This window comes from Nicotiana tomentosiformis, chromosome 4 (assembly GCF_000390325.3).
Source record: "Nicotiana tomentosiformis chromosome 4, ASM39032v3, whole genome shotgun sequence".
NCBI lineage: Eukaryota > Viridiplantae > Streptophyta > Magnoliopsida > Solanales > Solanaceae > Nicotiana > Nicotiana tomentosiformis.
In genome coordinates, this window is record NC_090815.1 from 136575300 (window position 1) to 136706498 (window position 131199).

The following is a 131199-nucleotide window of genomic DNA, read 5'->3' on the forward strand; positions in this document are numbered from 1 at the left end:
TATATATACGTATATTTTTATATAAAGTTTCTAAAATTTTATGGTACATATTAGTCTTTTGTATTTTTAGTCTAATTCTTTGCTATTATAATGATTTGATTTTTTGCTTTTACATTCTAGTTTGATTGATATTTTTTTTTCTAAGTACAAAAATTTATTTCATATTAAAAATATTTAATTTTTAATTGAGTAAATACATTTTTCATCACTATTTGATTCAATTATCATCAATATATCTTCGTAAATAATAAATTTTTCAAAGAGCAATTGATTTGATAGTATTACGTTGAAAATGTAATCGTCAAAATATGTGTTTGATAGTATATGTATCATATTTAAGAAAAAACTCGATAAATAATCGAAAAAAATAATAAACCGATAAAAACTAATTTAATTGGTTTAATTTAATTTTAATATTTAAAAAAACGACTTGCTTAGTTTGGTTTGTTTTTAGAGAAAAACATATCCAACCCAAACCATAAACGCGGGTAATCTATCGGTAAAGGAAAATAACTTAATCTTTGCTTCAATGCTCCCCTTAAATTCCATATTTTCTCTGTTTTAAAAAACAAAAAAGGAAATCTTCAGCCAAAACAACTGACCGCCGTTTCTTTTTCCGGCCAACTCCAGTTGTAAGTTCCTCTCTCTCTGTAACTCATATACGCATATCTCTGTTTCTCTCTCTTATCTCTCTGTATGTATGTCTCAGCCGATGTTTTGAATGGTTTTTGATTAATTACTGATAGTCTTTAGGTAAATTGGAGATATGGAAAATATAGTTAAAAAGTATCAGCAGAGATTCAGGAAAGTGAAAGAAGAGATGGACACGTGGATTGATCTTCAATCTCGACTGCTTTCTCAGTTCACTAATGTTTCTTCCATCATTCAGAGATTACAGGTAACTTCCCCAGCTTTTTATACAACCACGTTCAAATGGGGCTTTTGACATAGTTTTTTTTTTGCCCTTTGTAAAAAGAGTACCTTTTCTTTTTGTGTGCAGGTTCTTCAAAATTCTAAGAATTATGGTGCATTGAGATGTGTTGAAGGCATTCAAGAAGCTGTTTTGCTTAAACAAATGGAGTCTCTTCAAATTATTTTGATTTCTATGAATCAAACTTTGTAGGTCCTTTTTTTTTTGTCTTTGAGTTTCATGATTTTAGTTATGTCAATCAATCAACTATATGTCAATCCGAACTAGTTGGGGTTGGCTATATGAATCCTTTTACTATTCGGGCTCATTTCATTCTAATACCAAAAAGTTAGTCTTTTAAGTTAAACTAGAGGTTATTTGAAACACTTATATGCAAGTCTCTAACTAGAGATAAAATAACTAGTGGCAAACAGACACTTTCCTCAGTTATAAAAGTCGAATATTTGTCATTGCTCTTTCGAATTTTTTGTTTTGTTTTTTTGTTGGTAATTGATTATGTTAGCAAAAGTAGCATTATTTTCCTCTTTTTTTTTTAACTTTCTTAAAACTGTGGGATGAGTTTTGTTGTACTCCTTTGTAATGTTATGGAGCAGTAAGTGAATTGCTTCTGCAGTTTACTTGTGCATTTAGTTATTGGAGCTAGATGTTGATTATCAACTAAGAGGGTTATTCTTCTTTTCCCCTCTTTCTGTTTGGTTCAAAATGTAGGGAAAAATTTCGTTCTGTCGTGTTATCGCTTGAGAAGATGGTTCGTGATGGTAGACAGCTCGTAAAAGGGGGATCCACTCAGGTAACTGTGAAACAGCTGCAGCAACGTGTTGGGATAAAACCAAGTATTGCTGATTGCTTGGATGGGCTAAAACTTCTTTGTGAGATGCACCAATCGGAGTATGCATATCTAAGAAATTTATATTTTTCCTGTTTCTCTTTTCCTGCCTTGTTTATCTTAAATGAGAAATTTCATTGTCTTTTAGTACTAGTAAACTCCATTGTTGAGCCTTTATTAGCTGTGAATATGTTGTTTCCTAGTAATATAGCTGGACTTTGATCTTTCTTCCTATGAATTAGATATTCATATAGTTATCCACGAAAAGAAAAATGCTATATAATCATGCAATCCACTATCACCTCCTTAGTATCACTAAGTTCACTTCCTGCATCAGGAGCTTTTTCTCTTTACTATGAAAATGATATAGCTGTGCTATTTGCTATGGTAGGTTAACATGAACAAAATTTTGGTTTGAAATCAAGTTACCTCTTTCTTCTCCTTCTTCCTGTCACCTCGAATGGATTTGATATAGTTTTCTTTTGCTATAGGAACTAGTTCTTATCCTCGCATTATTAAGCATTGAACACTTTACGTTACTGATTCCTCAGTACACTATTTCAGGTGTCGTCTTAAATTATCGGTCATATCAGCAATATCAGCAGTTGCGTTAAAACCCAGGTATTATATGACACAGTTTTTTGCCACTTATTTTCCTTTCTGGATCTCACTGACAGAGCTAGGGTATAGGTGGTCAATGTCCTGTCAATTTATTTTTCTTTTTCCTGTTTTGTTGGCTTGATATCTGTTTCTGAGTCAAAAATCAAGCTCCTGTTGTTTCGTTTCGCGAAGAGCATTGGGATGTTCTGGGATTTCATCCTAGTCTTGTCATTAGGTTCCGTTTCTCTTTCTTTCTAAAAATTTATGCACATACTGAAGCTTGACTTTCCTGCAGTGCAACTGATGATTTAGGTGCGCTACAGCAACTGTTGGTTGATCAGCCTAACATCCCCAAAGAGGAAGGTGAGAAAAAAGTTGATGGAGTAAAGCAATTCAAGTGACTTGTTAATCCATGTGGCATATGGCGTGGGTTTGAATTTGTGCAAGTCGCATCATGAATGAAACTATCCATCTTTATTCATCCTAAAAAAAAAAAAAGGGAACAACAAAAGCGGAGTGAGTATGAATCCAACAGTCTATAGACAGTTATTCTTTCCTGTTAAATGAACATCTTGTTGTCGGAACAAACTGTTATAGCATGACAGTTGTAACTTTGCACGTTTATGAAGAGAAGAACTGAAAATGTATTTTGGTTTTATCAAAATTTGATGTGGTAATTACAAGTTCTCTTTCTTCGAAAAAGGAAATAAAAAGTTTGTAATAGAACTTAGAAGTACCAATATGTGAGTATGACATTTGTCTGACATGAGTCAGTAATATTCTGTCAGACACAAGTTAAGGACAACCTAAATTAGAAGGCAGACATTCTTTTATTGTGGCCTGAAGCAAAGATATGGATATTAACTTGCTAAAACACGACGAGTTTGTTATGGAAGAAAGAAAAGTTATATATTGCCTCTTACTCCTGGATTACCTGATCTCTAGGCTTAGTCAACCTAGAATGGTCAGGAGTTAACTTAAGAGATTAAAAATACTGAATTGTATTAAATCGATGAATTCTACAAGTCCAGTCTCAGATATGTAGTTCTGTGATTCCTCTTCTCTTTCTTTGCCGATTAGGTGTTAAGGCAGCTGTTACCCGCGATAATGCTGTTTTAGTGACTAATAGTGTGTAATTTTGTGTTAATAATCTCATCAAGTTATCTAATGCCTGTGAGTTAAAGATCCTCGGAAATGTACAAGGTAAGAGCAACCATATGAAGCCTCTGAACAATGTAGTTTTGCTTGTAGCTGCTATTAAGAGTTATGTCAGTAAGGTTTTGTTAGCTCGAGTTGAGCTTCAGCTTTGCTCAAATAGAAGCTTTTAACATATTGTTTGAAGTGCACACACATAATGTTGTTAGTAACCCACACTTGTACATTCTAATTGCTTCTCATCTGCAGTACAATTCATTTTTGATATCATATTTGCGGAAGAGATGGCTTGATGTCCTTTTCACATGGATTTTTGGACTGAAGAAGTGCTTTTGGAGCTGGTGAAATCTGTTTTTTAAGTTCAGACTGAAGTTAAGGCTTTTCCCTGACTAGAGATAACATAGTTGTCCATATTGGAGATCAATCCTGTGGATATTGTTTCCACTTGGGTAAAGAAGAGAATTATTTTGATCACTCCAGGTGGAAGGGGTTGGAACCTGGAAATAGAAGAGATTCTTAATATAGATATCACTGTAAACTGTAGCTGCTTTGTATATTTATTTCATTTTTTATTGATATATTCTATAAACAGCTTTTTGTTCTAGTACTCCTTAGTTGGTAACATAGTTGTGATCAAATATGAAACATCTTAACTAGTGATCTTTTTTGCAAGGGTATCCAAATTCTGATTGTTGAGATTAAAGAAATAACATAGATCCTTGTCCTTTGAAAAGTACTTGTCCACTTGATACTAGACTAAATTATATCTTGCAAAATGACAATGTCACTTTGCTTTCTTGAGCGATTTTAACGTAGTAAATGTATATATATAAACAACAATAATTATTAAGCCTAAATTCCAAGCAATTATTGGTCTGTATTTGAATTTTTATTTTTTGTGTCGTTTCATTTAAACTTGGAATGGTGGAGTTGCTAAAAATCCTTGTTTATTTTATTTATACCCCGCATTTACTTTGTGCTATTTGATGATTAGGTTGTCATTTTTCTCATCCTTTTTCCCCCTCCTTATATTGCCTGGTCGAGAAAAGGGCTTGCAAATGATAAATTGAAGAAAATGTGCATGTTAGGACCAAGAAAAAAAAAACAAAAAAGAAAAGTGCATGTATCTTGAAAAAAGGGATAGCTTTTACACTAATGGAAAGGGATAGGGGAAAACAATGAGAAGCAACAAAGAAAAAAAAATATTTAGTACTTACGTACACCGAAAACGTCTCTATTTAATCAACTTTGGATTGAGTCGATTGACTATAAGAATTATTTATGTCTATTCTCTTCTATTTATACTCCCTTTTTCATTCTTAACTAATTTAAGACAAATTAGAGATTCTCGAAAATTAGAAGTTTTCTTAATGTGACACTTATTTCGACTCCAATATACAAATGACAAAGATCACTTTTAGCCTCCGGCCGAAAATATTTACATTCGTTGGTCGGAAAAGTATATAAAATTTATATATTTTAAAAATATTATATATATATATATGTTGACTATTATTTTGAGAGTAACTATACGGTGTCATTTTCTCAACTTTAACTTTATTTTAAATCGATTAAGTTTCTTGGCAAATATTGGATTTAATGTAAGTACATCAACATAACAAAACCTCAATCATAACTAATTGGTATAGCTTGTATAGCTCTTTTGTTTTCCATATGTTTAGATAAGTAATTAAATTATTTAACTTGTAACACTAATAAAGACAAAAAAATAAATTTAAATTTACTAAATATTATTTGCAACAAAAAAAATACTACTAGTAAATATTGAAAATAACAAAAGTTTTACTCCAATGCTACTCACAATGTAGAAAGGAAGGCCGGTTTTCTGAAGTTGCAGAGCAAAGAATATGTGTTCCTCATAGGTCAACGAAGTTTTATGAGTCAACACAACAATTTAAGTATTTAAATATCCCCCCAACTACATAAATAAAAAATCATAATTTGTAGTTTTCCACTTGTTTGTTGTATTCATTCATCAACATCAACTCCTGCTGCCAGCTCTTTCCCTTCCTTCTTCCTCTCCAACATGGCCCTATTCAAACCCTAAATTCAAGATTTATGGAACAATCTGAATTCTGCTCAATTTCATCATTTGACTTTGTTGCAAAGTTGATTTCATATTTTCCCTTTTAGTCTTGACTTGAGTTAACAAGTCTTTTTCCATAAAGGTATGAGCTTTTTTGGTTAACTGATGCTTTTTTCAATTCAATTCTAGTTTTTTAACTGCCCCAAGTAAAGGGTGTTTCTTTTTTTGCCAATTGAAATTGAGGTACAACTAGTTTTGGTTTATATTGACTTCTTTTTGGTCATTGAACTTGACCGGTGAATTGTTAATTTTACTATTTGTAATTTGTTTGGATCATTGTACTTTTGATCTCTGATTACAGGAGGGTACTATTTGTATCCCACCCCAGTCATTTCTCTTTTGGGATCTTCTGTTACAAGTTCCTTTTGTTTAGTTTTGGTCACATTTTCAAAGATGGATTCTGTATATCATTAAAGCAGAGTAATGACAACAATTGAATAGAAGAGAAATGCTGATGGCTTGATTAAAAACATAAGCTTGGTTAAAAGAATTCCTATAAGTGGACACTTAAGTATTGTATAGCATTCCATGAAACCTCTCTGTTTTCTATTTCTTGTTTTATTTTTGCTTTCATCTCTAGAATTAAAGTCTAGGAAAATGGACAAGGGACAATATTGTTTCACTAGTTTAGTTTTTCTTTTTCCATCACATCATGGAAATAGTAGCATTTCATAATAATAGGAGCAAACTCTTGCTCAAGAGGTCGGCTTATGCGTGAGCTGCCATTTGTTTGAGATTTTTGTGTTAGGATTTGAAGTTATGTTAGATGCGTTGACAGGTACGAAGCTTTAATGGCTGAAAGCTGGGATGGGAATCATGATCCTGGTAGCCCGTCCGAGGAGAGTTACCATCTCGAGAGACTGCACATAGAACCAATTTATGATGCTTTTATATGTCCCTTGACAAAACAAGTAATGCAGGATCCTGTTACTCTGGAAAATGGCATGACTTTCGAGAGGGAAGCTATTGAGAAATGGTTCAATGAATGTAGGGATAGTGGAAGAAAGCCTGTGTGCCCTTTAACGCATAGAGATCTGAATAGCACGGAGCTGAATCCAAGTATAGCTCTACGGAATACTATTGAAGAGTGGAATGCAAGGAATGAAGCTGCACAAATTGATATGGCTCGCAGATCATTATCTCTGGGTAGTGGGGAGGGTGATATTATGCAGGCTTTAAAGTTTGTCCAACACCTTTGCCAAAAAAGTCGCTCTAACAAACATGTTATCCGAAATGCGGAGCTCATACCCATGATTGTAGAAATGTTAAGAAGTAGCAGCCGCAGAGTTCGATGTAAAGCTCTTGAAACGCTTCTAGTTGTGGTAGAGGACGACATTGATAATAAGGTTGTAGAACTTTGGTAAAAAAGTACTTATGGTGTTACCAAAGTCTTTTGTATGATGTTGATTGTTCCTATTATTTATGTTTTTCCCTTTTTAATTTCTTTTATCATATGCCCTGCTCTTTCCTCAGGAAATAATGGCTGAGGGCGACAATGTACGGACAATAGTGAAGTTCTTATCAAATGAACAATCCAAAGAAAGAGAGGCAGCCATTTCTTTGCTGTACGAGCTATCGAAATCTAAGACTATATGCGAAAAAATTGGTTCAGTTAATGGGGCAATTCTGATTCTGGTTGGAATGGCTAGCAGCAAATCGGAGAATCTTGTGACTGTTGAGAAGGCTGAGAATACTCTGGAGAACCTGGAGAAGTGTGAGATTAATGTAAAACAAATGGCTGAAAATGGTCGGCTGCGGCCCCTCTTAACTCTACTGCTTGAAGGTACTTTACTTGATGTCTGAATCTCCATCTCTTGTGCGTCTTTGTATGTACTATAAATGTTTATTTGTTCTGCTTGATGGCTTCAGAGGATGACAGCTTGCTTGTTGTTTATTTGTTTGTTCTCTCTCTCTCTCTCTGTTGCCTTTTATTGTTGAAACAACAAGCTCAAATTAATAGGTATTGTAAGTCATACGCCATGAGGAGTTTTGAAATGTGAGAGCGTCAGCGTAGTAGGAAGTTCTTCACTTCAAAGTATGTTTAAACTGTATTTTATTGATAGAAAATCAAGGGAAAAACTTACTCTAGAAGTTCTATACAGAGATATAAAGGCCAAAAGACAAAATATCATTAATAATAATGGTTGAATGAATTACAAAGTTGAAATACAGTTCTATTTATAGGAAAAAGGACTAACAATCCTCATCCTATACAATCTAGGACTCCTAATTGTTGTGAATCGAGAAACTGATTCAAAGGTACTAAAGATGACATTTTTAAGACAAGGGAACAACTAATAAAAAAGTTACTGAAAATAAATATGACCTAACTAATAACCCCAATCCTAAAGAACTGCTACAGGACTTATCACAATAGCAAATTTACTACGGTGACAATGAACAGCAAACTCTTAAAGTAAAAGTGCTTTCATGAAAGTTTCATTTATTTCTGCATCTGCTATCCTTGGGTGGAGAAGAACTTGTCTCAAGTTTGGCTTTCGTCGATCAGTAAGATGTCCATGCAATCGTTACATCCTTTCTTTCTTTCTTTTCCTTTGCCCAGCCAACTGAAGTTTCTTCATGTGCCACTCTCTTTATTTGCATCGCTTTCCCTCCTTGTCGTATTTTCACTTCCTTATTTAGCATATAAGTTGATTCTGAAATATCATGCGCTGCAAGTGAATGCTTTACCTCCAAAATTGTGTGATATTCATGGCAAGGAATTCATGATGTTCCATGAACATTTTCTAAATGAAATCATATCTGGGTTTCCTTTCTGTTATAGATGAAGGCTTGACTTTCAAAGCTTTAGCAGTTGAACAGTCAGGTTATTGGGATGCATTCTGGAATGCTTTATGATGCTTTCTGGAACTCTTCCTAAACACATAGTCGTTATTGTTTTCCTCATCATATCATTCTGTAGAGCCTTAGAAGGATTAAGTCTAAGTATCTGGATGCATCATCATAGATTGATGGAGACCCAAAGCTGTGGAACAATTTCAGATTTCTGATAACAACTTTTTCTGGAATACCTGCGTTAGGTCTGAAGTTTCATTTAAACTATCCTGATTATCATGTAGGATTTATTTTTCCTCCTTATGTCGCTGTTCATTTTTCTTTGATTTCCTCTGACTCTTTCTCCAACAGTGTAGACTGTCTCTTTTATACCTTAGTTCTTCTTTTTTATTTTTTTGGGGTATGTTGTTGCGGGGTCTCATATCTGACTATATAGTCTTGATTATACAAATAATACAAGTTTCACTCCCTCACTCACATGGGGAGAAGGGGGGGTTAAGGAGAGAGAGTTCCTTATCAAGAATGTAATCAGTGGTTTTCGAACTATATAGCCACTGCCTAATTTGGTAGGTTAGCATGATTCCTTTTATATACAAGATCGTCTCTTAGTATAGGTGATGAATCCTCTGGTAAGAGATCTAGTAGTGATGGGCTGACGCCTTATCACTTTAATTTCTGAGAGACTTCCACATGCACACATGAGGACACGCTCACTAGACATATATTTGTGTGTGTGTGTGCGCGTCTACTTTTGCGTTTAGTGGTTCTTTTTGGTGGTGGGTCGGCAGGAAACTATGTTGCCCGGACTCTCCAAAATGCTGCCGCACCCATGTCGGATCCTCCAAAAGTACACTACTTTTGCATCCGGCAACATTTTTGGAGAGTCCGAGCAATATAGGCTGAAAATCTGGAGGGGAGCTGGGGCATAACCCCTTCTGATGTCTTTTGGGTTAACCAAAAAATCACATACTGTTGCCTGTTTCCATTCTAAAATTTTCTTTTTCAGACTTATATACTTACTAAAACTGATTGCTTCATGCTCATTGTGTTTGAGGTAAGTAGATACACACAAACTCATTTACCATGGATATTTGGCAGCAATGTCCCAGATTGGCCATACTTTCTCGTTATACTGGTTACATCTCTCTAAGCAAAATTGTGTGCTTTTTCATTCAACATCTTCCAAGTTAATTTTATTGTCCCATCAATTGTTACAGGATCACCAGAAACCAAACTTTCCATGGCTGCTTTCCTTGGTGAGCTGGTTCTCAATAATGATGTGAAAGTATTGGTGGCAAGGACTGTTGGTTCATCACTGATCAACATCATGAAACATGGTAACATGTCATCAAGGGAGGCTGCTTTAAAATCTCTAAATCAAATCTCATCTTACGAGTCTAGTGCCAAGATCCTCATAGAGGCAGGTATACTTCCCCCTCTTGTGAAGAATCTCTTCTTTGTTGGGGCTAACCAACTGCCCATGCGACTGAAAGAAGTCTCTGCAACAATCCTTGCAAATATCGTCAACTCAGGCTATGACTTTGATTCAGTTCCGGTTGGCTCTGAATATCAGACGCTTGTCTCAGAGGACATAGTTCACAATTTTCTACATCTTATTAGCAACACCGGTCCTGCAATAGAATGCAAGCTTCTCCAAGTTCTTGTTGGTTTAACCAGTTCTCCCACAACTGTTTTTAATGTTGTTTCTGCCATTAAAAGCTCAGCCGCGACTATTAGTTTGGTTCAGTTTATCGAGGCTCCACAGAAAGATCTTCGGGTAGCTTCGATAAAGCTTCTGCGGAACCTCTCTCCTCATATGGGTCAAGAACTCGCTCGTTGCTTACGTGGTACATCAGGTCAGCTTGGTAGTCTAATTAAAGTCATATCAGAGAATACTGGTATAACCGAGGAGCAAGCTGCGGCAGTTGGTCTTTTAGCTGATCTCCCTGAAAGGGATAGGGGACTTACTAGGCAAATGCTTGACGAAGGTGTCTTCCCGCTGGTAATCTCGAGGGTAGTTAGTATCCGACAGGGAGAGACAAGAGGGAGTCGCTTTGTTACGCCATATCTAGAAGGGCTCGTGAAAGTTCTCTCAAGGATCACATTTGTTTTGACTGATGAGCCTGATGCCGTTGCACTTTGTCGCGAACAGAATGTTGCCGCACTCTTCATTGAACTTCTGCAGACCAATGGGCTTGATAATGTGCAGATGGTCTCCACCATGGCTTTGGAGAACTTATCTCAAGAATCCAAGAACTTGACCAAATTGCCTGAGCTGCCGAAGCCAGGTTTTTGTGTCTTGATCTTCCCTTGTTTGAGCAAGCCACCTGTTATAACGGGATTGTGTAAGGTCCATCGTGGGACATGTTCTCTGAGAGACACCTTTTGTCTCTTGGAAGGACAAGCCGTGGACAAGTTGGTTGCACTTCTTGACCACACAAATGAAAAGGTTGTTGAGGCATCACTTGCAGCTGTATGCACTTTGTTAGATGATGGAGTTGATATCGAAGAAGGTGTCCAGATATTGTGCGAGACTGAAGGAATCAAACCTATTCTTGATGTATTACTTGAGAAGCGTACTGAAAGTCTGCGCAGAAGAGCAGTTTGGGCAGCTGAAAGACTACTGCGTACAGAGGATATAGCCCTTGAAGTCGCTGGTGATCCGAACGTGAGCACAGCTCTCGTTGATGCTTTCCAACATGGTGACTATAGGACACGACAGATTGCTGAGCGGGCGCTGAAGCATGTTGACAGAATTCCGAACTTTTCGGGGGTATTCCCAAACACGGGCTAATCTTCGTCGAGGTGTTTACTTAACCATTGATGAAATTGTGGCCATTTCCGCTGCCGAGTTTCTTAGATGAATCAGAGTGTTTTCTTGTTGTAACTTGTATGGTGCAGGTACATAGTATTTTCTTTTTCTTCTTTATAGAGGGGTTTTGTATTCTTCCTTCTTCCCCTAGTCCACCTTTCTGGTGTTCATTCTTTTTCATGTCTATTCATTCTATTTTCTTCAGAAGAATATTGTCCTCTCTAGATGTTGTAAGGTTAATTGTTGTAAAATGCATTATTATTATTCAATTTTTACGAGTTTTGCTGAACCATAAAAACAAGTGCTCCATGATCTGAGTCAGTTGATTTGAAGTTTCTATCAAATAAATATCTTCAGTCGATTTCAAATACTTCTTTTGTCCCAAATTTGTTGTCACAGAGAGTTCACTGACTAGAATTATTTTTAAGTTCTTTTTCTCATTTACATGTAGAAAAAAGATTGAAAAGGAAGAAGAGCTGCTGAACCATAAAAAAAACCAGAGTTTATTATTCCTATGCTCAAAAACAAATTACAGAACAAATGAATGACCTGCATCAACAGAACTAATTCGAATAATAATGAAATAAACAATAATATATAGATTAGTTAAACAGCATCAAACGTGTCCAACAAATGGTAAAAACTGGCCATAACAAAAGAATATGATCAACACTGCACATATTTTGACTAGTTGGCATTCAGAAGATCTGAAGCTGAGGAAACAGATGCTATCGTAGGTCTTCTTTGATCCGTCACAAGTGTAGAACTGCCATGGATTTAGTCAAGCAAGAAGCAGCATCCAATTCATGGGGTAGACGGTTCCTTGAGATATGGCTCCAGCTTGTTCCAGCACCAGATACTTCTCCAACAGTCAAGAAGTCTAGCACCTGCCCGAATATTTTGAACATTTCAACTCCAAATATAAAGTTTTTATCAGCAATAAACGCAGCGTTCCAATCCATTGGGGCATCAGGATGTGTTGAAATTTCTGTCCAAGTGAGATACACAAGATCAAGCTCCCAAAGCTTTCTTACTGCTTTGTTTCTCCTGCCAATCTGACCTTCTCCTTCACACCACGAGACAGAGAGCATAAATAACCGTCCATTGCAGCATATAAGTTTAGGGTGGTATTCATGAACTCGGGGAGGGAATGGACTGGTTTGGATTCTAACCCAATAGCCCTTCTCAATGTCATATGCTGCTACCTTATCACTTTCTGAATAAACATAAAACATCCCATTGCACACGACCCCCGAACAAGCTACTCCAAAATCTGCAGGCAGCCTCTGGATCTCTGTCCATTTATTTGACATGGAATCATAAATTTCCCCAGAATCCATAGGCTCATCCCAGCATCCAAGACCCCCTACAGCAATCAAGATAAAGCGTTGTTGATCTTTATTTGAATGTTCGCCTTTTTGTTTGACAAACTTGTACGGTTTCACACTGGGCAATGATGTAAGCTCGTTCTCATCCAGAGAATGTCGAGATTGGCGTCTAACTGAAAGTCTATGAGGATCCTCGTAAACATCAGATACCCCGCCAACTCTTGGACGGTAAAATCTTCTGTCTCCTCGAGTTTGTTGATTCCTAATAATTAAACAATCTGAACTGATCTCATAAGCTCCTAAAATAGGGGATGATCTTGCATGCTTCATTGGCGAAGCTTTACGCCACGTTCTCATCAAGGGACTAAAAACGAGCACGCTTTTATGTGTCTTGAATGAGCTCTTATCAACTTTCCCAAAGTTAGTAAGGCTAGAACAGCCTCCAACAACATAAACATCATCATGGATACCGGCAACAGAAAATAAAAACCTTCCTTTCAGAATTTCAGAGTTAATTTTGTGCCATTGGTTGAAGGAAACATCCAATGCATGTATTTCTGCAGAACAACAACCGTCTTTTACAACCCCAAAGAGAAAAACCCATGGATTTTGAAATGAACCTTCTTGCCTCATTCGCCAAAAACGAGGCGTCATTGTCAAGTTTCTCCATTTCTTGCACACCAGCCTAGCATTCATGACACTTATAAAAGGAAGCCTCAATAAGCACATTTCAAGGATGTCATCCGGCAAAAACACATTCATGCTTTTGTTCTGTAGTGCTGCTTCAAGTTCTAGAGATTTCCTATTAGTCCTCCTCCAGAATTTTTCCCTCATCCCATAAGCGAAGCAATCTACTGTGGTTTCTTCATTTCCACATATTGGGGCATAGCCTTTGCCTTCCTCACTTGCATTCGACCTTCTTCTACCACATGAATCCCCCAACTCATCGCCAGTATCAGCACCTACTTTGCAACCACCCCCTCTACCGTATAGGGTTAGGCATTTCAAGGAGACACCCCTGTCATCATCCTCTTCTCCCCCTCCGCTTCTATGGTTCTTCTTTTTCAACTTTTGGCTCACACTTCTGACTAGCCTTTTCGACACGCTTAAAGACTCCAAATCTTGTTGAATAGATTCTTCTCCTGTTAACCTTTCTGATGTCATCTTAGTATCCTACAGTTGTGTTAAAAGAAAAAAAGGCATTATCTTACTGATCCCTTTCCATTGTATAGTGATCATAACTATGTGGCATGTTTTATCACATAAATCAAATTGTTGGAGGAAAATCAAGTCCTAGATGTTCAACTTTCAAGGAGGCCTGAAATGCCAATTCCCCCCTCTGTTTTCTTCTATCTTATTTTCCGACACCCTAACATTTTTCGACAGCAATGACATAATATTACTCCACAAACCTACATACTCAGAGAAGAGAAGCACAAAGCCCTGACAAATGTGCCAATTAGCTAATAAACAAATGAATGCAGTTCCCCCTTTCAAGAGTGATTGAGATATTTGACATATTATTACACTAAAAAACTAGGAATCTAAAGGGTGTCTTCCGATATACTCAAAAGACACAACTTTGTAGGTAAAAATGAAGTGGATGCTCTAACTTTATTTATTTTTCCTTGAAAGCAAGATTCATATTTTTCTTCCTGAAGCATCTTCAGGTATCCATCCCTATACCTAAAAAATCAATTGAATCTCCAAATAATCAGCTTAAATGAGCTAAAATAGAAAATATAAATGAAAAGCTTAGACAACACAAAGACAAAATAAGCTCAGGAACATTTAGGTTGCCAAAATGAGCTAAAAGCATACATTTTTTTTTTCTACAAGATCAAAACTTTATCCCAAACAAATCTTGAAACAAGAGAAATAATTACATAAAAACATGTAAAGTTCAGGAAATAAAAAAAGCAAACCTCATTAATCAAGTCATCTGAAGAGCTCCATAAACCTGGATCCAAAATCAAAGACTCATCTTTTTTTCAAACTTATTTCAAGATTTTGATAAGAAAAGCCGAACCCCAAATGAGATCTCATAGACTCATAGTCATAGCAAAAAAGAAAGCATCTTTGAGTTCAGTGAAGAAAGAATCAATCAAAAAAAGTAATGGGGTATTCTCATGTGAAAAAACAAGAAAGAATGTTAAAAAGAAAACCCCACAAATCGTAATCAAAATAGGTAAGAGCCTAATTTTAATTCCAAGTGAGGAGTGGTAGTAGTGTACTTTCTTTTTTTCCTTTTGATATATTATAGTGGTGTTGGTTGGGAATGAAATTAGTAAAAGTAGCAGGAGGAGCTCACAGCGACGTCTCTCTTTTTCCACATTCACCGCTCTATCTGCCTTTTGTTTTTTTCTTTATTGTTTTTAATTATTACTAGTACTATTATTTTTCCTTTTTTCTTTCCCTTTTTCTGATTTATTTAGATTTATTTTACAAATCTCAATAAAATGCAGTTCCAACATATTCCGATCTACAGTTGTTGGCTCGAGACCCTATTTATAAAAGGAAAAAATGACACTGACACTCTTAAAATAATAGCAAAAAATATATATTTTTTATATATATATTGTATGTTATGTAAAAAAAATATATAGTATATAACTTTTATACATTATTACAGCTATGGGAATTCATAATTTGGTTTGGGTTGATATTTCTTTAAAAAGAAATCAAACAAAGTAAGTCATTTCTTCAAATATTAGAACCAAACCAACCAATTAAGTCGATTTTTATCGGGTTTTGTCAGTTTTTCGATTATTTATAGGGGGTTTTCTTAAATATGAGACATACAATATCAAACACATATTCCGGTGAGTACATTTTCAACGTAACACTATCAAATCAATTGCTCTTTGAGTAATCTATTTTTTACCAAAGATATATTGATAATAATTGAATCAAATATTGATGAAAACTTTAATTATTCAATTAAAAATCGATTATTTTTAACATGAAATAAATTCTTGTACTTAGCAAAAGAAAACTACCAATCAAACTAGAATATAAAAATAAAGAATTAGATTATTATAATAGCAAAGAACTAGACTACAAATACAAATGACTAATATGTACCATAAAATATTAGAAACTTTATATAAAAATATGCACATATATATGTGTAATAATAAATTTAAATAGCTACTTCTATAGTCGGTTTGGTTCGATTTTTTCGATTATTTTTTGATTAAAACCGAAACCAAACCAAATTTGATCGGTTTTTAAAATTCAAAACCAAACCTAAAAGTATCGATTTTTTTGGTCGGTTTGGTTCGGTTTTTCGGATTTTATGAACACACCTAATTACGTCTACCGAATATAAATAATTTCAGTCGCGGGCTAAAAGTAATCTTTGCCCCTTTTAAAGTCCCATTTGGTTAAAAAATATATTTTTGAGGCACTTTTCTTTAGAAAAAAATTGAGAAAAAAGTTGCTTAAATAACAATATCCTATACCTTTTCCCTTGCATAAGCTTTTCCTAATATTTTCTCGAAATTTTATTCCAAAAATCTTATCAAATGGGGCCTAGAAATGTTGTACATCAATATATTAATTACTAATAGTGACTATTGACCATGACTTGTTACAAGTAATCAAAATTTTGAAGGGGAAAGAAAAAAGAGGAAAGAAAATTGAGTTTAATTGGTCAAGAGTATGCAATAATTTATGAGGAATTAAATGGAAGTAAAAGAGGGACCTTGAATAAATAAAATAAAATAAAATAAAATAAAAAACCAACTCCATTGAATGGGATGAGTAAATGCAATAGTCAATTATTAGCAGGGTATGTTGTCAGTTGTCACCTTCTCATTTTACTACTTTTTAATTATATGCACCTACCGCAAAAGAGTGTATGAAATATTAGAATTTTCAATACTTTTAATCCAATGTATTTTTCCTTCTTTTAGAATTTGAGTTTTTCTTTTCATTTCAATTTTAGGTAGCAAATGATTAGGACCATAAGCCAATATTATTATTAGTAGTGGCTAGTTAATCTGAATGGGTAGTATGGGATCCTTAATTTGCGGCAGTGGAGGTGCTTAGCCAGCAACCAATTGAATATTTTTTCAATTTTTTCATAATTATAAAAGTGGGATTTAATTCTTGAATTGTTCCCAAGATCTTTGAACAATAAGTCCGGTTAGCTTCCTGTTTATTTGAACAATTTTTACCAGAAGTGTTGTAAGATATATATTTTCGTTATTATCGTTTTAAGATTAAAGTTTACTCACGTCGAGTGTTTATACCAAATCAATAAATATAATTTATATATGATTAATCGATATATATTTTTATTTTGATTCGTTGATCCGTTAATTATTTAGTTATGCATGAACATTCGATGTGAATAAGTATTTATCATCAGAAGCGGAGTCAGAATGTTAACCTTATGTGTTATAGATTTTGAACGACGACATCAAGTGTTAGTGACTGAATTCTAAATTTAATATTTATTATATATATTTAATAAATTACATAAAATATATCGTTTAAGCAAAAATAACTAGGTTCATCCAAATTTATAGCTCACTTTTACCTCCGTCCTTATTTATCATGTTTTAAAGCATATTTCTGCACATAAACTTAGAGAGGAACGGAATTGCTTAAAATAACAAATATACATTAGGGCATGTTGTCACCTTCTCGTTTTACTGTTTTATATCAATGCACCAACCAAATATTTTTATTTTTATTTTAAATCCAATCTCTTGTTTTTTCTGGGTTTTGGGTTTATCTTGTCAATTTGTTTAGGTGGCGAGTGATTAGGACCCTTAATCAAAAAAAAGATTAGTATAGTAGTCTAGTAGGGGAGCCCACTTAATCATAAATGAGTAGTACAAAATTGAATTAAAGGTAGATGAACAGCTGGGATCCACGTGGTAGGAACATGACACTGAGGATCCTAAATGCGGAATTAATGAAACACAATTGTTTACAAATGAGATTTAATTCTTGATATTTTCATTCAAAGATGACCAAATTGATGTAACCTTTGCAGACAAGGCCACTGTGAGAATTATGCTCGCAATTTTCAATTTATATGAACAGCTTGACTGAGTACGATGTATAAGAAAAAATATATTTTTATTAAATATACCACAAGATTGCTATGATTATAAAGACATGTCATTGAGATAAAATAAAATTTGAAGCTACATTATTTTCAAATCAGAATCTGTTATTTTTTTAAAATAAATTAATAAGAGAATAATATCACATAAAAAAAAGAAAAAAGAAAGAAAAAAAATGTTATTTCGCTCTTGAGTAATAAACAATTAAATGAGATGAGGTGTCTCGTTTTCATTCAATCAATTTGTCAATAGATTCTTTAGTCTTCGTGGAGAGATCCTCAAACTAAAGTAATAGGAAATTTTATATAAAAAATCAATAATTATAAATAAATATTTTTGAATTATTAATTCACCATTATTATTGATAATCATCCATATTTGTAATTTATACAAACAAGTATTAAAATTATCTACAATGTCAATGTATACAAATTAGACTCTATTTTTGAAAAGTTACCCCTCCCCAATATAAACCTAGCCCACCTCAATCCAGTATATTTACATTGTATTAGTGGAAAAAAAACACAAAATCATAAGATGAACACGTAAAAGAAAATAGTACGTAAATTTCTTAAATTAATTTATTTATTTATTTTACGAGTTGTAGATTATTTTAAAGATCAAAATTGTAATCATAATATATGCTACCACTGGATAAAGATGCTAAAAGCCTTTGTGATAAATCCCTATAGGAGTGATTTTCATTAAACATTTTTACTGCAACATACTCTAAACTCTAAAGTCTAAGCAATTTGAGGGGCATCTGACAGTAATAAGGGGAGTTAATAATAGAAGGGTTTAGGTATTGGGCCGACTAAGCAGCCCAAAACTCTTAGAGGTTGGTCAAAACATAATGATCAGAAAGACGAGGTGGGCTCAGTTTTATTTACTGAAGCCCAAATCTTTAATCAAGCCCAAGTTAATATTGACACATCTGATATATTGGACCCAGTTGCAATTGAAGTTGAAGCCATTAACTTTGCTATGTTGGAGACATGCACATTTAACAATTGGCCAATTGAGGAGATAGAACCTTTGAAGATACAACTTCAAGAGGAGGGAGTAGATGGGGAAATGAACACATCTTTATGGGTCCATCAGAATGTGCTTAAATTGAGCAAACAATATGGGGTCAATTTCCATAGATGCGAGAAAGAGGCTTTGGCCTTATTCATGAAGATAGATAGTTACAGACAAGCAAAATGGCAAGCAGCAGAACCTTTGATTATGACAACTCCAAAAAAGAAAGGTACTCAAGAACTTAAAGGTTTGATGTTTGATATGAAGTTCAAGAGCACCGGAGGAAGGAATAGGGAAAAAGAAGTTTCAATAGTGGATCAATGAATGTAAAAATCATATCTGAACCCGCATTCAAAAAAGAAGGGTTGTCAATAGTTTGGTTCAAAATGTGACGACCCAAATCGAAGGGCCGCGACGGGCACCTTGTGCCTTATTTAATCGAGTACCAACGTAATGTATCTTTCTTATTACTCCATCATAGGTAAATGGTCTAGAAGGGTCGTCAGAAGATAATCAGAATAAAACATAAGGGAATACTAGACATAGGACGACCCAACATGATATAGAAACTTATATATGTGACATACGTGCCTATAAGGCCGACATGATCATTTGTAAACTCAAAACATAGGCTGACAAGGCCATACAAGTATCTATATACATGACATCTGTCTACAAGCCTCTAAGAGTATATAAACGTCATAAAATTCGGGACAGGGTACCGTCATACTAATCAATACATGTCCAAATTATACTAACCAAATAGGTAACTCCGGAGCAAGTGGAGTGCACCAACACCTTCCGCTGAGCTGATAGCCTACTAGGAGAACTGTCAACCTGTCTATCGGGACCTGCGGGCATAAAACGCAGCATCCCCAGGCAAAAGAGACGTCAGTACAAATAAAGTACCGGGTATGTAAGGTATAAAAATAAGTATGTAAAAGACATGAACGAAACATGTAATGAAGCACTCAACCTGTAAGTCTGAATAGCTTTGTGAACCATGAAACAATTATAATGTCATGCATATGCGTATAAATATCATAGCATGCATGGGTATATGCGTACATAACATCATCAAGCCTCTGAGGGCATCCAATCATATCATCTCGGCCTTTGTGGGCGAAATCAACGTATACCAACTGATCAGGTGGTGGTGCGTATATAACGTCGTAACCTTTTTTTCATACCCCATATACATATAATATACGCGTATATAATGCCATTTGGTCATGGGTCAATATACATATATAAATGAATACAATGCATAAGAAGTAAGTCGATAAGATCTCTTGGATCATAAGATCAATATGCCTTCGGATAAACTTTATCAACTTACGTATTTTTTGAGACCTATGAACAGACGATACAATAACATAACACATGGGGAATCAAGAACATAGGCATCCCTAGTACCTCTATGAATAGAGTCATTTGTAAAAGTTGCACGTTTGCTCATTTTATTTGTATCACATGGATCATGCCAAAATGAAAGAAGGAATATAACATACCTCGTGTCATCAACACTATCCAACAACGAATTCGTCATAACTAGTATGCCAATCCTATAACAAAGGAATGTATATGCGAACTTAGATGACGCTAGTATATCACTTACATCAAACAATAATTCGGTTCGTAATTGGAATGGACAACATTTCTTTTGTTCTTTAACAACCACAACTACAACCTCTTTTAATCCCTTTAAATTCAAATCATCAACATCTACGAATATACACCAAGACAGTCCAATAAATGTTTCTTATATTGTACCTTATACACTTCCTTCTTCCAACTTCAAGAAGCATATCAATAATAACACAACAACAACCTCAAGAACATGTAGGAGAGATGAAATATTACCTTAATAAACTAGGACATGCCAATTATGCTTCAAATAGTCATGCCATAAGCAACTACGACAAGGTAATATATGAGAAATAGAGGGATAAATTCTCTATTATGATTTTGCTGCCCACGTTTTGCCCCATCAAAAGATAGAATTTTTTTAAAAATAAAATCCCAAAGTTGCCTCTCAATCTATCACGTTTTTGTGCTTTTAAGGCTAGGTGGTGATGCTTGTTAATAATATATATATACTGAAATGAAACTTTGAAGTTTGTTAATACTTAATGGGTTGTGGGGCCCATATAATAATCATTTAATAAGAAAAAAATGCTTGGCTATGGAGCAGCCACCAAGATATACCTATCCATGAAACATGAGTCATAAGGTAGAGATTTGAGTAGTGCCACGTGGATTCCATAATTGTCCTCTATTTTGGACATTTGTCTTCCACTAATCTCTAATTATATCTTTGCATTTAACTAATTACCCACATAATTAATTTCTAAATTTTATTTTACTTAAATACTAATATACTTCATATATCTTACTACCAAGGCCATGTGGTATAACTCTAGTCCATAAATACGGGGTACTATAGTTTGGACCGTATTTTATCCCAAAATGTCAAACTTCGACCAATCTCATTTTCTTCAACTCGTTTACCCTTTGACCTTCACGACTCTTACTTATCACTTGTTTGAGATAGCATAATACTTATAACCTCCAAAAATAATCTTGTCCTTGAACTTATGTAATTTATCTTACAACAAATCCAACGTACAAAAGTACGAGATATAACATCGACGTAATATTGCGGGGTATAAAATCAACATAATATTGCGAAGTGTAACATCGACGTCATACTACGAGGTGTAACATTGAAGTAATAATGCAGGGTGTAACATTAAAATGGAAATATGATGTTTTATGTTTCCATGAAACAAAAATTGAAGGGGACATAAAGGAGATTATCAAGTAATTGTGGGGATATATGTGTGTAAAGTATGGGCAATTGGAGGCTAGTGGAACTAGGGGTATTCTAATGATATGGGATAGTGAGATTTGGAGGGGGTTAGTCACTACTGGTTCATACGCTCTAACATGTAGATTTGAATCTCAAACTCAAGATTACATTTGGCATTTCACTGGGGTTTATGCTCCAAATTATAACAAAGAGAGACAAGAAGTTTGGTGGGAAATTGGAGCTGTAAGGGGTCTTTTCACAGGTCCTTGGGTGGTAGGGGTGATTTTAACATAGTTAGATTCCCATTTGAAAAAAACAATTGCACAAGAAACACCAGAGCGATGACATACTTCTCTGATTTTATTGAAGACATGGAACTAGTGGATCTTCTACTGATAGAGGGAGTTTATACATGGACTTGTGGGGACAATCAGGAGATCTCATTCAGAATTGATAGGGTCCTTGTATCTGCAAAATGGAATGATTGTTTTACGAACATCAAACAAGAATTTTTACCCAGAATTTGCTCTAACCACACACTACTAGTGTTATAATGTGGTAAATGGGAACAGAAGAAATCCTATTTCAAGTTTGAGAATTGGTAGTTGGAGACCGAAGGCTTCGTTGATAGATTTAGAAACTGGTGGACTTCTTTTGTTTTTGAAGGCAGACCCGACTTCATTCTTGCATGTAAGCTCAAAACACTCAAAGGGAGATTGAAAAAATAGAGTCAAAGCAATTATGGCAATTTGGAGATGAGGAAAAACTTAATACTGCATCAAGTATCTGAATTGGATGCAATCTAATAGCCAAGAGGTCTGAATGAAGAGAAAAAGATCAAAAGGGCAAATCTTTACATGGAATTTGAAGAAAATGCTAAAATGGAAGAAATAGCCTAGAGGCAAAGATCCATGACTCTATGGCTCAATAAGGGTGACAGGAATACAAAATGTTTCCAAAGAATGGCCAACGCTCATAGAAGTAATAACAACATTGATCAATTGTTGGTGGAAAGGGAGACTATTGAAGAACTAGAAGCTTTCAAAAGGGAGATCACAAATTTCTACACCAAGCTTTACTGTGAAAATAAAAACTGGAGACCTACTTAAAGTATGCATAGTTGTTCTACTATCACTGAAGAAGAACAACAAGTATTCTAAAGTCCCTTTGATGAGAAGGAAATCCTTGAATGTTTAAAGTTATGTGCAATCGACAAAGCCCCTGGTCTAGATGGGTATTCTATGAGATTTTTTTTATGAAGTGCTGGGAGGTAGTTAAGTCAGATGTTGTGGCTACTATCCAGAATTTTTACTCTCAGGAGATGTTTGAAAAAAGTTTCAATTCCACATATGTAGCTTTGATTCCTAAAAAGAATGGTGCCAAGGAATTAAGAGACTTCAGACCTATTAGTTTAATTGGCATCATCTATAAGTTGATCTCCAAAAATTCTTACTGAAAGACTTAAAAGGGTGATGCACAAGCTAGTTGACTCTCATCAAATGACATTCATCAGAGGCAGATAAATTACATATGCAGTTTTGATAGCTAATGAATGCTTGGATTCTATGTTAAAGGAGAAAAAACCTGGCATAATGTGTAAGTTAGATATTGAAAAGGCTTATGATCATGTAAATTGGAGATTTCTACTAGGGATCTTACAGAAAATGGGGTTCGGAAGGAAATGGATCAATTGGATGAAGTTCTGTATTAACACTGTCAGGTTCTCAATCTTGATAAATGGATCTCCTGAAGGATTTTTCCCCTCACAAAGAGGATTGAGACAAGGTGATCCTTTGTCTCATTTTCATTTTATACTAGCTATGAAAGGATTGAACAACATGCTGAAGACTGCTCATGGGAATGGTTGGATTAATGGTTTCAATGTGGCTAATATTCAAGCAAACAAGCTGGAAATTACTCACCTTCAGTATGCAGATGATACCTTGATTTTTTGTGATGCAGAGGAGAGTCAATTAAGACATCTAAGGGTTACTCTAATACTGTTTGAAGCTATATCTGGGCTCCATATCAATTGGAGGAAAAGCAAAATATTTTTAGTAAATAAGATACCTAGGATACAACTGTTGGTGGATATTTTAGGTGAGGAAGTTGGAACTACTCCAACCATTTACTTGGGTATGCCTCTGGGAGCAAAAAGCAAGTCCAAAGACATTTGGAATGATATTTTGGAAAAGTGTGAGAAAAAACTTGCAAGATGGAAATCTAATTATCTGTCTCTCGGAGGTAGATTGGTGCTCGTTAATTCTGTTCTAGATGCACTTCCTACCTATATGATGTCTTTATTCCCCTTACCAGCAAGTGTAGAGCATAGATTGGAAGTTTTGAGATTTTATGTGGCAAGGACATAAAGATAAGAAAGGGATCCATTTAGTTAAATAGAAGATCTTGACTATCAGTAAACAAGGAGGAGGACTGGGAGTTAGGAATTTAAGAAGGCAAAACAAAAGTCTGTTGATGAAGTGGCTATGGGGGTTTTCAAAGGAGGAGCAAGCACTATGGGGAAACGTGATTAGGGCAAAATATGAAAAATGAAGGATTTTGGATGACTAAAGGGGTACATACTCCTTATGGAATCATTCTCTGGAGATCCATAAGAAGTTTGCGGCCAAATCTTAAAGATAAGCTAAGTCTTATTGTGAAAGATGGAAGGAAAGCATTATTTTGGGAGGACAATTGGTTTGGAATTGGAAGTCTAAAACAACTATATCGTGAAATCTATACTTTGAATCAACAACATGGGGTTACTATGAAGGAACTATGGTCTACACAAGGTTGGAATTTGACATTCAGAAGATTCCTACAGGATTGGGAGGTGGCTAGAATGATTGGATTTTATAGAACACTAGAACAATGTAGTGGACTACAAGAGGGTGAAGATACACTCAGATGACAAAAACATAGTACTGGGATGTATTTAGTCAGCTCAGCATACAAAGATTTGAACCGGGAAAGATCTCAACTCAGTTTATGGCCTTGGAAACACATATGGAAAGTAAAAGTGCCTTATAAAGTGGCATGTTTTACCTGGTTGATAATTATGGAGGCTGTTCTCACTCAGGATAATCTAAGGAAGAGGGGTATACCAATTGTTTCAAGATATTATTTGTGTAGGAACTGGGAATGATGCTGAGACAATCAGCCATCTGTTTCTTCATTGTAGAGTAACCAGCCAATTATGAGATTTGTTCATCAATCTCAGAGGTGCTAGATGGGTAATGCCACGGAGGACCTCTGATATTTTATTATGCGGGAACACAAAGATAAACTTTACCTCAGACAAAACAAATGAAAAATTATTCCAGCACCTATTTGGTGGACAATTTGAAAAGAAAGGAACGTGAGATACTTTCAAGATACAACCAACTCTTTACAAAGGATTAAGATGAAGTGTATTCTTCTTTTTTTGTTTTTGGTGTAAATCAGAATATGTAGAGGATCCTCGTTCAATCCTAGATATTTTGAGTTCCTTGTGAGAGGAACAAGGACTATATTTTTGCTTTTCCATATTGTAATTGCCTATTTTGGCTTCCAGCACAAATTTTGTGATCATAAATTTTTGAATATACGGGACACTTTACCTTCTTAAAAAAAAGAAGAAGAAATATCATAAACAAAAATATTTGAAGAAACCAAGAAAAAAAGCAAACGGGGCTATGGCAACGAGTCAATCCGACGTGGCAATCAAATAAGGGAAAAGGTAAACGTGGCTCATTTTTATTGGATAATGACACCAAAGGTACTCCGATGACGTGGACCGCCGTTCCCATTAAAAACAAATACTTCTCCGCCGTAGCTTCTTCGGTTCTCCGGCGACGGGAAAAATTCACACGAGAGAACGCAAATGGCGATTAAGCCATATATGAGATTGATTTTGATTGTTGCTATTGCTTTCTTATCTGTTTTACCAGCTACTCTCTGTATCGAAGATAAATGTGCTGCTTGTACTGCCATTGCCGTAAGTATTCACATTTTCGTCTGCTCATTTTACGCCAATGTATATAGATGCATTCTACCTTATTTTGTTCGTATGATCTAGCTTAGAGAACCTTTAATTCGATTAAAGACAATTTTTTTCACCTCAATTGATGATTTAAATAGTCTACTCCTACTAATTTGAGATTGAGAAGTATTTTATTTTTTATGTTGGTTATCAATACATGATTATGATAAAGATTAAGCTTTTTTTACATTTAATGATAGTGAAAATAGCCAAATGAGAATTTACATTTACTTGACAATTGGTTCAACTGTGGCACCTAATTTGGCTCTAACTCATTTATTTTCATGATTCTCAGGAGGAGCTGGAGCATGGACTGTTGAAAGTAAGAATATCATGTCACTTTTTTTATCTTTATCTTCTGTGTTGTGTATTTACCTTGTAGAAATTGTCCTAGCTCAATCTATCAGGAAAATAAAAAGGAAGAAAAGAAATCATCCTAGCTATCTGCCATGATGCTATCTCACCCAAGGTTTAAAATGGAGATATTAGGTTCTTCTAGCGTGATCGGTAAAATTGGATACATGTATATGACTGTGCAGTGAGAAAAAAAAACAAGGAAATGGAAATGTTTGAAGTTGTGTTAGTCAAGATTGATGGTTTTGAAAGACAGATGGGAACCATGTCGAAGGAACTCCGCAAAATGACCCCGTAACTTTGGGAGAGGGGGTGCTTTCCTATATTTTGATTAGGAAAGCGGCATATACCGGGGGTAGCGACTATTTATTAAAATAATTGAAAGTGTCTTGTGTCCCAAGCTTATGTTCATGTATAAGCCTTTGATTTATACACAATGTAGTAAAACTTCTTAAGTTGTGCCAAGGCCACACTTGCTTCACGTTTAGAGAAATAGGCTTTAATAGTGGTCTCAATAGTCTTACTACTGATTTTAATACTAGAAAATCAAAATGCTAAAATGATTTTTAACTAGGACAATACATCCGAAGTAAAAGATCTTCAGTTCAAGTTGTATTTCATACTCTCATCTACTTAAAGTAATATAGTTTCATGTCTATTCTTTGTCATTTTCTCTGACATTTCCTGCGCTAATTTATGTGTATTATATAGGAAAAACCAAGAAACCATTTAGACATGAGACACCGCCTGGATTCTAAAGGTCAGCGTGAAGGGAAACTTATTGATTACAGGTCTAATATTAATGATCACTTTATTGATTAATTAAGGTCTTTGTTTATGTCAGTTCCTAATTGCTACTCTTTTCTTTCGTTACAACTTCTAAATCTATTATCCAGTTGTATTTAAGAACCGAGCTTACTTCAAATTGATTTCTCTGATATCCTATCCCTATGGGCCTTTTGGTTAAAGAGTTAAAGCATATTTATTTTCTTCATTTGACAGAACTATATTGTAGATGCTTTCTTCCAGTTTGAACATGCTTTTGATTTCTCCGCTTTTCTGGAGTGACTTAGTTTTGTTATTTTTTCATTTCCTAGAATGTGCTTGCATAAGGTTTATACTTTTGTTCCCCTTTCAATTTAGAAAGACTAGTAGTTTGAAAATATCATCTGAATCTTTTCCTCATTAAAAGCTTGTTACTTTAACGGGCAACAATGATCAATCAGATTATAATATAACCACTTTACAATAAGTCATATTTTGCATGTTGGATTCTTAAGGGAAACTGCAGTTTCTAACAGAAGGTAAGCATCAGCTTGGTTTTCTAAAGAATAAAACTAAGAGAAGTGCGGTGTTTCACCTCAACTTTCACCACAATCTTTTGATGTTCTCAACAAGTAGTTAATAGTATGTGATCCAGGAAATAAGTAGGGGTGGGGAGGCTAGATAATATGGTGCGGTACCAGTTTTATGAACTAAAAGCAAGTTGTTTTTCTTTTTGTTTTTGTTTTGATAAACATTATAAGCAAGTTATCTTGCTAGGCAATTAAACTTTTCATGCATATTCTTCTTCTGTTTCCTTGGATCCAAATCAAAGGGTTTCATAATAACTTTGTTTTTACTTTGGCTTCTTACTATTCTATGTTATCAGACGTCATTGGTCTCTTTCCTTTTCTCTTTACCTGCCTACTTCTCATCCCTTCTTGTCCCAGTTTTAATACCCCCTCCCCCCTGGTCACGAGATTACCTGTGCTTCTAGGAGTAACCATTTATAAAGTGTTGAATCCCATATTGATGATGTGCAGTTACACAACTTTTTTCACCTCTTGTTGAGCTAACATGCATATAAAAGTTTAAACTTCTATGATTCTAGTAACTTCTTTTCTTTATTTCTTCAAGCAGAGCCAGTGAGCTAAGAGTTGTTGAACTCCTAGAGGACCTCTGTGAAAAGATGCAAGATTATACTCTGGAGAAGGTAGCGTTTACTTGAAATCTTGCTAGTTTCTCATTGCCATGTGTTATTTGTACAATCAACTGTATTAATAGAGACAAATTGGATAAATCCAAATTTGAGACATAAAAGCTTTTTGATTTTGTACAATTTATTCTGGCAATCACTTGAGTACAAAGTTACCTTAATGCTAACGGTGTTCTCTTCTGCCTGCTAGGTGGATTCAAGCACAAAAACTTGGATTAAAGTAAACAATTGGGACCTTCTCAAGACTAGTACGTCTCATGACTTCATTTCTTCCACTTTGAATGCTTAATTGCTTCACATCTATAACTGCAGAGTTTGAAGTATAAGTTTCTCGAAAAAATCATTCATCTAGTATCTGCCAAACCTCAGCATGACCTTCACAAGCTATCTGCCTATCAAATTACCTTTTGGATATCTTGCCTCTTAAGAGTTGGGTGTCAGTGGGCAACACAGTCTCTCTATATATGCAGGTCTTCTCTCTGGCCGAGTTGGACATAATCTTAATTGTTATGAACTTGAGTATTTGAACCCTCAGGGGTTGGCCTGGTGGCAATTGACTTGAGCCTTGGGTTTTGCTCCCTTTCAAGGTCTCAAGTTCGAAACCCACTGGGTGCAAACAATTTCTGAGGGCCATCGGACTGGGTAAAACCTGAATTAACCGTGGTGCACTTACGGGAAACTCCTTGCCGAGGGCCTGTGCACCCCCGGGATTAGTCGGGGCTCAAAGAGACTCGGACACCCGGTGCAAAATAAAAAAAAAATGAACTTGAGTATTTGCCAGGGACATGGGCATTTTTTTTTTTTTTAAATCTCTCATACTCATTCTGTTTCGAAGTACAAACCTCATCCATAATCATTATAGTTCCAGCTGCCAAGTTACATCATACACGGGGTATATTAATGTGAATAACATCATAATGATCTAGCATTTTCTTAGCTGGCGAGTCAACGGTCTTCCTTTAGTTAATTCTTTCCTTTCCTTTACACAGAGAGAGCTTGGGATTTTTTCTAACAGCTTGGAACTTGAGAACATGATTATGGTACTACCATTTATATTATGGCAATTTAATTGGTTTTCAGACATTACTAAGTGTTCCTGGAAGCATACACTGTAACTAGAATTTTGCGTGAAGTAAAGAGCACCCCCATGGAGGTAGCAATTATGAAAGGATTTCAATCGAACCTACATATTACTTATAAAAAAAGAAAAGAAAAAGAAGAAGAGAGGAATTCAACTGAACCCCATGCTCTCCATATTCATGGGTTGGTTGGCAGGAATTTGTTCATTATAAAAAGAAATGAGATAACTTATTCATGGGTTGGTTAGCAGGAATTTGTTCATTATAACAAGAAAAGAGAGAACTTACAGGGTATGCTGTACAAGAAAGCATTATCTTAACAAGTTCTGTGCACCATATGAAGAGCACCCAAAGGGAGGTATCAATTAGGAGAGGAATTCAACTGAACCCCATGCTCTCTATGTTCGTGAGTTGGTTACCATTATCTTAATGAGCTGTGTGCACCTTATGGAGAAAATATTAAGTTTTGGAATGAAAATAACTTCTAAGTTTCTTGTAATTTTCCAATCAAAAGTTGAGTTGAGGAGATGACTAAGATAGATTAGATGAGGCAGATAGGCAAGTTTTGTGCAGAGCAAGCTAGTAAAGTGATGTTCATTGGACATGGACCTCAAAAATGTAGACTAACGAACACATATTGTGATATGGGAAATATAATCCTGACGCTAAGTTGCTAACTGCATTTATAATTTAACTTTCTGAGAGTAAGCTAAACTTAACCATTTCTGATAGTCCTAACCAACAAATGGATTCTCATAAAATTAGTGCGTTGAGAGTAGAAATAAGTTATCAAGGACGCTAATCATGTGATTTCCTTTTTTTTTATAGCAAATTATACTACTAGGCGTGCTGCCTAGTAGCTATTTTATTAATAATAAAAAGAAAAAATCACAATGGAAGAGTACAAGTAAGGGGGGCAAAAGCTACAGTAGTGTTGCCTCTATTGCCTTGGCTATCTAATCATCCTTGTGCGCGTCCATTGCCTCATGATGTGGCTGTCGGCAAAGTCTCATGAGGGCGAATGATCTCATAGCCGTTTGGATTATTCCCAAAGGCATAGGACAAATAGCAAACACTTACTGAGCTAGACCTTACCTTACAAGTACTATTGAGGCATGAACAACCTCATCTACTAGCAAGCATGTAAAAAATAAGAACTAGAGAGAACTAAGTCATCTTTGGTTATTATGTGTTAAAGTTTACGTATAACTTGAATTTAATGTTTTGCTTTTTTCCTTTTTCCTTGACAGATAAGCAAGAAGCTCGAGCACATTCAAAAGCTATATCATCCTTCTGTGGAAGGTAAGAGAGGGACCATTTAAGCCTCTTAGCTACGGTGTATTCCTATTTCATTTCTGATTCCACTCTAAATTTTGCACTTTTAACAATTTTTGTTATGCTGCCAGGTTACTTGAGCAAACTGAAGATGACGTAAGATGATTTTCCTACAACGATGATGTTTACTCCCTGATTCATAGCTCTTGATATTTTTTACCTTCTCCTGTTTATACCAGATTAATGATGATTATTACCTATTACACTAATGCTATCCATAAATTACAGTTTGCAGAATTGATGAAGAAAGGATCTGTCCAAGTTGGAGATGTAGGCAAGGTATTATGTGAAGATCTCAGCAACTATTGCAATGGGAAAAGGTAATTAATTTTAGCAATAGCTCTTGTTTTTCAATATTAATACTGTATTAGCTACTCCAAGCTGGGTTTATTAGGTACTGATAAACTATCTAATTGGAAGCGATCATATTATATATTAAAAATCTTCTTAGCATTTCACGTACGGACTGATTAATTTGTGTTGCACTCTCTACATTTGTGCAGTAGTTCCAATAAGACAGTAGGTGATGAAAACGAAGATACAGATCGAGAACTTTGACCTAATCAATCCTTTTCTTTTCCTGCTGGTTTTGATGGATAGAGAGAAGATTGTCCCTATCGTAACTCATGCAAAAGCAGATAACTTCAATAGAAGTAGCAGATCTTTACGCCATCTTTTTGTATTACAACATACATGTTCTTCCCTCCTTTTTGTTGGACCATGTATCAGTCGTTGCAAGTTGTACTCAAGATTAACTAACTTTATCGATGAACACCATTGTCATTCGTATCCTTTCTTCTTGTTGTATTGTTCTACTTAATATTATACGTAATTTTCTTTTAATTCCAATTGTGACTTCAAGTCACATGATTTAAGATTTTTATTTGACTTGTTTGTGTGTTTGTTTAGGTCTTATTGAAAGTATCAAATTAGTGGTAACGCATTAGTTAATTGAAAAAAGTGCAGAACTGTTCAAATGTGTGTTTTTATGTTCAAATTTATTAGCTAAATGATATTAGATTCTTGAGCTTGTGAAAGTTGTATAGAATGATGTTAAGTCCTTTCGTAAGAAGAGTGTCATGTTAATCAGACGAAAGTAGTTTTTTCTTCATCCAAATTAAAAAATTACAATGCATTCGGAACTTTCGGCTTAAGGCTTTCTGTTTTGGTTGTTACACTAAATTTGGTTGATGGACTCTGATCGGCCTGAAAACTGGTGGATCCATCATTGTGAGCAATATTCATGGGGGATTTGCATCTATACCCGATTTTTGGGTCACTTTTTAACCTATACCTGCTTTGCAAAAAAAATTGCAAGCGTACTCACTTTTCGGGTAACTTCAGATATACGGACCTGAAGAAGCAAAAATTTATGTCTGAAGTTTGAATTTCAGAATGTTTTGCCTGAAGTGTAGCCTTATCAAAGCAAAACTTCAGATATTTTTGCCTGAAGTTTGGCCTGACTTGCAAAGGCAATCACACAACTTCAGTTCATAGTGCAATGAAAAACTTCAGTTCAATAATTGCTGAAATTCAGTAATTTTGGCTGAAATTTTTATTTTGTAATTGCTGAACTTCAGCATTCTAGGAGCTGAAATTTGTTTAGTATCTGCTGAACTTCAGCATTTTAGGAGCTGAAGTTTGTTTAGTATTTGCTGAACTTGAGCTCCTAGAGGATGCACTTCAGTTCAATAATTGCTGAACTTCAGCAATTTTGGCTGAAGTTTTTGTTTTGTAATTGCTGAACTTCAGCATTCTAGGAGCTGAAGTTTGTTTAGTATCTGCTGAACTTCAGCATTTTAGGAATTGAAATTTGTTTAGTATTTGTTGAACTTGAACTCCTAGAGGATGCACTTCAGTTCAATAATTGCTGAATTTCAGCAATTTTGGCTGAAATTTTTGTTTTGTAATTGCTGAAATTCAGCATTTTAGGAGTTGGAGTTTGTTTAGTATCTGTTGAATTTCAACTCCTAAAGGATGCACTTCACTTCAATAATTGCTGAACTTGTGCTTACTTATGTTCACTTGTGCCTACTTGTGTTCAGAAATATGAGTTCCTTGACGAGTCCAACACTTTGAGATTACAATCATCAATAGCGATAACGAAAAATTCAGTTGATAAAAATGGAATTGGGTAGTCCCTGTTGGCAACCCACACAACCGTTACGGGACTCACCTTGTACCATATGAATAATGATATCATATAGAGGAAAGAATAATATCACCCGAAAAAGAAGAAAAGAAGGAGGAGAAGAAGAAGAAAACGAAGGAGGAGAATGAGGAGGAGAAAGAGGCATGAAGTTGTTTAAAAAGTGAGTACAAGTTAAAACTTTTTAAAAAAGTGGGTATAGGTTAAATGAGAGTGACCAAATAGGACGCCCGTATAATTTTTATAATATTCACCATGACTAATATTATTTTTTGGTATTTTTGGGGCCGTGAGACAAGAATTAATGATTATATTCATTTTTTCGTATTTTATATACATGTTGATTTTTCTGAATTTGATTGACGAACTTCGATTGGACTAAAAATTGATGGATCAATCAAATACTGCCTTGTGAGTAATACTCACTATGATTAACGTTATTTTATAGCATATCAGGGTCATAAGAATACTATGCACGGCTACATAAAACTTGCTCGTGCTATGACGACCACTTGATTAGGATCAGCTCAAGATAGAAAGAAAAGAAGTTCTTTATTTTAGACTTCTAATGGATAGAGTTGGATTAGAGTTTAACAGTGAGAGTCAAGGTCGAGCCATTGCCTAGCTAGATCAATCATTAAGAGTAGTGATATCGATATAAAATAGACTAATGATATTTTCTTATTTTTTCACAATTAAAAGGTGTGCCCCGTGAATATAAATTTGTATTTTTTTGCTCACATTGAGTAAAATGGTGCAAGTATCAAGAGTCCAATACACCCAAAATTTGTCCCATCCATTCATTATTTTCAAGAAAATGTGACAACTACTCCCTCCCAAGTCCTAGAGTTCCTTCCTAAGAAAAAGAAAATAATAATAAAAAGAGAGAATTATTTGATATTTTGACGCAAGTTGCAGAATGTTGACGTTGTAGCTGAAATAATTGTACGGAAAAAACAATAACTGAAATAATTATAGCCCCAACACAATAAAGATTTAAAATTATTCCAAGCGACTTAAAAAAGGAAAAATTCCAAGCGACTTTATTCGTTGCTTTATTCCAATTCACCAACCCTCTTCTTTATTCTCCATAGCAGCAGACGTGCCTGTGATTGGTCTACAACACAAATGAACGTGAAAAATACCCCATTTTCAATTTAATTAAGTTAGTACAACCTTATTCTTTTATACCATTAATAGTGCAATAAATAGGATTCCTCGACCAAAGGTTTCGGGATTAAAATTTGAACATAAAAAACAATTATATTAGAAGTACTTCCACTTTAAATGAGTGTTACGTAACCCAAATTTAGGACCTGTTTGTCCATAAATTTGTTTTCCTTATTAATTTTTTTTAAAAAAAAATGTGTGTCATGAAATTTTGTAAGTTCTTGAAAATAAATTCAAAAATATTTTTTCTAAAATCAAAAAATTTCGAAAATACTTTTTCCCCACTCACAAAAACGTAATTTAAAATTTTAAAATATTATATTTCAACTTAACTCTAAATATTATTTTTATGTCCAAAAGCCTGCCTTTAATTATTTTCCTTACGTGTTTGTAAGAGTTGTCTGACTTCTCTGTCTCCTAATCCTTCACTTTGTTCCCAGCTCCTCTTAAATTCTTCTACTAGGATCCTCCACTGGATTTTCCTAAGTTTCAAACTTTCCATTTTTACCTAACCAAGGTTTTAGCTTTCTAAGCTTTTGAATTAAAGAATTATTATGGGCATAAACTGCTAATATATTTGCCAAAAAGAAGCCTAATTTGTCATCATTTGTGGTTGGATTCTCAAAGTTGCAAACTTTTCCATTTTTACTCAACAAAGATTTCAACTTTTTATGCATTTCAATTTAACTAATTGAAAGGGTCATTCCTAATTGCTATATTCTTGCTAAAGACAAAGCCTAATTTAGTCTATTAGTATAATTAATCATCATTGCTAGTAGCAAGAAGTTAATATAAGGCAGGACAAAACCTCCTGGTGTTGATAACAAGGTGGGATTTTGGCTTAGAGGTAAAAGGGTCTGTTCAAAATCTTGATTTTAGTCTATTTCTTTTTCATCTTTTACTTTGTCTGCTACTTTTTCTTCAATAGTATGTTTCTTTGTCTTAAGGTTTCTTAATCTATCAGACCCAACCTTTTTTCCTTGCTTGTTAGTATGAATTATGATATCTATATTTTAGTACTTGTTTCATGGCTATAAGAATGTGGCTGCTTTTTCTGCTTTATTTTGCTTCTTTCTGAAGCTTAATTCATTCTATTTGGTTTGTAAAAGGTGGGTTTTCATAATAATACTTCCTCTCTAGTGAGGACTTATGTCAGGCTTTACTTTTAGCTTAGAATCTGATTCTTTTTTTCAGTTTAAGTTAACTGTTTCTCTTTTCCTTTTCCTTTTTTTTGTGTTTAATGTATATGCGCCAGCTCCTACTTTTTTTTTGCGGGTGCTTGTATGTTTGATCAAATTTTTCCAAATATATTCAATTTTAGTCTATAAAGTCCATGTGAAAAATTGTAGTTTGTACCACATTCGTAGCATGTACTTAACAATATGCTGAAGTATTGATATTGTAGAATGTCGGTTCTATAAAGTTTTGATGTGATGAACCTGACTGCTTGAGAATTCTCTCTTGTAGGAGGAAGTGGTAGGATGGATGCTAATTAAGCAAAGAAAGATATGAATGTGGTTTGGGTTCTTGTCGTATGCCTACTTTGCTTTGGAGCGGGTTCAGACGGGTTGACTGGAAAGGGCACTTCAAGGCCAGCTGTCGTGAATGTAGGAGGTATTTTTACATTTGACTCTACAATTGGCAGAGTTGCTAAGATTGCAATTCAGGAGGCTGTTAAAGATGTTAATTCCAACTCTAGCCTCCTCCGAGGAACCAAACTTATTGTGAAGTTGCAAAATTCCAATTGCAGTGGGTTTCTTGGCATGGTTGGAGGTACTTTTTTCTCTGTGCATTTGCCTCCCTTAATGTTACACTCCCTTAGCTGTTGGCAATATTATAATCAAGAAAGAACAAAATAAAGATATTGCTTGGACTAGGAAGCTATTGCTAAATTCAACTATGACTGGTAGTTCATCAAGCTTAGTTGATGTAGATAACTGGTCATTTATTCTATTAGAATCATCTGACATAGCCTAGTAGATCAACCTAAATCCAATGGCAGTGATTGATTATTTCCTAATTCTCTCATTTAAGGGTATATCTGAATCTCAAAAAAACTTAATTTGTTTGCAGCCTTGAAATTTATGGAGACTGATGTTGTTGCAGTAATAGGCCCACAATCTTCTGTAGTCGCCCATACTATATCCCATGTTGCTAATGAACTCCAAGTTCCTTTCTTATCATTTGCTGCTACCGATCCCACACTCTCCTCTCTTCAGTTTCCTTATTTTCTTCAGACAACTCAAAGTGATCTGTACCAGATGACTGCAACAGCTGAGATCGTTGAATATTATGGTTGGAAGGAGGTTATTGCGATATTTGTTGATGATGACTATGGGAGAAATGGTGTCTCTGCATTAGATGATGCACTTGCAGCAAGGCGCTGTCGCATCTCATATAAAGCAGGTATTTCCCCTGGAGCTACTGTAACTCGAGGTGATGTTATGGATGTTCTGGTAAAGGTTGCACTAATGGAATCTAGAATCATTGTTCTACATGCATATCCTACCTTAGGATTCATGGTATTTTCAGTGGCACACTATCTTGGAATGATGGGTGACGGTTATGTATGGATATCCACGGATTGGCTTACCTCTGTGTTAGATTCCTCTTCTCCCCTTCCACAAGATAAAATGGATATCATGCAAGGAGTTCTTGTTTTGCGTCAACACACTCCAGAGTCTGAAAATAAAAGAGCATTTTCATCTAGATGGAACAAGTTGACAGGTGGTTCATTAGGGCTTAATTCCTATGCACTTCATGCATATGACACTGTTTGGTTAGTTGCACATGCTTTAGATTCATTCTTTAATCAGGGAGGGACTATTTCGTTTTCTAATGATACTAAGTTGCAATCAGTTGAAGGAAGTAATCTTCACCTTGAAGCAATGAGTATTTTTGATGGTGGGCCACTTCTGCTGAAGAACTTATTGCAGAGTGATTTTATTGGTTTGACGGGGCCATTCAAGTTTAATCCAGACAAGTCTCTTGTTCGTCCAGCGTATGATATCATAAATGTAATTGGAACGGGTTTTCGGCGTGTTGGTTACTGGTCTAACTATTCTGGTTTGTCCGTTTCGACTCCTGAGTCCCTTTACTCGAGGCCACCTAATCGTTCAAGTACAAACCAAAAACTTTATAGTGTTGTGTGGCCTGGAAACAATGTACAAAAACCTCGTGGATGGGTTTTTCCAAACAATGGAAAGCAACTGAGAATAGGGGTGCCTATTCGAGTTAGTTACCGGGAATTTGTGTCTCAAATTCCAGGCACTAACAACTTTAAAGGTTTTTGCATTGATGTATTTACTGCTGCTGTAAACTTATTGCCATATGCTGTTCCACATCAATTTGTCCCCTTTGGAAACGGGCATGAAAATCCAAGCTACACTGAAATGGTGAAGCTAATCACAACAGGGGTAAGTTCTTGCTGAGTGAGGGTGCTATATCCTATGTTGCTCGGACTCTCCAAAAGTGATGCTGCACTTGTGTCGGATCCTCCAAAAATACACTAAATTTGGAGGATCCGACACACACCCAACAACATTTTTGAAGAGTCCGAGCAACATAGGCTATATCCATAATTACCTAAGACTAGACTATTCTAACTATGTTACAAATTAACTGTTCTTGTGTGCTCCCAGAATTTTGATGGTGTTGTTGGTGATATCGCAATAGTTACAAATCGAACTAGAGTTGTCGATTTCACACAGCCATATGCTGCATCTGGACTTGTTGTTGTGGCCCCATTCAAAAAGTTGAACTCAGGTGGTTGGGCCTTCCTAAGACCCTTTTCTGGTCAAATGTGGGGAGTTATCACTGTTTTCTTTCTCTTTGTTGGGATGGTAGTGTGGGTTTTGGAGCACCGGACAAATGATGAATTTCGTGGTCCTCCTAAACAGCAGCTAATAACCATTCTATGGTGAGATCAAAGGTCCTTTTTCTTTCTTTTTTCCGTTTAATTGTCCTTGTAGTGGCGGAGGGTTTAGCGTTGACCCATATGGCCCTACCTTGTATATTCATAACCAAAATGTGAATACGTAAAGGACATAGTTCTTACCTCCAGAGGTCCTATGTGAAAGTGGACCGACTTCTTTACAAAAAAAAATGTCTAATGCATTTATGTGCTTAAATGAAATGTTCTAAGTTAAGAAAGGATTACTCCCCATTTTACATCAATTAGCTTTACAAAATAAAAAATTAATAAAAGGTCTACATTCTCATGCTAAGTTACAAAATGGTGAGATCAAAGTTCGTTCACAGTAGAACCATCATAATCCCAATAATTGCATGTGATTATGGTAACTGCTGATTACAAAGTTGTGAGCAGACTCAACCAATAAGGCATGCTCGTGGTGAACTTAGCATAGCTTCCTGCTCCGGTGGTAGTTCTTTTCTTCTTCTCCTCTTAAATGAACAGGAAAATTTAGATAGCGGGATAAAAAAGTTCTTGATGATATGATTGTTAATATGTCAAAACTTGAAGGTGTCGTTGTATCTTTCTATTTCCATTTAAATACTACATGAGTTGGAAAATCCGCCATGACAGCTTTGTATCAAATCGCTACAGTAGAGAGACATCATGCCGCTATAGCTACTTCATTGCTGTTTGCTTGCTCGACTGCTTTAACTACTTGTAACAGTTTCGAAGAGTTAAATCGTATTCTTTCATTGAAGTGTCCAACTTCATGACTTGACTTTAAACTTCACTAAAGTGTCTCAATTCCTCCTTGTACCATGTGGCTCTTTAATTCTACTACTCAATAATTGGAAGTTCACGGGAACTGCACCTGGAACTTTCTAGTTTTTACTTATCCTTATCAGTAGTTGCTCATAGAATAATTCTTTGTTTGAAAGCTCTTAGATTTCTGGAATTCATAATGTTTCTAAAATGCTGAAACTCCAGCAGTTTACTTCTTTTTTTTTGGGGAAAATTGAAACATATAAAGCTGGGAATTCTTTGAATATTCATATAGTTTATTGCTTTAATTTTATGTGAGCACTGAGCACGGTCCATCTCATTGTTCAATTGAACTTTGATTTGAATAGGTTTGCAGCCATCACTCGGAGAAGTGCATTACTTTTATAGAAGGACTGCTCCTCACAACAAGAACAACTTCTCTGTTGTGGAAGACTATTTGTCTGACAATTGTTTGTTCTTCTTGCAGGTTCAGCCTTTCAACTCTCTTTTTTGCCCACAGTAAGTGAACTATAGTTTGGCATACTTGTTTTCTGGTAAATCCAGTGTTTACTTTGCTAACTTTTGCAATCTTTCTTATGCAGGAGAGAATACTGTAAGCACGCTTGGCCGCATGGTGCTGATCATATGGCTCTTTGTGGTTTTGATAATAAATTCAAGTTACACTGCAAGTTTGACCTCCATCTTCACTGTGCAACAACTGTATTCTCCTATTAAAGGACTAGAAAGCTTGAAAGAAACTGATGAACCTATTGGGTTCCAAGTGGGTTCTTTTGCAGAACGGTATTTGGAGGAAATTGGTATACCAAAATCCAGACTTGTTTCCCTTGGATCACCTGAACAATATGCTACGGCACTTCAACGCGGTCCTGGAAAAGGGGGTGTGGCTGCAGTGGTGGATGAAAGGCCATATGTAGAACTTTTCCTGTCAAACCAGTGCAAATTCAGGATTGTAGGTCAAGAATTCACCAAAAGTGGGTGGGGTTTCGTAAGTGATCTCTATTCCTACTGCTCTTTTTTTGTCCCTTTTCTTTTTTCCTAATTCTGTATGCCTACTGCTTTTTCTTTTTCTTCTTTTTTAGTCCTATTTCTTTATGCACGCCTTGTTTGTATCCTTTATATGAAAGAGGATTTGTAGCTTTTCTTGAGTTTTCTGGTTCTGAAGAAAATTGGGAAGAATGTCTTACGTATTAAGAGTTACATTTCATCTGGGTGTGAAAACAAAAGGCATGTACAAAAAGATTGTTGAATCTCGTAGAAAGCACTGGAGAATTCATTACACGCTCGAGCATTTTGGTTTATTCTATGTGTGATTTTTGCAAGTCAATATAATCTAAAATGTCTCTGAGGTGAAAGTGATATTGGTGTCCATTTTTAGGCACTCCTTAAGAAATTTCTATGTTGTTGACCGAAAAGGTTCTGTTCTTGACATGTTTGTAGCATGTCAGTAAGCAGAATTTCGCTCAAACTGTTAGGGTTCAGCGTTTCTATTAGTTTATATGTTTATTTATCTATTGGATACACAGAATCCAGGAATCGTGATTTCTTTTGTCATTTCTGTTTTTTATTCTGGTTAGGCATTTCCTCGGGACTCTCCGTTGGCTGTTGACTTGTCAACTGCAATTTTAACGCTATCTGAAAATGGAGATCTCCAGCGAATACATGACAAGTGGTTATCAAGAAGTGCATGCAGTTTAGAGAATGCTGAGCTTGAATCAGATCGCCTTCACTTGAGAAGCTTTTCAGGCCTCTTTCTTATATGTGGGATTGCATGCTTTATTGCTCTCCTAATATATTTCCTCCAAATTATGCATAAGTATCGCCAGGCTGCCAAGGCTGAAGCTGTTTCAGATGGTCCAACTACTTCACGTTCTAAACGTCTTCAAACTTTATTGTCACTTATTGATGAGAAAGCAGATAAATCAAGAAGAGACAGCAAGAGAAGGAAAATAGACAGATCAGTTTCTGATGAGAACGTGGAAAATGACTCGGGGAGGGATTCCAGATGGAGAGAACCACAGGTTTCTTCTCAGAATGAAGTTCATTAGTTCATTTATGCTAGCCTACATTTCTTATAGGGTTCTCATCAAGTTTCAATTTTGAGGGGTAAAAATTTAATCAGAAATCAATTCAAAGATCAATCAGTCAGTTATGTTTAGGATTATAGATGAGCGAATTGTTTTATACATACATATATAATATTCAGGTGTCAACTGTAAATTAGCACAATCTTTACATAATCAATAGCATTTCTTGCTTCTGGGAAGAATGACAAACTAAAGTATGCTTCAGCTTTGAGCCTTCTTCTTTGGTTTCATGTGAACCTTGCTTTTGTCATTGTGTTTTAATTATCTCAAGATGTAACCATAAAGGAAAAATAAGTTCTATAAATTAACAACAACAAAAAGAAGTATAATAAGTTCTCTAAGGTTGCACCCTGTTAAGAGGCATTATCAACCTTGGCTTTGGACTCTTCTACTCAGGACCTTAGCTTTGGTTGCCGTCGCCTTGTTTTCTGTCTTGACTAACAGGTGAAGATAATTTCCTATTCCTATGCTAAGCTCCTCTCCCTGTACCTTCTAAAGGTGAAAAAATGGTTCTGTCTGCATTATCGCCTCCCTCTGTTTGTAGTTTCTGCCTTTTAAGCTTGGTAAGTTGAGGTAAAATTCATTGCTGAATTGCAGCCTTAAGATAGCTTAGCCATTGATCATTGCACCTGATTTTTTGGAAGTATCGAAACCTATTCAGAAGCTTGCACTCACTTACAAATGGAAGGAATATGAGTGCTATTAGCAGCTATATCTGATACTTGATTTTGGCTTAAGTAGATGTGGCAAAATGGTTAAAAGAAAACAGTTATCTACCCATATTATCCATTAAAAATGGGTTGGATAATGAACTTTTTAAAAACGGGTCGAATATGGATAAGAACCATATTATCTACTTAGAAAATGGATAACTAATGTGTTTAACTTTTACATTTGTAAAGCCTCAAATTGGGGGTTCCTCAAGTTTGGGAGAGTAGGAATTCTTCCATAAGTGATCATATTCAAGAAGCCATAGATAATATGGATATTCATATTATCCGCTGGATAACCCGTTTTTTATCCGTCTCAAATACGGGTCGGGCCGGATAATTTATCCGTTTTTTGAATTACTCGTTTTTGACCTACTCATATCCGACCCGACCCGCCCATTTGCCACCCCTAGGCTGAAGCAAGATTTCTTTCGGAATCTTGCTTTTAGCCATATTCATTGTTAGTTCCATTGATCTCACTTGCAAGAGGAGGGAAAAAGAGCAACAAAAATGATGCACTCAGCCCTATATCATTATAACTTCCACTTAACTACTTGTGAGAAGAAGAAAAAAAGTGGTGGACTTGCAAACACTCAACTACTCATGATTTTATTCTTGCTGCACTTCTGTGGTAGAGATTATGTGGCACAAAAAGTGTCATTACCATACTGAATCTCATTATCTTGGTGCATTTTTGGGGACCATCCATTTTAATTTGGTGTAGTAGTGCTTTCATAATTTAGGTTAATCATGATTTGTTTGGTCACCTTGAGATTGCTATTGGGGAGCTACTCAAAACGCACCCCTTTGTGTAGTAAAAATATTGCAACTCTGGGAAACAAAGCCTTTCTTTATTAAGGACATCCCCAAAGTGGAAATAATGTTATATTAATTGGATTGAGAGAATAGTAACTTCTTCATAATTTCTCAAGTCCCTTGCTGCTTTTTGCTACTTTGTACAAGTCACAGCAGAATTTGTAAATATGTGAATCTCCAACCGATTGACAACATACACTATTTCAAAAAGGTATTTCTCTGATACATTCAACTACCAGCATCACCCTGCGGAAAGTCTCTACTATGAAAGCCCTCTAGAAATAGCGGGAATGAGCTATAGAAGACAAAATGCAGGGTAAGGCTGCGTACAACAAACCTTTGTGGTCCGGCCCTTCTTCGGACCCCGCGCATAACGAGAGCTTAGTGCACCGGGCTGTCCTTTTTAGCTATAGAAGACAAAAATGGAAATAGAAAGAACATGACCAGCTGTAGTTGAAGAGGTCAGCTTTACAGCATCTATTTTTGTCAATCATTCATTATCATAGTATACAAATTACAATATATACAAAGGTTTGAAGGGTCTCCAGGAGAGTGAGATGGGTTTGGACTTGGCTAAATTTGATTGCCTCTGAAATATTTCTGAAAGATATCTTCTTCTAAACAATATGCATGAAATACTTTGTAAACCTCAATTATAAGTCTTGGAAACCTGGTGGAGAAATAGCTTTCAAATCCTTCAGGAACCTGTCCAAGAATTCCCTGTATTTCCTTTGGAAGTTCTCTATAATGGTTCAACTTATTTCTGATAACACGCAACAAATCGCGGACGCTATCGTACTTATAACGCCTGTAGCGACCAATGTCATTGATAAAGGCACTGTCCATTTTTTCATTCCACAGACCACCCAATGCCACAGTCTTAACACTTTCCAGTGCTTCCAAAAGTTTAGATCCATTCTCTCTATCCTCTAATTCTACTCTATCACTGGCATCCCGGAGGAATGAGAGCCGCATCTCGGAATTCCAAAAGAAAGGATGATGCAAAATTTCCACTGCCTTTGGCCTATAGAAAAAAGGCAATATGCCTCCATCAGTGAAGGTTAATGAAGACCACAACAATGACAAGAACTTACGAATACATAATATCAGGGAATCAATCATGTGTACCATAAATTTGGGAACCATGATGTCATTACCTCAGCTCTGGCTTTGGATGTAGGAGTGCACTAATGAGATCTGCTGCCTCTGGAATATTCTCTATCAGGAATAAATCTTTTTGATTGTTAACTATATTTACATCACGTTCAAGACTATCCCCATATGGATGATTTCCCCCGGTTATGCAGAAAAAGAGTACACAACCTAAACTGAATAAATCCACAGCACGTGTCTGCCGTTCATCACGAAGTTGCTCAGGTGCTTGCCAGCCTGAACTCCCAGAGCCTACAGATATAGTCGGACAGAAATAAAACGAGCTGAGTAACATCCATGCATGTATTGTAGATGCAAATAGATATGCAGAAAAAAGTTTCAACGGAATCCCTGTTTGCAAAGGATATGCCTCCGCTGTAGAAATATACAGATTATCAACTCCAAATAGAAGGGAAATAGAAGCTTTTCATTTTATTCTTTTTCGGACAAAAAGAAAGTGAAATGGAAGTTATATTAAATAAACTGAAAAATAAAAAAGCAACAAAAGGAGACCCTCCTCACCCTTCAGCCAGGGAAAATAAGGCACACTTGGGGCAGGGTGTTGAGACAAAAGATGTAACTTGAATACAGGGGTAGTTTAGTCTATTTATGTGTTAGCAGATTAGTGTATTAGTTAGTTAAATAATGATACATGTGATTGGCTAGTGAGGTGGTTAGAGTTGTTAGTAAAGTCTTGTATATATACAGCTTCTACAAGTAATGAAAACAGAGCATTCATTTCTCACTACTGTTGCATTCATCTTCATGCTCTTTTTCTCTTCTCTCTTCTCTCTTCTCCCTCATTAGTTAGGGTTTCCATCTCTTCTCAAACCTCCATTTCAGCATGGTATCAGAGCTAGAGCTCTGAATCGAAGCTCGCAAATCGATCCTCTGTCTTCTCCTCTACTCTGTCTTCTTCTCTGCAGTCTCAAACAATTGAGATCTCATTTTTCTGATTCGAAGCCCAAAGTACTCAACAATGGCGATTGATGATTTGGAACATGAAAATGCAACTGTTACAGCTGAAAATGCATCGCATGCATCCTCCGATGATGAATTTGAGGAAGGTGTTACAGTTGCAGTCACTCACCCTCTATACCTAGCTCCGGGCGACACAAGTGGAATTACATTGATTTCATCCCAGCCGACTGGCACTGATAATTACTCCTGGTGGTATCGATCTATGCGTATTGCATTACTTGGCCGCAATAAACTGGGTATTGTTGATGGCGGGTGGCCAAAAGAGCGATCTCGTGAGAAGTATTGGTATCAATGGGAACGATGCAATGCAATTGTGTTGTCATGGCTGATGAACTCAGTTGCACCAGCCTTAATCAGTGGTATTGCTTATGCCACTAGTGCACAGAAGGTGTGGACGGATTTACAAGAGAGGTTTGACAAAGTGAATGATACTCGTTGCTACAATTTGCACAAGGAAATTGCTACCCTAAGTCAAGGTACTTCCTCTATCTCTGTCTATTATTCAAGGCTCAAGGACTTTTGGGATGAATCTGAGTCTGTTATACCCACTCCTGACTGTGATTGTGTTAAGACAAAGGAGTTTATTATACATCTACGAAATTAAAAGGTGTATCAGTTTCTAATGGGCTTGAATGACTCTTACTCTCAAGCTCGTAGTCAAATACTTATGATGAAGCCACTTCCTTCATTGAATCAAGCATATGCCATGCTTACGAGGGATGAAAGCCAAAGAGCTGTAGCTGCTTCTGCCGGTATTTTAGGAGCTTCACCTACTGTAAATACACATCCTTATGATTCAACTGCACTATACAGTGCTAAACCTAGTTTCAATCCAAAATTTAGGAAGAATTACAACATTCAGTGTGAGTTTTGCAAAACGAAGGGCCACAGTAAAGAAAATTGATTCAAAATAATAGGTTATCCATCAGATTATAAATCAAAAAGAAAGGGGGAGCTGGGGCTTATAATGCAATGGTCGAACCTGGATACACTATGCATATGTACTCCAATCATGCGTCAAACCAGGTTTCTCAGCAAACACCAATGCCTCCTTTGCCTGCATATCAAAATCCTCAACAGACCATGACTCAAGGAGTTGAGTATTCTCAAAATCCTCAACAGACCATGAATCAGGCACAGGGTCATTCTGGTCCTCAAGCTCTAGCAGGATCCTCCTCTATACAGGCATAGGGACCTTACACAGGTTCCTCTCCACAGGCTCAAGGAAGTGCTTTTCCTTTCACTAAAGAACAGTATGATCAGATAATGCAGATTCTGAACAATTCAACTTCCTGTGCTCAAGGAAATGTGGCAGGTACTAGCACTGCTCTCTTGGCATCTACTAGTCCACAAGAATGGATTATTGATACTGGAGTAATTAATCATATGGTGTCAGATGCTAACTTGCTTACTAAGACTTCTGTAGTTGCTCCCTCTAAGCCTAGGACAGTCTTATTACCTAATGGAGATGTCACTCAAGTAACTCACACTGGTGACAGTAATATTTCAGACAGAAGCACACTTAAAGAAGTCTTCTATGTGCCTCAGTTCAAGTTCAACTTATTATCAGTCTCCAAAGTGACGAGAGATCTTAAATGCTTTGCTTCCTTTTATCCTGATTTCTGTGTCTTTCAGGATCTCTTCAGTGGCAGGGTGAGGGAGATTGGTAGAGAAAGAGATGGTCTATACTTTCTACAGAGATATGGTGGCAAGAAGCTCACTGCAGTCTCTTTAGCTGCTGCTGGAATAAAGTCAAGGCAGGGTGACACTACAATTGATGTTGCCTTGTGGCATAAAAGACTAGGTCATGTATCAAGTATTGTTCTTAGAAAACTGTTTGCTGCCAAACTAGTTAGTATCAATGACCAATAAATGTAGTGTATGCCATTGTGCTAGGCAAACCAGGCTGTCATTCCCTTCTAGCTGTATTAAGACTGTTGTTGCATTTGATCTAATGCATCTTGATGTTTGGGGCCCATATAACTGTGCAACTTTTGATGGCAATAAGTATTTTCTGACAGTTGTTGATGACTTTACTAGGATGACTTGGCTATTTCTACTGAAGCTCAAATCTGATGTATGTGTGGTGCTTACTCAGCTTATTGTGTTCATTCAAACTTAGTTTAACAAAGTTGTGAAAGCAGTCAGGTCAGACAATGGCACTGAGCTTGTCAACTCTAATTGTACCACATTGTTTCAGAAGTATGGTATCATTCATCAAAGAACCTGTGCTTTTACTCCTCAGCAAAATGGAGTTGCTGAGAGAAAGCACAGGCACATCCTAGAAGTCACACGAGCTTTAAGGTTTCAGGCCAATATTCCTATCAAGTATTGGGGGCATTGTGTGCTTGCAGCAGTGTGCCTCATAAATAGGATGCCATCTTCTATTCTTCATGGTCTTTCCCCATTTGAATTGTTGTATGGTAGGGCACCTAACCTTGGTCACTAAAGAATTCTTGGTTGCTTGTGCTATGCCAAGCAAGTTCATGAAACAGATAAACTTCTGCCCAGGGCTAAGCCAGCTGTTCTCATGGGCTTCTCTGATACTCAGAAGGCCTACATTCTACTGGATCTCTCTTCTCATTTTTTTTTATCAACAGGGATGTATCCTTCAGGGAAGATATACTTCCCTTCAAAGACATCACAGCCACATCATCTTCTATTTTCTTCCCTCCTGACTTGTCCAGTTATAATAAAGAGCAGCCTTCACTCCCTTTTGTTCCTGCTAGACATGAGTCTACTGACTCTTCTCCTTTGCACCAGTCAGCAGCAGATGTGATGCCTTCTATACTTCCTCCTCCTACTCAGCACTCCACTGGTCTGAGGAGATCCTTGAGGACAAGGCAGGCTCCCATATGGATGAAGGACTTTGTGTCACAGCCTGGACACAAATCTGTTCCCTATTCCATTGCTAACTATGTGTCCTATGATAGACTTTCTCCCAAATATCAGGCCTATTAGACAGCATTCTCTGCAATCCAGGAGCCTACTTCTTTTGAGCAAGCTGCTCAAGATCCTAGGTGGGTTGAAGCTATGCAAGCTGAAATTGCTGCACTAGAATCCAATCACACCTGGGATGTGGTGTCCTTACCTGCAGGCAAGGTGCCTATTGGTTGTAAGTGGATCTATAAGGTGAAGTACAAAGCTACATGAGAGGGGGAGAGGTTCAAAGCCAGGCTAGTGGCCAAAGGGTACAGCCAGCAGGAGAGCATTGACTACCAAGAAACATTTAGTCCAGTAGTTAAGATGGTTACTGTTAGAACCATCCTAGCTGTGGTTGCCTCTGAACATTGGCACATTCATCAAATGGATGTGTTCAATGCTTTTCTTCAAGGAGATCTCTATGATGAGATATACATGACCTTACCACAGGGCTTTCAGAGTCAGGGGGAGACAAGACCAGTATGCAGACTCTTGAAATCCCTGTATGGAATTAAACAGGCACCAAGACAGTGAAATGCTAAGCTGTCTGAGGCACTTCTGAGGTTTGGCTTCATGCAAAGCCAACATGATCACTCCCTGTTCATCAAACGGTCAGGGGAACACATCATAATCATCTTGGTGTATGTTGATGACATGCTAATCACTGGGCCTAACCTGACACTAAGGGTGGCAAGTAGGCCGGTCCAGGCCCGGGACCGCGGGCCAGGACCGTTTGGCCCGGGTTTAGTGGGTCTGGGCCGGTCCTATGATTTGGGTCCGTCAGGCCCGGGACCGTTTAGCCCGGGCCCTTAACGGGCCAAACGGCTATTTTTAAAAAAAAAAATTAAAAAAAAATATATAGCCGTTGGGCTGTCAAAAATAGCCGTTGGCTATTTATAAAATAGCCATTTAACCCCCCCAACTTTGTTTTAATCCCAAACTTTTTATAATTACACTTTTTCCCTATTTTCAACTATAAATACCCCATCATTCTTTCATTTTTTCTTACAAAATCATCAATCTATCACAATCTCTCTCTAATTTTCTTCTATAATTGCTACTATTGCTTACTTTATTGTTACTAAGTGTATAATATATAAGCTATATTCGATATATATATATATATATATAGCTTATATATTATACATTTAGTATATATACAACTTATATATATAGCTTATCGAATATAGCTTTTATATATATATATACTATACGTACATCTTATATCGATATATATATAGTATATAAGCTAAATATATATATATATATATACGTACATCTTATATAGCTTATATACTATACACTTAGTATATATATACTTTTTAGTAGTAACATGAAAAGACCAAAGTATGGTACTTTATAGCTAGTATAAATATGGAATGATAGAAGATCAAGTTTTAGCTCAACTCAGTTTTAGTTGAAACTGTAATCTGAGTTGAGCTTAAACTTGATCTTCTATCATTCCATATTTATATCAGCTAAGAAGTACCATACTTTGGTCATTTCATGTTACTACTAAAAAGTATATATATATATATATATATATATATATATATATATATTATACATTTAATATATATACTATATATACATCTTATATACTATATATATTTGATATTGAATATTAAAATTTAGGATGTTAAATAAAATTTAGGTCACAATTCTATAATAAAATTTACAAAGCATTGCCTTAGATATTTTTTTAACATACTTTTATCTCTAATATCTATTTAATTTTTATTTTTTTAAAAAATATGTTGGGGCCAAACGGTCCCGGGCCGGGCCCTACAAAAAGCCCGTTTGGCCCGTTTATTTTGGGACCGGCCCACTTGGCCCGTTTAGGCCCGGGATCTTGCCAGCCCTACCTGACACTAATAGCTGAGATGAAGACCAAGCTGCAGCTGACATTCAAAATGAAAGATCTAGGAGATCTTAAATACTTTCTTGGCATTGAGTTTGCCAGGTCACAAAGAGGCATTCTAATGCACCATAGGAAGTACACTCTAGAGCTGATTTCTGAGCTTGGACTGGGAGCTGCAAAACCTGCAGCAACACCTATTGAAGCCAGCATCAAACTGACCACTGAGGAGTATGATGAACATACTAGCATGAACATACTAGCAGCTCTAATGCAACTGATGATGAAGTGTTAACAGACATCAGCCAGTATCAAAGATTACTGGGAAACTACTCTACTTAACTGTCACAAGGCCAGACATAGCATATAGTGTTCAGACACTAAGCCAGTTTATGCAGAAACCGAAAAGATCACATTTGGAAGCTGCTCAAAGGGTGGTTAGATATGTGAAGAACCAACCAGGTCAAGGCATACTGTTGTCTAGCAAACAGAGAAACACTATCACTGCATATTGTGATCCAGACTGGGCAGCCTGCCCTATCACTAGGAAGTCAGTAACAGGCTTTTTCATCAAGTATGGTGATTCCTTGATATCTTGGAAGTCAAAGAAACACAGCACCATTTCTAGGAGCTCTGCAGAATCTGAGTACAGAAGCATTGCATCAACTGTAGCTGAATTGGTGTGGATACTTGGTCTGTTCAAAGACATTGGTATAGAAGTTGGCCTCCCCGTGGACATCTACACTGACAGTAAAGCAGCAATTCAAATAGCTGCCAACCCAGTGTTTCACGAACGAACCAAACACATTGAAATAGACCTTCACTTTATAAGGGAGAAGATATAGAATGGTCTGGTACAAACTGAATATGTAGCTACAAAGGGGCAGTTAGCAGACATTCTAACCAAAGGTCTACCACGAGTGCAACACGAGTATTTGCTGTCCAAGCTAGGTGTACTTGATGTCTTTCTACCACCTAGCTTGAGGGGGAGTGTTGAGACAAAAGATGTAACTTGAATACAGGGGTAGTTTAGTCTATTTATGTGTTAGCAGATTAGTGTATTAGTTAGTTAGTTAATGATACATGTGATTGGCTAGTGAGGTGGTTAGAGTAGTTAGTAAAGTTCTGTATATATACAGCTTCTACAAGTAATGAAAACAGAGCATTCATTTCTCACTACTGTTGCATTCATCTTCATGCTCTTTTTCTCCTCTCTTCTCCCTCGTTAGTTAGGGTTTCCATCTCTTCTCAAACCTCCATTTCAGCACAGGGGAATGCACAAGGAAATTTCAATTGTTACCACAAAAAAAAAGGCAAGTTCTGGAACTAAGGCTCACCAGTGGAATTTTTGGTTAATGCAGACATGTCCCCTGCAAGGTGCTTGCTGATACCCATATCTGAAATTTTTGCACTTATAGATCTCTCTTTTACTATAAGAACATTCTGAGGCTTCAAGTCCCGGTGTACAATTCCCAGTTCATGCAAATGGGCAAGGCCATGAACCATATCTCTGCCATTAGCAATCATGAAAGGGATTAATCGTGATTTTGATTGCTTCTCAAAGACTCAAATACTTCTGAAAGTGCTGTAACTAAATAATCGTGAAAGGAATAATCAGGTAAAAAGACATAAAGCATCTAATATGCAAGCACTGAGAGGGCCGCATCCTGAAATGTGAAGGAAAAATTAGTAAGTATTAATTAAAAAGGGTAAACAAATCAATAAGATGGGACTTCTGCCTCCAATACAAACACATGCAATAAATGATTCAGAGGCTTGTTGCTTTTATTTTCCTTTTGTGAGATCAAAATAATATAGAAGTCTCAGACAAAATGAGAGAAATGCTTCAAAGGCTTTATGGGAATCACAATCCAAAATGGAACTGAAGCCGAGTAGCGAAGAAATTCCCATAACAGCTATTAGATGCTTTAGCAATATAGATGTGTGAATTCTCAGCTTATATGTTTCCAGAGCCTGTGATTCATTTGCCTGAGAGTCATTCTTGAATTCTCAGCAAGTTTACACTTGCAGTAAAAAATCTTCCATCTCCAAGTCTAAAGTCGTAACAACGACCATTATGATACAACTCCTTGACATCATCCGACAAACAATTATTTGTTTAGAACTCATTTATAGTGTACTTTGATTAATAAAAGCATGGGTTACCACTAGGAGTCCACTAAGCAAAAAGGTTTAGATTAAACAATCGTCAAAATAACTTTTTGGGGATAAATATTCTTGAAATATTTCGGTACATATATATAAGAGCTAATTCAACGTAAATCTTAATGGTCTGTTCCAGATTCGAATCTGGACCCTTACATAATTTTTTTTATTTCTCAAGTAAAAGCTAAGGAATAACCAACTACAATGTATGCTACCTATTTCTGTATCCAACTCAGTTCATATAAAAAAAATTCAAGCTACCATGAACATTTCCTACCTTACACTATTCAATCAATTTCTTCAAGAAAACTTGAAGTGAACAGTCTGTAAAAGATAAGAGTTTGATAAACATTCAAGAACTCCAGTTAGACATGCCCCATAGTCTACAATCAAAGAGCAGTAGTTTCTCAGGCATGGTTTAGTTGAAACCCACTTTAACAAGAGTTACTTTCAGCTCAAAGCCATATGCTGAGAAAGCTATAGATCATGCACTTGATATTGACTGATCCAAGAAAAAAAAACACATGTATTGAATTGAGTCTCCACACGCATGAAAGAATTCAGACCAATAAAAATAAATCAAAAACTGAGCATAACAATAGACCAACCTCATCAATTTTAACAAGTGAGCTGAAGGATATCCATTGGGCTTCCATAACGGGAAGTCCTCCTTATCTCCAGATTTCCACTGAAATTTTACGGTGCAATCAGTTAAACAACCGGCATCCTGGTCATCTCCAGAAAATTGCTTTTGGTAGGAGCTGGAGAATGATGATGTAAACTCATATAAGCTACAGGTGCAACGCTCAAGAGCGAGATAAACAAAATCTTGATCGTACTCCACCCCGTACCAACGAACAATATTTGGGTGTTGATCAGAGGCAATAAGATTCTGAATTTCTTTCACAGCCACTTCGTGATGGGTCTGGACAAGTCGTTTAACAGCTACAGGACGACCATCATAGATTCCATCGAGTACGATAGTGCCATTGCTCCCCTTAGCTATTTCAGTGTTAGAGACCAACAACTTACCTATCTTCCTATGATATACAAGACTACCATACTTGAATAAGTTCAGCTCCAACACTTTCTCACTCTTTCCAATTTCAGGGAATCCACCACTTACTTCAGCATCATCATTACAATTAGTTTTCTTATTCTTCTCACCACGGGTACTTTTCTTACTCAAACCTGACTTTCGAGCTTTCTTCTTCTTGGAGGTCACAACTTGCAATTCGGGATCTGTAGCCTGCTTGTGCAACTTCCACCTTTTCCACAGCACAGTATAAGCAAAAGAGAAAGCTGCAATAAGCAGCATGGATGCATTTAGCACAACAGAACTCCAGTTATATGAATGTACTAAAGCATCAGATTTCGTGATTGTATTTATATGACCATTAGCTCCACTAGGCAGACGCATGACCCCAAATTCCTTAGCCATAGATGGAGGTGATGTATTTATATGACCATTATCTCCACTAAGCAAACGCATGACCCCAAATTCTTTAGTCATAGGTGAAGGTGAAGAACGGATTATATCAGCTCTGTTTAACCCCGATAGTTCAGTAACTGGTTTAAGTACAGGATAAGAAGCAGGTAAAGAAAGCGCTTCATTTCCAGAAAGAGCATTCTGTGGCCTACCAGATGCAAAAAGTGATTCTAATGATCTAAGATTCCTCACTCGGTGGACAGCTGGCTTTGTAGGACAAACTCCATATCCAGAATTCAATTGATCCTCTTGGTCAGAAAGATCGCCAACAAAACTCTCAATTTGTTTACATTGCTGTGAAGCCTCAAAATCAGCAAACATTAAGTACCATAAAACTTTTCCGGTCAGCGAAGAAGTATATTTCAGAGCATAGTCTGTTCTCATAATGTAGAGTGGATTTAGAGCTTCTGAGTCAGTGTCCTGCACTGCTGCCCATTCTTTAACATCCTCCCTTGCTACAATTGGATTTTGTCCAACATCTGTATCACCTTCTAAAGGAAACACATCCGACCTAAATGTGTTGATAAGTTTCCCCGTTTTAGCATCAACAATGAATACAGTGGTCTTCTTTGATCCCAACATGATTCCACCATCTGAGACATATGGAGTACGCTTTAGAAATTCTTCCGCACTGAATGGAAGTTCCTGAGATAATAAAAAAAAAATAGCAGATTAACAAAACACAGTATTTTATCCTTACCTCAACCAAAAAAGAAACTATAACACCTCGCAATGTCAAACTATTTCATACGAACACGCAGCACTCTCAAAGTAATATTAACAAGTTTTCGTGCATCACTCTCGTCATGATATATACACTAGTAGATGGACAAATAGAGAAACCCTCTAGTGAGAATATTCAAAAGCATCGTAAAACTACCGGTAAGGGAAATAAAAGCTCTTCAGAAATGCATTTCCTCAACATACAACTCCGTAGAGTTTCTGAATGAGCATGGGTAGAGAGCAAGTTCAGTCAGCGTACCACTTTTTCGAAGCCATTCCCGTGCATGTATAGTTTCCAATCTTCACCACAATCTATATAGAAGTTATCATCCTCAATGGTAACATTGTTACTATCACCTTGATAATCAGAGAGAGACTGATAAGAAGAATAAATGGATGCCCCTGACCTAAATGACCAGATAAGTTCTCCTGATTTTAGCTCCAGCAGGTGTATCGTGCCATCTGGAGCAGCTATAATCGCTGTATCACGTTTACTGAATTTCAAAGCAAAGAGACAACAGATTGCACTTGAATTAGCTTAGGGGCATTCGAGCAGAGAATCTATACTAAGAAGAAAGCAAATGAAAGATGATAAGTAAAATGAAGCACATGAAAAATAAAGATGAAAAAGTCTTCAACCATACACATTATCTTATCAAAGAAACTTTAAAATGAAGATTTTCAAAATTCTAAAACGAAAAACAAAAACCACATCCCTGTATTTTCTGATCCAGAAAAATAAGAACTTCACCACCATGCCAGTCCACTGCTGTGGGTATTAATATGGCATCATCATCTATGTCATCCATTCTAATAAAAAATAGAAACAGCTTTGTGCAACTCAATTGTGAAGCCTATCACAATTTATTTTTTGCTTAAAATCCCATTGTATTAAGTGCATGGTTACTTCTCTATCCCACTCCAAACTTTCTGTCCCACTGGATTATAATTTTCATAAGCTCTTATTTCCTTTATCCTACGTTAATCTCCAATTTAAAGGTGTCAATTCTGAACCATTAAATGTGTAGCCGTCCAACCCCCGACTTCAATAACTTGGTCAATTGAAGTGACAAGATGTGCTTAGCCGAAATCAATCGGTACAAAAGATTGGGTCAACATGACTTAGGTGCACTATCCCAATTTGACCTGCCAATTTTCCCAAGTTGAGGTTTGTAGTGATGCTGACTTCAAGCTTTAGACTCGTATGCTTCGTTCCCATTTACTATCTTCTGCTTTCCTTTCCAACTTTTGATGTTAACAAATCAAATCTCATTATACAAAGAGCTCATACATTGTTAAGGAGATAATGATAGAGTTGGTTGATGTTCTTTTCCAGTTAATTTTCAAAAAAGTCTACAAGATGAAGACAGGTAGATCGGAGTGTTGGACAAATAGTCACTGATTCTGATGCAGCAGTCAAGGTTCACCATAATTATCAATTATCATTGCCATGCTGGTAAAACTTTATAAACTAGCTCTTAATTTTGTTGGTGTATCTGATGGAAAAATTTCTACCAGATTTGGTTTAGGCTATGAACACCACTCAACACATTTTCTACCCAATCCATACTGACAGTACAAAAATATGGTAGGTGGCTCCATGACGCATACTGTTCCTCAACCCATTTCGACCCCCTAATCTACATCCAACGTGCCCATTTGTCACTCTTATCTCAATCCTTTAAGTTGTTTATCAACTTATATAAAATTCAGATTGCTTTAGACAAATTTAAGTTATGCAGACACAACAGCGTACGATCTCCTAACGAGTAACAATGTGTTGGAAAATGTATTTGGCGCAAATCATCCAAATGTTTTGGTCTCACCTCTCTCATGCTGAATCTATAGGTGCAATTCCAAAAGGCATAATTCTTTCCTTTCAGTTAAACATAGTGTACTGAGGCCATTATGAGGGAGACATATCTCCAACCAAAAACAATCTCAAAATCCCATTCTTTAAGATACGACAACTTGAAAACCAATGATTAATTGCCATGTAAAGCAAAGCAGTTAACAGCACACTTAAGTAAGCTAATGCGTTGAAAACACCCATAAGCGCTCTTATCAGCCTATATCAGTATATACATCAATAAATTAAGCCTCAATCCCAAACTAGTTAGGTGCTATCTATTTATGTCCTCTATATCCTTTCAGTTCTCTCAAGCCCTTATCTTCAAAGGTTTCAACTTGACTATTTGCTAGGCATTGTGAAGCTCATATAGCGAAGTATCAGTATCAATTAGGAATATGTGTCATCAAAATTTCGAACAGTTCATGAAGTATAAAAAATGAAAATGACTACTGACTACAACTTAAACATTGAAGGGAAAAAAGGTCCCTTTTTAATTAATAAAGGGAGGGACTTACGGTTTGAGAGGCAATAGAGAAGTTGAAGGAGGAACTTCTGAGGTAGTTGGGACCTCAATTTCCGGATCCGATCCTCCAGAATTTGATGGAGCTCCATATACAACAGCTATGAGCACAATTACTAAAAAGAATATGATGAGGAAATAACCTCTCATCTCTAATATTTAGGGATCAGAAAATTCGAATAACTTCCATGGAAATTCTCAATTGCAGCAAATTATCAACAGAAGCTGGTGATTTTGAAGATAATTTGCAGTAATTGAGGCAAAGATTATGTCTTTTGATCTTCTTTCTAGGGTTTTCGAATACAGGGAAATTTTATCAACAGAAGACGGTGATTTTGTAAATAATTTAAATTGGTTGAGGCAAAAATGGTATATCTTCTTTCTTCTTCTTCTGGGGTTTTCGAATGCAGTGTAAAACCGTAAACTAGACTAGATCATCGCTTTTTGCATTTTGCAGAAATCGAGGTGGGATCCGTAACCGTCAATTTCGGTGCTACTATGATGTCCGGTCAACTGATTCAGCTCAAATTCAGAACATTGACCTTTTTTATTTATTTTTATTTTTATTTTATTTTTAGCCTTTTGTAGTAGTCGTTGCTTTCGTTTCGGATTACAATACTCGATTTTAGTTTTGTATCTTTGTATTTTTTTCTTCGATTTTAGAATTGGTGTGATTGCTCATTCCTTTTATCTTTACTAAGCCGAGAAACTTTCGAAAACAGGCTTTATGTCTTCTAAAAGGTAGGGGTAAGATTTGCGTACATACTATACTCATCAAAATCGACTTGTGGGATTACATTGGATTTTTTATTTTTGTTAGCCTTTTGGAGTAAGCAAGTGAGCGGATAAGAGAGAAGGTAAAAATGACTGAAAATCTAGTTGGACAGAAAAAATTATTCACTTAAATTATTTATTCTGATATTATTTTTTATTCATTGTTTAGTATATTATATTAATCATGAGATTGTCAATTTTACTGTTTTATCCTGGGATTACTATTTTACCCTCTGAAAGATATAAGTTATTCCAGTACTATTTAATCCTGAAACAACTTATCCTAGGATTAATAATAAAATAATATATAAGACGGTACTAAATTTTTATCCCAAAATTATCTTTGTTTCTCTGTCATACCAAACGACTCCTTAAAGTGTAATATAAATGAAATACTAAAAAAATTCAATAGTGCAAGATTTTTCCCCCTACAGTATTAGTTGATTATATATGTCATAACATTATGAGCAGCCTTATTATGACTGTCCATAGAACTTAATTTTATGTGAAATAGTCGAATTTGATACAATAACTCGGATAAAATCCACTGCTTGTCACTTACGGGTAAATTAGTTAAATCGCTTGTGTTTATTTAGAAATGCCCTTGTATTGTGCATGATTGCATAAGTAATTTCTGATTAATCACTTATTAATTATTACTATGATCGTTGTTTTATAAAGCGAAAGATCGCGGTGATATCATAGATCGCATATGTGTTACCTAGCACATGTATTATTTATGATCGCCTAAATGATATTTGGTTGATCGCTTATTAGTTATTGTTAGGATCGGGAACGCGGTTAGTGCAAAATTTAGCCAAATAATTGTATAATGACAATAACAAAGACAATGGAAGTTGATAACAACGGCAATTAAAGCATATAAAGAAGACACAAATTTAACGTGGTTCGGTCAAAGTGACCTACGTCCACAAGCGAAGAGGAGCAATTTTACTATACCAACAAGAGTACAAAAGAGAGTACAAAATTAGAGTAAACACTCTAATTAATCCCAAATACCCTAAGAGAATAACCTCACAAGATCACTCCAAAGAAATGGTTCACACAAGTGCTTCCCAACACTTAACTCTCATACAAAACACTCTTAATAAAGGAGGAAAGGAAGAAACAAGAAATGAAGACTCAAATCTTGTTGGTGTGTTTAAAATGAACTAATGTCCTTTTCTTTTATAGGCAAAAAAGTCTTGGCCTCTTAGTTGTAAAAGAAAAGATACAACTTGTGCAAATGATATCCACCACACAATGTAATATTTTTGGGTCCCAAAGAATATTGTCAGCAAAATCTACACTTTGTAAATATGTTTATACTTATGTGAGATGGACTCCATTAACCAAAATATTGGCCATATTACGAATCTCCACTTTGGCCTAATTTTGGCTGATATAGTAAATTTGCTTCACCCTCTCCGCAAAAGCCCCAATGAGCATATGTCAAAATTTAATGCTATCAAAATCAGACAAGTTGTCTGATACCGAAACTGTAGTAGGGCCTATAACAGTGGATCCCAATAAAGTATACAACGAACCAGATCTGTATGTTTTCATGATTACAAGAGCACCATGAGAAACTTTCAGAACTCGACCTTCACCTGTGTACTTGCACCCAAGAGACTCTAGAGTCCCAAAGAGATGAGATTTTTCTTCAAGTCAGGAACATGTCTAACATCGGTGAGAATTCTCACCACACCATAGTGCATTTTGATTCGGACTGTACATTTTTCAAAAACTTTGCAGGCAGTATTGTTGCCCATCAAGACAAATCCACCTCCAATAGTTTCATATGTAGTAAATAAATCCCGATTGGGACACATATGATAAAAACAACCCGAATCTAAAATCCACTCATTGTCTAATCTGAAACTAGTTTCAGTTGCTAAAAATATAGTTCCCTCAATCTCATCAGTTGCTACACTAGCTTCGGTGGTGTTAGTATTTTTGTGCTCATTTTTTATTTCTTTATTTTTCAGTTTATAGCATTCAGAGATAATGTGACATTTCTTATGACAATAGTGACGCTCTAAATTATTGTATCTGGATATGGAGTCGGATTTGCCCCTAACAAACAAACGAACTTCCGCTTGAGTTCCACTAGCTTCCCCAGTAATATCACTATCTATTTGTTCTTTTGATTTTAAGATAGATTTAATATCCTTATAAGTGATATTATCTTTTGCATAAAGCATAATATCTCTTATATGCTTAAAAGATGGGGTAGAGAACAAAGCAGTAACACGGTTTGATCCTCATCTTTAATTTCAGCATCTATATTACTCAAATCCATAAGAATGGAATCAAAGATGTCAAGATGAGAGAGAATAGAAGTACCTTCACCCATACGAATTGTATAAAGTTTCTTCTTTACGTAAAGTCTATTTTCCACCGCCCTCTTCATATATAAAGTTTTCAATTTTTTCCAAATGCCTTTGGATGTGTTTTCTACAGAAACTTCACGTAAAACCTCATTTGAGATATTTAAGATGATACCTGATTTTGTCCTTTTGTCTATGACGGCAAACTCCTCGTCCGTCATTTTATCCGACTTTTTCTCCTTTTCTTGCAACGCCAAGTCTAAGCCATCCTAAATTAGGATAACTTTCATCTTTAATTGTCACATTCCGAAGTTTGCACTTCGATCAAATTTCTCAACATAAGTCTTTGTTAAAGTCATTTTGGCTATTGAAACTAACCCGGTTAGATCCAGATCTGATACCAATTTGTTAGGATCGGGAACCCGGGTAGTGCAGAATTTAGCCAAACAACTGTATAATGACAATAACAAAGACAATGAAAGTTGATAACAACAGCAATCAAAGCATATAAAGAAGACACAAATTTAACGTGGTTCGGTCAAAGTGACTTATGTCCACGAGCGGAGAGGAGCAATTTCACTATACCAACAAGAGTACAAAAGAGAGTACAAAATTAGAGTAAACACTCTAATTAATCCCAAATACCCTAAGAGAATAACCTCACAAGATCACTCCAAAGAAAGGGTTCACACAAGTGTTTCCCAACACTTAACTCTCATACAAAATACTCTTAATAAAGGAGGAAAGGAAAAAATAAAAAATGAAGACGCAAGTCTTGTTGGTGTGTTTAAAATGAACTAATGTACTTTACTTTTATAGGCAAAAAAGTCTTGGCCTCTTAGTTGTAAAAGAAAAGATACAACTTGTACAAATGATATCCACCACACAATGCAATATTTTTGGGTCCCAAAGAATATTGCCAACAAAGTTTATACTTTGCAAATATGTTTATGCTTATGTGATATGGACTTCATTAGCCAAAATATTGGCTATATTACAGTTACCATGATCACTTTTTTAGAAACATATCTTAGGTGATTCAACTTTATTTTATGAAAATCAAAAGAATTTATAAGCAATGGCATTAATTTGGGTAAAGAATAACTTATTAAGAAGTACTGCTTTGGATATAGAAAACAAAAAAGGTCCATCCCATTTATTCAGTCTCAACTAAATGGATATAGAAAGAATTCATAACACTGATATTACTGTCTTAAATTAGTGGTAATTTCCCACTAAGTTTTACGGACTAAATATGTAGATAACAAAATTATTGGCTTCTAAAATCATCCATTTCAAAAAAGGAAACATAACAAAAATGATTATTCATAGACTTTGCATTCCTCATCAGCAGGATTTGTCTTGCAAAACTCATCCAATGGATCTCCACTTCCTGGTACTGCAACTCCTGGCCATTTGTTTGCTACTAGATGAGCCAAATCCACCACACGTTGGCTGCAATTTCACAAAAATATGATCACCATATCATTCATAACAAAAAAAATAAGGCAATCTGGTGCACTAAGCTCCCGCTATGCGCGGGATCCAGGGAAGGGCCGGACCACAAGGGTCTATTGTACACAGTCTTACCCTGCATTTCTGCAAGAGGTTGTTTCCACGGCTTAAACCTGTGACCTCCTGGTCACGTGGCAGCAACTTTACCAGTTACGCTAAGATATTTGAATATATTTCATGTATAGTCATTGAACTTTACCTGTATCCCCACTCGTTATCGTACCAAGCCACGACCTTGACCATATCATCTCCCATAACCATGGTCAAGGATGAGTCGATGGTGGATGAAACATCAGAGCATCTAAAGTCAACTGAAACAAGAGGTTCATCGCACACAGCTAATACGCCTTTCAATGGACCATCAGCAGCTTTTCTGAAAGCTGCATTGACATCCTCAGCTGTAATTCCTTTCTTCGCGACATTAACAACAAGGTCAACAACCGAAACATTAGGCGTTGGCACACGGAGAGCAATGCCATTGAGCTTTCCTTTAAGCTGAGGTAGCACTAAAGACACAGCCTTGGCTGCACCAGTGCTGGTTGGGACAATGTTCAATGCTGCTGCTCTCGCTCTCCTCAAGTCACGGTGTGAAGCATCCAGAAGCCTCTGCATACAACATAATCAACCCTATTAGCGCGGAATTGCAAGATTCTATGGACATGAAACCATGTTTGTGAAGGTGTTTCATTGGTTTCGCTCTCAATATTGTGCATGATTACCTGATCTCCGGTGTAAGAGTGAGTTGTTGTCATTGTACCCTTCACAATACCTGAAAAGTGAATGGAAATAGTCAATACAACAATCAAAATAGTGTTAATGATTTACAACAGTAGTCAAAGTAGTGCTATTGTAATAGAATTTGCTGCTTACCAAGTTCTTCATCCATGACCTTTACAAAAGGAGCCAAGCAGTTAGTGGTGCAAGAGGCATTGCTGCAATTTCAAAACAATAATATACTCATGGATGACTAACTTTTCAAACGATGTATACATAATTGACAGAAGCACTAACCTTATGATGTCTGCAACCTCGTGAGAGTAGTCTTGCTCGTTCACCCCAACGACATAGGTAGGAATGTCAGCACCTTTTGCTGGAGCTGTGATGATAACTTTTTTGGCACCAGCTTGGATGTGCTTCCCAGCACCTGGACCATCAACAAACACACCAGTTCCCTGTCATTCAAACATTATATTCAGCTTGGAACCATTTCTCAGAAGTCATCAAGTCATAAATGCTTGATCCTTAATGATAAGGGTATATTTTAACAAAACACTGCAACTTGAATACTTTCAATCCTCATTCTTTCAATCTTATCGAGCAAAACAGTTGATCATGGCTTTAAGGACGGAGGCAGAAAATTTAAGTCGCAAGATAATAGGAAGGACTCAACTCCTATAATAGGGATTATTGTGATATATTGTGCTCTAAATGTCCTGAGAATTTCTGAAGTTAGTAATTAGTACCAGTATTTGAAGCTAAAACAGAATAAAACTACTCTGTCAATGACCATGGGTATCAGTTATCAGGCAACAAACATATAAGACTCGTCTTTGTTCCTTCTTTTCTTCTTTGTTTCCTAAGTTAGAGATGAAAATATGAGCTTTAAGTATTACCATAAAAGTGAACCTGTATAACTAGACAATCTTGGGGGACAAAATATGATGAGTTTCATGGACGCAAATACGCTATCTAGTAATGTTGATGAGAACTGTATTGAAGTGTATGACCAACTCATCTAAAACCTTAAACTGTTAAAGAGAGCACACTTTTATTTACCTAGTTATGTTTCTAAAAAACTGAGGATATGAAGTTTACCTCAATAACAATGTCGATGCCAAGTTCAGCCCAAGGAAGCTTGAGGGGGTCTCTGCTAGAAACAACCTTGATGTGCTTTCCATCAACACTAATGGTTTCATTATCCACTATTTTCACATCAGCTTTGAATGTTCCCAGCATTGAATCATACTTCAGCAAGTGAGATGCCTGTATTCACATTGCAGCAACTGTTAGTAAATAATTCTAGTCAAGTTAATCATTGCAAGAAGGGCAGCCTGGTGCACTAAGCTCCCGCTATGTGCGGGGTACGGGGAAGGGCCGGACCACAAGGGTCTATTGTACGCAGTCTTACCCTGCATTTCTGCAAGAGGCTGTTTCCACGGCTTGAACCCGTGATCTCCTGGTCATATGGCAGCAACTTTACCAGTTACGCAAAGGCTCCCCTTCAAAATCATTGCAAGAAGGAAAACATAGAATTTGGACTCACATTCTTGACACCACCACTGTCGTTGACAACCACGACATCTAGTGGTGAATCTTTGCGGCCATGCCAGCAGCGGAGGAAATTCCTACCAATGCGTCCAAAACCATTGATAGCAACCTTCAATTTGGCAACAGTTTCTCCCTTGACAGGAGCTAATCCTGTGGTCTAGTTTATCATACCAATAAAAATAGATCAGTTCCAATAGTATATTCAGAATTATGTGTACCGTCCTTCAAAGATTTTCACTTTCATACACTAACAACATTATACTATAGGATCACTTAAAAGATAACTACAACTAATCGTCCACATCATTAGGATTAGTAACCTGGAAAATAAGGCGCATAAACTGCTAAAACAGGTTAAAACACACTGATAATGTAAATCCTCCAACATATAAGCTATAGGTTGTCTTGTAATAGTATTTCTTAAAAGAAAAGCTTAAAATAGGGAGAAAAGTTTACCTTTGGTGTGAGTTGAGCAGAGACAACATCAAAGAAAGAAGACTCTTTGTTGGAAAATGTCACACATCCACTTGATCTAAGACCAGCAAATTCAGCTACTTCAAATTTCTACACATAACAAAGCATGAGAACTTAGAAAAACCATAACTTTTAAGACATTACTGTATATAGCAAACATACTTTGGTAAGGATAAAAAAAGAAACCTTGGATAAGCATTGAGTAGGGAAAGAGTGAGAGTTCTTGGAAGGAAGCCTTGTGGTTGTAGGAATTCTTGAAGAAGCCAAAGCTGCATTGGAAGCCATGGCTGCAATTAAATGATTTTATGGAACTATTTCCTGTGCTAATATATAGTTTGAAATATGTTATGTTGCCAACATATTATTAATATTTTTTCTATAATGGGAATAATTAAAATAAAGGCATGGTTGGTATTGAAGGTAAAGGAATGAGTGGTGAAAATAGTGTATGAAGATTGATACAAGATAAGGTCATGTCCCCATGTATCTTCCATTTTCACAATCACAACCACAGATTATTGGCATATTTCTCTTTATTCCATGCATGCCCTTGATATTCTTTATACTGAATTGACCGTAATCTACCTTCGTTTGTGGTAAAGGATTTAGGTTATATATACATTGATAGTGTACAAATTTTTATACAATCAGTATAGTTTAACTTAGTGAAAATAAGCTTGTGGAAAAAGCTCCCCAGCATTTACAGTGGGAAAAATGCATGCAAAAAGACAAGTAAAAGGAAACACGTGAAATGGAACAAAAGGAGGGTGGTAGTTGCAATAATTGCATTATTTCCAGTCCTTTCAACTTCAGGCTAATATTAGCTGAAACAACTATACAAGAAAAATATCAGTGTCTATTCATTAGAAAAGGTGAAAATCTAGAGATGTTCTCGCTGAAAGATGAAGTTGCTATCGGATTATTTTATGCCTAGGTAAGATCCAAAATGGAATTGACAGTTTACGTTTTCTGTAAAATTTTAAAGCTATTAATTTTCTCGAGTCAAACATGTGAAAAGATTGTGTTGATGGAAAATAGACTTGCTTTTATTAATTTATTTTAGATTTGGAACAACGTGTGGTTGTAGTACAATGTAAAACACATGGTCCTGATTTCATAATAACTTATCAAAAACTTGAGCAAAGAATCTCAATTTTGGTGAATCTTTACTCGAATTTGTACCCATAATCCTGGTTTGTCGTGCTTTGACTGTAATGCACTCCAATAGTTAAAATTCACATGCTATACCATACAAAAACAACAGGTTTCTTGAGTTAGCTTTAATAGCAAGTTAGCAAATATATTTTACTATTTGAAAACTCAGTAAGAAAATGGGACAAAGATATATTTAAAAGAATCCATATCAATGAACGTTAGACTATCAATTACCAAGGAACTATATGAAAATGATGTAGAGAATAATGCACTAAGATTGAATCAGCCAATTACTAACAGATGCAGGAAGTAATATATAGGGGCAGTGGGGAAAAGGATTATAAGCATGTATATTAGAGCTTCAAGCTGCACCACTTTCACCAGAAAACAGAAAAATCATAGATAATCGCATATTGTTCCTCACTCTGGATTATATTGTAGCAAATACCAAAAACACTAAAACTGAACTAAGAATTTCCCCAGAATGTATTCAATGTCCTCTGCTGACTTTGACATTAAGATAGAAATGTTCTTATACAATAGCTTCAACATCATCTGAGTTCACAGCGGCTCCGTTTGGCGTGTCATCTGACCTCAACTGAGTGGAAATGTCATCAATCGCCGAATTCAGCTGGTCAATCTTTTCAGCGAGCTTCTTTCGTTGTTTCTGCAGACAGAACAGTGCCAACAAGTTAGACGAAGTGGGAATAAAAAGACGACTATTACCCTGAGCAGTTGGTTTATCCTCTGCCCAAGTATGGGCCATGAAGTGAATATTTGGGACAGTGATACACTTGCGTATAGATCATCTAATAGCTTTCACTAGGGGACCAAGAATAGCATCCCCATACAGTTACTTGAAAGCTTTCTACTATACTATTTTTCTGTCAAGCATCAATGTTAAGTAGCAGTGATAGCGAATCTTTACTTATGTAACTGGAGAGACGCTAAATTAACTGCTTCAACTCTTGTTCTTAAACTGTGTCTCTCACAAATGTAAAATTTGTTGCACAAGTTCATAGCTACATGATGGTCACAACTACCAGAACTTATTCAATTACCACCCTCTTGTTCCAGTAGAACATTATGGAGAATTAATCTTTCTGGATAGACAATAGCTGGCAACAGTACAAGAGTAGGACTCTTTCGGTTTCATTGTCTACCTACAAAGGAAAGATCAAGTGGTTCTTTCAGACATCAGCACATGGCAGCTTAATAGAGTTAGTACCTTTTCAGCTTAAAGTGTAAGGTGAAGATTAAGATACACAGACTCGATTATTTGAAAAATATAATCACATCAATTAGTGAGATTAAAATGACAAGGAAGATATATTCAATCAGAAGAGATGTTTCCAGAATATAGATATCCATCTTCCTTGTATTGGATACCGCTTTACTGCTGCTATACAACCAAAGACGTGCACAAAACCAGCTTACCTCCAATGCTTTGTCTTCGTCATATATAAACTTCGGCAACTTTCTCATCAGGTCCTTCTTATCAGCTCCAGCTAATGCCTTGCTGATCTGTAAAGAAGAAGTTACACTGCAATCAGCATGCTTCTCCTCTAAGGTGCAGCACTTGGAAAGAGAAGAAAATATATAGAGTGACCAACGAGATGTGACATTCACGAGTATGTTTAGCACAATAAAAGGTAGCAACCAATGCAATCCCAAAATTACCTGAGGTGCAAACACACAGCCAAGTGTTCCAACAATCAATCCTCCCAAAACAAAGCCACCGACAAAGATGCCAGCACCGCTTGGCCTTCCACCATCACTACCAATTCAGAATGAGAAACATCCAAAACAATATTTTTCCATCAGGTTTAGATGGCCAACAACATGTGAAGTAAAACAAAACTACAGTTTCTTTGTGGCTTCTCAGAGTCAAGAGCCAAGTTGCTTCTGGCTTCTGCGCCTATATAATAGTTTTTGATTCACTGTTTTGTTTTGTAGAAAGTGACTCTAAGTAGAGAGTTCATGCATAACCTGCATATTGAATACGAGAAGGTAATACCTATATGACGCTTGAATGGTCAATGATCTCTTAGAAGAATATGATTTTCCTCCATGCCTTGGACCGAAGGACAACTTGGTGGCACTGACATTTTGGCCTAGTGACTTCAAGCAAGAGCCTAGCACATCAAAAAAAAGTTAGAGGTATTACACCACAACACTGTTATAGGTTCAGAAAGACGGGAAATCATCAATGCAACAAATGATTTGCTCTTGTTATTTATAAGCCAAATCACAATCGTGAGAAACATTAGCATCATGCTTTCCGCAAGAAAAATACTGAACGAAGACCAAAAATCTCTACACATATCGGAAAGAATACAATTCATTTGTATAAAAAAATTGCCTTCAACTGCTATGCTGAAAATAATAGAACACAAGCATGAATTATACCAGCTGAACTTTGACCTTAACATGACTCCTTTCTCAATATATTAAAGAGAACACCTAGCAAAATGTCATCTAAGTGCACACATGTATTAGATTAGGAATAGAACTATTAAATAGAATTAGCTAGAAGCTAATTCTATTTAGTATAAGGCACAATTTTCATGCAATTCACATCCAAACAAAATCTCATTTCAACCTTTAACAGTAATAATAACAACACCAATAAATGGGAGGTTGTTTTTTAAAGAGCATTAATCATCACAAGGAAAAAAAAGAAAACTAAACAAGTAGACCAAAAATTAATATAGTTTAATATCACTTAAACAACCATGAAGAAAATGTATAAAATTGATTAAGAAATCCATGACAGAAATAAAATTACGCCAGTACCCAGCAGAATATAACCCAATTGCAGAAGCTGTCACTTAATCCAAACATGAATATTTGAAGTCAGGGAAAATGTTGGAAGTCAGGTTTCTCTCTATCAATATTATTGAAGTAGAGATGAGCATGGCAGTTTGTAGAAAGGCGCACTATTCAGATGTTATAGGTAACTGAATGTTAATAGAAATTAGAGGATTTTCCATTTCAAATTCCAGTTCATGGTCCGTGAAAATGCAATAACAATCCATTTTGGAGATTGTACCTAAAACTGAGGGACCTAGCACAGGCCTGGCGCACCCTACTAAAATTCAAGAGACCCCAAAGCCGGTTTACAACCAGGAGGAGCATTATCTCTGGTTAAAGCAGATGGATTTTTCCAAAGAAGCAATTAAAATGAGTAGGGTTAATTGTAGGTTGAGAGCGTGTAGGGGTTTCTTCTCAACTCATATAGCTTGAGGCAGTTGAGTTTACTTGCCTCAATAATACTTATCATCAGCTATCAGGCATACCAACTACTGTGTGGATAAGTAAGAGAGTAAATAAAATCTCTATACCTCGGAGAATACTGGAACTAAATCGTAGTGTCCTGGAAAATGCAGTAAGATACGTATCTAGAAGGCGGTTTACCTTTGCAATGAAAGATATATGATTAAAGAGAAAGAAGTGATAAACCCTTTTACAGGAGAATCTTCTGGGAATGATATTGAACACATGATGCAAGGTTTAACGGGTGCAGTCTTCCATTTAAACAAGATATAAATACACACACATACACACAAAATGGAATTATTTTTTTAAAATAATATATTTACATTTTACACCAAGTTCACACCAATTCTGCAAGAGAGTAGTGACAGTGGAATACTGCACCAACTTGGTTAAAATATTGCCTCAGCTTGACCATCCCTTTATCGAATAACATTTTTCCTAGGGACTGAATTTACTAAGACAAGGGAGATACATATTTCAATAAAGATCTCATCCAAGCTCTAAATCCATGGACGAGAAGGGCAACGAAATATTCAAAACTAAGACCTCCTATATAACAGTCCGTCAATTTGGGTAAAATAGGGAGCTCGAAAACCATCTCACATAGCAGGGCAATCAGTAAATAAATGCAGCAAAAGTAGATGAGACAATCAGATCAACAAAAGAAAAAACAAAACAAAAACAAAAAAAAAATCCATATAACATTTCGTGGATTTGGGTATACTACGGAGCTCGACAGACGCATACCAGAAGCTCACTCAGCGACAGAAAATCAGTAAAAGATTGCAGCAAAGAGCAAGCAAGTCAAATGAGATCAACAAATGAAAAACAACAAAATATTTATATAAAAAAAACACAATCATACAACAGTCCGTCAATTTGGGTACAGTAGAGAGCTAGAAAACGCATAAAAGCGCAGATAGCAATGCAAATCAGTAAAAGAGTAGAGAAAAAATAAGACAAAATAGTGAGATCAACAAATGAAGAACAAGAATATCGAAAACAAACAAAAAATGAGAAATAAAAGGAGGGGAAGGATTACCGGAGGAGAAATGGAGAGATGGATTTTGGGGTTTGGATAAAACCAAGGAATTTGAAAGAGTTGTCATCTTCTTCTTAGCTATGAGGAAGTTGTGATTGTGGAGAAGACTGAACTGAAACAAGTGAGAGAGGTGGTGAGGGTCACATTGTTTTGTTTTTTTACCATTCGATAATATCAATGTGGTTTACTCCGACACTTGAGATTTTTTTGTAATTACCATTCTTATTATTGAAATTAATTTATTTAATAGAACAAATATGCGGATTACTGGATATTGTATGTTAAAATTAATTCAATTAAAAATTATATATGTCTACATGTATTTTACGTCAATCGGTATAAAATATATACAAGAAAAATAAATTATTGCATACATTGAAAAAATATCTTCTTAACATACAAAAATGATGAATTTAGTTGAATTAGTTATATAGTAGTTATAATTATAATATCTTGTTAAATAAGATATAAATATGTTATGTTGGTATATCTTGCCTAACATCTCTTTGGAATACAAGTAATACAAATTTAACTATCAATTTGACCAATGACAGTATTATATTGCATAACTAAAAATTAAAGAAAAAGTATAAGTTTTTAAAAATAATTGATATTGATAGATTCGTTAAATATCTAAAAACTACTTCAAAAGTACTATAGTCACACTATTTAAAAATCTAAATATTTAGAAGGCATACAAAAAATTACGATCAAAGAAAAACTCGTTTGACTATCAAAATTTTTGGGTGGAAGGAGTATGTATTATGTTTTAAAGAAATAGTACATGATTGAAGGATAAGAGGATCTGTCAATGCTAAAGGATATGTTCATCCATAAATAATTACACGAGTTATAATTATTAGTTTTAGTGACAAATTAATGTTAAAAATAATTTTATAAAAAAAGTAAGGATGGTTCATTTCTTACATAAAATTAACATGAACCTCGACACTTTTTAAGAAGAAATTAGGTTGTATTCAAAGTAAAAACATAACATATTAAAAATTTAAAACGTAAATACAAAAGGGTTAAGAAAAGACTCATAAATTTTTGTTTGGTAAGGAGCATTGTTCTTAAAACTTCCCATACCAAAAGTAGTTAATTAGAATTTCCTTTTTAATAAATTATTTGATCTTTATTTACAATTCGATTACTTGTTGAAAAAAAAATCTTTTATTTAGCTTAAATTTTAGGAAATGAATAAAATCTAATTATTTTTGGAAGGGATCTTTACACAAATAGCCGGTCATATTCATTGTTTATTTTTTCTAGCTATAAACATAGATTATACATTGAATATACATAATTATACATATATAATACATAAATTATGCATATATTATACCTTCATCAGCTATTTTTAGTTTAAGTGGTTGGGTGAACGACTATTTAGGTTAATTCTTCTTTATTGAAAACATATTTTTCTCATTTATTTATGTATGAATTTTAGGAATGCATTTTTTTTTCTTTTATTTGCGTGAGGAATTTAGAAGTGTTCTATTTTTCTTTTAACTTGTTTAGATTTTTTTTTAACTTGTCGTAAGTATATTTCTTAGTATTAGACAAAGTTATAATTATACTCAGTATATGTCTTTTTATTTAAATTAAAAATTGCTAAATACTTTGAGGATAATTCCGTCCTTTCTTGAAAAATAATTTTTTATTTACATTTAGGATATTTTTATTTTTTGTAAAAAAAAATATTTTGACACTTTGACATAAAAGAAATAAGATTAATCAACATATCTCAAAGGATCAAATTAACAATAGAATTTTGTTTTGATATCTTTTGGTTGCCAAAGGAAGAGAAAGTTTTAAAGGCTCTTTTTTTCTTTTACTGCTTGATAAGCAGCAAAATTAAAGTTTCTCACAACAAAAATAGATAGGTTTTCCTTATTACGCAATTTTGAGAATTAAAGTTGGAATACAAATGCCTAACTATTAGTTTAGTCTAAGATACGATTTTCTTTGTTAAAAAGATGTAGAAAAAGTCAAAGTTGGATAATTTTAGTAAACTTCAAAAGTTCTAAATATATTAGGACATCTTAAATTAAATAATTCAAATAAAGAAATATCTAATAACCTAATTTTTAGTTGATTTCAAGTCAAATGACTATTTTATTTAATGTGAACTCTATTTTAAAAGGGTAAAAAAGGCGAACGATATTTCGCCAAGGGCATCTTAGTATATATATATATATATATATATATATATATATATATATATATATATATATATATATATATATATATATATATATATTCCTAAACCCAAAAGGTGTGTAAAGTGCTCGATGTTACCTATTATTTTTATAAAGAATTAATCTATCAAAATTTTCGTAACTGAAAAGATCCCCTAAACCTAAAGAGAATCTAATATTCCTAACCAAAACTTTTCTAGTTTTAATTGAAAGTGCAAGGAGAAATTTAATACTCCACGAAACTTTCCTAGTACGAAAATTTCCTACTTTTAGTTTAAATTATTTGAATCGTAATTAAAGGAATTGAAAATTTTAAGTTTTATATATTAGAAAAATAATTAATGAGCTTAAATATTCGAAAAATAATGAAATGACTATTTTATCCAATGTGAACTCTATTTTAAAAGGGTAAAAAAGACGAACGACATTTCATTAAGGGTATTCGTACTTTTAATATAACCAAGTTCTTAGGACTGAGAAAAAGAAAGATGGAAAAATAAAAAACAATGTAAGAGATCAGTAGATATTAGAGGTCTACAACAATAGTCAATAAATGCGACTAATTCTTGTTAAAAAAAAAAGAAGAGTTGATTTCATGCAACTTAAGAAGATATCAAAGACGTTACTTTTTTTAGCTAATTCATACCTTGAGTATTTCATTATGATTTTTAATTCTTCATCACTTGTATGAACAAATTAGTTAAGGAAAACTTCCCTAAGATAATAAAATAATTTGGCATAATGAACCATAAAAACTTGGCTGTTGTGATTGTTAATTATAGAAAGGAGAAGAAGCTTTTGGTTCTTTGAATATGTCAACAATATTAGCCGGTCAACATTTGAGGTTATTTTTGTAGATTATTATGGCGTTTTAACATTCATGCCTAATTTTTATATATGGTATTATGGTATATCATGTGTTAGAAAAAACATAACCTTTTATTCATACTTTAAAACTGTACGTGGAATCACAAATATAAATAAACATATATAAAAGTGCAAATTCTTGAAAATGATGAACATTAATCCTATTTCTTTATGACTTAGCGCTTAAGGTCAAATGACCGAATAATTTGTTAAGGTTGAAAATTTTATTAAACATAATTGTATATTTATATGATATTTATGTCCCTCTTGATAATTTGAAAGCCTCTATTGGACATTACGGCAACATGTGTTCTCTTATAGATCTCCTGAGTATGGAAGCATCTTAACATACTATAAACACATTTTATTCCACATATCTGGTAAAAAGGATAAAAATAATCAATGCATACAAAAATGAATATGAGGTGATCTTTTTCTCCTTAAACCAAACTCTATTTGTAGGTCTGAAAGTATAATAGATAACTAATTTAACTAATGTTTAACTGAAAGCATTCGCTCCAAATATTGATAGGTCTCATAATTCGTTCGTAAAAGCTCCACAAAATCCTTTGCTCCAGCTGGAGAAAATCACAATCTATTCGGTAAGTTGTCATTTAATAAAAAGATAAAAAGAAAAGGCAATATTACTGTTCAAAGTAGCAGAGCCATCTCAAGATAGACAAAAAGTCAGACAAATTAACCAATTAAATTATACTTCTACGTTCCTAGTTTCCCTAGTATCATCAGTTGTTCATTGACAAACTAATGCTCATAAGTTTTTGGGTAGATAACATATGATTAAACACTTAAGCTGTTGAAGCATATAGTCGATAAGTACCAATGTGGGATATGAGGAAAGAGGTTTTACAAATAAATTGTACAACGTTGCAACTATTATAAGTGTTTCATCATTAAACTCTCTCCTACTTAATTTATTTTTATTTCACCAAGTATCTTTTGTTTACTAAATATGATGGTGATGTTAAAAAAAATAGCAAAAGAATAAATAGAAGAAATAGAAATTTGACTACCACTATTAGTACATTTCCCAGACCTTGAGTATTGTTCGATATTTTCTTATCAGTATTTAGTACAGGGACACATTAATTTTTTCATATATAAAAATTAGTCATCTTTAAAAGAATAAGAATACTATACAACTGGCTTCTTCTTCTTTTTTTCCTCCATTGAGATGCATACATGAAATTAATTTTTAAAAGAGAATTTATGTGATCAAGAAAATTAAATTACCTCAAGAAGGATTAATGTTTATGTCACGACCCAAACTCCATCCATTTAACGTCGTGACGGCACCTTGTCTTTACCACTAGGTAAGCCTAAAAAATTACGGAAAATAACAAAATGAAAATAAAACTCGGTAACTAACAGCAGTGGATAACTGAGTAACTAGTAACAATGCCGCTCGACATATACAATAACTAATACTCTATAAATACACAGTCTTCCCAAAATCCGAAACATCGTAAGTCACAAGCTATAGGAGGAAACTAGTATCTCTAAACACCAGAGTCTAATAAAAGAAGTACATAAGGTAATTGACATAAGGGAGAATAGAAGGAGACTCCGAGGTCTGCGGACGCGGCAGATGTACCTTAAAATTTCCGTACAACAGCAAGCACTCTCAACTAATAGCGGGGCTCATAAGAAGTACCTGAATTTGCACACAAAAATATGTACAAAAGAGTAGCATGAGTACACCACAATGATACCCAATAAGTACCAAGTCTAACCTCGGTCGAGTAGTGACGAGGTCTGGTCAGGCTCACTGGTAAATAATAAATAAGGCAGGAGAATATACAGTATAATAAGAGACTAGAATTTAACAAAAGGAAACACAGCAACGCACCAGTACAACACACAGGGATAAACAGCAGGGGAGATCTCTCGAGATACCGTCTCGTAGTCCCAAAACAAATATGCAGGGAGAACTCCCGAGGTACCGCCTCGTAGTCTCAAAAGTAAATATACAAGAAGAACTCCCGAGGTACCACCTCGTAGTCTCAAAAGTAAATGTGCAGGGAGAACTCCCGAGGAACCGCCTCGTAGTCTCAAAAATAAATGTGCAGAGAGAACTCCCGAGGAATCATCTCGTAGTATCAAAAGTAAACACACAGCTCAAACCGATAAATACAACAAGTAACAACAAGATTTCTACAGTTATACTGATAAAGAAAAAGGAAAAGCACGAAATCAATTAGGCATGCTTCACAAAGTTCAAATAAGCAGTTAATACACGTAGACATGTGATATTATACTAAACATGATAACTACACATATTGAAATAGATCAATTAAGAATGAAAACAGACTAATACTCATTTAAACGGTATAACTCAAATTAAAGGAAAAACAGGTTGCTACTTAGTAAAATAAATCGGGTTTTACAACAAATAGCATGTGTACGTACTCGTTACCTCACGTACACGACGCTCACATATCATAACAGTACCAAATCCTAAGGGGTTTTTCCCCACACAAGGTTAAGCAAACCACTTACGTCGAACCAAGCTCAATCAATCGGTAACAATGCCTTTTCCACGAATATTCGACTCTGAATGGCCCAAATCTAGCCAAAAATAATTATATATCATAAATTCAACTATAATAGACTAATCTGATTAATGAAATCAAGACTTTAATAAAAAAATCTGAAATCCGTCCTAAAAAATCGACATGGGCCCACATCTCGAAATCGGGTAAAAGTCACAAAATACGATCACCCGCTCGACCACGAGTTCATCTATACCAAAATCCGACACCAAATCGCTACTCAATTCCTCAAATTAACTCACCAAATCTCTAACCTCCAACTCCAAATTTCCACCTTAAATACACCCTAACTAGGTGAGAAAATAAACGGGGAAGCAAGATTATTGATAAAAAATAATCACAAGGGACTTAACTCAAGAAATCTCCCGAAAATGCTCTCAAATATCGCCCTAAACCGAGTTTGCAAATTCCAAAATAACAAAAATCACGAAGCCCTTAGGTTTTAAATACTCCCCAGGCATTTCCGCACCTGTGGATCCTGGGCTCGCACCTGCGTGTGCGCTTGTGCGGAAAAATGAGTGCTTCTGCGCAAACCACTTATTCCCCTCTGCCTCCGCACCTGCGATGAAGGAGTTGCACCTGCGAGTACGCGCCTGCGGATCCTGTCCGCATCTGCGGTCTCACTACGCACCTGCGGTCAGCCTTGCGCATCTGCGGACATCGGAGATGCGGACTTTTCCACGCACATGTGAACCCTGACCAATTCACCCAACTCCGCTTCTGCGCCATATTGCTTGCACCTGCGGGCAGCCTTGCGCATGTGCGATTACACCAGAACCAGCCGAGCACCAAAAAATCTTCCAAGTCCAAAAATGATCTGATAACCATACGAAACTCACCCGAGGTCCCGGGACCTCAACCAAATATACCAACAAGTCCTAAAACATCATACGAACTTAGTCGAGCCTTTAAATCACATCAAACAAGGCTAAAAACACAAATTACACCTCGTTTCAAGCCTAATGAACTTTAAAGTTTTAAACTTCCACAATCGATGCCGAAACCTATCAAACCACGTCCGATTGACCTCAAATTTTGCACACAGGTCATATTCGACATTACGGACCTACTCCAACTTCCGGAATCGAAATCCGACCCCGATATCAGAAAGTCCACTACCGGTCAAACTTCCCAAAAATTCAACTTTCGTCATTTCAAGCCTAATTTAGCTACACACCTCCAATTCACATTTCGGACACGCTCCTAAGTCCAAAATCACCCAATGGATCTAACGGAACTGACGAAACTCCATTCTGTAGTTAAAATCTTACGGTTACGGTTAAAATCTTAAGACTTAAGGTTCCGTTTTAGGGACTAAGTGTTCCAATTCACTCCGAAACTACAACAACAACATCCCGATAAGTCACATAAGTAGAAAAAGGTACGGGGAAAGTAGTAAACAGGGGATCGGGGCTAATACACTCAAAAAGACCGGGCGGGTCGTTACATCCTTCCCCTCTTAAAATAATCGTTTGTCCTCGAACGAGCATAGAGACATACCTGAAGTGGTGAAAAGATGAGGATAGAGACTGCGCATATCGTGCTCAGTCTCCCAAGTCGCCTCCTCGACCGACTGGCCCCTCCACTGAACCTTCACGGAAACAATCTTCTTCGACCTCAGCTTCCGAACCTGCCTGTCCAAAATAGACATCGGCTCCTCAACATAAGATAAATCCTTGTCCAACTGGACTGAGCTGAAATCCAACACATGAGACGGATCACCGTGATACTTTCGGAGCATAGAAACATGGAATACTGGATGAACTCCTGATAGACTGGGAGGCAAGGCAAGCTCATAAGCAACCTCCCCAACACGCCGCAACACCTCGAATGGGCCGATAAACCTTAGGCTCAGCTTGCCCTTCTTTTCGTACCTCATAACACCCTTCATGGGTGACACCCGGAGCAAGACCCGCTCTCCAACCATGAATGCAACATCACGAACCTTCTGATCCGTATAATTCTTCTGTCTGGACTGGGCTGTGCGAAGTCGATCCTGAATCACCTTAACCTTTTCCAAAGCATCCCGAACCAAGTTTGTACCCAATAATCTAGCCTCGCCCGGCTCGAACCAACCCACTGGAGACCGACACCGCCTACCATACAGAGCTTTATACAGTGCCATCTGGATGCTCGACTAGTAACTGTTGTTGTAGGCAAACTTCGCAAGTTGCAAGAACTGATCCCAAGAACTTCCAAAATCTATCACACACGCACAAAGCATATCTTCTAATATCTTAATAGTACGCTCGGACTTCCCGTCCGTCTGAGGGTGAAATGTTGCGCTCAACTCTACTTGAGTACCCAACTCATGTTGTACGGCCCTCCAGAACCGTGATGTAGACTGCGTACCCCGGTCAGATATGATGCATATCGGTACGCCATGAAACCTGATGATCTCGCGGATATAAAATCGAGCCAGCTGCTGACTTGGTTAGCCTATCCATAATCACCCAAACTGTATCAAACTTTTGCTGGGTTCGTGGAAGTCCAACCCCGAAATCCATAGTGATCCACTCCCATTTCCACTCCGAAATCTCTAACTTCTGGAGCAACCCACCTGGCCGCTGATGCTCATACTTCATATGCTGGAAATTTAGACACCAAGCTACATACTCCACTATGTCTTTCTTCATCCTCATCCACCAGTAATGTTGCCTCAAATCCTGGTACATCTTCGCGGCACCCGGATGAATAGAGTACCGCGATCTGTGAATCTCCTGGAGAATCAACTCATGCAACCCATCTACATTGGGTACACATAGCCTGCCATGCATCCTCAATGCACCATCATCTCCAATAGTGACCTCCTTAGCATTACCGTGTTGAACGGTGTCCTTAAGGACAAGCATATAGGGGTCATCATACTGACATTCCCTAATACGATCATAAAGAGAAGACCGAGGAACCACACAAGCCAATACTCGACTCGGCTAAAAAATATCTAATCTCACAAACTGGTTGGCTAAGGCCTAAACATCCAACGCCAATGGCCTCTTTGCTGCTGGTAGATATGCTAAACTCCCTACCCGGCGACTCAAAACATCGACCACCATATTGGCCTTCCTTGGATGGTACAAAATGGTGATATCATAGTCCTTAAGTAGCTCCAACCACCTCCGCTGACGCAAGTTAAGATCTTTCTGTTTGAATATATGATGCAAACTCCGATGATCGGTGTAAATCTCACAAGGGACACCGTACAAATAGTGCCATCAAATCTTCAAGGCATGAACAATAGCTGCTAACTCAAGGTCGTGGACATGATAGTTCTTTTCATGTACCTTCAACTGTCTAGACGCGCAGGCAATCACCCTACCATCATGCATCAACACCGCATCGAAACCAATCCGCGATGCATCACAATACACAATATAAGACCCCAAACCTGTACGCAATACCAATACTGGTGTTGTAGTCAAAGATGTCTTGAGCTTCTGAAAGCTCTCCTCACACTCCTTTGTCCACCTGAACGGAGCACCCTTCTAGGTCAGTCTGGTCATATGTGCTGCAATAGATGAGAATCCCTCTACAAAACGACGGTAATACCCCGCCAAACCAAGAAAACTTTGGATCTCCGTAACTGATGACGACCTAGGCCAACTCTGCACTGCCTCCACCTTCTTTGGATCCACCTTGATCCCATAACTCGATACTACATGACCCAAGAATGCCACTAAGTCTAGCCAAAACTCACACTTTGAAAATTTTGAATATAACTTCTTTTCTCTTAAGGTCTGAAGCACAGTCCTCAGGGGTTGCTCATGATCCTCCCGAGTTCGGGAGTACACCGGAATGTCGTCAATAAACACAATGACAAAAGAGTCAAAATAAGGCCGGAACACACTGTGCATCAAGTGCATAAAAGCTGCTGGGGCATTGGTCAGCCCAAATGACATCACAAGAAACTCGTAGTGACCATACTGAGTCCTAAAGGTAGTCTTCGGGATATCTGGCTCCCGAATCTTCCACTGATGATAGCCGAAACGTAAATCAATATTGGAAAATACCCTTGAACCCTGTAGTTCATCAAATAAATCATCAATACAAGGCAATATATACATATTCTTCACTATAACTTTGTTCAGCTGGCGATAATCAATGCACATACGCATAGAACCATCATTCTTCTTCACAAACAAGACAGGAGCACCCTAAGGCGACACACTAGTCTGAATGAATCCTTTATCAAGCAACTTATGTAATTGCTCTTTCAATTCCTTCAACTTAGGAGGAGCCATACGATACAAAGGAATAGAGATGGGTTGAGTGCCCTGCAACAAATCAATGCCAAAATCAATATCTGTCACGACCCAAAATCCAACTAGTCGTGATGGAACCTAACCCAACCCGCTAGGTAAGCCAATTACCATCTATCTAATTCTAATAAAATTAATAAGGCAATTAATTAAAAGAAAATATCTAAAACCAATACATTTCCCCAAGAACTGGTAATACAAATCATGAGCTTATAAGAATAGAGTATACAAAGCTGGAATGAAATAATACATCATCTATTTGAAAAGTACATAAGCAGAGTTTCGCGGATCTAAGGCTACTATGAACAGGAGGCAGCAACAACCGGAGCGCATGTACATCTTCAGATCTAGCTCCCAACGAACACAGCAACATCAACAGGCAACATCTGCACGCAAGGTGCATAAATGTAGTATGAGTACAATCGATCTCATGTACTAAATAAGTAACAAACCTAACCTTAGGTTGAAAGTAGTGACGAGCTTGTACCAAGGTCAGGTCCCAACTTCAATAACCAACAATAGTTCATAACAACTTAAACAAGTAATACCAGAAGTAACTCAACAATCAAATGCTCAACAAAAACATGATTTCTGAAAATAGTTCTGCCTTTCAAGTACACCAATGAAAACCCATATCGTTTACCGGAGTTGCCAAAAATATGAATAAGTTAGAAAATAATAATTTTTTCCCAAAACTTTCAATAATAATACGATGTTTCATTTTTCTTTCCAGATAACCAGTGTAAAACAAATGCATCACTATGCCCATCTGCCAACATGTATGAGAAATCATGAATGATGTAATATCGTACAACATGAGAAAAAATACATCTCTATGGATGTATATCATGTGTACATGTCAATGCAATGTATCTCAGAGATAAACTCATATGCATACTGTTAGAGTATCAATTCACTCTATCCTCCTCATCACTCGGTCCTCACAGTCACTCAGAACTCACAGTCACTAAATCCTCATAATCGCTCGGCACTCGCACTTAGTAGGTACATGCGCTCACTGGGGGTGTGTACAGACTCCGGAGGGGATCCTTCAACCCAAACGCTATAATCTGTACGGACAACTCACGTGCTGCACGGGCAACTCACGTGCAATAATAAATCCTATAAGGCCTGCTGCATGTGGGCAACCCCGGTCCACATAATAATAAAGTATATAAAGTCAATATGGCCTGCTACGGCGTGCAGCCCGATCCCATAATTATCCTCACAATCAGGCCCTCGACCTCACTCGGTCATCAATCTCTCCAGTCTATCTCTCATGGGCTCATAATTTCATGAAAATAGCCCGAAAATGATGATATAATGTATCAATAAATAACAACACAGACTGAGATATGATATGTAATGACATGAATATGACTGAGTATGAATTTTCAATTTAAAACAAATAATTCACAATAATATGACCTATGTGGGTCCCAAAAATACTGACACATAGCCTCAACATGATTTTTAATATGATTCTCAGCTCAATTTCTTTAGCACATAAAACTACATAGAAAATGCCAAGATTATTTTACTACAAAATTTCACGGAAACAATTATGTCATAATTTTCATGGGGTACGCTCACACGCCCGTCACCTAGCATGTGCGTCATCTCCAAACAATTCAAATAATATGTATTTTCAGGGTTCACACCCTCAGCTCCAAGATTAGAAACATTACTTACCTCGAACAAGACGAATCCAATTTCGAGCAAGATCAAAATGCTCCAAAAATTCCATTCTGCATGTATCAATTCCTGAACGGCTCGAATCTAGCCCAAATAAATTTGATTCAGTCCACACAATTTATAGGAATTAATTCCATATCAAAATACTAATATTTTCCCACAAAATCCGAAATTTCACTCCAAAAATCGTTCGTGGGGTCCACATCTCGGAATCCGACGAAACTCACAAAATACGACAACCCATCCAATTACAAGTTCAACCATAGAAATTTTACTCAAATCCGACATCAACTCGACCCTCAAATCTTCAAATTAAACTAGGAGGGTTTCCACAATTTTCCAGTTTAATTCACCAATTAAATTTTAAAAACAACCATGTATTCGGGTAATTTGACTAATATTGAGTTAAGAACACTTACCCCATTGTTTTCGTTGAAAAACTCCCAAAAATCACCTCTTACCGAGCTCCAAACCATCCAAAATGGAAAAATATGACGAAGTCCCATTTTCAGAACTTAAACTCACTGCCCAAGCTTTTCTTCTTCGCGGACGCGGTTAGTGCCTCGCGTTCGCGAAGCACAAAATTGTTCCCGTCCAAATTCCTCCTTCGCGATTGCGACATACCGCTTGCGTTCGTGAAACACAAAGTGTCTCTGCCTCAATGCCTTCTACGCGAATGCGTTCAACCAATCGCGAACGCGATGCTTCGTTTCCCCTCACTACGCGAACGCGATACCTCCTACGTGAACACATAGACCAATTGCATGGGGTCTTCAGTTGCTTCCTCTCTTCTTCGCGAACGTGTAACACCTCTCGCGTTCGCGATGCACACCATGTCCACCCTTTGCGAACGCGTCCTTCTCTTCGCGAACGCAAAGAGAAAATATTGCTAGCCTCTCAGTTCCTCTATGCGAACGCGATGAAGGAAACCAAATGGTGCATCACAAAAATTCCAGTAGAGTTCCAAGTCCAAAATCTAACCTGTTAACCATCTGAAACTTACCCGAGGCCCCTGGGACCTCAATCAAATACACCAACAAGTCCTAAAACATACCACGAACCTACTCGAGGCCTCAAATCACATCAAAATGACGAACCACACCCTAATTCAAAATCTATGAATTTTGAACTTTCAAATTTTATATCTTGTGCCGAAACACATCAAATCAATTCGGAATGACTTCAAATTTTGCACACAAGTCACATTTGACATAACAAAGCTATTCAAATTTCCAGAATTGGATTTCGACCCCGATATCAAAAAGTCAACCCCTTGGTCAAACTTCCCAAAAATTCAACGTTCGCCATTTCAAGCCTAATTCCACTACGGACCTCCAAATAACTTTCCGAATACCCTCATATGTCCAAATTCATCATACGAAGCTATTGAAATCATCAGAATTTAAATTCGAGGTCATTTATACATAAATCGACATCTAATCGACTTTTTCAACTTAAGCTTTCCATTATGAGACTAAATGTCTCAATTTATTCTGAAATCTCTCTGAACTCGAACCAACTAACCCGATAAGTCATAAATCAACTTTAATGTAATTGGGGGAACAAGGTTATAAATACTCAAAATGACCGGTTGAGTCGTTACAATATCTCTGTCGGGCGGCATGCCCGGAAGATCAGCTGGAAACACATATGGAAAGTCCCTCACTACTGGGACTGACTCAACTGTGGGGTATCAATACTAACATATCTCACATAAGCTAGTTACACATCACACCCCTTTTTAACCATTCGTTGAGCTTTAAGAAATGAAATAACTCTACTGGTAGTATACTCTAAGGTACCTCTCCACTCTAATCGCGGTAATCCTGGCATACCCAGCTTCACGGTCTTAGCATGACAATCAAGAATAGCATAATGGGGAGACAATCACTCCATGCCCAAGATAACATCAAAGTCTACTATACTGAGCAATAATGAATCGGTTATGGTCTCAAAACCACTAAGAGCAATCAAACACGACTGATACATGCGATCCACAACAAGAGAATCTCCCACAAGAGTAGACACATAAACATGGGAACTCAAAGAATCACTAGATACTCCTAAATACGGGACAAAATAAGAGGACGCATAGGAATAAGTGGAGCCTGGATCAAATAAAACTGACGTATCTCTATGACAGACCGGAACAATATCTGTAATGATAGAGTCAGAAGCAACTGCCTTTGTACGAGCCGGAAGAGCATAATATCTGGCATGGCCTCCCCCTCTAGGGCGACCTTGACCTCCCCGACCTCCACCTCGAGCTGGCTGAGCAAGTAAAGCGGTAGCTGGTGCTGGAATCATAGCCTGAGGTCTCGGTGGAGCACGCGGTGGCTGTGAAGTCTGTGGAGGTGCATGCCAGATATTATGCTCACCATATGGCGGGTTTCGCCACACTCAAAACAAGCCCTCGGAGGGCGTGGCTGTTGTGACTGGCTCGGGCCAGATCTGCTGCACTAACCGCTAAAAGCACCCCATACAGGAGGCACACTAGACACTGGCGGTGCATAATAAGGCTCATGGGGCCAGAAAGGGACCCGAATACCACTGGCGGCTGGAAGAGCTAAATGAACTGGGCGACTCCCGTAACCCCTACCACGACAAACTATAGTTGGGGCACGAGTACCACTGTAAGTGCCAGACTCTCGAGACCTCTTGACCTCCCTCTTCTCTCTATCCTGAGGGAGCATGCCCTCAAATCTCCTAGCAATACTCACAACATGCTGGTAAGAAATATCCAGCTCCAACTCCCTGACCATACTAATCTTGATACTGGGGTGGAGTCCCTCAATAAACCAGCAAACCCTCTCTCGAACTGTGGCAACCAAGGCCGGTGCGTGTCGGGCCAAATCACTGAAACGAACTGCATACTCTGACACAATCATAGCACCCTGGCGCAGCTGCTCAAACTCCGTGCGCCATGTGTCTCTAAGACTTTGGGGAACATACTCCCTCAAGAACATGTCCGAGAATTGAGTCCAGGTAAGTGATGCTACCTCAGCCGGACTACCCAACTTATAAGCATGCCACCACTGATAGGTTACACCTCTAAGCTGGAATGCAGTAAAAGGAACCCCACTCGACTCCGCTACACCCATAGTACGGAGAATACGGTGACACACCTCCAAAAAACCCTGGGCATCCTCTGACGCCAATCCATTAAAGGTAGGAGGGTGGTACTTCTTGTACCTCTCAAGTCTGAGCTTCTCCGCCTCAGAAACTGCTGCCCTAACCTCGGACTGAACTGGAGCTACTGGTTGCACTGGTATGATCTCTGGATCCTAGTCTACCTGAACTCGCTGCTCTGGGGTACTGGTGACGGGAGTCTATGCTCCTCCCCCGGCTTGAGATGTGGCAGGAGCAAGTGGAATCAATCCAGCCTAAGCTAAGGTGTTGAACATGCTCAGAAACTGGGCTAGGTCTCCTAGAGGGCTGGTGTAGCAATAGGTACCTCAGGTGCCTGCCCTCCAACTGGAGCTACACGGATCTCCTCTGTAGCAGTTCGTGCGGGTGCTCTGGCTGCACCACGTGGACGTCCTCAGCCTCTACCCTGGCCTCTCGCGGCTCTAGCAGGGGGCGTGGGTGTTTAATCATCAGATCCAGTTGCGCGTGTCCTCACCATCTGTGAGAGAATAGAAAGACAATGGTTTAGAACATCAAAGTCAACAAATGCGCTCGATAAGGAATCAAAGAAGTGAACATTTTCTTAATAGTTCGATAGCCTCCCGAAGATAAGTACAGACGTCTCTCTATCGATTCGCGAGATTTTAATAAATCAACTTGTGACTCACGACACATATGAACCTAGAGCTCTGATACCAACTAGTCACGACCCAAACTCCCTACGACTAGGTAAGCCTAACAAATTGTGGAAAATAACAAAACGAAAATAAAACTTGGTAACTAACATCAGTGAATAACTGAGTAACTAGTAACAATGCCGCTCGGCATGTACAATAACCAATTGTCACGGGCCCAAATCCTTACATTGGGTAGCGGTACCTGCTCGCCCGTGTGGTGCCCGCGGACTCCCCTCGCCGCTAGCCAGCCTACCTTCCTATCCTAGGATTTCCCAAGCACGATCCTGTGCCTGTCGGTGGGGCTCGCCCACAGGCTCACCCCAACTTGTGCCGCCCGTAAGATGCCTAGGCCCTTGGCCCTATACATGTCGTGGCACTTCATCTTAGGGTCACAATCCATGCGCGCCCTGTGGGATTGGCTTAGGATATGCCTTGTCCTTAGCCCAAGACAGAGCATCGCTCCTGCGTGCACAGCCCAATCCTCAAGCTTGACACTCGCCTAGTGCATCCGCGACTAGATCGTGCCTAGCCCGAGTAAGGCAACCTTTAGCCCTTGGCCATTGTCATGCGAGTCTTTCGTGCCATGCCCATACATAGCCCTCTTGCAGCATGCTTTCATTCCGAAGTAGTGCAGTGTCGCCCACACCTGCACCTTTAGGCCAACGGACCCTTGCTTGCATGGTTGAACCAAAGCCATGCTCACAAGTCAACACATGATGCCCCTATGACAGGTGTGTCAAGTATCCAATCGGCACGGAGGTCTCATTCCAACATTCGACAGCCCGCGGGGCTGGCCGTTCCACACATCGAGCCTCCAGAACCACTTTGATGCCCAACGCTGGCCCGAAGGCGTCGCGCCGTCCATACAAGTTCCCAAACTTGTGTGGATACCTTTGACACTCCTTTGAGTCATCTAGGTAGGCCCTTGGGGTTTTCCCCAAGGCAGCTCGTTCTATACGGCTCGGTGGCAGAACGTATGGGGGAGGCAGGTCAGAGCTTTCATCACCTATACCCCCTTATATATGCTTAAAATTAAAAAGCCCAAGTTTCCCGAGTAGACTGCTCTACGTCAGACCATCAGAAGGACCTTTTCTCACCAGTTCTTGGCCGAAATCACAACTCCAAAATGCGAGTTGTGACATCATCCTACACTCATAATGTCATCGACCCAGATGACACATCATGGCTTAAGACATCCCGGAGTCCACCCCCTCGGGTATGCCCATTCAAGCTCCCTTTGTCCTGTGGGTTGGACTTCCTCGAAGTCCTTTCTTAAAAAGGAGTCGTGCGCAATGCACTCCTCCCCCAAGTATCTTCCAAGCGTGCCTCTGCACTTCACCTCCATTGGTGTTCACTTGGAAAGTACCTCCGCACTTGCACCCTCTGGTGTCTAACTTTGTGATTGACCCACACTAGTCAAATCACACCATGACCCTCACGGCCTTCATATCCGTCTGAAGCTTTCCTTCACAGGTTAGCAGATCATGTGCTCTTTTGACGCCGCTCCCGTAGCCTTTCGCTCCCGTAGCCTTAACATGCCTTCTTTGGCATGGCTCCCATAGCCTTTCACTCCCGTAGCATTAAGATGCCCTCTTGGCATAGCTCACGTAGCATTCCGCTTCCGTAGCTTTCTTTGCCTTCACTACCTTGAAGATGTGTTCGCTTCCAGACCCACGACTTCGCCCTTATGCCTCTTGCACAGGCGAGATCCTCCCACACTCAATGTGGAGGATACATCTTAGCACTGTCATACCACTTGGCATTCGGCCAGCACTTGGGACGACCTTTGGTGAGTACTACATTCCCAAAGTCATAGCCTCGCCGCCTTTCCAAACAAAGCTCTTTGTTTTCCAGTTGTCACTTCCTCAGCAAGTAGCCAATGCTCCCGGTAGTAGTTCAATACTCACCCTATAGACAGGCGCCCTCTTGGACCTGCTAGCACGGCTTCCCGGTTCAGTGTGCCTCGCGCTTGGACACTCTCGGTCCCCGATCATTCGACATACCTCTTTCCAGAATGATGATACCTTCTAACTTGGAAACTCGCCCCATTTCGAAGCTTCGCTATACCCTCGAATCTGTTTCCTCACTGTGGCAATGCCCCCAGGCAACCCAAAGTCTTCTCCCGAAGGAAAGACACTCAGCATGATGCATTGCACGTATCCTTGGCAAGATCTCTGCTATGATCATGCCCCAAATTTATAGTCCAAGGCTCCCACTCTTTCGCAATATGGTTGCACGACCTGGCAAACATGGCATTCTCTTGCCATCCGACTCATCGGCATATCACCTCATTCAGTAGCGACCTAGACTTCGAAAGATAATGGAATCACCCATTTCTTTCATCGACCATCAGTATCGGGTTCTCGATCTTTGGTGGCATATGAATATCAATCTCTGCTTTGACGTGATCTCGACACTGACATCCAAAATGCACTCGCCATATCCACCATTTGCCTTGACATTGTGACATGGCATAGTATGGCCTTAATCAGCTCTGATACCAAGTGTCACATGCCCAAATCCTTACATTGGGTAGCGGCACCTGCTCGCCCGTGCGGCGCCCGCGGATTCCCCTCGCCGTGGGCCAGCCTACCTTCCTGTCCCAGGATTCCCAAGCACGATCCTGTGCCTGTCGGTGGGGCTCTCCCGCAAGCTCGCCACAACTTGTGCCGCCCGTAAGATGCCTAGGCCCCTGGCCCTAGACATGTCGTGGTGCTTCATCTTAGGGTCACAATCCATGCGCGCCCTGGGGGATTGGCTTAGGATATGTCTTGTCCTTAGCCCAAGACTGAGCATCGCTCCCGCGTGCACAACCCAATCCTCAAGCTTGACACTCGCCTAGTGCATCCGTGACTAGATCGTGCCTCGCCCGAGTAAGGCAAACTTTTGCCCTTGGCCATTGTCATGCGCGTCTTTCATGCCATGCCCATACATTGCCCTCTTGCAGCACGCTTCCATTCCGAAGTAGTGCAGTGTCGCCCACACCTGTACCTTTAGGCCAACGGACCCTTGCTTGCATGGTTGAACCAAAGACATGCTCACAAGTCGACACATGATGCCCCTATGACAGGTGCGTTAAGCATCCAATCGGCACGGAGGTCTCGTTCCAACATTCGGCAGCCCGCGGGGCTGGCCGTTCCACACATCGAGCCTCCAGTACCACTTTGATGCCCAATGCTGGCCCGAAGGTGTCGCACCGTCTATACGAGTTCCCAAACTCGTGTGGATACTTTTGACACTCCTTTGAGTCATCTAGGTAGGCCCTTGGGGTTTGCCCAAGACAACTCGTTCTATACGGCTCGGTGGTAGTACGTATGGGGGAGGCAGGTCAAAGCTTTCATCACCTATACCCCCCTTATATATGCTTAAAATTAAAAAGCCCAAGTTGCCCGAGTAGACTGCTATACGTCAGACCATCAGAAGGACCTTTTCTCACCAGTTCTTAGCCGAAATCACAACTCCAAAACCCGAAACATCATAAGTCACAAGCTACAAGAGGAAACTAGTATCTCTATACACCAGAGTCTTAAAAAACAAGTACAGAAGGTTATTGACATAAGGGAGAATAGAAGGAGACTCCGAGGTCTGCGAACGCGACATATGTACCTTGAAGTCTCCGTACAGTAGCAAGCACTCTCAGCTAATAGCGGGGCTAATAAGAAGTACCTTTATCTGCACACAAAAACATGTGCATAAGAGTAGCATGAGTACACCACAATGGTACCCAGTAAGTGACAAGCCTAACCTCGGTCGAGTAGTGACGAGGTCTGGTCAAGCCCACTAGTAAATAATAAATAAGGCAGGAAAATATACAGTGTAATAAGAGACTATAATTTAACAAAAGAAAACATAGCAAGGCAACAGTACAACACACAGGGGTAAACAACAGGGGATCTCCTGAGATACCGTCTCGTAGTCCCAAAATAAATATGCAGGGAGAACTCCCGAGGTACCGCCTCGTAGTCTCAAAAGTAAATATACAAGGAGAACTCCCGAGGTACCGCCTCGTAGTCTCAAAAGTAAATGTGCAGGGAGAACTCCCGAGGAACCGTCTCGTAGTCTCAAAAATAAATCTGCAGGGAGAACTCCCGAGGAACCGCCTTGTAGTCTCAAAAGTAAATACACAGCTCAATTCGATAAATACAACAATTAATAGCAAGATTTCTACAGTTATACTGATAAAGAACAAGGAAAAGCAAGAAACCAATTAGGCATGCTTCACAGAGTTCAAATAAGCAGTTAATGCACATAGACATGCGATATTCGACTAAATAGGATAACTACACATATTGGAATAACTCAATTAAGAATGAAAACACACTAATACTCATTTAACGGTATAACTCAAATTAAAGGAAAAACAGGTTGCTACTCAGTAAAATAAATCGGGTTTTACAATAAATAGCATGTGTATGTACTCGTCACCTCACGTACACGGTGCTCACATATCACAACACTACCAAATCCTAAGGGGATTTCCCCCACACAATGTTAGGCAAGCCACTTACCTCGAACCAAGCTCAATCAATCGGTAACAATGCCTTTTCCAAGAATATCCGACTCCGAATGATCCAAATCTAGCAAAAAATAATTACATATCATAAATTCAACTATAATAGACTGATCTGATTAATGAAATCAAGATTTTAACAAAAATTTCGAAATCCGCCCTAAAATGTCGCCCTGGATCCACGTCTCGAAATCAGATAAAAGTCACAAAATATGAACACTCGCTCGATCACGAGTTTATCCATACCAAAGTTATCAAAATCCGATACCAAATCGCCACTCAATTCCTCAAATCAACTCACCAAATCTCTAACCTCAAACTCCCAATTTTCACCTTAAAAACGCCCTAACTAGATGGTAAAATAAATGGCGAAGCAAGATTATTGATAAAAAATAAGCACAAGGGACTTACCTCAAGAAATCTCCAGAAAATGCTCTCAAATATCGCCCTAAACCGAGTTTGCATAGTCCAAAATGACAAAAATCACGAAAACCTTCGGTTTTAAACACTGCCCAAGCATTTCCGCATCTGCGGAGCCTGGGCTCGAACCTGCGCGTGCGCTTGTGCGGAAAAATGAACGCTTCTGCGCAAACCACTTATTCCCCTCTGCCTCCGCACCTGCGATGAAGGGGCCGCACCTGCGAGTGCGCTCCTACGGAATCCTGTCCGCTTATGCGGTCTCACTTCGCACATGCGGTCAGCCTTGCGCATCTGCGGACATCGAAGATGCGGCTTTTTCCACGCACGTGCGACCCCTGACCAATCCACCCAACTCCGCTTTCTACGCCATATTGCTCGCACCTACGGGGAGCCTTGCGCAGGTACGATTACATGAGAACGAACCAAGCACCAGAAAAACTTTCAAGTCCAAAAATGATCCGATAACCATCCGAAACTCACCCGAGACCCCGGGACCTCAACCAAACATACCAACAAGTCCTAAAACACTATACGAACTTAGTCGAGCCTTTAAATCGCATCAAACAATGCTAAAAACATGAATTACACCTCGATTCAAGCCTAATGAACTTCAAAGTTTCAAACTTCCACAACTAATGCCGAAACCTATCAAACCACGCCCGATTGACCTCAAATTTTGCACACAAGTCATATTCGACATTATAGACCTACTCCAACTTTTGAAATCGAAATCTGACCCCGATATCAAAAAGTTCACTATCGGTCAAACTTCCTTTAAAATTCAACTTTCGCCATTTCAAACCTAATTTAGCTACAAACGTCCAATTCACATTCCGGACACGCTCCTAAGTTCAAAATCATCTAACTGAGCAAACGAAACCGACGAAACTCCATTCCGGAGTCGTCTTCATACAGTTCCAACTACGGTCAAAATCCTAATACTCAAACTTCCGTTTTAGGGACTAACTGTCCCAATTCACTCCGAAACCACAACAACAACCTCCCGACAAGTCACATAAGCAGAAAAAGGTACGGAGAAAGCAGTAAACATAGAATCGGGGCTAATACACTCAAAACGACCATTCGGGTCGTTACAATTTCGTCCATGCGGCAGTAGTTGATGAAAACCTGTAATTAAACAGCATAGCAAAAAAAAATATAGCGAAGATATTATAATTGAATCAATCGCAGAACACTCACCCAATCCCAACAAATTAGCCCTTATTGCCCCGCTCAAAAAGCACCACATAATTATACAAAGAAAAACACCCATAATAAAAAAAACCAACAAAGCCCTAGCCCTCATAACCCAAATACAACCATTATTAATTATTACGTGCATAACAATAAAAATACAAAAAATAGCAAGAAGGAAAGGATACAACAAAATCAAGACGGCATGCTGGCATAACTTATTCTCAATTGAGATAGATATATGGATTAATCTTAGAGAGACAATTCTTGTAATAAATAAAATTATATTAACGTATAAAAGAATGATATTTCATGCGAGTCGCAAAGCAATGAGGAATGTCCAGTGTTCCCTTATGTAGGTATTCTTGACTTCTTTGTCCTTGTAAAAGTTTTATGACTATAGGAGTTCAAGATTAGGTAGGAACATATTGTTGTCCAAAAAGAAGAAGGCTACTATACGTAGCATCTATTGTCCAAGAAGAAGTTGACTACTATCCTTTAAATCAAACATAGTGGCGGTGAGGAGTAATCCAAAACGATAAAATCTCAAAGAATTTGATCCAAAAGTAACTTTAATTTGTAGACTCTACGTATGTTGTAGTTTAAATCGGAAAAATATTCTAAACTTATATGATTTACAATTATATCTGGTGAGGAGTAATCCAAAACGATAAAGTCTCAAAGAATTTGATCCAAAAGAAACTTTGTAGACTCGACGTATGTGTAGTTTAAATCGGAAAAGAATTCGAACCTTAGATCACTTATAATTATATCAATAAAAGTCGATTAATATTTCAGGAATATTTTATTCATTCAACATTTAACATAAATTATTCGTGCTTTTATAATAATATAGAATATAGATATAGATAGATTTGGCCAACTATATAATATAAAAACACTGGCAGAGCCAACTAGGCAATTGTTTATGATGATAACACGAGTAACAATTTTTATCTCTCTAGTAAATTAAACTTCGTATAGTAGATGTTTTAAAAGGCTATATTACTTATCTATTTTAAAATGTATAGTAAGTCATCTTGCTGAAAATAGTAGTTAAATTAGGATTCAATCAAATTTATAAGTAGAAATATCTTTTTACTCGAAATTAAATTTCTTAAAATTACTGCCTCCTTAATTGCACCATGGCAAAGGCGTGCTGGCTTAAATCTCACATGGGATTAGGGTTGTGCATTTGGATCGAATATCAACTGATTCGTTCAATTTCGGATATTTGGATCGGATTTCGGATTATGTTTATTAAAATTTCAGATATTCGGATCGGATTTGAATTGGTATAATTTAAATAACCCAATTCGATCCGAAATCCGAAATTATTAGGACATACTAAACTTTAATTTCGGATAGCCAATAATTCAATGCATACTTCGACCTTGCAACTGGCGAAGCTGGAGCAGTGATCATTGTTCGGAATAGGCACAATGAGTTTATGAGGATTGACATATTTAGCCCAATGATGGAAGATGCATCAGAGGTAAAGGAAGCTCTCACTTGGCTGAAGATATTTACTACTCTTATTTATCTTGATTGTAAAAACTTCTTAAAAGGTTTTCAGTTTTTGTCTTTGTCTGCGAATCGTGTTACTCATGCATAAGCATGACTGATTATAGTTTGACTTGAATAATTAAGATAATGCTTAATTCAAACAAAAAGTTTGTTAGGATGTCCCCGATTATATAAGAACAAGATTTACTAAGTGAACAATTAAATTAAGGGGTTAAAACTTAAAAGAAAACATTTATCCAAATTTAATGAAACAGATAACCTAAGCCCATCATTAATGACCCAATCATTTAAACGGGCTTTTCATCGAAACAAACCGTCAAAGATTTCGATCTTCCAGCCCAAGAAAAACAAATTACAAGATTTTTGAAAATGTCGAAAAAGTATTGTTTATTTGTTTCCTTTATCCAAAGAGTTTACGCAATAGTAGTGTAGGAAAAATGTACAAAGCATGGTCACTTAATCGTAAATAATTTATATTTAACATGAGTTCATAACCTGAAAAAGACAACAGAGCAAGTCAAAGTTGAATTAACATAGTTATTTTTTCTATCATTCGTACATAAAGTTAAATTCTTTTTGAATGGTTGCATTATATGATTTAATGAAGATGCCTCATTTCTATTTCCAGTTTGTTTTCATATTTTTCTATTAGGTATATGGAGTATTCATAATTTCTTTACTTCGCAGATCCACATGGTTTCATAATTGCACGTCCATCGTTTCTTGTAAGACCATCCAATAAACTCAATGTCAAGTGGATCATAAAATTTTAGAATCTCTTAATCACTAAAAAAATAAAAAATAAAAACTTTTCTCTAAAGGTTACCATAAATCATAATGCAAATCGTAAAGTCATCATTTTTAATTCATTAAGAATGATATTCCAATTATTTTACACCTGCTTGGATTGTTTATTTCTTTGTTTAAAGCTAGTAATTGGAAAGAGGGGATCGGAATAGGGAGAAATTATAATACTCTCCTATTATATTGTAGACCACGTAGTACATTTTCAAATCGAAAATATAAAATACATACTATATTTTAAATTAATTTTACTGATATGACAGACAGTTTGCACGTGAGCTCCCAACTGTTGCTAGTGAATCAACCACTTTGTTCGCCTCCCGGTAGATATGTTCTTCCTGTGGAGAACTGTTAATTGCTTGTAGTAGAAGCTTGCAATCATTCAATAAATATGAGTGAGGTGTATTCTTCGCTTACTCACATTGCAAGCGTATCTTAGTTTATCAAATACCGAGTTTCTGGTGGCAATAAGTTATTTGTCCTCTTTTTAAAAATATATATATATCCATCAATGTACTCAGTTACTGATTTTAAAGCAATTTGATTGTATAAAATCATTAACACCGTCAATGAATAATAATAAAACAATTAGTATAATTTTATTTACATTTACAGAAGAATAGAAACAAATTGATATCATGCAAAAAAGAGCCTGCCAGTTTGGTCGTTAAGAGTTGAAACAAATATCCAAGTCCATGTTGTAACAAACAAAGAATAAACTTTAGTTTAATTGGAGGGACAGTTCACTTTTTCTAAGCAATGTCCACAGGTCAAAGCTGTTTATTATATTTCATTTGATTATGTTACAATTACCTAAACATCCACATGCTTTCAATTATCGTTTGCATTGATTCTATTCACTCATCATTTAACAAGTAGTATATTAGTTTTTTACTTTTTCTTATCTTTAGGATTTTATTGGCTTTAATAAATTTTCTCTTTAGCTTCTTGGCTTTAATAATTATTACCTTTTGGATTTTCTTTGCTTTAATAATTTTTTTCTTGTCATGGCCACATAACCACTTATTGTATTTTTGCTCTCCTAAGAAATCATAAGCAATATTGGACTTTCTTTACTAGTAGTTGAACTCTCGTCAAACAAGTAAAAATGCTAATGATGGTTTCCTCTTCTTCTTCTTTTTTTCATTTATTTTTCTTTATATACATAGTAACTTTTTTAAAAAAAAACCCTTTTGAGTTTCTAGAGCGAAACAACTGAACTATCCGTTTTATAGGGATTATTATAGGGATTATGTTGGGTTTAGTGATGTTATTCTAACAAACAAATTAGTTAAACTAAAAAGGAAAAAAAGTTTCAATTTTACCATCTTAGGTACTTCAATATTTCCTCTAATTCTTTCAGCTTTCATTTTTTTATTTTTTCTACTACATCAAAAAAGTTGACAAATTTCCTTAGTTATCCTTTTCTAGTACTCTTGTGCCTTACATAAAGTTAACTAAAATAGTGTCACTTTATTAAGTTCATGTCTTGAACAATAGAATGCTTCTTAACTTATTAATAGGACCTAGCATAAAGATTTAAAAAGTTAATTGTTTTGCAAATTATATTATGGCAAGTATTTACCTTTGCTTCAGGAAAATTTTATTGTTGCATACTGACGATATTATGGAATACTATATTATTGCTATGTACAAGAAAATATTTGAGACTAAAAGTCAATAATAAAAATAAAATCTTAGTGGTAAATTGAAAGAAGATCCTTACACTTTTGTTAGTTCGATGATTCTATTTGCCACATTGAAACGGGGGAGTAAAAATAAACAAAACAGATTATTACACTTTAGTCCCTCATTTATCTATAACATTTGATCTTAGTCATTGTAATATTTTGACAACTAATAAAAATATGTGATTTTGAATAGAAAAATAATATATTCAAAGTATATTTAGAACTATATCACCATCAAAACATGGAATAAAAGCTAATATTCATCATTATATTAATTTTTATAATTTTTCCGTAACAAATGGATAGACCTAAATTGTACATTTCTATTATTGGAATATCAAATATACAAATAACAACAACAACAACAACAAAAGTTATTTTCGATAAACACTCTTGGGGTGACTCGAACTCACAACGTCTTGGTTAGACTAATAACGTCTTGATTAGAAGTGGGAGATGCTTACCATTAGAGCAACCCACTTTGTCTTATATCAAATATACCTAATTAAATATTAGGAGGATCAATATTTAAAATGGTCAAGATTAATAGAAGCACAATAATATTTCGTAAACAAAAAGGAAGAAAGTTGGGGCGAAAGAAAAGGAGAAGAAAGGAAGGAAATAAAGAAGCCGGCAGTGTATCATAGTCAAAATTTTTAGATCGGTTCTATAACAGGAAAATAAAAGACTTTCTTCTTTCTTTAGTTACACTTTGCTGCATAATGTTTATAGTATTTTGTTACGCACTTCTATAACCAGTGTCTTTTTTCCTTATTATCCTCACCCACTTGGCCACTTCTTCCATTTTTTCATCTTCTTCAATTTCCCCAAACCCTAGAACTTAAAATCTAACTTAAATGGGTCGTTGTTAAATTTCACATTTTTCATATCATAATCTTAGAATAAGTTCATTGCAGCAGTAAAGCAACAATTTTTATTTATTTTTAGTTTCAATACGACTAGTTTAGTTTACACTGTGGTACAATTTGCAGTGTTGGTCATTATTGTAGTGTATGGTTTGAGTTAACTCGGGTTTTCTATGGCTAGGCGACATGGGTGGCAACTACCGGCTCACTCGTTTCAGGTTCTTCCTTTTTACTCTTTCTTGTACTTTGGATCACTTGTAAAGCTATAATGTTGGTGTTATTAGATCTTTTTTGGGTGTTTAAAGTGGGAGTTTTGCTTTGGTGGTAGAGTGGTTTGTTGGCATTTGCTGATTGTTTCTTAAGTCAACTGCACTTTGACTTTCTTTACATTTCCTTTTTGAGTGATGCCCCAGTTACCTTTTCTTTGTAGATTTGGAATTTGCATATTTTTTTAGTTTTGAAAATGCGATCTTTCACTTTGGAGGAGGAATCTGACTTTACTTGCATTTAATTTTAGTTTGTTTTATCTGAATTTTTATGTTAGTTTTGGGTCTGTTGTGAATCTGGAGGCGTCAAGTTTTAGTTTGTGGTAGAAAATTTATTTGACGGGTTTCTTTATTATTAGAGCTATTTTTTTTCCTGACAAGTTTCAAAATTTATGGTGATTAGCCTGCATTGTAACAAGATTAGAACTTCTGTGAACCTTTCCATTAGTCTAATGCAATAATGCATATCTGCTTCATCCAGTTTCTTGTTGGACAAACTCTTCAACATAGTCTAAAGAGGTTTTAACTCTGAATCACGTTCGCTGGGTTGGCTAATGCAACTGTGTTGATCTGAATGCAAGTTTCACCTGATATCATTTCTTGCCGTCTATCTGACAAAGTAAAGTACTTAATCGGGTTTTTGTTGTGTTGATCAGCATGCATTTCTTTCTTCTGTACTCTTTTTCCCATTTCCCAAGTCTCTGAATGCCAAGTTTCACCTTAAAGTTCTTATGGAAGGTGCAATCCTTACTGATGATTAGTGACATCATATTTTATCGGCTTTTATGATTAGCTAATATCATCTATTATTCTTGTACAACTTGAAGCTTGTGTACTCATTGTTACACCTTGCTGTGTGCAGGTTGTGGCTATAACAGTTTTCTTCCTGCTATCTGTTGCCTTCTATGCATTTTTTGCTCCATTTTTAGGAAAAGACATCTACGAGTACATAGCAATTGGTGTTTATTCCTTCTTGGTGAGTACAATAGGGATGAACGTTCTTGCTATTTTTTTTTTGCAAACACTCTATTCCTGTTTCACTTTCTTGTCACTTTTTGTCATTTTTAACTCTTGCTTTCAGGCTCTCTGTGTGTTCACACTCTATGTTAGATGCACAGCAATTGATCCTGCTGATCCCGGGATTCTCATTGAAGCTGACAAGTCAACGGCCTATCAGTCACACAATGAAATAGAGTTGCCTGGTTAGTTTTTGGATGCAATATGATCCACTTATTCAGCTTCCTTTGAAAAAGTTAAATCTTCAGCGGAACTGGAACAACCTCAAGATTCATTTGACGATTTTAATTTTGGGGTGTAATTGAAGAACAAGTATTGTGTCGAGTAGGTATGAGTTGAAGATAACTAGTAAACCCTGACCTTGTAGACATTTGAAATACAATTGAACAAAATTTTAAGAATATCAAATTTTACTATTATTCATGAACTAAAAAAAGTCAAGTTTTGCAATAGATAAAAAAGGCAAAAGACTATCAAGTGTTATGTATGAGACTTTGTTGCTGCATCTCGTTGGGGAGGGAGTGGGTGAAAAATGGAACACTGGTATCATTTTGTAATTTAACCATGATTTATGTTCTGTTGACATCTTAAACTGCTTGTGATAGGTGATATATCTGCTGCTGGGGGTCCCAGCAAGGGAGGGTTTCGTGATGGAGGAACACCTGCTAGGGATGCTTCAGGTTGCTGTGGAAAACTTGGAGGGGTTTTATGTTGTTGTTTTGTCATTGAAGACTGTCGGAAGGATGATCAATTGCTGCAGCAGAGTGGAGATGAAGAAGCTTTGTTTTGCACATTGTGTAATGCTGAGGTATACCACTTCTCATCTGCTTCTTTCTCTCTCTTTCTCTCTCTCTCTCTCTCTGTAACCTACCCTGCATCTACAGTTTTTCTCCTGCAATTACATCCAAATGTTTAGACTTTCATTTGATATAACAGAGAGGCATGAACAAGGTATTTTTTCCTTTTGCAGGTCCGAAAGTTCAGCAAACACTGTAGAAGTTGTGACAAATGTGTTGATGGATTTGATCATCACTGCCGTGTAAGTTCAGATATGGTTTCTCTTCTTGTTTAATCCTCTGTTGCTCGAAACACATTGTTTTTCACTTTGACATGACATAATAGTTTGAATTGGAGGAATATGCTGAATCACTTATCAACCAAAAAAAAAAAAAAAGGAGTATGCTGAATCTGCTTTCCCATTTGAGGAAATCAGATAAGGGTATATTTGAATTTTTTTTATTACATCACATATATATTCCATCCCATGCTGTTAATTCGGTTCAGTAGTTCATATCCTCCTCTTGCAGTTATTGTAAATTTTGTGTCATTGTCATTTTGAATGTGTACCTTTACAGTGGTTGAATAATTGTGTGGGAAGGAAAAACTATATCACGTTTGTGTGCCTGATGGCTTCCAGCCTTGTCTGGGTAAGTCATACTGAGATTCTTTCATTTTATCTGCTCTTTAATGTTTGACTAGGCATAATCATTTCTTCGCCCCTTCCCCTTTTCTTTATTAAATATGTTCCTTTGCATGTCAGCTTGTCTTTGAATGCGGAGTTGGCATTGCAGTCCTAGTTAGATGCTTTGTTGATAAGAAAGCTACTGAAAATCAGATAACAGAGAGGCTCGGAGAAGGATTTTCTAGACCTCCTTTTGCTATCGTAGTGGTACGTAAGCTAGCTTGTTGCTTGCAATAGAACTATTGTTGTTAGTATCTGGATGCTCTGTGTGTACTGCATTTTCTAATTTGTCTTTATTAGACCTTATTTATTGGTGAGAGTTGTATGTATCCCACACTTTTTGAAGGAAAGACATCATAACATTTATGTAGCAAGGCCCTTGAAGCAGGTCGTAAATTTGAAAGTGTGCAAATCATTGTGCCAGAATCACCATATATATGGCATATAGTGCTGCTCGGAACTTGTTCCAATAGTAGCAGCTTTATAACATATTTTGTGCCTTTTCTTGTTCTCTTTGGGTTTAATCTTTTTTCTGTTTCAGGCCCTATGTACTGCTGTTTCTTTCCTTGCAACTGTGCCTTTAGGTGAATTGCTCTTCTTCCACCTTATTCTCATTCGTAAGGTAATTCTGTTCGTATCTTCATTCCTTCTTGGTTTTTCATTTCTATATGTGCATGCTTATATATAAAAGATATTCTGGTTCTGTTGTATTGCAGGGCATTACAACATACGAGTATGTTGTTGCGATGAGATCTCAAAGCGAGCCGCCTGGACCCTCTGTAGATGGAGGTGATCAGCAGAGTTTGCCATCATCACCAACCAGCTCTGCAGTGACTGCCATCAGTGGGAGAAGTTCTGTTGGGATGAGCTTGCAACATAAAGGTTCTTGGTGTACTCCTCCAAGAATCTTCATGGACCATCAGGTTATACTTCTTTCATGCTTCTAGTTTTGTACAAGCGAACAAACCCGTCCATCTTAAAAAAGACACCCGTGGTTAACATTTAACTTTAAACTCCAAACATGTCTTCGTTTCTGCTTCTTCCACAGTTTTAGTTCAGTTAGTTGTCCTTTCTCTGGTGCTTGGTTTTGCTTTTTCAGCTAAAAAGTAAGTTTGTCATATGGAGATGACTAAGCTCATCCTTTGTACTTGAGGAAAGCAGTCGGATTATAGAACTATGATGCTAATTTCATTCCTTTAAACACCCCGTGCAGGATGAAATTATTCCTCATCTTGAGCCTGGGCGATTGCCATCTACTATTGATCCTGATGCAGTAGATAAGGACAAAAAGCTGTCCCATCGTCCAGTCCGAATTAGTGCATGGAGGCTTGCAAAACTAGATTCTAATGAAGCAATCAAGGCTGGTGCCAAGGCTAGAGCTTCGTCATCTGTTCTACGTCCAGTTGGCGCCAAGCATCATCCTTACGACGCCGATCATTTGTCCAGTGGCATGAGCGGTAGAAGCAGTCCGGCAAGTACTAATCACGGATTTTATGACAGTAATGCTAGAGCTGGGACATATAGGTTGTCTCCTTCCAAGAGCTCGTATCCGCCCAGTCGTGCCAGCAGGGAAGATATTGAAACATGTGGCCACAGCATGAGTAACTTAAGCAGTCCTCTTGCCACTAACCTAACCCCTTCTCCATTAGCGCTGCAGCATCACGTTTCCAATAGAGACCACTTCAATCCAATATATCAGTCATCTGCAGATCAATCTCCTTGGTCAGCAAAGGCATGCCCCGAGAACGAAACTCCTACCCCCGACAATTTATCAGGAGTAGCCACAAGGAAGAACAACACAGGCACTCCAGAGAATACAAAGTCATCAGTATTTTGGGATCAAGAAGCCGGGCGATTTGTTACTGCTAATACCAGGGGTGCCGGTTCCACTTCCCAAGTTACTGGAACAGAGCTTACATACACAGGTCAATCTATATTTTTCGGAGGGCCTTTACTGAACGAGAACGTGAACAGAGGGGGGAGAAGTGGTGGCACACCGTCTTCTGCTGGTCCACAGCGAAGTTACTATCAGGGTAGAACACAAAGGGGTGGTCAGCTTCCTGTGTTTGTTCCCAGTGATTCCCAACAAAATCAATTTTCTTCACGATTACCTCGAGACTAGAATTGGATTACTTGTTTATTTTGTGATAATACAGTTAGGTGTCCATTTTCAGCTTCTCAAGTTTTCTTCGTAACATCTACTCTGATGCTCATAACATCTACACTTCCAATTTGTAGAGAAAATAGAAGAAGGTACTCTAGTTGATAGGCTAATTGGCAATAAGATCCAAAAAAGGAAAAACAAAATTGTAAAAGAAAAACTTGTTTTGCAGTAATAATTGCAATTCACTGGTTTGCCACGTGACTAGGTCATGCGTTTGAGCCGTGGAAACCTCTTGCAGAAATGCAAGGTATGCAAGGTAAGACTGCGTATAATAGACCCTCGTAGTCCGACCTTTCTCTGGACCCGTGCATAGCGAGAGCTTAATACATTGATTTTTTTTTTTTTTTTTTTGGGGGGGGGGTCTAGGGTACACACCGCGAGTAACTTTTCGCCTTTCATCTGCTACAAATCACATCAATTCAACCAAATAATTTGTGAATGAAAAATTCATGTTATATACTAGTATTATGTGAGTTAAACTTTCTAACAAAATGTTCAATTTGTTTTACTACAGAGAAACCTAAGATTGGAAACTCCATGTGGTCCTCTAAATTATTATAAGGTGTCTCTTTTTCTTTCCCAATTTCAGGACATTTTAATTTACTAAAATAATGTGAAAAAATGTTTATTTTCTATTCCTTTATTAAACTAAAATAATATAAAAAATGAAAGAGCTTAGGATATTGTTATAATGAAATGACACTATCGCCCCTTAACTCCTTCAGCGGCCTGTGTTTGGATAGAGCCAATCAGAAATGACAGAATAGTTTACTTCTTGAAATCCTTTTGGCCATGGCTGCAACACTGAGCATTCAAGGATCATCCCTTATCAAAAATTCTAATCACCATTCAAATTCCTCCAATTCCCAGACTGACCAGCAGCTAAAGCAGGTGTTTTTACAGTTACCAATTTCAAGAAGATCTGCAATTCTTATCTCTGTGTTGCCCCTGAGCCTCAATTTGGTTCCTCAAACATCTTTGGCCAGAGAAAGGCGCAATAAGAAGAACATCCCTATTGAAGATTATCAAACTAGCTGTTAGTCCCTCTTCTACATTATGCATTTTTTAAACATCATTTTTCATTATTTTGAGCTTATTTGAGTTTTAATCTCATAGATATCTCTGCATTGTATGTAATTTACTAAGTTCTGCAGCTGGTAGTCTTAAAAATTGCAACTTTTACAAAAATCTTATATGTACACAGTACACTGAGGTTCTGATAAAGGCGGAATCATACTGGGAAAAGAGGATTCGAAATGAAACTTGAAAGTGCCTTATCATTTTGTGTCCCTAATTCCTTTTTTGCTTCTTAGTAGCTACAAAGGTATACTGATGAGCTTCTAAGTAGTGCTGGTAAAGATGATTTATTTACTAACTCGAAACGCCTAATTTAAGTCCACAACAATTCAAGGTAGAGTTTTAGAATTTTGACCACAAGTACTGCTTGGTATTTTGGCAAACATGTAATTTTGAGTCGAGGTTCTATCGGAAACAGCCTCTCTACCTCCACAAGGCAGGGGTAAGGTTTGCGTATAAACTACCCTTCCCAGACCCCACACTGTGAAAATATACTTGGTATGATGTTGTTGTTGTAGTATTATTCATGTATCTCATCCAAGGCTTTGTTTCCACGATAGTTTTCGAAACTCTCATCCATTTTGACATTTCTGTTGAGTTTTGACCAATCTTTTGAAGGACTAGCAAAATAATTAAATCAAATCTGAATAATGTTGTAGTCGATATAAGTAATAATCGGATTCTCAATTAAAAATAGCCTGACGGTATCATGGATATGAGTCCATGATTATTATCTTTATTAATGATTGATTTTAAAGCAGCTGATGGATTGAAATACTATGATATTCTTGAAGGAAAAGGTCCTTTAGCTGAAAAGGGCTCCACTGTACAGGTTTGGTTGTCGTTCTTGTAATTTGCACACACATTGACTTTCAATCGAGATTGACCTATTTTTGGCTTCCCTCCCCACTCCTGCAGGTACATTTTGAATGTCTATATCGTAATATCACTGCAGTTTCAAGTCGAGAATCCAAATTGTTGGCTGGAAATCGTATCATTTCACAGGTCTGTTGTGATGATTTCTGATAAGGAATGGGTATATGATGACTTATAAATTGAGTGGACATCTTACTAGTAGACATGTATTGACGCCCTTGGTTTATACTCGTCACTGATACATATGTTTTTTCTACTCTTTGAAGTAGCCTTATGAGTTCCAGGTTGGAGCTCCCCCAGGGAAAGAGCGGAAACGAGATTTTGTGGACAATCCAAATGGTTTATTTTCTGCTCAAGCAGCCCCAAAACCTCCAAAAGCAATGTATACAATAACTGAAGGGATGAAAGTTGGAGGAAAGGTGTGACAATGTTTCATTTCTGCCTTAGCACATATTTTAATTCTGATAGTTTCTATCTAGAAATTGTGCAAACTCTGATTTCTGAAAAAGAAAGTTAAACAAAGTTGTAACGTAACTAACAGCTACCTCGTTACTTGCTGCTTGTCTTATTATCTCTTTTGCTCAGAGGACTGTGATCGTTCCTCCAGAAGCTGGGTATGGCTCAAGGGGGATGAATGAGATTCCGGTATGAACCACACCTCTTTTTTACTTCTTTGTTATGTTAGTTAGCAAAGCTATTATTGTGGTTTGATTCTATTCAGAGAAATCTCAGGCGACCGAGCTTGATAAGTTCACTGTATTTGTTAAATGCCATTCAGTTAGAAGTGAGTTTATCTTGACAGAGTAGCTTCTGCTCAAATGCCATCAGAATCCTGGTATTCATTCCAAGGCCAAACAACAAATTTTGCTTGCCTGTTTAGTGTAGAATCTCCATCCAAAGTTCTTGACACGACCAGTTATAGTATATAGTCGCTAGAGATTAATTGAGTCTCTTGTGCCCTTATAGCCAAAGTCGGTGTAAACTTTTGTTCATTAATAGCTCCGCTCACCAAATAGGGGAAAAATAAGCTATTTACAGATTAGACAACACTTCTACTAGGAGTTCTTGGCTGAATATATACAAATATTTTATTTGATATTATTGGTGTTTATCGATTATCTTTAACTCTTTTGTTTATGAAATTTAATGAACATTCTACATTCAACTTACATGGTGCAGCCAGGGGCTACATTCGACCTGAATATTGAATTATTGGAAGTAAAATCAGCAGAAGGGAAGCGATAGGTGCCTGGACTGCAGAAGATGTTTTGCCTTTCCTCTTCTTCATTGTTGTAAAAGTTTTGCTTTCTCTCATAAGAAACCTATAGCAGTTCCCGCTTACTCTTCATGTGACTTTGAACCCCGACCTATTGGTTGGAGGTGGAGATGCAGACGCCTCGCCAACTGTGCCAGTTCCTCTCGTCAACATTTTGTTAAGTTATACTTAGCAAGTGATTCTTTTAGCTTTTGAATGTAGAAGCTCAACTATTGTCCCATGATTCTTGCTTCTCCTTCATGTTAACTTCTACTAGTTGTATTTAGAAGTAACTTGTTTCCCCTTTTATCTTGCTTCTTCATTTGTATGTATATTTTACAACTTCTTAACTTCCCATGTTATTGTTAGTACAATTTAGAGACACCTCAGTCTAACTTGATCGAGAGAAATCATGGTGTGTTGAGAGACCGGAAATAAGAATAAGGGATTTATTAATTAATTTATTTATTTTGTTCTCTCAAAAGTAAGAAGTGGCAAATAATATTTCTTCTCTTTTCTATTAATTTTTTCTCTTATGTCCTTACTCTACCAAGCAACTTAACAGAAACACAAATGTTTTTCTAACTCTGTTAAAAAAGGTCAATTTTCCCCGTGGATGTAAGATTTTCTTAAAATAAAAACAAGTTGTACAATGTGGGAGTAGAGCTGTCAATATGGGTTGTGCTAGGTTAGCCCGGCCCGGTTCAAGTAGGCTTTAGCAATTGACGGGCTGAGCTGGGCTAGTTTACTATTTTGATAGGTCATATATGGCCGTGGGTCCCATAGGCCAGTCTATCATTTTAAAAATATAATTTTATATTTTTTCTTTAAGTACTAACCTAAAAAATATAAATATTTAAAAGTTAAAAAATATCTTATTGGAAAAATTTCACAAAACCTAATAACTTTTTATACTGTTATTTCATTTACTAAAAGTCAAAACTCAAAACAAACTATTCAAGAGAACGTCCATGATGCTTATGAGATATCCAACATATCATCTTCATCAAACACATTTGAATCCGCTTATGACAAGGTTGTCTTAACATCTTCACTTTTATCTACATCTAAAATTCATATGCAATATTAATTAGTTAAGCCTCACGGGCCACGAGCTTATTCGGGCCAGGCTTAAAAGCCTCGTTTTTTAATAGGCTCTAAAAATTCTAACTCAACCCTATTAAATCATGGGCTGGGCTGGGTTAGCCCAAGGAGCCAAACCCATATTGACGACTGTACATAGGAGGTAACTTACTCCTTGAAAGATGATAATTACAAGCATAAGATTGTGATTTAATAAATAAAAATTCATAGGAGTTTTAAAATTATGAAATAGATGATATCTCTATACATGACAAATTATCATTATAAATCAATAAATTATAAGGAAAATACTAGGTCAGAACAAATTTTTTTCAACAAAATCATTTTTGATCTTCAAGAGAAATTTTTTAGGGGGTTCTCTATTTCTTTATTCTTATTTTGGTAGAGAAATTTTCTTTCTTCAATTGAGTAAATTTTAGAGCAACATTACAATTATATTTGTGTTACCTATAGATAAATGGTTCGAGCTTTCGAACATTAGAAGTAATTACTGACGCTAACGTCGAAATAAGGATACTTTGTGATCAGTTACCCTTTAATTGAGTATGCCATAATTCAAAATTAATTGGAAATACTTATATGGATTATTTGCATCAAATACAACTTATCCGTCGACTAGGCAATATTTAACTTCGTATTTTAGAGGAGAAGAGAAATTTACAGCTCATTTTAAAGGTTACATGGATGAAAAAAGGGAAAAATATAAAGAAAAGTATACGGTAAAATTGACGCCTCTCGCCTCCAATAATATGGCGACATCTTTTAAGTTTTGATTTTCTTGTGAAATTGCAGAATTTTAAAATTAATGCGAGGGGCTGTATATTTTCCCTGCATTAAAAAAAGAAAAAAAGAAAAATTTAACCCTTAGGTCGGGTACTCTGTATATTTTCACATCGAAAGATCAGTCTCAGTCAGTAGAGAGCTCAACTCCGGCGATGGTCTCCTTCTCCGGCTGATACTTCTCCGATCTGATAGTGTTGGAAGCATTACCGAAATTAGCATAAAAGGCAAAAGGATCCGAAAATGACGACGACGACGTTTAGTCTCTATTTATTGTTTTCATTTTTCGTTTTATTCGCCCAATGGTCGCCTGTACTTTCCGATCTACTCATCTCCAAACTTGATCGAAAGGTACGTCTCTGATTGTTGTTCAATCTACTTTGCTTCCTTCATGTTTATGTTGAATTGTTGATCTATTACTGTATTTTTGTTAAGGTTAATTAGATTATAGGACTAAGATCCAGTTATCGGATTTAATTTTCTGGGAAATTTTTATAATTTGCTAAATACTTTTGTTTGTAAAGTAGTATTGGAATGAATTAGGCAGCAAAAAAGCGGAATGGTTGCAGAGGATTCATATAGCTAACCTCAATGTTGTTTGGAATCAAGGCGTAGTAGTAGTTGTCGTTGCTATATACTTTTGCTTAAGCTACATTGGTATCAAGGGAGCTGAAAGTTTTAAAAAAGAAGAGCTTTTTTTGGGATTGACAAACTTACTGTTTAATCATTACATAATATTTTCATCTAACAGTGATCGTCATTTGGCCTGAACAATAGTTCCTTTTTGTTTGCTTTGTGTTTGTTCTCAAGCTCAGTGCAAGTTGAATGTGGCATATAATGTTTGGTTATATATGAGTAATGATAATCTTATACCCAGCCTTTTTGTGTAATTTTTTTCTTAAAATGTAATGGTTGAATGCAGCTTGGATTGATACTATCTTTGATTATCGAGGCCGTCACTTGGTTTTACCGATCATTTCATATCTTGTTGCCATTTGAAAGAGAAACCCTGAGCTTTAATTAAGCTCTTGGATCTGAACTACAATTATTTATTCAGTAATGCTGACTTCTGGCTTCTTGTATCTTGAATTGCAGGTTGACCTGACCTCTCAAGTAGTACGCATAACTGCAATTTTGAAGGTTAGTGGTTATTGCTTGGTTTTTTTCAGGTTCTGGGATAAGTTTGTTAAATATGTTAAATACTTCAAATCCTAATTAATGGATTTAAGGGTGTTATATATTTGGGAATTTTCAATATCTGATGGTCTATAGTGATGCTTGTCTTATTTTTTATTTGTTTGTTCAGCTAGAGAATCCTGGTAACGATCAAATTTCGGAGGTTTTGTTACCATTCCCTGATCACCAGGCAAAAGATTTAGCATTTTTAGTGGCAACAACCAGTGAAGGGAAAGGGAAAAGTAAAACTTCTTCCAGTAGTCTACCTATTAAAGTTGTTAACCCTGAAGGCTTGCCTACATCATTGACTTGGTATTCTGTCACCCTACCGAAGGAGCTGGGCAAGGGACAGAGCTTGACTTTAGAAGTCAGGACTGCATTTACGCATGCACTACGGCCATTTCCTGAAAAAATTACTCAAGCTGATATCCAGCTTCTTGTGTTCCAGGAGAGTGCCTACTACCTTTCTCCTTATGCAGTGAATGTCCAATCTCTCAGTGTTAAATTACCGGAGCCCAAAGTTGAATCATATACAAAGTTAGAGAACACCAAATTTTCAGGTTCAGAAATTAAATATGGACCTTATGAGAATCTTCCTCCTTTCTCATACTCACCAATAGCAGTACACTTTGTGAGCAATAAGCCATTCGCAGTTGCCCAGGAGTTGGTGCGAGAGATAGAAATCTCTCATTGGGGAAATGTTCAGATCACAGAGCATTACAACCTTGTCAATGCTGGTGCAACAAGCAGTGGGGAGTTCTCAAGGTACTATCATATTTCCTGATTAAGTTTAAGAATTATTGAGACCTGGAAGCCTTAATCTTCCACTTTTAACATCACAGGCTAGAGTACCAGGCCCGGCCACATCTCAGAGGTGCATCATCATTTAGACATCTTGTTGCCAAATTGCCTCCAAGAGCCCATTCCATTTACTACAGAGATGAAATTGGCAACATATCAACATCTAATATATGGGGTGACTCGTCAAAGGTTAGAACATGACATGCTTTCTGAAGATCTCATGTAGCTTGTTTCTAGCTTTAATTCTATGCTCTATCTTTGCAGACATTACTAGAAATTGAACCTAGGTATCCAATGTTTGGTGGCTGGAGAACTTCTTTTACCATCGGCTATGGGCTTCCCCTTAAGGACTATTTGTTCCGTGCAGAGGGGAAACGTTTCTTAAATATATCTTTTGGTTGCCCAATGGATGAGGTGGTAGTTGACAACCTCGTTGTGAAGGTAATTTTTATAAGATCTGAATAAAGGCTTTAGTTCCGTATCTTTCATGGTGTGATTCAGTGTTATCACCAGTATCTAAAACATGAATTCTTTAGAAGATTATGATATTTCTTGCAACGGGCTTATGCTATAGTGTGATTGTATGGGATTCTTTGAGTGGTGGAAAAGTATGTGTTAAGTTGTGTGAATCACCTCATCTCAGCTTAAGCCATATAGAGGTGAACTTTTTTAGTTGTTTTTTTAGGTTTGTGACATTCCCTTTACGAGCAAGTTTTTTCCCCTATGGCCAAGCAAATGGAAGTATTTTTTGTTAATGGGTGGCATTCTTTGTTACAATGAGCAACTAGCCTCTTTCAGAAGAAAAGATAGGAACCACAAAAGAAAAAAGAAGATCATGGCCAGTGAGTAAGCAGGGAGCACATCAGCCTAGTAGAACTAGGAGGTCTCTTAATTGATTGCTTAACCAATAGTTTTTCTACTACATTTATTTATTTATTTTGTAATTCCTTTGGTAGAGGGGAGGGGGTGAAAATTTTTCTATCTTTATTCTAGGATAACCACACTAAATAATTCATTTAGATTTCATTTTACGCTGGAACTAATCTGTAGAACTAGATACTTATCAAAAAGACCCACGAAATTAGATATCTTAACTAACTGCTGAGTGTTGGGTCATTGTGTATGTCGGGTGTCTGCTAATTGCATGTAAATGCCTTGTTTTTTTTTTCTTGAAAAATTCTTCAAGATAACTATGGTATTGTTTTGTGGAGAACAGGTTATTCTTCCAGAAGGTTCAAACGATATTTCTGTCTCGGTCCCTTTTTCTGTCAAAGAGTCAAGAGAGGTATGACTAAATATTAGTTCTTTTTGTATCATAACCTTTATTCCTCTAACTTCACTTTTTATGCTTTATTTGCAGACGAAATTTTCCCATTTGGATATGATTGGCAGACCAGTAGTTGCTTTGGAAAAAACCAATGCTGTGCCTGAGCATAACCAATATTTCCAGGTATACAAGTCCATCTACAATGCTATTGAAAGAACTGTACGTGAGAAGCATCACATACAGGCCAAGCAAAGCCAAGCGCATTTGGACTTGAGTTAATTGGCGTAGAATAGTTCAGTTTGATCATCAACACAACAAACCCAGTGAAATCACACAAGTGGAGTCTGGGGAGGGTAATGTGTGCGCAAACCTTACCCCTACCTTATGAAAGTAGAGAAGTTGTTTCCGATAGATCCTCGGCTCAAGAACAGTGAAAAGGATGCAATAAACAAACAATAGCAAGAATAGTTCAGTTTGATCGAGCCTAAAAAATAAGGATCGGGCTTGGTTCAATCTGAAAGGTTAAGTGATGGCACTTGAGCTGAACCTGAGCTCGATCATCCAAACAACCCTTTTGGATTTAAGATTCAACTCTTTGGTTGAATGAGAGAGCAAAGAGCTTAGTACTAAAGAAGAATGACCCCCCTCCCACCCACCCCCCAAAAAAAGGAACCAAGAAATAAGGGGAAAGAAGAAATAGAAAAGACTAGAAAGAAAATTACAGTGTGATTTTACTGACAGTAAGATCCCCCGGGAAATCTTGACTGCTGGTCTATTGTAGAACAAAAAACTAATTACAATGGGTACAGAAATGGGTGTGCTATCTCTATGAATGGAGATATATCATATCAGATGGTAGGCTTGAAATTATGTGTCATATCCAGTCAAAACAAGCCTTCGAAGATATGTTTGCTTGCATATGGCTTATTCACATGCTAACCTGGGCTTGTGTTGGATCAAGTTAATTAGTATAAATAATTTTCATTCTCCAGAAGAAAAAAATCAATGGAATATTGTAATATGAACCACTTAAAGCTATGGTTTTGTGACAAACCCAAATTGTAAGACTCATATTGCAACTTATCTCATTAAATTCAGAGCATAAGCTAAGACCCTACTGCATCTTTTCCTTAATATCAACTATGATATGTAACCTATCAGTTTGATAGGCATATTGCTACTCACAATGATGGTATACCGGTATAAGTTAAACAAAATTTGTAAATTAGACTTGCATCTTTCACTCTGATTTAAAAGGTTGGGCTAATTGTTTATTATGGGTTGCTTAAGATTCCTCTGCCATTTGGATCAATAAGAATAACCCAGTACTGCTTAGTTGAGCCAATCATCATGACATCAAGATCTCTTCTTGGTTATTTTAGCTTAATGATGGAAAGTTCAGGTCTCTGCTCGGGTTTTTTCATGGCTGAAAGAAGTCTTCAGAAATCAGATAAGAACAAGGATTGTCTCCTTTAAAGGGGATGGCCAGCTCAATGTGCTTGGGATCTTGTTGTTGTAACCATAACGTCTTTCTTTTCCTTTTTTTTTGTGGTGATTTTCATAAGGGATTGGAAACAATTATAAGTAATGCTTTTCTCACCATTCTGAGGTTTTAATGACATCCCTTGTATAGGTTTGTAGTTTACTTGCCATGCGGGAAAGTTTGTGTCCTGATCTGGCAAACGTTATTTTTCCTCCTTCCTAGTATTTTCTTGTACATTTTATGTAGGTACTGACAGATGAAGCTACGATAACAGGTCTATTACAGGTTCAGCAATCTGTCACTGCTCAGGGAACCAATGATGTTAATTTCTGGATTTTTCTTCTTATTCGTTGCATGTATCGTATATATGCATGCAGACTTGACAATCTCGAAGTCCTCTCCTTCTTATCTTGCAAAACTGCAGTGGGATGAGGTAAGCTAGTTAGTATAACTATTTTTCGTGTCAATAGTACAGGAAGTAACTTATAATTTCTCTTCGGTATTTTCAGGTACAGACTGCTCTTCAGCAGATCCAGAGCATAATGAACTGCTGTTTGGGTATTCATGATAAACTTGAAGCATCACTACGAGATCTGTCAAGGACTGGTGATGTGCAAGCATGCAAAGCTGCTCGTAAATCAGCTGATAATATGTTGAAGGAGCTTTCAAAGGATTTGAAGCCTTTACTCTCATTTTTGCAGTCTTCTCCACTGGCTGCTTCATTATATTCCAAGGTTCGTGTCTATCTATTCTGTTCTTGCCCATGGTTATCTCGTAATGGCTAAATTGAAGCACTCAGAGACAGTCGGCCCTATCTTATCTAATGAAACTTATTATCACTGAGAACTTCAAGTTTGTGTTATTTCATTGTGCAATGACAACTTTGTGGTGCTTAATCCGCTGGTACTAAACTCTCCGACTGTTTTATGAAGGTCGAGGAGCTGGTTGCAAAGGAGAAAGAGCTGCAAGAGAAGCTGATAGTGAAACACACCACAGTTACAGATAGTTATGAAAAGAAGTCTGGTGGGAGGGACATTGAGAACCGTATTGCACCAATCCAGCAAAAGATCACAGCCTTGAGACAGGAAGTTGATGATCTTCTGGAAGTAATTGATGAGATATAATTATAGTGCAAACAACTTTGATCCATTAAACCAATATAATGGTTCTTGTAGTCAATATTGGGTCAAATTTTTGTTGCAACGTGAACAGTGTGAATGAGAGTTCAGTTTCAGAGTTTAGTTGATTCAGCTACATGTTGAGCACCTGAATTACTTAGTAGTTGTAGCCTTGTAGGTTGTTACCGTGGGCTGCTGAAACTTCTTGGTTAGACAGTAAAATGAATTAGCTTAGATAACTGTTTTTCATATTTATGGAGCAGTTCACTTCAGTTTTATGTTTTTCTAGTGTAATTCGGCTCACATTAGTAAAACTTTGGTTGTAAGCTGATTTTATTATTATAAAGTCATAAACTTCTAGGATGATGGCAGTTTACAAAAAATTAACAATCTTTGTTGTTTCCCTAAGGGATAATACATAAGATGCTATTTGGACTTGTGCAGATAAATGAGTTTCCTACTCAACTTTTACGGGTGTTTCAATACCACCTTATATTTGTTAGGACTGATTTTTTGTACATCCTTGTAAGCTATCTCCCAATAATTTTATGTTGTGTAGTATACACGCGCCATCTGGTGGTGACACATATTTAGATGAAGACTTGAGAGAGTATTATTAGTTTGACTATAATTAATTATTTTAACCATTTTTTATGTTTAAAAACAACATCGTTTGTAGTCAAATATTTACTCCAACCTATTTTCCTTATCAGTTCATTTCACCCACCCCGTAAAAAATTCCCAAGTCGACGAAAAAGCCCTAATCTCAAATCCGTTTGAAATTCATTCTTCCCGACTAAAATTGAAGGGATAAGATGAATGTTTCTTTGATTAAACCTAGTTAGAACCTCAAATTGTCGTTATATTTCACTGATATGTTGGGTTTTGACGAGTTGTTGGATTTGTTTGAGTTGCAAGGAAAGGGGTTCAGTCACTGTTACCGATCGTTGATTCTACAATCTTATATGTTGTTGCATGTGGTTTGATTTGGTAGATATTGGTCTATAGTTATATATCTACTTTGCGCTGGGTTTAAAATGTCTTTTGAATTAGTCACAGTAAGATTCTTCCTTAGAGGAAAAATCTCCATAGATAAGCTAAACTCATTTACGGGGGAGGATTATATAGGTGGAGCTATTACTTCTGCACTTGATGTTGATATAGATAGGTTCTCCTATTTTGAATTTCTAGATTATGTTAAAGACTTTGGCTATAATCCTTCTTCTGCTCGTATTTATGTAAGACCACCTTATTGTCCTGGTTTGGTAGAAATTAAAGTGGATAAGAACATTATGGGTATTTGTCAAATATTAAAAAAATGGGGATATCTTAGATGTATTTGTGGAGCACATAGTTGATGAACCAGTAGTGATCCCCCTCTCTTAGAATTTGGTCAAGACCTTGGGGAAGTGAGGGTTTGAGCACATATGAAGAGGCATCCACTAGTGCCCCTGCTGGACCAAGTGCTCCTTTTGATACTACTGCCCCTGATAGAGGTGTTCAAAACCGAACCGAACCTGAAAATCGAACCGCAAAAGTGGCTTAATGGCTTATTGATATCGGATCGGTTTAACGGATGGGGAACGGATTAAAATTTTATTATTAACGGCTAATCGGTTTGGGGACGGATTATTCAATTTTTTTATCGGATAAATCGTTAACCCGTTAAGAATATATATATATATATATATATATATATATATATATATATAAATCCCTTCCACAGTTCTTTTCCTATCAACGAATTATTGATTTGGAAACCTCGTCTCTTACTGGCAATTGAATTATGATGGAGATAGATCGTTTTTGTCTCTTAATACTTACTGATATATACTATGTGCATTTGTGTGTATGTACTTGTATACTCTATGCGCATTTGTGCCTTGCTTCACCAGGAACTAATTCATTGTCAACCACTTAATACATTTCAAACTCTAGCTTGTCGCTCAAGTGTCTCAGCTTATAAATGTTCAATTGTAATTTGTCAATTGCTGATAGTTACTGGAGATGGCAAATAAGGCGGCGGTATTTGCTCAACAATTGGGTATTGCCTAAGCTGCAGGACAAAAATGAAATAAATTGTCAAGAATGCAAACTTTTAGGTGAAGGTAAAATATTCGATGATTGGACTCATAACCAGTATGCCTCTGAAAATGAGATTCTTGGGCAGGTTGTTGATATAGACACAGTAGGTTGGAAGGACAACTAGGCCGATAAACCGCCCGATAATAGCTAAATCGATACCAATCCGCTCGATATCTTATCGGGTGGCTAGCGGATTAATACATTTAAAAGTCGATAACCGATAAGTCGAACCGTTAAGAGTAAATAACCGCCTGATCCGCCCGATAAGCAGCCCTACCCCCTGATTCCGCTGCCCCCCTGAACCTACTGCCCCTGATGAACCTGCTGGCCCATCTGAACCTGTTGAATCTGAAGATGGTTTTAGTACTGAGAATAGCGCAGATTCAGACCATGTAGAGATATTTGAAGAAGAGGATGAGGATTATGGTAGTGATATACATGAGGAGTATAGGTCATTTAGGGAGGAAATAAGAACTCAGCAGAGAAAAAAGAGGAATGTTAGAGTTCCTGCAGCTGAGGGTATTAAGTTAGGTAAAAAAACAGTAGATGTGGGTTATGGTGAGTATGAAGCTAGGAGAGAGTCAGGACAAAGGAATCCTTTGGAGGGTAAAATATGAGGTGATGAGCCATATTATCCTTCTAATGAGGCTGCCAACTTTGAAACAGATACAGATGATGGTGATGATGAAGGAGAGGGAGAGGTTAATCAAAGGAAACCCAAAACAAGAAAAAGAAAGATTAAAAAAAGAGTGATATTTGACTCAAACTGTAAGCAAATTGTGTGGGAGCTTGGTAAAAAAGTGTTGATGTAATGATCCGGCCGGTCGTTTTGAGAGAATTAGCTCCGAACCCCTATTTATTACTCCATTTTTGGGTTTTGTGATTTGTTGGGAGGATTTATCTTTGGTTTCGGAGTGAAATGGGACGCATAGTCCTTAAAATGGAAGTTTAAGTTGTATGAATCGACCGTAGTTTGAATTGTGTGAAGACGACTCTGGAATAGAGTTTCGATGGTTCCAATAGCTCAGTGTGGTGATTTTGGTTTTAGGAGCATGTTCGGATGTTGAATTGGAGGTTAGTAGGTCATTTTAGCGTTAATTGGCGAAAGTTAAAAATTTGATGAATTTTGGAAGGTATGATCGGGGAATGGACTTTTTGATATCAGGGTCAGATTCTGATTCCGGAAGTTGGAATAGGTTCGTAATGTCAATTATGACTTATGTGCAAAATTTGAGGTCAATCAGACTTGATTTGATAGGTTTCAGTGTCAGATGTAGAAGTTTGAAGTTCTAAAGTTCATTAGGTTTGAATCGATGCGCAATTCGTGTTTTTAGCATTGTTTGATGTTATTTAAGGGCTCGATTAAGTTCGTATGATATTTTAGAACTTGTTGGTATGTTTGGTTGAGGTCCTAGGCTCTGATACCAACTTATCACGACCCAATTTTTCCCTCTATAGGACGTCGTGATGGCACCTAGTCTCTAAAACTAGGTAAGCCTAACAGTTTGCGGAATCAATGAATAATAAACTGAACTCCAATCTCAACACATGATATATAAATATAAAACTGTCATTCAATAATTACAATTCCCAAAATCCGGTGGGAACAAGTCACAAACTTCTAAGAGCAAATACTAAGTATCTCTATACATCAGAGTCTAAAGAAAATAAGGAAAACAACATAGTAAGGATTTAGGGGGACTCCGAGGTTTGCGGACGCTGGCAGATATACCTTGAAGTCTCTACGTGTGGTCCAACTCACTAGTATCTAGTCTGGTGAGAAGAACCTGGATCTCCACAATAAGATGTGCAGAAGTGTAGTATGAGTACACCATAATGGTACCCAATAAGTGCCAAGCCTAACCTCGGTAGAGTAGTGACGAGGTCAGGTCAGGGCCCTACTCGTTTAAAATAAAAGTAAGGCAGAAGATATAATAATATTTTAAAATGACTGAGAATTTAAACAATAAGAAGTTTCAGAAAATATCAGCACAGTAAATAGAGGTAAACAACATGGGTACTCCCGAGGTACTGCCTCGTAGTCCCAAATGTAAATATGCACGTCAGAGGGAATCTTTCGAGGTACCGCCTCGTAGTCCCAAAGTAAATATGCAAGACAAAGGAATCTCCCGAGTAAACGCCTCGTAGTCCCAAAGTAAATATGCAGCAGATAACCGAAAGAACAATGAATTTATGGCAAGAAAACTTACAGTTAAAGTTTTTAATTTAAATTAAGGGAAGCAAGTAATTTAACTAAGTATGTTGCACAAATTTGCAAGTAAGGGTTAAGGCACGTAGAAATGCGATACTAGGCTAAACATGATCACTACATATGCTAATGTAACTCAATTAAGAAATTTAAAAGAAGACAACTCAACAAGAACCGAAATTTTCACAATTAGTCTGTGTATGCACTCGTCACCTCGCGTACACGGCGCTCACATATCATAAATGGTTACAACAGTTCCAAAACCTAAGGGGATTCCCCTCCCTCCCCACCACAAGGTTAGACAAGTCACTTACCTCAAATCTCGCTCAATCAATCGATAAGGATGCCCTTCCCTCGATTTTCCGACTCCGAATGGCCCAAATCTAGCCAAGAGCAATTATATCTCATGAATAAAACTACAAGGAACTAATTTAAATCATAAATTTACGACTTTAGCAAAGAATTAAAAAATCGCCCTAAAAAGTCGACCCGGGCCCACGTCTCGAAATCAGGTAAAAGTCACAAAATACGAACACCCATTCGATATCGAGTTCACCCATACCAAAATTACCAAAATTCGACATCATCTCGACCCTCAAATCCTTAAATCAAACTCTCCAAATTCCTAGCCTCAAACTCCCCAATTCCACCTTAAATACACACTAACTAGGTTGAAAAATAAATGGGAAAGCAAGATTATTGATCAAAATTAAGCACAAGGGACTTACCTCATGAAATCCCTCAAAACTGCTCTCAAGAAATCGCCAAACCCGAGCTCAAAATGTTTAAAATGAGCAAAAATCGCGCAACCCTTGCATTTAAGTGTTTTGTCCAGCATTTCTTGTTTGCGGTCCAAAATCTGCTTCTGCACCGCTTCTGTGGTGAAGTCTCCACATCTGCGGAGTTCACTTAAACCCCCAGTTCCGCACCTGCGCGCAAATCTCCGCATCTGTGGATGTGCTTCTGCGGTCCCTCGTCCGCTTTTGCGGAAGCCTTGGCCTCCCCAACACCATCACTCATATAGTGTGTCGCCTTAGGGTGCTCTTGTCTTGTTTGTGAAGAAGAAGAATGATTGTATGCGAATGTGTATTGATTATCGCCAGTTGAACAAGGCCCACAGTTCGCGGTACTCCATTCATCCAGGTGCCGCAAAGATGTATCAGGATTTGAGACAACACTATTGGAGGAGGCGGATGAAGAAGGACATAGTGGAATGGCTCATTTCAATCCAAGTTGCAGTTCTTGGATACTAAAAGGCATACCATGTGCTCATGCAGTAGCTACCCTTCACTTCAAAAAGCTGGATCCAATTAACTATGTTGCTCACTGGTATACTAAAGAGACTTACTTGAAAGTGTACAACCATTTAATTCAGCCTGCCTTTAAGATGTCAATGTGGCTAGACTCACAAAATGTATCTGTTATTCCACCAACAGTCATAAAGATGCAGGGAGGCCAAACAAAGTTAGAAGAAAAGAGCAAATTGAAAACAAGACAGGTAAGATGTCTAGGAGAGGATCAGAGATGACATATAGAGCATGTAATGAGAAAGGCCATAATAAGAGAGAGTGTCATAAGACCAAGGCATCAGCTTCAACTGCAGCAACAAGTAGAGCAACAACTGCAGGAGCAAGTGCAACAACTAGTGCAGCACCAAGGGGCAGTTCTAAGTCTATTGCAGCACCAAAAACTGGAAGAGGATGGGGTAGACCAAAAGGTTCTACCAATGAGACAAAGCCCTACAAAAGACCAAAAGTGGTTGGAATGGGGGTACTTCAAACAGAAAGTGGCTACACCATCCTTAATGTAAGGCCTTTTATTACCTTTTGTATATCAAATAAGTGGTATTATTTGTTTAGACAAACAAATAGTATATTTATTTAACTACATGGAATGCCTTCAAGTAGGCCCAGAAATATTATATCTTTAGCAGATGTCACAGGAGATATTGGGCACACACCATCAACTTGAGTAAAGTGGAAAGGAAAAACAGTAGTGACACAAAGACAACTCCATTAGATGAGAGGAAAAAAGGTCATCCAGATAAGGTCAAGAGCTGCATAGTTAATTCAAGAAAGCTCCACTACACAGTCCTCACAACCTTGGAAACTTTAGGAATATTTTTTGTACTTTGGTAGTCTATTAGCAGCTGTGACTGCAATATTTTGTATTAGCAACTGTGACTGGTGCAATTATTTGTATTGGCAGTTGTGACTGCAATATTTTGTATTGGAAGTTGTGACTGCAATGTTTTGAGTTAGCAGTTGTGACTGGTGCAATTTTTGTTAGTAGCTGTGACTAGTGCAATTATGCAATCTTTAGTGTTTGCAACTATGACTGCAATATTTAGTATTCTATGACTAATGAATGGTGTTATTAAGGAGCATCAATGACTGTATTTTAACCGTGATTATTGACTGCACTTATGTTATCTTTCTATTAGGAGTTGTCACTATATATTCAATTTCTTTCAATACATTTCAAGGATTCAATATTCTTGAACAAAACAATTTAGAATCAAAACAACCACCAACTTCATTCCAAAAAGAGATAGTACATAATACAAAAATGGTTCACCCACATTGATTTGTATCATACACCAACAAGGTTCAACAAAAAGAATACGGTACAACAAAAAGAGAAACAAAGAGCCTATGGCAACTTCAATTCATCCTCCTTCACTTGAAACCTAGTACTCACACCGATAATTAAACAACATAAAATGATAAACCAAAGAACCTTCTCCCTTTTACTTGATCGGGCAACTTTGCTCCTCCATTTCTTCTCCCTTTCTTTCATCTTCTCCATTTCAGTTTCCAAGTAATCTAGTTGAATGCCTATCTTATCAATCTCATGTTCATCATTCTTTGCTGCTATCGGATTGTCCAGTTTTTCAAAAACTTAAACTTTGGCTCTCATGTTTTCCAATCTTTTCTTTCAATTTAGGAATAACAAACTTTGATCTAGGTTCAATTGTTCCATCCCTCCAACGCCAAAAATCACATGCTCTAGCCCCTATCATGAATAACAACAAAATTGATATTTTAGAATTCTATTTCTTGATATCTTAACTTATTTAATCTTGAAAATTAAATCAACTTACCCCATAGTATGGACAAGCCCAATACCTTCTACCGGGATTCCTATGGGTCCAAAAAGTCAACAATGGCAGCAAATATTCATGATTACATCGCACTTCTTCAGTAAATGCATGATCGTCCTCTTCCGTACAAAGCCTACTTAACCTTTTCGAAGCCATTATATACAAAAATTGCAGTTCAAAATACAAGAAAAATAGGAAATAATTAAGTAGAAACAAACAGAATTTAACTCAAATAACCAAAAATTAACTACCTTTGCCTTCAAAAATCGAATCTTGAACGTTAGTTGTTGCTAATTTAGTAGTAAAATTAAATTAGGGTTAGTAATGTTGGTATGATGGAAGGAGAAATAAGGTGGGTGGGTATTAAATTGGAAAAAAGAGAAATATATTACCGTTAGATGTTGTAATTAGTGCTTACAATTTTTTTTTTCGTTTTCACGATTAAACAATAAATGCGCCCCTTTGTAGTTAGACACAGCACGCCTAGGAGATGGCTTACAAGGGTGTAGAAAAAATTATTCCTAAGAAGTATATGATGATATTGGGACATCCGTAAAAGTTGGGTGTGAAACTCATTTATCGGGACAAATTCGGTATGCATTTTATATATTATCTCTTTCCCTAATGAGTGAAAAATATGAAGGGTGGGAGAAAGTAAAAATTAAGGTCATACTATTGAACTTATGCCTAATCAAAATTTAGGGAGACATGAGTACTACAGTTCAAGTTTCATTCAATAAGATAACAGAGAAGTTCAACTATACATCTCTAAATGTCCCAAATACAATTACAAATTGTATGTCAACGTTAGGTGTATGCTTATTTTAAAATTTTGAGTTTTAAAAAATTAAAAGAATTCTTTCTAATGATGTTTCATTAAAAAATATTGAAATTTTTGTTCAACTTTATGTGAAACAAATGTCACTTAAGAAATTCCTACAAAAAGTCAACAAAAAATAATGCTAAATTACATTTTGGTATGCCCGGGGCATTTTCGTCGAGTACTTCCAACCACAAAGTGTAAAAAAAGTAACATTAGTATGGTAAGTGAAAAAAAAAGAAAAGAATAGAGGCAAAAAAGTTAAAATCCAAAGCAGAGAATTCGACCTTTTTCATCCCTGTTGTTTCACCTTACTTTTTACTACATCCTTATAATATCTCACTTAACTGAAAACACCCCTTAAGTTTTCCAAACTTAACCAAGAACAACCTTGTGTTATCTTTTCCATCACTTTCTATCAGAGCTTTCTTTTTCTCACGTGCACTTCATGCTTTCCATCGTTGAAAGCTTTTTTGAAATTCTGTATTTGAAGCATTCTTGCATCACAAATGCGTCACATATTTAATTTGTCAAGGTTTGGGCTGGTTATAGAGAACGACTCTTATTTTCATCTGCAGATTGCCAAATTAATTATTCGTGAAATGCTTTACATTTTACAGTCATCCAAAACTAATTTACTCCACTAAGAGATTTATATTCTTATTGAAGAAACTAACTCATTAATAAAACAACAAAAAAGATATTAACTTAAATTATTGAAACTAGAGATCAAATCTCATAGTATTATCATTCCTGCAGGTTCTTGTTGTTCTCCTTCCTTCACTCCCTGTGTTTCTTCCTCCCTCCCCCTCCCCTCCCCCTTCTCCCAAAAAAGAAAATAAAACCTTACTCTCTCTCTTTCATGGGCTAACTTTGCATATGAGGAATCTAGTGATATGGGTTGAATCTGTGAGGTTTTGAACATAAAAAGAAGGAGAAATTTTGGAGAAGGTGTGTTGCTGGTTTGATGTCGGACGACTAACTAGTCAATTATTTCTATTTTTAAAAGAGTTTGCTGGAAATTATCGGGAAAAAAAATGAAGAAGAAGCAATGCACATGAGAAAAAGAAAGCTACGTTAGAAAGTGATGGAAAAGTTAACGGAAGGATGTTCTCGGTTAAGTTTGAAAAACTTAAGGGATGTTTTCAGTTAAATAGGATATTATAAGTATGTAGTGAAAGTTGAGGCTAAACAACAGGGATAAAAAGGTAAAAAACTCATCCAAAGTAAGTCTATCACTGTTTTCTTTTGTGTCTAATAGAGGCTACACTAGTGGTTATCCATTTCTGCAGGCTGAAGCAAACTCTTATAAGCAAACATATATATCTAGGGTTTAAACAGTTGGGGAGCGGGAATTCTAACACTACATTTGACAGGGAAAATGGAGACGTCACTTCGTTATGGCGTGGATTCCAAGAGTCTATTGATTCATGCTAAGGAGAAATTCCCCCTCAACTCCCTCACCCACTTGCAGGTATTTACCATTTACTATTGCTTTAGGAATATAAAGGCAAATAGCTCAATCCAACTAGCTTGTGATTGAGGTGTACTTTATTTATAGTAAAATTGGCTAAAGGTTTTGCTGTATTTGTTTTACATATTTAGATATGAGTATTTCACCCCAGGATAGGTATGCTGAGGTAAAACCTAAGTGAAGAGAGCTTGATGTGTCATTTTAAGCTGTTTTGGTTCCTTTTTTATTTTTTATTTTTTAATTTTTTACCCAATCCTGTTTATTAGTAGCTTTTTGAGAAGCTTTCTGTTGTCCCTTTATCGCTTGGGTTTTCCATTTATTTGCAGGGTCATGCAGAACTAGACACCAGAATTGGAGCTCCAACTTATCTGAGTGGAATGATAAGGCGATACTTTCCTGATGTATGTTCCTATCCTTTCTACAATAATTTTGTTGCTTGTATATGTAGGTACATTTTCAGCTATGAGCAATCCGAGAAGTCTAACTAAGCATGTATAGACTGATTTAATTTTTATGACTAACTTATTGCTAAAAAATTAACTTGGATGCCCCCTAGGGCTTAGTTCAAGTGGTAAAGGTTGAGGAATTTTGCACTATGTGAACTAAGCTTGATATCTAAATGGAGGAGGTAGATGGGGGACCCACGAGTTTCAAATGCTACGGTTGGTCCTAAGGATTGGCCACTAACGGATTTCTCGGTCATTAAAATAACAAAAAAGTGGGTTGCTCTAGTGGTAAGCACCCTCCACTTCCAACCAAGGGGTTGTGAGTTCGAGTCACCCCAAGAGCAAGGTGGGTAGTTCTTGGAGAGAAGGAGCTGAGGGTCTATCGGAAACAGCCTCTCTACTCCAGGGTAGGGGTAAAGTCTGCGTACACACTACCCTCCTCAGACCCCACTAGTGGAATTATACTAGATTTTTGTTGTTGTTGTTGTTGTAAAATAACAAAAAAGCTAACTTGGCTCACTGTCCCTTACCTTCAACATTGACCACAAACAAATAATTAGGGCCAACTGTTTAGCATTCTATTGATTCTTGTGCTTCAGTGCACATAGCGTGACAAGTCCCCAGCTTTGATTTGATATCCGACGTACCAGCTGGAGACCAGAGAAAGCATTTTGAATAGACCAGTGTTCATTTCATACGCTAAAATGAAGCAGTTGTGTAATGACATCATACACGTCTTTTTACCTGAAAAAAATGGTGTAGATACAGAACAATAATGTGATTCGTTGTAGTGAATAGACAAGCTTGGGTTCCAGCACAAGCCGAAATGGAGACATCATTGAGGGTGAATTCGATCAAACTAACCCCCATTCCCGTCACCCCAAGAACAGGGGAAAAAGGAAAGAATAGATGGCAGTAAATGAAGAATTCTCTCGATTTCGAATTGAGTGTTATGATTTGCTCTTTAAAAGTCAACCTTCATAATATATTCAAGAACGTTCAACTTGAGAATATAATAAGCTAAGCGTTCGGTGATGTTATAAAGCTAATATAAAAAAAATAACTGGTCTACATGAAGTTTGACATTCAACTTGAAATAGCTGGTCTACATGAAAATTTTGTTACTGTATCTCGGGGGAATTGACATGCTTTTGAACTTGTAGCAATACGCCAGCCTCGCTGTTGGAGTGCAGTATTATAGGCGTCAAAAGCTCTGGTATAATATTCGTGGTAAAAAGGCATTTCCAGTGACTGCAGATGAGCGGTCACTACACTTTCATATCAAGGGCAAGTACGATGTGGATGAGAAACTTCTGGAGGTTGGTAACCATTCGAAATCTTTGTCTGCACATGAGTGAAACCATTGGTGATTGAAAACTGATCATGTTGATTCTATTAAGTCATTTTACGCTATCATTGGCAGACTACAAATTTCACGTATGCCTGTGAAATGAAGCTGGCTCAATGAGTAAATCCTTACTGAGTGTATCTACGCTAAGCTAACCCAAACAATGATTAAAGGAGTTTTTTTTTTCTTTTCTTGATAAGTAATCAAAGATTTTATAAATGCTTGCACCAAGCCAGTGCGAGAAAAAAGGAGTTTGGTTTTGAGTTAAATGTCAGAACGAGTAATCCCATTGGCATTTCAAGTATATTCATATTAATGCAGTCTTATGTACATAAATCTCAATGGATGTTCTTAAGTTCGCTTGAAGATGAAATTCTAATCAAATTGTGATGGTATCTATTTCTGAACTAGGCCATATATCATCATATTAAGTTTATGGATGCTCTCTTTGTAATGATCTATCTTTGCCAGCTTTGGAATAAACTGGGCCCGAATATATAGAGCAAAATAGATATAAAAAAATGGAAAAGGTCCAAATATGCCCTTGTACTATACGAAATTGAACACATTTGTCCTTCGTTAATACTTTAGCTCAAATATGCCCTTACCGTCACATATATGGTCCATATATGCCCTCAGAGTTACACAGTTGGCCCATATATGCCTTTTTCGAAACGGAATCCACCCAAACTAATTAGCTCTTTCTCCCTTATCTGATTTCCTCCATTACTGATGTCTTTTCCATTTTCGTCACCAATTTCACTTGACAAAACTCATGAATTCCAATTACTAAGAAAATTCTCCAATAAGAATATTTTTATAGATCATGTGTTTGTCAATTTTTTTAATTTTTACTGAAAATATATTTAGTTCTAAAAAATTTAACAAAGTAAGATTGAAATAATATTTATGTAACAAAAAATCCGAAAAATCCAATAAAACCGAACAATCTAAACGGATATAATTGGTTTGGCTTGGTTTTGATAAAAACCGAACCAACTCGTTCCATGTACACCCCTAATTTACATAGTTAATAAAAAAAATAGAAAAAAGATGAAAAAAGACTAACAACTCAAATTTATAACACTACAACTTGAACTTTAGGCTTTTAATCATTAAATTATCTTTCTGAAAATAATTTAAATATTTTGGTCTTTTGAGTATTGTTAAAGGTTGAGATGTTTTTATTATTTTAAAGTTTAAACCATAATTTTTGGAACAATTTAATTTCGTTTATTTAGAGGGCCAGTAAAATTGGAACTTGATTACCTTATGGGAGAATTTTCTTAGTAATTAGAATTTATGAGTTTTGTCAAGTGAAATTGATGACGAAAATGGAGAAGACATCAGTAATGGAGGAAATCGGATAAGGGAGAAAGAAAAAGGGGAAAAAAGAGAAGAAAAGAAAAAAGAAAGAAAAGAGAAAGGTAAAATAAAAAAAGTACTAATAAAAAGGAAATAGTGTTTGTAATATACTTTAATACAATTAACGAAAGAGCTAATTAGTTTGGGTCAATTTCTTTTCGAAAAGGGCATATATGGGTCAACTGTGTAACTCTAAGGGCATATATGGACCAACTATGTGACGGTAAGGGCATATTTGAGCTAAAGCATTAACGAAGGGCAAATGTGGTCAATTTCGTATAGTATAAGGGCGTATTTGGACCTTTGCCCTATAAAAAATCTATATATCTAAATCCAACTAGCTTAGGATGGAGGCATAGTTGATTGATATTCTGATTTTTTTTCTTGGCATTTAGCATGTTGGTTGATATTCTGATTTATCTTGGCATGTTACTTAAATCTTTGAGTAACAGTCTCACCGAGACCTTCATACTGTGCTTATTTCAAAACTTCCAGAAAAAATCAAGAGTTGCTGCTGAATTTACTTGGAACATCATGAATGTGAAAAAAGACCAAGATGTGAGGCTCAAAGTTGGATATGAAGTCATTGAAAAGGTAAATCATTATCCTAATCTGCAAGTAGCATATTGTCCATCCATCTCCATCTTTAACCAAATGATAACCTTGAAATGAAAATGGAGATTGGCTTGTGAAAATGGTCATCCTGAGCTTCTCTAGCTCTCATTCATAAATGTATGGCATTGTATTGTACCTTCACATCTCGTAAATGAATGTATAAGATATAGTTTTGGTACTACTTATTAAAAGAAAAAAATGATATAGTTCTGATACTGGAAAGTGCACTGTCCATGTTGCTTGCACAAGCGTTCGCTGATGTTATAAAGCTAATATAAAAAAAAATACAAAATCATATTGAAGTGGGTAGAACTTAATATTCATGTTTATTACCCAACAAATTTAAGTTTCTTAAGTTGTCAAACGTTCTCCTGCTGATAATTGCAGAAGCTTAACAAAGTAAGGGTCTTCCTACTATGTTACCTGCATTTTGAAGTTCTTTTTGATTCTCCTTTTTTTTCTTTTCAGGTTCCTTACTTTCAGATCAGAGAAAACAACTGGACACTCAATGTCAACAATAGTGGGAAATGGAAAGTGAGATATGACTTATGATACTAGTGATGGACATGTAACTTGTTTCACTGAGAGGGTTATAATAAAACAACAACAACATACACAGTATTATCCCACACTGTGATAATGCAAGAAAGTAGAAAATCATCACAATTCATCCTTTTGACATGGTATCATTGCAAAAAGGCATTACCTTATAGGATTTGCTTTTGAGTATTGTCTCCAGAGATAGTTACCCAATTCAATTCAAAGTTAGATTTCCCATGCGCACTTTAGAGACGTTGGCTCGAATAGTGTGAAGTTGAAGCTGATATGTATGAGATCAGGAACTATGTTTCCGCACTTCATTCTGTAGCTAAGTTTTATTGTTATTATTATTACTTAACATCAAATCTGCGTTTAGAGGTGCTTTATTTTAGAAGTTCTTATTTGTTTAAATCATTAGACATCCTATTGTCTTCTGTAAAGTAGTCATATCCACAGGTGATATTCATTAGAATCTCTTGTATTCCACCTATGGAAATTGTCTCAAGTTGTAGTTTAACCACTCCCTCCAGTAATGAATCTGCGTAGTTGATGGAACAAGTAAGTACGAAAATCTATTGACTTCAAATCAATAAATTGTGTCAAACTGCTGGTAAATATGATCCTTCTTTTGTGGTTGTTGTTTGAAGAATCCAGAACCCATTTGTGGTTCTTTTGGACAAGTTTGACGGAAATGTGTGTTTAAAAAAAAGAGTGACATTTCTATAAAAGAGCGCTATACTTTAACGGAGTTTTGGCCGTTATAACGCCACTATAAACCGTGCTATACAGGGTTGATAAGACAGCTATGCATAGCGCGGTATATAACCGCGCCATACTCGTTTTGTGGGCCCACAAATAAGTCTCCTGCATTTAATTGACATAACAATAATTCAAATGAGTATAGCGCTCTTTAAAAGAGCGCTATACCATAAAAAATTTAGCCCCCCGAGCTAGGCATTGCCTTATTTAAAGGCGTTAGGATTTTACAAAATCCATTCAAAAATATTCCTAACTCGTTCAAATTTTTCTTCTTTGTTAAATTCTCAAGCATTTTTTCATAATGTCTGAAGAGCGAAAAGTAAGGGTTTCATTATATCGGGGGGGGGGGGGGTGAGAGGTTGTGGTGGCGAATAACTCTGTGAGCTATAGTTTATCTTCACAGTGTCATGTTAAGTTGCCACTTACAATGGAGTACAATAGATTGGTATCGTTGTTATGTAATAAAATGAGTGTGAGGAAACGTTCGGTGAACCTTAAAGTAATTGGAAGATATCTGTATTCCGTCACTCCGCAAGGGGTTGCTTGTTACCCTGAGTTTAACATCGACGATGATGAAACTTTGAGGGATTTTTTGAGGACTCCGGATGAATACCGGGAATTTCTTGTGATAAAAATGTTGGAAATATACGTCAATGTCGAAGACGTTCGCAATAATGAGGTTGCGCCTTTAAAATTATCACCATGGGCGAATGAGGAGCGTGGAAATAATTTCTCTCCTGCTTTACATAATCCATAAGACGAGTGGTAAACTTTAATTTTCCTTAGTGTTACGATGTATATTTTTGTTGTATTGAATTTGTATTAACGCTCATATATTCCATAGGGGGTACCAGCCAGATATGACTTTTACAAGTTATGAACCCATGCCCAGTTGGATTATGCGTAGTTCTGGTGTGTTGGATCATGGTGGTCCATCCGGGGGTCATCACCAACAGGATAATGTCCATCAAGGAATGTCAACACGTTACGACTTGTAAGTGAAGTGATACATCTATATGGAAAGTATTTATTAATTTCAGTAGCTTATTATTTTGGTGTTTGTGCAGTGAAAACGAGCAAGTTGAACCACCTGTCCTCACTCAATTGAATATATATAGCGCGGTTAAATACTACGTTATGTGTATTGTCTTGTCGAACTGAAAAGCTGCCTGTCTGGGAAAAAGTTATTTTGTATCCGAAAGAATCTTTAACACGCAAAGCATAGCGCAGTTAATTACTATGTTATGTGAATATATATAGCGCGGTTAAATACTACGTTATGTGTGTTGCCTTGCCTATAAATAACGGGCTCATTCTAGTTATTTTCTGTGCTTAACAATAACCAATAGCAAAACTTTTCATAAAAGCAAGTTTTTTTTTTACGCTTTAATAAATGTCTGAACGCCTTTATGTATCAAGGTGCCAGTGCGGCAAAAAATGTACGATGAATGTATGTTGGGATGATGGTGAAGTTGGACGCCGCTACTGGATGTGTGTGAACAAATTTTATAGGGTTCCCGATGAACCTTTTTGCAATTTTGAGGTATGGATTGATGAACCATGTAAGCAGGAATGCTACAAACGATCTTTGCAGTATCTTCATGATTTGACCTTAAAACAGTGTGAATATGAAAAAGAATATAAACGAGAAATTGCGGAGTTGTAGGAGAAACTGAAAGAGGCAGAATTAGAAAAAAATAAGATGGAAGAGAAATTTAAGTGGTTGGAGCAGAGAATAATGGGCGGCAGTGACTAAACAATGACATGTATGTGCTGAGTGTACTACTTTATCTTTATGTTTTCAGTGTCATGTATTTTCATTAGTTGTACTGAATTTAAATTATGTTAAGTTGCTATGTTTTGTGTTGTAGTATTAAAATAAAGAAGGAACGAGGAAATAAAAACATAATGCGCATATTATGTAAACATAAAAAATTATTGTTATTATTTACATAAAAAAATATTTACATAAAATACAAAAAAGAAAAAATCAATGTGTCCCACAACCTGTGTGCTTCAATGCAGCCGCTGTCCTGAGCCGCATCCCATCCCGCCCGGCTACGCTATCAGTATCATCCTCATCACGACGCCTCTTTATAGCAGGATGCGCTGCAGCATGATCATTAGTGGTGCTGGCAGGATCGATAGAAGGGGTCGTCGGTCCAGTAGAAACCTATAGAAGAATAAGTCAGCTCAGTATAGTAAAGTATATATTAAGTCACAACAATTTAAATTGTCTTACCATGGTCTCGTCGGGCTCCTGAATATAATCATCCGTCGCAGCCATGTCAGCATCGCACAAATGGGCCTCCGTGACGTGCAGAGATGAAGCCTTAATACGAAAATTAATAAAGTTATGGAAAATAAATGAGAAAAGAAAAAACAAATTTAAATTTAATACTAATACAAACATACCTGCGCATGTGATGATGAGCCATAACTCAGCCGGCGCCCACTATCCAAATCTCGGGTCGGCCGATCCTCAGCAGCGGTCGATGAGCCTGGGAAGTATGCTCCTTTCCGGTAAGTCTGTATGACGGCATGCTGCTGGGATACTCGTCCGGCTCATGTAGGTCACCCGGCAGATCAGCATCAACATCATCAACAGGGGCCTCAACGCCCCCTTGCTGGGGAGCACCTCCTCGCCGCCCACCACGACCCCGTGCGGCAGCCCTGCCTCGTGGGGCACTCCCATCTCGAGGGGCATCCCTGCCTCGTGGGGCACCCCCACCTCGAGTGGCACCCCTGCCTCGTGGGGCACCCCTACCTCGTGCGACATCCCTACCTCGCTGGTACTGCTCTGGCGCCACTTAAGCAGGATCGTGTCCCAAGCATTGATCCTCTCGAGGTCACTGCAGTGTCCGGGCAGCCACCTCTGCAACCTGCCGGCCGTAATCGTGCAAAGCGGCCGCTCCCTCGCCGACATGCTGCTGCATCTGGAGTCCCATCTGGTAGACTATATATAGGACAATAGCCTGCACAACATATAAAATATAAACTACAGAACACTAAGTTACAGTTATATAATTAATAATAACATAAAACATATGAGGGCCTCGTGCCGCCCGGCGTATGGAACGTACCGACCGCCAGCTTGATGGCGGTACCAGGGCATATTGAGCTGAATAGTCTCCGTCTGGATCTGTGAAGGGGGGGGGGGGAATCAGGTAAGCTCGCCGGTCCCAAGTATGGACCTGCGCCTCTAGCCATGCTACATATGCGTCATCCGCCCTGGAACGATCATCCCGCTGATAATATGTGGCCTCCCATGTAGGCCCAATCGGTATATACTGCGGACGGCCAAACTGGCAAAGTACCCGCTCCGTGGCATGATGCTCCACAATATCGAGGCACATCAGCGGGACAGAAGTGCTCCAAATCAGTCGGTCGGCCGAGCAATAATCGGGCAGGCCACCTATCAAGTCGTCGTTGTATGGCGTCCAAATGAACAATCAAATAACAATAGAAAACGTGAGTATGCGCAACACATGTGAAGCTATACCAAGTAAGTTTAGGTACACATTTACCTGTGCGCCCTCCAGCATATCCAACACATCCCTGTAAAGGGGGAGATTATGCCGAGCCTCGTAATCTCGTACATATCCACGCCGGAGAACCCACCTCCTAGCTAGAGGGAGAAACAGAGGTGGTACATCTAGAGGTAATGGTGGTAGAAGTGGCTGCAACTGCAGGAACCGCTCCCAGGCCCAAACCTAACATACAAAGTTGACGTAAAGTTTAAGATAAATTTTGACTAGATAGAATTGGAAGGAATGAACAGAGTATTCGAATATGTTGTCACCTGTAGAAGCGGCAAAAATCCACATACGTCATGCTGGGTGCCCATGCTCGCCCGACACAGATGCCTGTACAAGTAGGCGAGAACAACAGTACCCCAGCTGTACTGGGGTAAATTATCTAGTAGCTGAAGATGATGAAGAAATTGCAAGCTGACTAGGTTCCCCGAAGTGTTCGGGAACAAGACCCCCCCCTCCAAACAGAAGGAGCAGCAGCAACCTCGTATACCGGTGAATATGCAGATCATTTGTCTCGCCGGTGATGTTGGGGTGTAATATCTCCAAATGCTGTCGAATAGCTGTCAAACTCATGCGACTGACCCCTGAGTGTACAGTCTCATCCTATGGCCTGAAACCAGTGAGTTGCTGCAGCATGTCCAAATACTGCCCACACGTCATCTCTCTCATGGCCTGAGGCAGTGCAACGGGCAGTCCATCAACATGCATCCCATATAAAACCTCCACATCCTGCAGCGTGATGTGGCCTCGCCAATGGGCAGGTGGAAAGTCTTCGGTTGCCACCGCTCTATCAGGGTGGTGATCAAAGACCAATCAAGTTGCATCCGCCCGATCTCTAAAATCCTGTAGAAGCCCGTATCTCGCAGGCGCTGGACTACACGGGGATGGAGATCTCTGTCCTTCATAAAATCCCACATGTCATCCACTCTCCTGGCGCGGAGAGTCTGGGCCAGTAACTCTCCCTCCCATACGTAGGCGGACCTATGATCGCCCTGTAACACTAATAGCTCATCGGAGACAGGTCCGGGATGCATAGGCGGCACGTTCATGTCGTCTACTGTAAATTAAACAACATTAATTATATGTTTGATTTGTAAATTAAATAATTATTTTTTATAATTATACAATATTTAATTGGACAGAGTATATATCTATGAGTTCCAGGCTCGATATTTGAGGCCCAGTAGTACCAAGCTATCCTGAGTTCTTGTATGTGTCAATTTTATTATTTTCAGAATTTTATATGTTTGATCTGTAAATTAAATAATTATTTTTTATAATTATACAATGTTTAATTGGACAGAGTATATACCTATGGGTTCCATGCTCGATATTTGAGACCCAATAGCACCAAGCTATCCTGAATTCTTATGTGTATCAATTTTAATATTTTCATAATTTTGTATATTTGTTTTGTAAATTAAATAATTAATTTTTATCATATTTAATTGGACAGAGTATATACCTATGGGTTCCAGGCTCGATATTTGAGACTCAGTAGCACCAAGCTATCCTGAATTCCTATGTGTGTCAATTTTAATATTTTCATAATTTTGTATGTTTGTTTTGTAAATTAAATAATTAATTTTTATAAATTAGACAGAATTTGTGTTTGGTCTATCAGTATAAGAGATACTTAAACTACAGAGATTCTACGCTAAAAGGCTCTACATTTTACTACGCTAAAAGGGCACTAGTCTTTAAGCAAATAAATAATCTAAACTAGATAAAAACAATAAATACATTTTAATCACAAAACATTCACTAAAATACATATAAAACAATAAAAGAAATTTATTAATATTTTTATTAACAAAAAATAATGATTTCTCAATTTTTACATATTTTTTTAGAACACTAATATCTTAGTCTGGATAAAAATAACATACTAGTTTAATCGCAAAAAAAAAAAAAACACAAAACAACATGGAAACACATTCAAAACAGCTAATATGCAATTATGCATTATTATACGAGTTTCGACATAAACTAAATCGAAATACCTCGATTTATATTTTTCGGAAAGTGGATGAGTTAAAAATTTGAGCCCGAAACGAGGAAACCACAACAATAGAAGGCCTGTCTAGGATGTGGGACCTACAATCTTATCTTTTTGTGTGACGGGTGGGGTCCACTACAATTTTTTTAGAAGAAAATTTGGGGGGGAGGGAGGGGAGGGTTTATTTATCTATGCATAGCGCGGTATATAACTGCGCTATACATATATAGCGCGGTTATATACCGCGCTATGCATAGCTATCTTATCAGCCCTGTATAGCGCGG

General features: G+C 37.0%; 12 protein-coding genes and 1 long non-coding RNA gene across 18 annotated transcripts; 8 read left to right on the plus strand and 5 right to left on the minus strand.

Annotated features, from left to right (window-relative positions):
* Positions 1-521: 521 nt before the first annotated feature.
* Positions 522-4245, plus strand: LOC104110794 (uncharacterized protein At5g43822-like). Of its 3 annotated transcripts, none has more exons than XM_009620347.4 (7): positions 526-632; positions 747-898; positions 1001-1119; positions 1640-1819; positions 2322-2378; positions 2653-2720; positions 3762-4245. In XM_009620347.4, the coding sequence occupies exons 2-7, from the start codon at positions 767-769 to the stop codon at positions 3803-3805; spliced, it is 600 nt and encodes a 199-aa protein (XP_009618642.1). In that variant the 5' UTR covers positions 526-632; positions 747-766; the 3' UTR covers positions 3806-4245. The 3 variants fall into 3 exon arrangements, with proteins under 3 accessions (XP_009618641.1, XP_009618642.1, XP_009618643.1); XM_009620348.4 differs by having other exon boundaries at positions 529-632; positions 754-898; XM_009620346.4 differs by having other exon boundaries at positions 522-898.
* A 1175-nt stretch (positions 4246-5420) lies between these two features.
* On the plus strand, positions 5421-11496 carry LOC104110793 (U-box domain-containing protein 44). The gene is made up of 4 exons (XM_009620345.4): positions 5421-5701; positions 6398-6965; positions 7093-7402; positions 9633-11496. The coding sequence occupies exons 2-4, from the start codon at positions 6411-6413 to the stop codon at positions 11207-11209; spliced, it is 2442 nt and encodes an 813-aa protein (XP_009618640.1). The 5' UTR covers positions 5421-5701; positions 6398-6410; the 3' UTR covers positions 11210-11496.
* Positions 11497-11707: 211 nt separating this feature from the next.
* On the minus strand, positions 11708-14820 carry LOC104110792 (F-box/kelch-repeat protein At5g42350-like). The gene is made up of 2 exons (XM_009620344.4): positions 14481-14820; positions 11708-13728 (listed from the first exon to the last, which is right to left on the minus strand). Exon 2 carries the CDS (start codon positions 13717-13719, stop codon positions 11980-11982), a length of 1740 nt encoding a protein of 579 aa, XP_009618639.2. The 5' UTR covers positions 13720-13728; positions 14481-14820; the 3' UTR covers positions 11708-11979.
* A 4384-nt stretch (positions 14821-19204) lies between these two features.
* LOC104110791 (uncharacterized) lies at positions 19205-20723 on the minus strand. The gene is made up of 3 exons (XR_689541.3): positions 20520-20723; positions 20168-20221; positions 19205-19507 (listed from the first exon to the last, which is right to left on the minus strand). It is a non-coding gene; the product is annotated as an uncharacterized lncRNA (long non-coding RNA).
* Positions 20724-25257: 4534 nt separating this feature from the next.
* Positions 25258-31084, plus strand: LOC104110790 (uncharacterized). Of its 2 annotated transcripts, none has more exons than XM_009620343.4 (9): positions 25258-25444; positions 25785-25811; positions 26555-26634; positions 27746-27818; positions 28012-28069; positions 30151-30202; positions 30307-30331; positions 30464-30555; positions 30742-31084. In XM_009620343.4, exons 1-9 carry the CDS (start codon positions 25331-25333, stop codon positions 30791-30793), a joined length of 573 nt encoding a protein of 190 aa, XP_009618638.1. In that variant the 5' UTR covers positions 25258-25330; the 3' UTR covers positions 30794-31084. The 2 variants fall into 2 exon arrangements, with proteins under 2 accessions (XP_009618638.1, XP_009618637.1); XM_009620342.4 differs by having other exon boundaries at positions 25263-25444; positions 30739-31084.
* A 2856-nt stretch (positions 31085-33940) lies between these two features.
* On the plus strand, positions 33941-40545 carry LOC104110789 (glutamate receptor 3.3). Of its 3 annotated transcripts, none has more exons than XM_009620341.4 (7): positions 33941-34409; positions 35022-35327; positions 35628-36970; positions 37196-37473; positions 38720-38751; positions 38835-39238; positions 39828-40545. In XM_009620341.4, exons 2-7 carry the CDS (start codon positions 35063-35065, stop codon positions 40296-40298), a joined length of 2793 nt encoding a protein of 930 aa, XP_009618636.1. In that variant the 5' UTR covers positions 33941-34409; positions 35022-35062; the 3' UTR covers positions 40299-40545. The 3 variants fall into 3 exon arrangements, with proteins under 3 accessions (XP_009618636.1, XP_009618635.1, XP_070056409.1); XM_009620340.4 differs by having other exon boundaries at positions 33941-34401; XM_070200308.1 differs by lacking the exon at positions 33941-34409 and having other exon boundaries at positions 34441-35327.
* Positions 40546-42029: 1484 nt separating this feature from the next.
* On the minus strand, positions 42030-56045 carry LOC104092089 (serine/threonine-protein kinase/endoribonuclease IRE1a-like). Its single transcript, XM_070200309.1, has 6 exons — positions 55522-56045; positions 53414-53648; positions 51551-53076; positions 50114-50286; positions 43021-43267; positions 42030-42887 (listed from the first exon to the last, which is right to left on the minus strand). The coding sequence occupies exons 1-6, from the start codon at positions 55674-55676 to the stop codon at positions 42437-42439; spliced, it is 2787 nt and encodes a 928-aa protein (XP_070056410.1). The 5' UTR covers positions 55677-56045; the 3' UTR covers positions 42030-42436.
* Positions 56046-59760: 3715 nt separating this feature from the next.
* On the minus strand, positions 59761-63337 carry LOC104092088 (glyceraldehyde-3-phosphate dehydrogenase B, chloroplastic). The gene is made up of 9 exons (XM_009597579.3): positions 63074-63337; positions 62870-62977; positions 62409-62570; positions 61961-62128; positions 61157-61317; positions 61016-61077; positions 60865-60914; positions 60345-60751; positions 59761-60085 (listed from the first exon to the last, which is right to left on the minus strand). Exons 1-9 carry the CDS (start codon positions 63170-63172, stop codon positions 59953-59955), a joined length of 1350 nt encoding a protein of 449 aa, XP_009595874.1. The 5' UTR covers positions 63173-63337; the 3' UTR covers positions 59761-59952.
* A 1031-nt stretch (positions 63338-64368) lies between these two features.
* Positions 64369-68557, minus strand: LOC104092087 (uncharacterized). The gene is made up of 5 exons (XM_009597578.4): positions 68364-68557; positions 66060-66177; positions 65723-65819; positions 65480-65566; positions 64369-64709 (listed from the first exon to the last, which is right to left on the minus strand). The coding sequence occupies exons 1-5, from the start codon at positions 68428-68430 to the stop codon at positions 64575-64577; spliced, it is 504 nt and encodes a 167-aa protein (XP_009595873.1). The 5' UTR covers positions 68431-68557; the 3' UTR covers positions 64369-64574.
* Positions 68558-94504: 25947 nt separating this feature from the next.
* Positions 94505-99697, plus strand: LOC104092085 (protein S-acyltransferase 21). Its single transcript, XM_009597576.4, has 10 exons — positions 94505-94988; positions 95899-96012; positions 96118-96238; positions 96659-96861; positions 97024-97092; positions 97409-97480; positions 97594-97722; positions 98057-98137; positions 98232-98438; positions 98729-99697. Exons 1-10 carry the CDS (start codon positions 94944-94946, stop codon positions 99635-99637), a joined length of 1950 nt encoding a protein of 649 aa, XP_009595871.1. The 5' UTR covers positions 94505-94943; the 3' UTR covers positions 99638-99697.
* A 719-nt stretch (positions 99698-100416) lies between these two features.
* Positions 100417-103269, plus strand: LOC104092084 (peptidyl-prolyl cis-trans isomerase FKBP18, chloroplastic). The gene is made up of 6 exons (XM_009597575.3): positions 100417-100715; positions 101518-101588; positions 101675-101761; positions 101902-102051; positions 102218-102277; positions 102812-103269. The coding sequence occupies exons 1-6, from the start codon at positions 100472-100474 to the stop codon at positions 102875-102877; spliced, it is 678 nt and encodes a 225-aa protein (XP_009595870.1). The 5' UTR covers positions 100417-100471; the 3' UTR covers positions 102878-103269.
* A 1505-nt stretch (positions 103270-104774) lies between these two features.
* Positions 104775-110979, plus strand: LOC104092083 (dolichyl-diphosphooligosaccharide--protein glycosyltransferase subunit 1A). Its single transcript, XM_009597574.4, has 10 exons — positions 104775-105122; positions 105867-105911; positions 106078-106712; positions 106790-106937; positions 107013-107189; positions 107965-108033; positions 108109-108198; positions 109773-109931; positions 110008-110232; positions 110431-110979. Exons 1-10 carry the CDS (start codon positions 105015-105017, stop codon positions 110620-110622), a joined length of 1848 nt encoding a protein of 615 aa, XP_009595869.1. The 5' UTR covers positions 104775-105014; the 3' UTR covers positions 110623-110979.
* A 9124-nt stretch (positions 110980-120103) lies between these two features.
* LOC104092082 (outer envelope pore protein 21B, chloroplastic) lies at positions 120104-124986 on the plus strand. Its single transcript, XM_009597573.4, has 5 exons — positions 120104-120307; positions 120634-120708; positions 121917-122072; positions 123962-124060; positions 124550-124986. The coding sequence occupies exons 1-5, from the start codon at positions 120215-120217 to the stop codon at positions 124631-124633; spliced, it is 507 nt and encodes a 168-aa protein (XP_009595868.1). The 5' UTR covers positions 120104-120214; the 3' UTR covers positions 124634-124986.
* Positions 124987-131199: the final 6213 nt, after the last annotated feature.

Coding starts and splice junctions, on each gene's coding strand:
- LOC104110794 (XM_009620346.4), top strand. CDS start 767: ATGGAAAATATAGTTAAAAAGTATCAGCAGAGATTCAGGAAAGTGAAA. Junction 1,120..1,639: donor ATTTCTATGAATCAAACTTT/GTAGGTCCTTTT, acceptor TTCAAAATGTAG/GGAAAAATTTCGTTCTGTCG. Junction 1,820..2,321: donor TGTGAGATGCACCAATCGGA/GTATGCATATCT, acceptor ACACTATTTCAG/GTGTCGTCTTAAATTATCGG.
- LOC104092085 (XM_009597576.4), top strand. CDS start 94,944: ATGGCTAGGCGACATGGGTGGCAACTACCGGCTCACTCGTTTCAG. Junction 96,862..97,023: donor GCACATTGTGTAATGCTGAG/GTATACCACTTC, acceptor TTCCTTTTGCAG/GTCCGAAAGTTCAGCAAACA. Junction 97,723..98,056: donor CTCCTTTTGCTATCGTAGTG/GTACGTAAGCTA, acceptor TTTCTGTTTCAG/GCCCTATGTACTGCTGTTTC.
- LOC104092083 (XM_009597574.4), top strand. CDS start 105,015: ATGACGACGACGACGTTTAGTCTCTATTTATTGTTTTCATTTTTCGTT. Junction 105,123..105,866: donor TCTCCAAACTTGATCGAAAG/GTACGTCTCTGA, acceptor CTTGAATTGCAG/GTTGACCTGACCTCTCAAGT. Junction 109,932..110,007: donor CAAAACTGCAGTGGGATGAG/GTAAGCTAGTTA, acceptor CGGTATTTTCAG/GTACAGACTGCTCTTCAGCA.
- LOC104110792 (XM_009620344.4), bottom strand. CDS start 13,719: ATGACATCAGAAAGGTTAACAGGAGAAGAATCTATTCAACAAGATTTG.
- LOC104092089 (XM_070200309.1), bottom strand. CDS start 55,676: ATGAGAGGTTATTTCCTCATCATATTCTTTTTAGTAATTGTGCTCATA. Junction 50,287..51,550: donor CACTTGTTAAAATTGATGAG/GTTGGTCTATTG, acceptor TGCTAATGGCAG/AGATATGGTTCATGGCCTTG. Junction 42,888..43,020: donor CATCCAAAGCCAGAGCTGAG/GTAATGACATCA, acceptor TTTTTTCTATAG/GCCAAAGGCAGTGGAAATTT.
- LOC104092084 (XM_009597575.3), top strand. CDS start 100,472: ATGGCTGCAACACTGAGCATTCAAGGATCATCCCTTATCAAAAATTCT. Junction 101,589..101,674: donor AAAAGGGCTCCACTGTACAG/GTTTGGTTGTCG, acceptor CCACTCCTGCAG/GTACATTTTGAATGTCTATA. Junction 102,052..102,217: donor GGATGAAAGTTGGAGGAAAG/GTGTGACAATGT, acceptor TCTTTTGCTCAG/AGGACTGTGATCGTTCCTCC.
- LOC104110790 (XM_009620342.4), top strand. CDS start 25,331: ATGGCGATTAAGCCATATATGAGATTGATTTTGATTGTTGCTATTGCT. Junction 25,812..26,554: donor TGGAGCATGGACTGTTGAAA/GTAAGAATATCA, acceptor TGTATTATATAG/GAAAAACCAAGAAACCATTT. Junction 30,203..30,306: donor ATATCATCCTTCTGTGGAAG/GTAAGAGAGGGA, acceptor TTATGCTGCCAG/GTTACTTGAGCAAACTGAAG.
- LOC104092088 (XM_009597579.3), bottom strand. CDS start 63,172: ATGGCTTCCAATGCAGCTTTGGCTTCTTCAAGAATTCCTACAACCACA. Junction 62,571..62,869: donor CTGCTCAACTCACACCAAAG/GTAAACTTTTCT, acceptor ATGATAAACTAG/ACCACAGGATTAGCTCCTGT. Junction 61,318..61,960: donor GCATCGACATTGTTATTGAG/GTAAACTTCATA, acceptor TTTGAATGACAG/GGAACTGGTGTGTTTGTTGA.
- LOC104092087 (XM_009597578.4), bottom strand. CDS start 68,430: ATGACAACTCTTTCAAATTCCTTGGTTTTATCCAAACCCCAAAATCCA. Junction 65,567..65,722: donor GCTGTGTGTTTGCACCTCAG/GTAATTTTGGGA, acceptor TCTTCTTTACAG/ATCAGCAAGGCATTAGCTGG. Junction 64,710..65,479: donor ACGAAGACAAAGCATTGGAG/GTAAGCTGGTTT, acceptor TTCTGTCTGCAG/AAACAACGAAAGAAGCTCGC.
- LOC104092082 (XM_009597573.4), top strand. CDS start 120,215: ATGGAGACGTCACTTCGTTATGGCGTGGATTCCAAGAGTCTATTGATT. Junction 122,073..123,961: donor TGGATGAGAAACTTCTGGAG/GTTGGTAACCAT, acceptor CAAAACTTCCAG/AAAAAATCAAGAGTTGCTGC. Junction 124,061..124,549: donor GATATGAAGTCATTGAAAAG/GTAAATCATTAT, acceptor TTTTCTTTTCAG/GTTCCTTACTTTCAGATCAG.
- LOC104110793 (XM_009620345.4), top strand. CDS start 6,411: ATGGCTGAAAGCTGGGATGGGAATCATGATCCTGGTAGCCCGTCCGAG. Junction 6,966..7,092: donor AGGACGACATTGATAATAAG/GTTGTAGAACTT, acceptor CTCTTTCCTCAG/GAAATAATGGCTGAGGGCGA. Junction 7,403..9,632: donor CTTAACTCTACTGCTTGAAG/GTACTTTACTTG, acceptor CAATTGTTACAG/GATCACCAGAAACCAAACTT.
- LOC104110789 (XM_009620341.4), top strand. CDS start 35,063: ATGAATGTGGTTTGGGTTCTTGTCGTATGCCTACTTTGCTTTGGAGCG. Junction 38,752..38,834: donor AACTCTCTTTTTTGCCCACA/GTAAGTGAACTA, acceptor TTTCTTATGCAG/GAGAGAATACTGTAAGCACG. Junction 39,239..39,827: donor CCAAAAGTGGGTGGGGTTTC/GTAAGTGATCTC, acceptor TATTCTGGTTAG/GCATTTCCTCGGGACTCTCC.